The 121,896-nt window shown below is 50.8% G+C and overlaps 5 protein-coding genes and 2 long non-coding RNA genes across 12 annotated transcripts; 2 read left to right on the top strand and 5 right to left on the bottom strand.

Annotated features, from left to right (window-relative positions):
* Positions 1–542: 542 nt before the first annotated feature.
* On the bottom strand, positions 543–22,250 carry CACNG6 (calcium voltage-gated channel auxiliary subunit gamma 6). Of its 2 annotated transcripts, XM_070633357.1 has the most exons (5): positions 22,115–22,250; positions 20,876–21,292; positions 16,527–16,601; positions 14,890–15,027; positions 543–1,255 (listed from the first exon to the last, which is right to left on the bottom strand). In XM_070633357.1, exons 2-5 carry the CDS (start codon positions 21,207–21,209, stop codon positions 1,017–1,019), a joined length of 786 nt encoding a protein of 261 aa, XP_070489458.1. In that variant the 5' UTR covers positions 21,210–21,292; positions 22,115–22,250; the 3' UTR covers positions 543–1,016. The 2 variants fall into 2 exon arrangements, with proteins under 2 accessions (XP_070489458.1, XP_070489459.1); XM_070633358.1 differs by lacking the exons at positions 14,890–15,027; positions 16,527–16,601.
* A 6,748-nt stretch (positions 22,251–28,998) lies between these two features.
* On the bottom strand, positions 28,999–41,898 carry CACNG8 (calcium voltage-gated channel auxiliary subunit gamma 8). The gene is given in 5 exon segments (XM_070633356.1): positions 28,999–29,404; positions 29,407–29,886; positions 31,451–31,591; positions 32,823–32,906; positions 41,468–41,898. Coding segments are annotated over 5 exon segments (1,167 nt in total). The 5' UTR covers positions 41,646–41,898; the 3' UTR covers positions 28,999–29,120.
* Positions 41,899–54,639: 12,741 nt separating this feature from the next.
* CACNG7 (calcium voltage-gated channel auxiliary subunit gamma 7) lies at positions 54,640–75,559 on the bottom strand. Its single transcript, XM_070633355.1, has 6 exons — positions 75,402–75,559; positions 72,424–72,648; positions 71,696–71,782; positions 71,170–71,310; positions 56,667–56,812; positions 54,640–56,316 (listed from the first exon to the last, which is right to left on the bottom strand). Exons 2-6 carry the CDS (start codon positions 72,617–72,619, stop codon positions 56,059–56,061), a joined length of 828 nt encoding a protein of 275 aa, XP_070489456.1. The 5' UTR covers positions 72,620–72,648; positions 75,402–75,559; the 3' UTR covers positions 54,640–56,058.
* Positions 75,560–77,338: 1,779 nt separating this feature from the next.
* On the bottom strand, positions 77,339–96,085 carry PRKCG (protein kinase C gamma). The gene is made up of 18 exons (XM_070558450.1): positions 94,339–96,085; positions 93,940–93,971; positions 92,781–92,863; positions 88,592–88,703; positions 88,345–88,476; positions 87,672–87,828; positions 86,856–86,990; positions 86,465–86,552; positions 86,148–86,177; positions 84,097–84,249; positions 83,580–83,768; positions 82,600–82,691; positions 82,450–82,512; positions 82,179–82,317; positions 81,051–81,131; positions 79,833–79,940; positions 78,504–78,644; positions 77,339–78,284 (listed from the first exon to the last, which is right to left on the bottom strand). Exons 1-18 carry the CDS (start codon positions 94,506–94,508, stop codon positions 78,096–78,098), a joined length of 2,094 nt encoding a protein of 697 aa, XP_070414551.1. The 5' UTR covers positions 94,509–96,085; the 3' UTR covers positions 77,339–78,095.
* Positions 96,086–96,266: 181 nt separating this feature from the next.
* LOC139073563 (uncharacterized) lies at positions 96,267–97,607 on the top strand. The gene is made up of 3 exons (XR_011522448.1): positions 96,267–96,355; positions 96,864–96,910; positions 97,474–97,607. It is a non-coding gene; the product is annotated as an uncharacterized lncRNA (long non-coding RNA).
* A 14-nt stretch (positions 97,608–97,621) lies between these two features.
* On the bottom strand, positions 97,622–106,931 carry MYADM (myeloid associated differentiation marker). 4 transcript variants are annotated; one of them, XM_070558452.1, is made up of 4 exons: positions 106,836–106,931; positions 106,217–106,458; positions 102,050–102,125; positions 97,622–99,966 (listed from the first exon to the last, which is right to left on the bottom strand). In XM_070558452.1, exon 4 carries the CDS (start codon positions 99,962–99,964, stop codon positions 98,996–98,998), a length of 969 nt encoding a protein of 322 aa, XP_070414553.1. In that variant the 5' UTR covers positions 99,965–99,966; positions 102,050–102,125; positions 106,217–106,458; positions 106,836–106,931; the 3' UTR covers positions 97,622–98,995. The 4 variants fall into 4 exon arrangements, with proteins under 4 accessions (XP_070414553.1, XP_070414554.1, XP_070414552.1 ...); XM_070558453.1 differs by having other exon boundaries at positions 106,796–106,924; XM_070558451.1 differs by lacking the exons at positions 106,217–106,458; positions 106,836–106,931 and adding an exon at positions 104,905–105,164.
* A 2,298-nt stretch (positions 106,932–109,229) lies between these two features.
* LOC139073562 (uncharacterized) lies at positions 109,230–111,960 on the top strand. 2 transcript variants are annotated; one of them, XR_011522446.1, is made up of 3 exons: positions 109,230–109,364; positions 109,463–109,571; positions 111,737–111,960. It is a non-coding gene; the product is annotated as an uncharacterized lncRNA (long non-coding RNA). The 2 variants fall into 2 exon arrangements; XR_011522447.1 differs by having other exon boundaries at positions 109,463–109,595.
* The last annotated feature ends 9,936 nt before the right edge of the window (positions 111,961–121,896 follow it).

The following is a 121,896-nucleotide window of genomic DNA, read 5'->3' as shown; positions in this document are numbered from 1 at the left end:
ATACCAAGACTGGGTGACTTAAACAATGGAAATACATTGTCTCAAGGTTCTGGAGGCTGGAAGTCCAAGATCAAGGTGTCACTGGGTTGGTTCCTTCAGGGGCTGTGAGGGAGACTCTGTTCCAGGCCTCTCTCCTGGGCTTGAAGATGGGGTCTTCTCCCCGTGTCTCTTCACCTTGTCTTCCTCTGTACCTGTCCACCTTTCTGTCCCAATGGCTCTTTCTCATAAGGACTACAGTCATGTAGGATTAGGGTCCACTCTAATGACCTCACTTTCACTCGATCACCTCTGTGAAGACCCTTCTCGGAATAAGGTCACATTCTGAGGTCCTGGGAGTTGGGACTCCAGCATGTACTTTTGGGAAGGACAAGATTCAACCCACAATGGTGCTCATGTTCCAATCTGTTGAGGTTTCCATCGCTGCCTGTGGGTTCACTGACATGCTGAGAAGCATGCAGTGGGTTTCTGGAGAGGACAGGGGGTCACTTTTCTCTATCCCAGAACCTCCAGCCACATCACAAATGGACTCCAAACCAAAGTCGTTACGTTTCCAAACCTTTAATCCCAAATCAGACCCCAGCAAGGTCAGACTCAGATATTCTTCCCTCCCCTCCCCGTCCCCTACTTCCCAGAGTCTCAGATTAGTCGGAAGAAGTCTCTCCCACGAGGGAACTCATCCAGATGTAGGAAATGAACAGGTCCAACTCCCTCCCAAGACCCCCGCCCCCTCACTCCCTAGTTACCCCATCAGGTCCCTGCCAGCCTTCCCTGGGGACCCTCGTTTGCAAAAAGCCTCTGCCCACCCCAGCCCTGAGCGTCCCAAATTCAGCCACTGAGAAAAACATATTTACAGAGGGAAAAGATGAGGGCATGGGAGGGAGGTTTGTGCAAACAGTCTGGGTCCTGGAGCAGGAAGAACACAGTTTCTCCAGGACACGGGGCAAATGATTTCGAGTGGGGATGATGGAGAAAGGAAAAGAATTTGGAAGGAGCTTAGAGAAGGCACAATGGTGGCTCTAGGTGGCCCTGTGTCCCCACTTGGGACAGAGTGAGGCCCAGGGCCTGGGAGGCAGGGTGAGCAGGAGAAAGCAGCCGCCCCCTAGCAGCAGGACCAGGCTGGCCCCCACACCACAGCCCAGAGACCAGGAGTACTCGTAGGTCAGGGCTGGGGGCGGGGGAGGCTCGGGGCTGACTCTCTGCACCAGGGCATGTACGGAATGCCGGAACACCTCCAGGCTGACCAGCAGCAGCAGGCCTGTGGGGAGAGAAGGACAGAGTGTGATGCTCAGGCCCCTGGGGACCCCAATCTGGGTCTGAGCATCTCCCCCATAGACCCCATCACATGCTTGCTCAAAGAAGAAACCTGGGAGACCCCCTAGCACTCATTCCTTCAACAGCAGCTACCTACTAAACACCTACTATGTAGCAGGCACAGTTTTGGAAGCTGGAAATAAGGCAGGAACAAGACACAGATTGATAGAGACGAAAAGTAGAATGGCGGTTGCCAGGGGCTGAGAGTTGGTGTTTAACAAGGACGGAGTTTCAGTTGGGGAAGATGAAAAAGTTCTGGAGACGGATGGTGGTGATGGTTGCATAACAGTGTGAAGATACTTAATGCCGCTGAACTGGACACTCAAAAAGGGTTAGACGGTAAATTTTACATTATGTGTATTTTATCGCTTTAAAAAAGAAAGAAGCAAACCCAGGAATCAAGAATCACGAAAGTCGGGGACTGGCCCAGTGGCGCAGCAGTTAAGCGTGCATGTTCCACTTTGGCGACCTGGAGTTCACCAGTTTGGATGCTGGGTGCGGACATGGCACTGCTTGGCAAGCCATGCTGTGGCAGGCATCCCACGTATAAAGTAGAGGAAGATGGGCACGGATGTTAGCTCAGGGCTAATCTTCCTCAGCAAAAGGAGGAGGATTGGCAGCAGATATTAGGTCAGGGCTAATCTTCCTCAAAAAAAAAAAAAAAGGAATCCCAAAAGTCAAATGAAGACTCCATCAAGGCTTTTGTAAAGAGTGATGGTGGAACCTAAAACAGTCAAACTCACAGAAGGAGAGAGCCAAATGGTGGTTGCCAGGGGCTGGGTGGGGGGAGGGAAACGGACGATGTTGGTCAAGGGTACAAAGTTTCACTTATGCAGATGAATGAGTTCTGGCGATCTAATATACAACATGGTGACTATAGTTAACAATACTGTGTTGCATACTTGAATGTTGCTAAGAGATTAGATCTTAAATGTTCTGACCACACACCAAAGAAGACAGCCATGCAAGGTGACGAATATGTTAGCTAGTTTGATTCTGCTGATCATTTCACGATGTATACATGTATCAAAACATCAAGTTTGTACACCATAAATATATACAATTTCTACTTGTTGATCATACCCAATAAAGCTAGAAAAAAGAGGGATGGTGGATCACAAAATGAAAAGAAAGGCAATCCAGTTGTAATACAATTTGATTTTTAAGAAAACAAGAGAAAAGAGATTGGGATCCAAGATGGCGCCGTGAGTAGTCCTCTTTGTCTCTCCCCCTTCGAGTCTACAATTATTTGGACACTCATCGCTTAACAAAGGATATCCAGACAGCATCTCAGGACGTCTGAGATACCCACATGACTATATATTGGAAGGCGGACGGACTTCCCTCCAGGAGGATGTGGAGATAGGTGAAAACTCTCCGACCCCGACCGAACAGCCTAGTACCTGCAAGCGGCTTTCTTCCAACGGACGCCCCCAGAAGATCAACACACACCTAGGGCAGGAGCAAGCACACACCAGAGGAGTGATGGTGGAAACAGATGACCAGAACCCTACCTAAACCCCCCTGCAATTACTCCTAAACGCAGAGGGAAACTCGAGTTACACACCTGAGCCCGCGGGGAGAGTCTTGCCCCACCATTGGTGGGGAGATCCCGCCTGGTGTCCACAGCGCCCAGGGGGTCCCAGAGAGAATCACAGAGGGTGTGGTGGCCCCCCAGCTGCCACTGCCTGCACGGTGGGGCAAGGGATTGCCGGAGATCTCAGAGAGGACTGGGTCTGGGTGAAGCCCCAGAGGCCGGCTCCATGCCCCAGAGGGGAAACTCCAGAGTTCCGCCCGGGCAGCAGACAAAACTCTCTGTCTGCCATTAGCGGAGGGGCTACGCCCAGCATCCACAACACCGGGAGCGTCCCGGAGAGGAGAATATCAGGCAGGGCAGCAGCTGACCAGCTACCACTGAAATCAGGATCTCCAGCTATGCCCCAGACAGGGCAAAGGGCTCCCCAAGTTCCTGGGGAACAGGACTGGGGCTGGGTGGAGTTCCAGCGACCCAGCTCCATAGCCTAGGGGGAAACCCTACAGGCTCACAGCAGCCTCAGGGAAAGCCTCTGCACAGCACTAGTAGAGAGCACCCATCCGGCAGCCACAAGGCTGGAAGACCCCGGGACAAAAGTAGTATAGTTTGGTGAGCTAACCACAGACTGTAGAAGATGCCAATAGCTCTGCTGCGACCCATAGTGGACAAGTGAGATTTTGTGGGTGCCGACAGTGATGGAGCGGCAAATATAGGTGATCCTACCCCTGGCCACTGGAAAAGCCCATAACACCGTTGCAGACCCCAAGGAGGGAGCACGTCTAGGTGGGCTGCAACAGCAGGCACCAGCAGCCTGAAGCCCCCCTGTGACAGCCCCCACGGCAGAAGAGGGAACCCAAAGGACCACTGTGACTACGAGGAGGGGCCTAGGCCCAGTTAGCAACTGCGGAGAGGGTTCCTGGTTGGTGCAGTATAAACAGCTGCTCCCCCACCACAGCAGCAGAAACAAGTGGAAGGAGCAAGTAAACTCTATCTCTATGCAGAGGCACAAATCAACAACATCAAGCAATATGAAAAAATACATTAAATCTCCAGAACAAAAGGAAAATAACAAATACACAGAAAACAATCCCAAAGAAAATGAGATATATAACCTAAATGATGATGACTTCAAAACAGCCATCATTAAAATACTCAATGAGTTAAGAGAGAATTCAGATAGACAACTCAACGAGTTCAGGAGCTGTGTCACAAAAGAGTTTGATACGATAAAGAGGAACCAAACAGAAATACTGGAAATGAAGAACACAATAGAGGAGATTAAGAAAAATCTAGATGCAGTGAACAGTAGGGCTGATAATATGGAGGAAAGAATTAGCAATTTGGAAGATGGGAATATAGAAATGCTTCAGGCAGAGGAGGAGAGAGAAGTAAGACTAAAAAGAAATGCAGAAACTCTCTGAGAATTATCAGACACAATTAGGAGATGCAACGTAAGGACTATAGCTATACCAGAGGGAGAAGAGAAGGAGAAAGGGGCAGAAAGCCTGTTCAAAGAAATAATGGCTGAGAACTTCCCAAATCTGGTGAGAGAGATGGATCTTCAGGTGACAGAAGCCAATAGATCTCCAAACTTTATCAATGCAAGACCAACCCCACAGCATATAGTAGTGAAGCTAGCAAAAGTCAACGACAAGGAGAAAATACTAAGGACAGCCAGGCAAAAGAAACTAACCTACAAAGGAACCCCCATCAGGCTATCAGCAGATTTCTCAGCAGAAACTTTACAGGCTAGAAGAGAGTGGAATGATATATTCAAAAATCTGAAGGACAAAAATCTACAGCCGAGAATTCTCTACCCAGCGAAAATATCCTTCAAATACGATGGAGAAATAAAAACTTTCCCAGGTAAACAAAAATTAAGGGAGTTCATTGCCACAAAACCTCCTCTTCAGGAAATCCTCAGGAAAACCCTCATTCCTGAAAAATCCAAAAAAGGAAAGGGGCTACAAAACCAAGAGCAGAGGAGAAAAGTAGAAGGACAACAACAGAGAGTAGCAGCTCTTCATCAGAACAGATGAAACCATGGGACGAGAAACAAAGGAAATTGAAGAAAACCGGAAAACAAGACACAAAATGGTAGTGGTAGGCCCCCACATCTCAATAATCACTCTAAATGTAAATGGATTGAACTCCCCAATCAAAAGACACAGAGTGGCAGGATGGATCAAAGAACAAGATCCAACAATATGCTGCCTCCAGGAAACACACCTCAGCCCCAAAGACAAACACAGACTCAGAGTGAAGGGATGGAGAACAATACTCCAAGCTAATAATGAACAAAAGAAAGCAGGTGTCGCTATACTAATATCAGACAAGGTAGACTTCAAAGCAAAACAGATAAAGAAAGACAAAGAGGGACAGTATATAATGATAAAAGGGACTCTCCACCAAGAAGACATAACACTTATAAATATATACGCACCCAACACAGGAGCACCAATATTTGTAAAGCAACTCTTAATAGAACTAAAAGAAGACATCAACAAAAATACAATAATACTAGGGGACCTCAACACACCATTAACACCAATGGACAGAACATCCAGATGGAAAAATCAACAAGGAAATAATAGAATTAAATGAAAAATTAGACCAGATGGACTTAAGAGATATATATAGAACACTTCATCCAAAAACAGCAGATTACACATTCTTCTCAAGTGCACATGGAACATTCTCAAGGATTGACCATATTTTGGGAACCAAAGCAAACATCAATAAATACAAGAGAGTTGAAATAATATCAAGCATCTTTTCTGATCATAATGCTATTAAACTAGAAATCAACTACAAGAAAAAAGCAGAGAAAGGGGCAAAAATGTGGAGACTAAACAACACGCTTCTCAACAAACAATGGATCATTGAAGAAATTAAAGAAGAAATCAAATTTTATCTGGAGACTAATGAAAATGAGAACACGACATACCAAATCATTTGGGATGCAGCAAAAGCAGTCCTAAGAGGGAAATTCATCACAATACAGGCTCACCTCACTAAACAAGAAAAAGCTCACATAAGCAACCTCAAACGACACCTAACAGAACTAGGAAAAGAAGAACAAACAAAGCCCAGAGTCAGTAGAAGGAGGGAAATAATAAAAATAAGAGCAGAAATAAATGATATTGAAACAAAAAAGACAATAGAAAGGATCAATGAAACAAAGAGTTGGTTCTTTGAAAAAATTAACAAAATCGACAAACCTTTAGCCAGACTCACCAAGAAAAGAAGAGAGAAATCGCAAATAAATAAAATTAGGAATGAGAGAGGAGAAATGACAACAGATACCAATGAAATACAGGGGAACATAAGAGAATACTATGAAAAACTATATGCCAACAAATTGAACAACCTGGAAGAAATGGACAAATTCCTAGACTCCTACAATCTCCCCAAACTGAATCAGGAAGAAATGGAGAATCTGAATAGGCCAATCACAAGTAAGGAAATAGAAACGGTAATCAAAAACCTCCCCAAAAATAAGAGTCCAGGACCAGACGGCTTCTCTGGAGAATTCTACCAAACATTCAAAGAAGACTTAACCTAGTCTTCTCAAACGGTTCCAGAAAATTGAGAAAGATGGAGAACTCCCTAACACATTCTATGACGCCAACATCACTCTGATCCCCAAACCTGACAAGGACAACACAAAGAAGGAGAACTACAGGCCGATATCACTGATGAACATAGATGCAAAAATCCTCAACAAAATTTTGGCAAACTGAATACAGCAATACATCAAAAAGATTATATACCATGATCAAGTGGGATTTATACCAGGGACACAGGGATGGTTCAACATCCGCAAGTCAATCAACGTGATACACTACATTAACAAAATGAAAAACAAAAACCACATGATCATCTCAATAGATGCAGAGAAAGCATTCGACAAGATCCAACACTCATTTATGATAAAAACCCTCAATAAAATGGGTATAGAAGGAAAGTACCTCAACATAATAAAGGCCATATATGACAGACCCACAGCCAACATCATACTCAACGGACAAAAACTGAAAGCCATCCCTCTGAGGACAGGAACAAGACAAGGGTGCCCACTTTCACCACTCCTATTCAACATAGTACTGGAGGTGGCCAGAGCAATTCGGCAGGAAAAAGAAATAAAAGGAATCCAAATAGGTAACAAAGAAGTAAAACTCTCACTGTTTGCAGACGACATGATCTTATATATAGAAACCCCAAAGAATCCATAGAAAAACTATTAGAAATAATCAACAACTACAGCAAAGTAGCAGGGCATAAAATCAACATACATAAATCAGTAGCATTTCTATACACTAACAATGAACTAACAGAAAAAGAACTCAAGAACTCAATCCCATTCACAATTGCAATGAAAAGAATAAAATACCTTGGGATAAACTTAACCAAGGAAATGAAGGATCTATACAATGAAAACTACAAGACTTTCTTGAAAGAAATTGACGACGACATAAAGAGATGGAAAGACATTCCATGCACATGGATTGGAAGAATAAACATAGTTAAAATGTCCATACTACCTAAAGCGATCTACAGATTCAATGCGATCCCAATCAGAATCCCAAGAACATTCTTCACAGAAATTGAACAAAGAATCCTAAAACTCATATGGGGCAACAAAAGACCACGAATTGCTAAAGCAATCCTGAGCAAGAAAAACAAAGCCGGCGGAATCACAATCCCCAATTTCAAAACATACTACAAAGCTACAGTGATCAAAACAGCATGGTACTCGTACAAAAACAGGTCCACAGATCAATGGAACAGAATTGAAAGCCCAGAGATAAAACCACACATCTATGGACAGCTAATCTTCGACAAAGGAGCAGAGGGCCTACAATGGAGAAAAGAAAGCCTCTTCAACAAATGGTGCTGGGAAAACTGGACAGCCACATGCAAAAGATTGAAAATTGACCATTCTTTTTCACCACACACCAAAATAAACTCAAAATGGATCAAAGACCTAAAGATTAGGCCTGAAACACTAAGTCTTCTGGAAGAGAATATAGGCAGTACACTCTTTGACATCAGTTTCAAAAGAATCTTTTCGGACACTATAACTCCTCAGTTGAGGGAAACAATAGAAAGAATAAACAAATGGGACTTCATCAGACTAAAGAGCTTCTTTAAGGCAAGGCAAAACAGGATTGAAACAAAAAAACAGCTCACTAATTGGGAAAAAATATTTACAAGCCACTTATCCGACAAAGGGTTAATCTCCGTAATATACAAACAACTCACACGGCTTAACAACAAAAAAACAAACAACCCGATCAAAAAATGGGCAGAGGACATGAACAGACATTTCTCAAAAGAAGATATGAATATGGCCAATAGACACATGAAAAGATGTTCATCATCGCTAATCATCAGGGAAATGCAAATCAAAACTACACTAAGATATCACCTTACCCCCATTAGATTGGCAAAAACATCCAAAACCAAGAGTGACAAATGTTGGAGAGGTTGTGGAGAAAAAGGAACCCTCATACACTGTTGGTGGGAATGCAAACTGGTACAGCCACTATGGAAAACGGTATGGAGATTTCTCAGAAAGTTAAAAATAGAAATACCCTATGACCCAGCCATCCCATTACTGGGTATCTATCCTAAGAACCTGAAATCAGAAATCCCAAGAGTCCCTTGCACCCCTATGTTCATCGCAGCATTATTTACAATAGCCAAGACGTGGAACCAGCCTACATGCCCAGAAACTGATGATTGGATAAAGAAGATGTGGTATATATACACAATGGAATACTACTCAGCCATAAAAAAAGACAAAATTGGCCCATTCACAGCAACGTGGATGGACCTTGAGGGTATTATGTTAAGCGAAATAAGCCAGTCAGAGAAAGACGAACTCTATATGACTCCACTCATAGGTGGAAGTTAGTATATTGATAAGGAGATCTGATCGGTGGTTACCAGGGAAAAGGGGGGGTGGGGGGAGGGCACAAAGGGGGAAGTGGTGTACCCACAACATGACTAACAAAAATGTACAACTGAAATCTCACAAGGTTGTAATCTATCATAACATTAATAAAAAAAAAAAAAAGAAAACAAGAGAAAAGAAAGAAGAAACAAGACAGACGAAGACGCCAACCTGGTGGAGCTTCTATTCCACTTGGAGAGGACAGAGGGTCAACAAACAAAACCCAGGCTTGCAAAACTCAGATGCCTGTAGGGGACGATGATGAGAAAATATAAATAACGCAGGCATGTGTGGCAGGGACAATGACAAAGAGCAGCCAGAACTCAGTTTCAGCCAACTGCAGCCCTTCAGAAATGGAGACCTAATTTACCAGATTTTCTGATTTTTCAAGAATAGCTAGAACTTTTTTAAATGACTATTATTTTTATGGGAATTCTCCTAACCTTTAGGTATTGACTCAGAGAAATCTTTATACACTGTCAGCCAAACAAAACACACCTATGGGCCATCGTTGGCCTGAGGGCTGCCAGGTTGCAACTTCCAGAGTGAACACATGAGAAGATGAGGTAATTTCAGAGAGTGATGCACACTAGGATGGGAAAGGGAGTGACATCCAGGGGCGGAGCAGGGACTTTAGATGGTATCATTAGAAAAAGCTATTTGAGCTGAGACCCAAAGGACAAGAAGACGCCAGCCATGCACAAAACTGAGCAATGGCTGTTCCAAGCAGAAGGAATGGCTGGTGCAAGGGCCCAGTGGTAGAATGGAGTACAGTGAGCTTGAGGAAAAGTAAGATGGTCAGTGTGACCACAACAAAGAGGGTTGGAGAGGGGGAGAGCGGTGGGCAGTGGACATACAGAGGTGGGCAGGGTCAGATCATATAGGACAATCTGATGGTCATACACAAGGCATGGGTCCAAGCTGCCTCCCCTGTCAGAACCTGGAGTCTGGCCTCAATCTCAACGAATCCATGCCCCTCCTTCCTCCTTGCACTCCAGTTCCCCCATGGATTTTAATCAGGGGCCTGGAGAACGCAGCCTGGAGTCTGTGTACTGTGGCTCAATGGCCCCCATAAGCCCATCTCGGCCCCACCAGCCCAGCATTAGGGCACTAGAGGTGGAAAAGGAGGAAGAGATATTGTCCAGTCCCTTCATTCCTCTGCTAATTCATGCCTCCTTCCATTCCTACAACAGATCTTAATTAAGCTCTCATTATAAACTATATAAAGGGGTCTAACAAAGCCCCTGTCCTCTTGGGGCTTTATCCCAGAAGGGGAGATGGACAATAATCAGGTAAATGTATTGTGGCCTGAACTCTGTGCCCCCAAAAGTTCATATGTTGGGGTTCTGACCCTCAGTGCCTTGGAATTTGACTATATTTGGAGATAGGGTCTTTAAAGAGATAATTAAATATAAATGATGTCATAGGATGGGCCCTAATCCAATATGTCTGGTGCCCTCACGAGAAGAGGAGGTTAGGACGTAGACACAGACAGAGGGACGACTATGTGAGGACACAGGGGGACGACGGCCATCCATAAGCCAAGGAGAGAGGCCTCAGAAGAAACTAACTCTGCCAACGTGTTGGTCTGAGACTTCCAGCCTCCAGAACCGTGAGACAACAAATTTTTGTTGTTTATCAGCCTCCCGGTCTGTGGGACTTTGTTACGGCAGCCTTGGCGAACGAAAGCATACATAAATACATAATTGCAGGTAGTAATCCATTCTACGAAGAAAAATAAGGCAAAGTAGAGACACAGCGGGTAATGGGTCTACATCAGACAAGGTGATCAACCCTGGTCTCTCTGAGGAGGTGATACCAGATCGGAGACTTAAATGGTATGAAGAAATAAGACAGGAGAAGACCTTGTGGAAGAATGTTCCATGCTGAGGGGAGAGCAGTGCCAAATGCCGTGAGGCAGGAATGAGCCTGGAGTGTCCGAGGAAGTGCAGAGAGGCCGATGTGGCCAGAAGAAAGAGAGCAAGTAGTAAGAGACGAAGTCTCATGTAGCTGGGAGCCAGGCCACGTAAGACCTTGGAGCCGTGTTATCCTAGTGGTAGCAATTAATTGGTGGCTTTTGATCCATATAGGAACCACATAGGAATGATTTATGGTTTAAAAATATCATTAACCTCAAAACAAGGGGCAGGTAGGATTTGGCCGTGGGCTGTAGTTGGCGATCCCTGGCCTTGACATACTAGCTTCCTGCCAAGAATCTAACCAAATGCTCTCACGTCCCATCTCTTCCATGAGATCTTATGAGGTAGATGATATTATTATCCTCACTTTACAATGGGAAAATTGAAGCCTAGAGAGGTGGAGCTGGGTTTGAGCCCAGCCAGCTCCACTCCATACACTATTCTTGTAGGCATGTCGCTATACCTCCTCCTCGATCGAGCCTGACTTCCTTTGTATGACCTAGAAGCATCCATGTGTGACCAGAAGAGACCAGTGATCTGGCCCCTGTCTACTTCTTCAGCCTCCTATCAAGCTGCATTTCCTATCCTGTAGTAGTATGGAGAAAGACTTCTTTTGGGTCTTTTTTTTTTTTTTTGGTGAGGAAGATTGTCCCTGATCTAACGTCTGTTGCCAATCTTCCTCTTTTTGCTTGAGGAAGATTGTCCCTGAGCTAACATCTGTGCCAATCTTCCTCTACTTTGCATATGGGACACCACCACAGCACGGCTTGAGGAGCAGTGTGTAGGTTCGCGCCCCAGATCCAAACCTGCAAATCCTGGGCTGCCAAAATGAAGTGAGTGAACCCAACCACTATGCCACCAGGCAAGCACCTCTTTCAGGTCTTTAAATGCACCGAATTCTTTCAAGCCTGGAGACCTCTATGCTCCTTGGAATAATTTTCTTCTTGCCCCTCCCTGAGCCTGCCTTACAGATCCTCATTCTTTGCATCACTCCTTAATTTACACTTCTTCTGAGAGCCTCCCCTGACTGCCACCACTTAAGTCCACATGGGGTCTCCCTGTTAATACATTTTCCTCTTACTCTTTTCTTTTCATTTATAGCATTTATCACAGTTGGTAATTACTAATTTATGTTAATTTACATACATATTGTTTATTTGTCTAATTTCTATCTCCCCACTCCAGACCATAAGTCCATGAGGGCAGGAAACTTGTCTTTCTCATATCTCTAAAAAATAGAACAACATCTGACATATGTATTTTATGGAAAGAAGCAGTATATGCTGAACACAACCTTTTATCTGGGGAGACCTCAAAAACCTAACCTGGCCAGTCCCTGACGCCCAGTATAATCCTAGTAATTAGGGCATTGCATCTACCCCTCACTTTCATCTCGTTTTGCAGTTTGCAGAACATTTTCAGGCACAAGACTTTCCTCAAACACTTTTACATCCACACCTTCATGGCAACCCCAGGAATCACACAGGCATGAGTTCAATATTAACACCAGCACCAAATTCCTACCAAGCCGTAAATTCCATGAGAACGGGAATCCTCTTAACTTTACTCATCATTCTATCCCCAGTGGTCCCTAGCATAGCATCTAACACTTACTAGATATTAGAGACAGACTTATTGAATGAATGGGTGGACAGACAGATAGAAAAATAGATGGATAGAGGGAGAGAGGGAGGAAGGGAAGACGGATGGAAAAAAAGGAAGGTAAAAGGGAAGAGAAGGAGGAGGGAAGGAGGAAGGGAGGGAATTGATGGATCAATGGAAGCATGGATGGATGGATGGATGGATGGGTGAATGGATGGATGGATGGATGGATTAGTGGATGGTTATATGTATGTATGGATGGATGGATAGATGCATGAATAGGATACATGGATGATAGGATGTATATATGTATGTATGGATGACAGAATGGCAGGATGGATGGATGGATGGATGGATAGATGGGATGGATACTTGATAAATGGATGCTTGAATGAGTGAGTTCATGGATATGAAAAGATTTAAGCCCAGAGATAGAGAAAAAGATTTGCCCATGATTACACAGCTCTTAAGAAGTTGGGACTCCAACCCAGATCTTTTGATTCCCTGGTCCATCTTTTACACCAGTACCCTCCTTACGCTCCATGCTCCAGCTGCACTGGCTTTATTTCTGATTCTCAAAGTCACCAAGCTCTTTCTGGCTTGGCTACTTATACTTTGACTTTAAGTGTCACCTCCTCTAGGAAGCCCTCTTTAATTCTCTGCTTTAAATCAAGTGCTCTCATCATACGCTCTCATAGAACTCTGCTTTTCCTTCATAGCACTTACTGCAGCTTGTAATTGTGGGAAGATTTGTGCTATTTCTGTATCCTTAACTAGATAATAATGTCCATAAGGGAAGGCACTTTTCTGTCTTGTACACTCTTACAATATTACATATACATGCATGTATACCATGCATATATGTATTGGGTGTAATGTGTCTGTGTGTGTATCAGTGAATTAAATGAACTAATGAATAAATGAATGAAAGGTAAGAGGATGACTGAATTTTCCCCTTTATTTAGGAAGATCTCTAAGGCAACAAAACCATAGTAAGAATGTGATCGTTATCCTTTCCCATTCACGTGTGCTCTTGAACACTCATATGTCTCCCAGCCTTATCTTGCGCCTGGCCTCTACTTCATTTGTTAATTAATGCTACCATGTACATTTGTGCAAGCCTTGCCCTGATTTACGCCCTGATCTTTGTTCTGTTCCTCAGAGTTTCCAACTCTTTTACAGCCTTCATACATGCTGTTCCATCACCACTATTACCACTACCATTATCATCAGTACCACCATTACTATCATCACCAGCATCATCACCATCATCACTACCATCACGACCACCACCACCATCACCAGCATTACCACCACCACCAGCACCAGCATCACCACCACTGCCACTACAACTAACATCACAATGTTGCCACCACCACTGTCACCACCATACTTTGACTGGATAATTCCTATTTATCCTTCAATTATCAACTTAAGTGTCACTTTCTTGGAGAGTCTCTCTGGCATGCCCCCACACCACATTGTGTACCCTTAATGTACTTTATCATAACTCTCATCACAATTATTGTTGAATTATTATATTGTAATTACTAGTTATTGTCTATCTCTGCCATAATCTAGGCTCTGTATATACATGTGCAGTGCAGACACAGTGTCTGTCTTATTAATCTCATATCTCCAGCCCTTAGTGCAGTGCCTGGAACATAGTAGGTGCTTAGTAAATACACAAAGGATAAATAACTGAAGTTTATATAATCAGTGACCTCTCTGTCCACCTTAGAAAACAACTTATCCAGTGAGAACTACATTTCACAAGCTGTATCATATTTTTGGACCTTCAACTCCAATGATGCAGCAGTTCTGGCAGACCCCAGCTCTAAATCTAAAAGAAAGTTGGAGATCTTTCAGTCCACAGCCAGCAACAGGGCTTGGAACTCTCTCATATTTGAGCCTACTACAGCCCTTGTGCTTCCTAGCATGCAATAGTGCTTGGGGACCCCAGGTTCAAATTTAAATTCCCAATCAACAACAGGGTTTATAACTCTCTCATCTTTGAGACTAGCCCTTGGGCTTCCTCCAATCCCAGCATGCAACAGTGCTTGAAGAGCCCACCTCCCAGCATGCAACAATCCTTGGAGACCCTGGGTCCAAATCTAAAACAGTGTTTGGAGACCCTCCAATCCCCAAGCAACAACAGAGCTTGGATTTCTCCCATCTCTGAGCCTACCTTGGGCTTCTCCCAACTCCCAGTGTGCCACTGTGCTTGGAGATCTGACCTCCCAGCATGCAACAGTACTTGGAGATCCTACTTCCCAGCATGCAACTGTGCTTGGAGACCCCACCTCCCAGCATGCAACAATCCTTGGAGATCCTCAGTCTAAATCTAAAACAGTGTTTGGAGACCCTCCAATCCCCAAGCAACAATAGAGCTTGGAATTCTCCCATCTTTTGAGCCCACTATAACCCACTATAATCCCTGGGCTTCCTCTAACTCCCAGCATGCTAACAGTGCTTGAAGATCCGACCTCCCAGCATGCAACAGTGCCTGGAGATCCGACTTCCCAGCATGCAATGTCCTCAGTCTCCAGGCTCTCAACCCTCACCTGAGAGGCCAAAGCAGATGGCTCCAACTCGGAGCAGGAACTCTGCACCTTTACTGAGCACCATGATGATACAGAGGCAGCCCAGGGCCATGACTGCCAGGCCTACCACTGCTATCACCGCAGCCGCCAGACTCACCTCTGCGAGGGGGGGGAAGGGGAAGAAGTAGAGAGCATGGGATGTGGAAGCAGAAAGAACTCCCCTATAGGGACCCAGAACCAGGAAGATGGAAGATGCAGAACTAGAGAAGAACTTTCAAGTAGAAGGTCATCCAGTCCAATATTTTACTTATACTGTTGAAGGAACTAAGACTCAGAGAAGGTCAGTTATTCGCCTAAGGTCACAGAGCAATAAGGGGACTGAGCCAGGATTAGGAGGAGATGGGAACTACCAATTATTACTTATGAGCTGCTCACCATTTGTTTGCAGGCGAGGAAACTGAGGCAGTGGCTGTGTGGGCAACAACAGGGAAGGTGGTATGTTACAGTGGGATGATCCAAGTCAGAATTCCCCCCAGCCACTTCCTAGCGGGAACATTTTAGTAAAGCCAGTGAACCTCTCTGAGCCTTAATTCCCTCCTCTAGAAAATCAGGATCAAAATTCCTATTGGACTGGGCCTTTGTGAGGATTAGAAATCATATATGTAAAGTGCCGGGTGCAGTGCTTGGCACACAGCAGTTGCTCCAAACGTGTGCACTAAGATTATTTTACTCTCCCAAAGGGGCAGAGTGTCTTGCCCAAGCTCACTTAGCACAAAGACAAGAGAGAAAACAGTGGGCAGGGTAAGAACCACTGTTTGTTGAGAACCTACTACGTGCCAGGCTCCACACTATGTTTTAGCTGCATCATCTCACTTAATCCTTACAAAGACCAGGTAAGATTGATCACAATTCTTTTCCTGGCGGGGATATGGAGATACCAGGGTGATGGAGAGGCTGCGGTTAGAGCAGAAAGGGTAGAGTCTCAAGGGTTGTGTCGTCCAGTGTGGTCTCCATGAGTCATATGTGGCCTTTTAATTTTAAATGGATTTAAATTAAACAAAATTAAGAACTTAGTTTCTCAATTACACCAGCCATACTCCAAGTGCTCAGCAGCCACATGAGGCCAGTGGCTACCATATCAGTCAGCGCAGACATAAAACATTTCTTTCCCTTTCCACAGAAGATTCTGTAGGAGAGCGCTGCTTTAGAGTCAGAATTATTTAGGTTTGAGTTCTGTCTCTGCCTCTGCCACTTCCTGGGAAAAACAAATTTAACCATTTATGGACTTTCGTTGTCTCAGTTGGAAGATTAAGATAAAGCCCCTTCCTGGCAGGGTCACGCAAGGACCAGAGCTCTTATAAATGAAAAATCCAGCGCTAGGCTTAGCATGTAGTAGATACACCTTTGTGAGATGTTAAAGCACTATCCACAGAGAGGGGCTGTGGCTTGCCCAAAGTCACACAGCAGATGGCAAAGGCAAAGCTCGGGTAGGGGTGCTGAGCACCGGGCTCTGGAGAACCATAACCCTAATGCCAACACCTCTCAAAGATGAGGCCTCCCCAGGACAAAGCAGAGAGGATGACAACGCTATCAGGAACTCCTCTGGCATGGTCAGTGTATCCCCACCACCACCTCATTGGGGGGTGAAAAGTTCTCACCTTTCTTTGTGGTTCTCTGGAAAACGTGTGCATTCTCCCCCGTGGTGAAGAATTTAAAATAGGTGCAGTTTGCTTCTGTGGGAGCAGGAGAGAGAGAAAGGGAGGTAATGACTGGGAGCTCTCTAGTGTAAGCTCAGGGTGGGACATCAAACATACCTCACATAGCCTAAAAATATGACATTAGCACCCCTGATATATAGAGGAGAGAAATATGCTCAGAGAAGTAAAAGCCACCAGCCACCACACAGCTATCCAGGGGCTGGGATTCTAATGCAGAGCTCTGAGGCCCAGATCTGCTGCTGGGAGTGGGCTGTTGACCTCTCTGGGCCTCTGATTCTCCCTCTATAAAATGAGAGAATAGTCTCTTTCTCGGCTCGGTCATATGGGTTTGTTGAGGGTCAAGTGGAATTAGAAATGGACAATTACTCTATTCAACAAAGGACACCAAGATACAAGCAACAGAAGGCCAACAGACGCAGAAGAGATTCTTATCTCAGAAAGGATTCCTGCCTGGAATACACAAAGAACTCCTGCGGATCAGCAAGAAAAGAGAGGTAATCCAATTGAAAAATGGGCAAAGGCTATGAATAGTCAATTCCTAGAAGAGGAAGCCTGGATGACTCACAAGTACAAGAAGAGATGCTCCACCTCACCAGGGATCACAGAAATGCAACTTAAGTCAGCGGGGTGGTGCCACTTTACATCAATTAGATTGGTAAATATTAAAAGGACGATATCAAGCACTGGAAGGATAAGAGGAAACAGCTGGGAGCATAAACTGGTACCAATCTTTTTGGAAAGCCCTCTGACATACTTCATGAAATGAAGTATGTTTACTCCCTATAACCCAACAATTTCACTTCTGGGTATACATCTAGAAAAAAAATTACATACAGGAATGTATATGTGGATGTTCATTGCAGCATCGTTTATAACAACAGGGAGTTGGAACCAACCTAGGTGTCCATCTCTAGGGGAACAGACAAGTAGATGTGATGGATGCTCCCTGTGCAAATCTCTGCAGTACATGATAGCCACAAATTAGAATAACAGAAAGCAGCACAGCAAGATTTGAGAAACACAGTATTGAGCAAAAAAAAATGTTTTAAAAATCAAAAAAAATCAAAAACAAGGAAAAATCTATAGCATGATGTCATTTATGTAAATTAACAACACACATATATATAAAGTAACACTACATATTTTCCGAGTTAAAATACATATTCATGGAGGCATATCAAGCACATTAAAGAGATGAGTTAGGAAGGAATAAAAAAAAGAATAATAATGTAAAATAAAGCACAAGAAGGATCTTGCAAAGGCTGGGGTCAGAGACAAGAAGAGATAAGACAGATAAACTGAAGGGTATGATTCGTCCAACTTTGTGTACGTGAGGTCCAAGAAATCCTGAACTAAAAAATATTTAAAAAGCACTTCTAAACTGCATTTTAAAGCCAGAATTTCCCACAGAATTCACCTAGTCCAACTTTCTCATTCTACAGATGGGGAAACTGAGGCACAGAAAGGGAGGAGAGACAAAGAAAATAAGAGGGGTGAAAGAAATAGAGGAGGGGCCAGACAGTCTGGGGAAGTGAAAAAGAGTTTTCCAAATTGAAGCAGGATGTGGAGGGACTAGAGATAAACTGCTGAGTCAGGTGAGGTGGTGTGGGACACTCCACCTGGTATTGTCTGGGAAGGAGAGGGCATGAAATGTCCCGTTAGGAGCAGCAGAAGGTGGGAGTCCTTATCCCGGGGCAGCCATCTTGCAGCGGCAAGAAGTAAATGAAGCGTCATGCAGCAGAGCGAAGGGTGAGGATGCTATCTGTAGCAGTCAGTGTGGGAAATGTCGTCTTCATCCACGAGGGAAACGTGAAGTCCCATCTAGAGAGTAAGAAGATGTGGTACATCTTTCTGGGAGAGTGTGGGGTGTCTGGCATCCCATTTTGCCTACTAATGATTTAGGACATCTTGTCCCTGACCACAGAGGATATGGTATATCCCATTTGGAAAAGAGTAGGACATGGGTCATCCCCTTGCAGTCCCTTGGGATGTCCTTTGATGGGCAGTGGGATATTTCTGAGATAATAAAAATTGGGAAATGTCTTCTGAAGGGTCGGGATTGTGGGATGATGGTGATGGTCCTGTAAAGAAGCTGAAGTCCTTTCTGACCAATAGGGGGACCTCCAGGAATGTGACAGACCCCATATTACCCAGTGAGGTGGGGCGCGACATCCCCGCAGTGCAGCGAGGACCTTTGGAACACCTTCATGGACTAGTGAGATGCAATATAGCATAGTTGCTAAGAACAGACATAACCAGGGTTCAAAGCCCACATGACTAGCCTGGATGCATAGACTGAGCCACTTACATCTCTTGCTCCTCATTTTCCTCTTTTGTAGAATGAGGAAGATAATAACTATTTGTAGGATTGCTATGAAGATTAATGAGTTAATGTATGTGAAATGCTTAAAACAGACCCAGGCACTACATAAGTACCTGATATTTTTATTACCGGAGTATCCCACTTTGCAAAAGTTTGGGAACTCTTGCTTGAGGTCCTGAGGGATGAGAACGAGCTCATTTGCAGAAGTGAAATGTAATCTGGATGCTGAGTGGATAGGTGCCTCAGAGAACAAAGAGTACTTGGCATCCCACTTTGCTGTTGAGGGCTTGGGACATCCTACTTTGGACCCTATGGATATAAGAATCACATCCGGAGAAACGAAGCAGGGAAATCCCATCTGGAGCCCAGGGGGATACTGAGATTGTAGGATATCCTTTGGAGAGTAAAGAGTGTTGGAGATTTCATATGGGTGATCAAGCTTAAGACAACCTGAAGGGCCCTGAGGGGTGTCAGATAGTTCCCTTGGGTCAGTAGAGGTGGAGTGAGATCCCTTTCCCGTTCCCAAGGGGTATAGGATATCCCACTGGTATGTCCCAAAGGGCATGGTGTGCCCTGTCAGGGAGAGTGAGAGGTATAGGATAGCTCTCTGGCATAGCTAGGGGTGAAACAGCCACTCTCTGGGAAGGTGAGGCATGTGGGGTGTCTAAGAGAAAATGAGAAGGGCTGGAGCATCCAGTGTGGGCATTCATCGGTGAGAGGGACAGGAAATGAAGAAGAACATTTCCCGGAAAGCACGAGGTCTGCCCTGGGACGTGGGGAAGTGCTTGAAGGGAGCTTCATTTGGCAGAATCAGTAGGTGGGAACAGGCTGGCTGTGCTTGTGCATAGGGGCACAGGTTGTCTGTGGGCATGCGCACGGAGGCACAGGCTGTCTGTGGACATGCACACAAAGGGCACAGGCTGTCTGTGGACATGCACACGGAGACACACACTGTCTGTGGACATGCACATGGAGGCACGGACTGCATCTGCACAGGGGCACAGGCTGTATTTGGGCATGCGCACAGGGGGCAAAGGCTGTCTGTGCGTGTGCACGGGGAGCACAGGCTGTCTGTGCTCGACGTGCACACAGAGGAACAGGCTGTCTCTGGCCATGCGCATGGAGGCACATGCTGTCTGTGGACATGCCCACAGAGGCACAGGCTGTGCATGTGCACAGGGGCACAGGTTGTCTTTGGGCATGCACACAGGGGGCACAGGCTGTCTGTGGGCATGCACACGGGGGCACAGGCTGTCTGTGGGCATGCACACGGGGGCACAGGCTGTCTGTGGGCATGCACACGGGGGCACAGGCTGTCTGTGGGCATGCACACGGGGGCACAGGCTGTCTGTGGGCATGCACACGGGGGCACAGGCTGTCTGTGGGCATGCACACATGGGCACAGGCTGTCTGTGGGCATGCACAGGGGGCACAGGCTGACTCGGGCAGGGACAGGTGTTTGAGGGGGACTCAGGCGGTCTAAGGGCACCAGCTGTGTCTGGAGTCACAGGCTGGGTCTCAGGGCACAGACTGTGGGAGGATGCACAAATTTTCTCTAGGAACATGGGCTCTCTCTGGGGGTACAGCCTGGTCTGGGGACACAGAAATGTCTGAGGTCACAGGCTGTGTTGGGGTTCCAGGAACTTTGGAGGTCATAGGATGGTCTGGGGGCACAGGCTGGTCTAGGGGTACAGGTTGGTCTTGGGGCACAGGCTGGGCTAGAAGTATGGGCTAGGCTAGGGGTACAGGCTTTCTCTCTTTCTCCACACAGTTTCTGCCTGGGACAAAAGTCACTCAGGAGCACAGGTTGATGTGGGCATGGGCTCTTTTGAGGATGCAAGCTCTGTCCTTGGGGCTCAGGCTCTTTCTGGGGCACAGGCTGTTTCTAGGGCTCAGTTTTCTCAGACGTGGGCCTCTCTCACTGTCTGTGGGGTACAAGCCCTGCACTGGGGCAGTGGCCTCTCACCTCCGGGCAGCTCTGCGGGGCCACAGGTCTCTCTGCCCGCGGGCACGTCGGCCTGCCACAGTCGCTTGGTGCACATCTTCCACAGCCCCAGGTGGGCAGCGTCGCAGACGGCACTGCCGTTGACCTTGTAGGTGTTGAGTTCCACCCAGAACTCGGTGCCCACGGCCAGCACGGCCAGCGTGGCACCCACGGTGGTCAGCAGCAGCACCAGCTTGATCTTCCCCTCCTGCTCTGGGGTCAGCCAGGACTTGTGCTGTGCTTGAGCCCGTCGCCGGCCCGCGGCCGCTCGCCGCCGGTCCTCCTCTTGCATGAAGAAGTTGGACCACATCATCATCTTTACAGCCAGTGACGGGGCTCAGGTGCAAAGGAGGCAGAGCCGAGGAGGGCTCCTGGGGTGGGAAGGGAAGCGCCTGGGGTCTGGAAGGGGGTGAGGGGCTCAGTTTCCACTGGAATATTGAGAGGGAAGATCTGAATCGTCCCTAGAACCTCAAATGGGGGTGTCAAGGTTGCCTCTGGGGCTTGGAAGAGAAAAAACTAGATCTTCTGGCTGGGGAACCCTCTGAGGTTCAGAGGAGGGCCTGGGGTACCCACAGAAACTCAGCAAAGAAGATGGGACCCACAGGAAAGCTGTGGTCCCCTCGAGGCTCAGAGCTAGAACCTGGGTGCCCAGGCCAGGGGTCTGGAGGCTCCAGAGGAAGGAGAACTGAGTGGCAGCTGGACCTCTGAGGCCCGGGCTGCTCTGGGATGCCCACTGGAAGGAATCGCCAAAGGGAAACCAGGTTTCCTGAAGGAAGGGATCTGAGCTCCCCACTAGGACTCAGAGTTTGGGGTACCCAGGACGGGGAGCTGAGGTCCTCTGTGTGTTTGAGAGGAGACGCCTTCTGGCTTCTTTTGGGCTCAGAGTCTGTGGAGGCTGAGAGACAAGTGGCGTTCAGAGAAGGGGGCTGAGGGAAGCCCCCAGGGCTCAGGAGGGGGACCTGGGGTCCCCAGTGGGGCTCAGATGAAGGGGCTGTGGTCCGCACTGCGGCTCAGGAAATGGGGACAAAGTCCCCCCAGGAATCAAAGGACAACTGGGACCCAGAAGAGACTCTGTGTCCCCTGGAGATCACTGGGCTCCCCCTCCCCCGGGCTCCCAGGGCCTGCCAGGCCGGGAAGGCTCCAGGCTCAGCGCCAGCCCCGGCGCCTCCCTCAGGCCTCCCACCCCGGTCTCCTGGGCAGGGACCCCTCTCGCTCTCCTGCCTCGGCGCCGCGCCGACCCCAGCTCCGCGATGCCTCCAATCCGTCGGCTTCTGCACGCCGCGGCCACCGCGCTCGGTCTCCAGGCCGGCCGCTCCGCTCCCTCCGGCCTCGCCCCCATTGCCCTCCCCTCACCCTCCAGGGCTATTTCGGGCTCGACCCGTAAATAACACCCGCACCTGTCGCCTGGCGCCTGTTGCCATAGGGATCCCGGGTATTTTAAGGGGACAAGGCTGGGGAAGACGGAGGCCCCCCAGGGAGGAGGGGCTGGGGGCCAGGTCCTGACCCGGGTGGAGCCTGAGGGGACTTTTATTTCCTTAAGGGGCAAGGGCGTGAACTGAGGGTCGGATCACCGAGGTGGCGGGGGAGGGGGCAGGGCAGGGAACCTGGACTTTTGGTCCGGAGCTGGCCAGGCTGGGAACCTGCACTGATGGGTCTCAGGGAGAAGGAGCTGGGGGCCTGGACTCCCGGGTCCTGAGGAAGGAGGGGGCTGGGGGTCCGGCCTCCGGAGGGGTCTGAGGGAGGAGAGACTGGGGTCCCGGCCTCCCAGGTCTGAGGGAGGAGGGGGCTGGGGATCCGGGCTCCGGGATCTGAGGCAGGAGGGTCTGCGGGAGGAGGGGCTTGGAGTCCGACCCTTGGGTCTGAGGGAGGAGGGGCTGGGGGCCTGGACTCCCGGGTCTGCGTGAGGAGGAGCCCAGGGACTCACTTCCTGGGCCTCAGAGTGGAGGGGACTGGAGACAGGGAATCCGGAGGAGCGATCCGGGGACACAGACTCCTGGGTCTGAGGGAAGAGAAGACTGGGGCCCAGATCCCTGGGCCTTGAAGGATGAAAGGACAGATTCATGCTGTGGTCCTCAGCTCCTTGGGGAGGGCTGGGTGTGAGGGGCGTGGGAACCAGAGCCGCAGTCCTCTTCATCGAGTTTATTAGACGGGGCACCCCTGGGGGACCATCCATGCAGTTTCAGCTCCCCCAGGGGCAGGGACGGGGACAGCCGTGTGGAATGGCAGCGGGGCCAGATCTTCACCCCTCCTCCCCTCCCTTAGCCCTTCTGCGGATGGCCCAGGTGGGACCCACCTTTCACCAACTCCTTCTCCGTGGTGGTGGCTCCAGCGGGGCCTGGTGCACCCTGGCTCTCTGCCCACCCTGCTCCGGATGCCCACCGTCCCCTGTGCCGCTTCCATTAGAGCATGCATTGCCCTGGGATGTGACTGTGTGTGTCTGCTTCCTGCTCTCCCACCAGGGCCCAGGTACACGAGGGTCTCAGCTCAGTGTCCCCAGTATACCCCAGTACCACCCAGCCCAGAGCCGTGTACACAGGAGACCTGAGGAAATGTGCATTAGGTGACATGAAAGAATGAATGAATGAATGAGCAACCGGATGAATGGATGAAGTGAGATGGTGACACACAGACATCCCCTCCCAAGCTAGGGATGGTGCCCGCTGCCTTTCCTCAATGCCCCCATCAGAGCACACATCCCTTCGAATTCTAATTGGCCGCCCTTCCTGTCTCCTGACCAAGGTGGCTCTCAGATGTCAGGCCCTGGCGCCTGGAAGGCCTCAGGCAATAGTTCTTAAATGAATGAGTGAAATCTGTTCTTGCCCTTCTCTTCACTGGGTCTTTCCAGGCCTCGGGCAGGATCCAGAGGGGAATCCGAGAGTATGCGAGGCGCTGGCAGCAGCATGAGATGGGAGCTGGGCAAAGCAGCCTTGGGTCCGGTCCAGCAGTGCCTTGGTTCCTAGCGATCAGACACACACACGCTCCTACAGCACCTCTGCCCTGCCCCCCTGGAATCCACCCTCCCCTCCTGGCCCTGGGCCTCCCATCTTTCTCAATCTCGCCTGCTGTAACAGCTCCCTCACATCAGAGTGTATTTTTCTGGCTTCCATCTCCCTGTCTGACAGTCTCCCTTTCTCTCCTTTCACAGAAAGGGTAAGAACTCTCTTTGGTATGAAAGTTCTTGTCACTTTCATATCAAAAGGATGGCCTGGTCTCCTTTTCCTTCCACCCTCCCACATTCTTTCTTCCTCCCATGCAGCAGGGCTCCTGTCCCCACCATTGCACTGCAGTGACCTCCGATCAGGGTCAAACCCAATAGTCTTTGGTTCTTTCTCAGTTCTCAGCAGGTTTGGCACCACTGGCCCTTTGCTCCTGGTCTCCGCCCACCTCATGGTCACCCTTTGCCCCCTTCACTACCTCCTCTCCTCTCTCTGATGCAGATGCCCCCTGAGGCTCTGGCCGGGGTCCCTTCTCTGTCCACACTCACCTCATCCAGTCCAGTGGCTTTAAATGTCTCCTATATGCTGTATTTCCAGCCATGACCTCTTCCCCAAGCTCCAGTCTCACGTATCCCTCTGGTTACCTGATACCCCGACTGGGGTTTCTCACAAGCATCCCCACCTTGACATGTCCAGAGGAGGATGCTTGAACCTTCCCACTCAAATCCTGATTCCTTCCCTGGTGGCCTTCTTCCAGGCAACACACATCAGCACCCGCTCAAGTCATGCACGCCCAAATAAAGAATTCCTCTTTCTCTCACTTTGGTTTCGCATTCCGTCTCCTGCTACATCCAGTTCACCACCACTCTGGGCTCTGCCTCCAAAATCTCATGCCTTGTTTTTCCATTTCTCTCCATCCTCACAGCTTCCACGTTGGTCCAGGCCACCCTCAGCCTCAACTAGACAAGGACAACAGCCCCTACCTCCTTACTTCCACTTTTCACTCCTAAATCTATTCTCGGCACGGCAATGGGATTCTCTTGTTTTGTTTTCAAATAAAAATATGATCATGTCATGCCTGTGCTCACACCCTCCAAGGGCTTCCCTTGGAATCTAGAATAAAATTCAAATTTCTTCCCAGGGCTACAAGGCCCTACATGAGCTGTCCCCAGCCTTCGCTTCTGACTTCACCCTGATGTGCTCACCCTTGTTAACCTGCCCGCCGTGGAGCCTCCTTGCAAACCTGTGACTCCTCAGGGCTTTTGTGCTGCTTTTGGTGGCCCGTCCCTTTCCTTCTCATAACCCGCATCTCTGCTCAAAGGTTACCTCTGCAGCCAGGTCTTCTGGAGTCATCTAGAGTCTGTCCTGCCCACTCCCCCCCCCACCCCACCCCACCACTGTCACCACATCCTTAGTTTTTAAAGCACTTCTCCATAACTGGAATTCTCTTAATATTTCTTGTTTGTCTCTCCTGTGAGTTCCAGGAGAGCAAGACCTTGACGGTCTGTTAACCACCACATGCCTCGGGCCTTGATATAACCTAGAAGGGATTGGCACTCACTAAATATTTCTCGAACACTGGAGACGAACAAATGAAGTGGATCATTCCTGTACACGATACTTGCTTCTAAGTTGCCACATTTCCTCTGGGCATATCCCTGGATCTTTTTCTGAGGTTCCATCCCTCCATCTCTGTGTATGTGGATATTTTTTGTATCTCTGAGACTTCTCTCTTCTCATTTGTGCATCTTTGTGTCAGTCTCTCTCCCGTCTCTTTTTCTTTCCTCTCTGGATCACCTTCCCACATCTTAGACTTTTCCTCTCTCTCTCTGTGACTCACCTAGCTTTGGCCTCTTCTCTCCTCATCCTTCCTCCCTCCATCTCCCCTCCTCCCCATTTCTCTCTCCATCTCCCCTTCTCTCTCCCTATCTCCCCTCCTCCCTGTCTCTCTCTCCCCCATCTCCCCTCCTCCCCATCTCTCTCTCCCCCATCTCCCCTCCTCCCCATCTCTCTCTCCCCCATCTCCCCTCCTCCCTGTCTCTCTCTCCCTCCATCTCCCCTTCTCTCTCCCTATCTCCCCTCCTCCCCATCTCTCTCTCCCCCATCTCCCCTCCTCCCTGTCTCTCTCTCCCCCATCTCCCCTCCTCCCCATCTCTCTCTCCCCCATCTCCCCTCCTCCCTGTCTCTCTCTCCCTCCATCTCCCCTTCTCTCTCCCTATCTCCTCTCTCCTCCATCTCTCTCACCCTCATCTCCCCTCCTCCCCATCTCTCTCTCCATCTCCCCTCCTCCCCATCTCTCTCTCCCTCATCTCCCCCCCCATCTCTTTCTTCATCTTCCTTCCTCCCCATCTCTCTCCCCCATCTCCCCTCCTCCCCATCTCTCACTCTCCATCTCCCCTTCTCTCTCCCTATCTCCCCTCTCCCCCATTTTTCTCTCCCCCATCTCCCCTCCTCCCCATCTCCTCTCTCCTCCATCTCTCTCTCCCCCATCTCCCCTCCTCCCTGTCTCTCTCTCCCTCATCTCCCCTCCTCCCCATCTCTTTCTTCATCTTCCTTCCTCCCCATCTCTCTCTCCCCCATCTCCCCTCCTCCCCATCTCTCCCTTCTGCCCATCCTCCACCTCTTTCTTCCTTCCAATTTGGCATTTGGACCCCAGAATCCACCAACTCCTAACCAGTTCTGTCCTCCTCCACTACAGAACCCCCTCCCCCACCAAATTTGTCTCTTTTCACTCCACCTCTCTCTGTCCCTCTTCTCTCCATTTTGTCATCCCTACACTAAGTTCTCCTCTGTCTTGCTCATTTGTATGCCTTTCCAGGCATTTTCCAGCATTTCTCTCTGACGCTGCCCCCTTGCAATTCCTCTCTGGTGCCCTGCCCTCCAGTCTCTCTCCCTTCCTAGTCCACATGGGCCCCAGAAGGAAATTCCCAACACCCAGTTCTGATCCCGTCCCACCTCCCATTCCACCCCTTTCTGCTGCTCCATCTTATGAAGAGAGAAGCTGGTGAAGCCCCTGGCAGTGTGGCACCATCAACTAACCACTTCTCTCCTGTCTGTGTCCCAGTCCATCTTCCCACCAGATTGGGAGCCCCTGGAGAAGGTGGGGGGGGGGGAGGGGCAGGATCTGAAGCATCTCCCACTCCCAGCATCAAGAGTGCAGGGCCTGACACACAGGAGACCTTGGGAAATATTTGCTGAGCAAATGAAGGGAAGCCCACTAAGCATGGTCCTCAGTGTTCTTCAAATCCATCCCCGCCTGCCCACCCCCCCACCCCCCCCCACAGCCCCGGCCCAGCTCAACTGCCATCCTCTCATTATCCCAGAGCATCTGCCTCGTGTTCAGCCCTGTCCCACACCCCAGGGGCTCCTTCTAACACTCACATCTGATCCTGCTCTTCTGCTGCTCAGAATTCTCCTGTATCTCCTCGCTACCCTTAGAATAAAGTCCAGACTCCTCAGCCTGGGACTGCAGCACCTTTCCACTCGCTTCTAGCTGCTTCTCTTCCTTACCTCCTGTCCCCTGCCCTTCAGCTCCCGGAACCGTGAGCACTGTCCCCAGTAAAGCCCGCTGTTTCACGCCCCCCAGGGCCTTTGCCCAGCTTGTCCCCCTGCCCCGTGAAAGCCTTCCTCACCCCCTTCATCACCTGGCAGGCTCCTACTCATCCTTCTAAAGCCCAGGCGGGGCATGCCATTCTCCAGGAAGTCTCCCCCGAAATTACTGCCCACTCCTGGCAGCTGGTCACTCTGTCCTCTGCCTGAGGTGCCCATCGTGGGCCCTGTTACAGTACCCATCACCCTGCCTCGATATTGCGTTTCTCGATGGCTCCTCCTTGAGAGCAGAGTAGGGTCTGTTTCCCTGTGTCACCTCGGGGGATGCTGATTCTAACACACTGCCTGGTGTGTTGGCAGAGGCGCAAAAATGTCAACGAGTGCTTGGCTGAATTAACGAGTGAAGCACGAATCTCTGAGTCCCAGTGTTTCTCCAGAGCACCAGACGCCATGCCTGCACTTCAGTACTTGTGTAATTGTGTGCTTCCTCCCACCAGGGTGAGTTTCAAGGGCCAGTGCCCGTGTTTGATGCTGAATTTCAGCGTGTGTCTGCCTCTTGCTCTCCCTTCTGAGTGCCTGCCTCCCTTTGTACACCATTCACGGTAGGGAGGCTCCTGCTTAAAGTCATTCCGTGGCTTCCTGCTGCCCTTAGAATAAAATCTAAACTCTGGACTAAACTACAAGTCCCTGGGCAGTCTGGCCCTGTCTACATCGCCAGTCTCATCTCGCTCCATCTACACCTGGCTCTCTACACTTTAGCTCTCTCTGGAAACTCTTCCTGCCCCAGGGCCTTTGCATATGCTGTTCTCTAGCTGAGACACATCCCCCAGCTTCCCCTGGATGGCTTTCTGTCATCCTTTCAGTGTCAGCTAAAATAACCCTTTCTTTCAAACTAGGTTAAGCCTCCCTGACGAAGCATTTCGTAGCCCTCCGGATTTTTCTTATGTCCTAATTGTAACTTACTGTTTGTGTACACAATTCTTTGATTAATGTCTGTCTCATGCATAAGATGTACACTCTGTGAGGACGTTGGGGACCCTGTCCGTCTTGCTCTCTTGTGTAGCTCAGCATTCAGCACATTGCTGAGCACTTAGGTACACAAATAAAATTGCTGGTAATGAATGAATGAGTTCCTCTCTGTGCCTGTTGATTTTCCCTGTCCAGCACCCCCGCCAACCCAGTACACAGCAGGTGCTTAATAAACCCTTGTGGAATAATGAATGAAAAATGAATGAATGAATGCCCACGTCCACCCCTTGTCCCCTTGCCTTTCTGCTTCCCTTCTCTTTACCTTGGTCTCTTTAGATAAAGCGTCTATATAGTTTGTAGGTATAACTATATATTCGTGTGTTTTGGGCCCCTCTCCAGGAGTTGGGCTGGGCTGGGAGTCCCTCCCTCCCCATCGCCCCGCCCCCACATGCACACAGCAAAACATTAAAAAGAAAACATCTCGAAACTGCAAAAAACACCACAGCCCTCCCCCCTCCCCCCCAATCCCACAAAAAAATAAAACACGACGCTCCCTCACAACGGCCCCCTCCTTTCCCTTCCCCCTCCCTCGGGGTCCCTGATTCGGAGGGTCGGGGGCGCCCCCCACGCCGGGGCGGGGAGGGAAAGGCCAAGCAGTCTCCAGCGCGCTCGCGGGGAGGGAGGGGGGCGCCCCCGACCCCCGGCAGCCTCGTTGCACGCGCGCCCGCGCACGCGCCCCGGACACGCCCCCCTCGGCGCCCCCCGTCGCGCCCCTACACGGGCGTGGTTTTCCTGTTGAGCGTGTTGGTATTGGAGGCGGCGGCCTCCTTGGCCAGGGTCCCGGGGGCGGGCGCGGCGGGCGCGGGCGGCGCGGGGGCGGGCGCGGCGGGCGGCCCGGTGACCGTGACCGTGACGCCGCCGCCCGCCTCCTTGGGGAAGGCGTTGTGCAGCGTGAGGAAGCCGGGCCCCCCCCCGCGGTCCCGCTCGGCGCCCGCCCCGCCGCCGCCGCCGCCGCCGCCGCCGCCCCCCGCGCCCCCCGCCGCGCCGCCGTACGCGCGCCGCCGCCGCCGCCGGCCCCCGCCAGCCCCGCGGCCACGCTGCCCTTGGACGGGTCGCGGCTGAGCGTGTACATGGAGATGTCCGTGGAGGCGAAGCCCGGGCCCCCGGCGCCGCCGGGAGACGCGTCCCGCGACGGCGACGGCTCGCTGGAGCGGGAGCTAGAGCGGGAGCGGCGGCGGTAGCGGAAGCGGTAACTGGGCAGACGGAGGATGGCCGAGGGGCCGCTCCCGCCACTGCCGCCCGCGCCCCCGCCGGCCTTGAGCAGGTCCGAGCGAGACTGGCAGTGCGCCTCGCGGCTGCGCTCGATGTAGATGTTGACGGCCAGCACGCCGATCACCTCGGCCAGGATGAACGACAGCCCGCCGAAGTAGAAGGACCAGCCGTACGAGTAATGGTTCTTCTTCTCCTCGTCCCGCTTCGGGCCCGGCTCGCCCGCGTTGGCCGAGATGTACACGATCACGCCGATGATGTTGCTCAGGCCTGGGCGGGGACGGTCAGACGGGAGCCTCGAGGCCACCCCGGCCCTGTCCCCGGCCCCGCCCGGAGGTCCCGCGCAGCTCGCCCGGGGTGGGGGGTGTGGGGGCACCTAGGCTCCATCTCCTTGATGGCCTGGGCCCCGCCTCGAGGGGTCCAGACCCCGCCCCGGATGGTCCAAGCTCCCTCCCAAATTGTCTACACTCCTCCTTGCCTGGCCCAGACCCCACCTCGCGCTGGTCTAAGCTCCACCCCCTGGTGGCCTGGGCCTCGCCCCGAGGGGCCCAGACCCCGCCTGGATGGTCCCAGCCTTTCCCAGATGGCCGAAACTCCTGCCCAGCTGGCCCAGGGCCCTGCCCTGTGCTGGTCTAAACTCCACCCCGAGATGGCCTAGGCCCCGCCCCAAAGGGTCCAGACACCACCTCGGATGATCCAAGCCAGGTCCCAGGTGGTCTAAACTCCTCTCCAGCCGCCAAGCCCCGCCCCATCTGGTCTAGGCCCCACCCCCAAATGACCAAAGCCCCACTGTCAGCTAGTGCAGGCCCCACCTCCACTGGTCTAGTCTAAACCCCGCCCCAGCTGGCCCAGGCCCTGCCCCGGCTGGTCTAAACTCCGCCCCTAACATTATCAGCCTGGGTCTCCCCGAGGTCCCAGCCTCTATTCGTTTAAACTGTTAATGAGGATATCCCGCTCTGACTCTCTAGGCCCTGACTCCTGCTGACCTAAACTCTTCCTTTCATGATGCCATCGCAGCCTGGTTATACATTCTAGGCCCTTCCTCTGTTGGTGTAAAGTTCGTCTTTATTAGAGCAGGTGCCCCTCTACTCCAAACACCGCCCGCGGCAGGTCTAGGTCAAGCTCCGCCCACTGTCCCGGGTCCAGGCAGCCCGCCCCCTGCAGATCTCGACCCATCGCCAAAGCACACCCTGCTCTTTATGCTAAATCCTCCCTCTCCTCCCCTGGCTTCCACCCCTTCAGTAAAGCTCTGCTCCCTGGAATTTCCCAGCACTACTCATTGCGGGTAGAAAGGGGGTCTTGCCCCTTAATGACATGCCTCGCTCGGAGTTGCTCCGGATGGTTTCCCAGGACCGGCCCCTTCTTGGATCCACCGGGGTCCAGGAGGCCCCGCCCCCTAGAGTAGGTTTCTCCCCATCTGCAGCCGATTCACTCTCTCATTCTCAGGCCTGGTCCTCCTACGCCAGCCTCACCTCTCTATCTTCAAGACCCCAGTTCTGCCTCGAAGTCCCACCCCTTCACCCAAGCTCCTCCCCTTCCGTCTCCAGAACCGCGGGTTTTGGAACCTCAACTCCCTGCTTCCCAGATTACGAGCTAGACACCTGTCTGCGCTGGGTTCACTCCCCCGAAGACGGCGCGAAGGCGACACCTACCTTGCCCAGCGGGTGGCGATGGAGCTTGGGAAGAGCCTAAGAAGGCTCCGGGCCCCGGGGGGCGCCCGGGGCAGGGTCGCTTTGCAGACGCGCGCGCGGACACACACATACACACACACACACACGTGCGCGCGCGCAGGTGGGCCGCCCCGGCCGGCCACCCCCTCCCCTCTGCCTCTCACCTGCTGCCACGAACAGGATCCCTGCGCCCAGAATGATGTTTCTCTTGGACTTGTAGACCCGGGAGGCCGCCACGCACACGCCCCCGAGCAGCAGCAGGATGGCGCTGAGGATGGGGAAGATGCTGGAGGCTCGGACGACTCCTGCGAGGGAGAAAGGAGACGGGGGGAGTGGGAGAGAGAGGGGGTGGGAGCCGGGGCAGTCAGCCGCGGCCGCCTGCACGCCCCGCGCCTCGTGTCCCCTGCCTGCTTCCGTCTCTGCGTCTCTCTCTTCCGTCCCTCGCTGGTTCTCCAGCTCTCCCTCTCTGCCTGTATTCTGGTTATTTTACTTTTTGCCTCATTCTCGCTCTTCTTTAAATTTTCTCTATTTCTCGGTCTGATTTCCTCTGCCTCTTTTTCTTCGTCCCTTTCTTTCTTCCTCAGTCTATTTTTCTCTCGTGGCATTTTTTTTTCTTTTTATTTCTCTAAATCACTCTCCTCTTTTTCTCTGAACTTCTCCCTTTCTCTGTGGACCCTCTCTCTTACTCTTTTTCCTTCTCGCACGCTCCTTTCCTTCCTCTCTTCTGCGCATTTCTTTCCTTTCTCCAGATGCCTCTTTCTATCAAATTTCTGAATATCGCTCCCCACCAGACCCCCTTTCTGCCTGGCTTCATCTACCTCTCTGGATTCCTCCTCCTTCTCTCTCTCCCCCTCCCTCTTCCTTCATCTTTCCCTCCCTCCTTCCTTTTCCCTCTCTCTCCCTCTCTGACTCTCTCTGCCCCCACCCCGCTTCTGCCTGGCTTCGTCTATTGCTCTAGGCTTCTCTTCCTCTCTCCCTCTTCCTCTATCTCTCTTTCCCTTTCTCTGTCTCTCTCTCTCTTTTTGCAGTCATTTCCACCACCCCACCCCCACCCTGCCCCCAAACCTCAGGCAACCAGATTTTGCGATTTCTGAGCCAGGCTGAGGCCGCAGCCAATCATAATTCAGGATTTGCCGCGTTCTCGGGGTAGCCACCAATCGCACCACGGGCTTCCCCAGCCAGCTCCCGAGAGTGGCCAGTCCGCGCCGCGGATTGCCTCACAGCCCTGGGCTCAGTGACCAATCCCAGCCCAGGGAGCAACAGCCAGTCACGGCGCGGAGTTGCCGCGAGTGCCCAGTACAGCACAGAGGCCAATCAGCTCCCGGGATCCCCCCTCAGCCCGCCCCAAGGTGAGAGGTGGGGGCGGGAGAGAGACCACTGAGCCAATCGGGGACCAGAGGATCTCAGTGTCCGGACGTGGATTGGCTGGCAAGCCCATCTCTGCTTGTCGCTCTAAGTGCCGGGCCCCCTCTCTGCACCCCCGACCCGCCCCGGACCGGCAGTCCCGCCGCCATTCAGACCCAGACCCACACGTACGGAGCAGATACTCCGCGCTGTCATGGTCGTAGTCCGTGTCCTCCGGGAAATGGTTGATCTTCACGCAGACGCCTCTTTTCAACCCTGGAGGGGGATGGGAGTGGTGGTGGCAGTATTTAAGAGTTGGGGGGAATCTCCGGTGAGAGAAGACCCTCCCCCTCCCCAAATCCCTTCTCTCTCTGGGCTGATTGGGGGAAAGGAAGTCCTCGCTCCTGAGCCTGTCTCGGCATCTGGGACAAACTTTCAACCCCTCTGGCCTCAGTTTCCCCACCTGTTAAAAGGAAAAGAAAGAAAAAAACCCATCCAACACTATTAAAAGGCCACAAGGACCTTTGCCCTGGAAACTCTTCGAGTATACTCAGCTTCTCTGGCCTTCTGTTTCCACCCTGCAAGGAAGAAGGCATTGGTTTCAGCAGTGTCAGAGCGCCCTTCTAACTCTGAACTTGCGGACAAGTCTGAAAATGGGTAGGAAACGAAGAAAGGGGCTACACAGGGCGAGGACTACATTTCCCATGAGGCCCTATGAGGTCTTGAGTCCAATGGTGAGGAGAGACCAGCCCCAGTGGATCATGGGAGTTGTAGTCTCTTCAATATAGGGAGCGAGCTTCTGGGTGTCTTTCCGCACTGAACGTGGAATCCTCTGAAAGGAGATGGAGTGGTTGGAGCAAGCAGAGGCATGTGAGGAGATGAAGTATGCCTCTAGGGGTCATGCAGTCTCACCCCCTGCCTTCCTCCCAGAATTCTCCTCACCTAGCTGGAGACTGATTATAAGTAAGTACAAATATAAATACATTTAGTTTCCTCAATTCTCCAGGCTCCTTCCAACCTCCAGGCACTTGCCCATGCTGTGGAACATTCCGCTCACATTCTTCACTGACGAAAAACTTACCCTGCAAGTGGGCACCTCACGGGGCATCTGCTTGAGGAAGCTTTCCGGGTGCGTGTGTGTGTGTGTGTGCACATGCACGCCTCCCACCAAAGTTGGGTCAGTTCTCCGCCCCCGCCCGGGGTCCAGCAGCTCCCTGTGCTACCCCCCTTTCTGGCATGCATTGGGTTGATTTATGATCTTCTTTCTCAGCAAGCTCAGAGTTCCTGCAGGGGGAAGGCATGCAGTCTGATTCCGCTGTGTGTCCCTAGCATTGCCTGGCACAAAGGATGCTTCAAGAAATGGGTGTTGAATGAAAGAATAAATGAATGCATGAATGAAATTATGAATGATTATAAGGATAGCAGAAGGGGAGATTCAAGGCAGAAGATGATTGGAGAAGGAATGGGATAAGGGAAAGGATTGAGAAGAAAGAATGTAAGGAGTGAATAATTCCACTAAGAGCTAACATTTGTTAAGGGCTTCCTAGGAGGATTAACTCCTCTGGAGCTCCCAATTGTCCTGTGAAAAAGATAATGTTATTGGTGTCCTGCAGTGGCCAAACATTGGGAATTGGAGTCACACTGCTTGATAATGAAGTCCGGCTCCATCACGTCCTTATTCTGTGACCTTGCTGGCATTACTCATGCCAATTTGCTTCAATCCCTTCTCCTATAGGAAGTGGATAATTGGATGGACCTCACAGGTTTGTTGTGAGGATTGAATCCAAGTAAAGAGATTTAGCACTTTGCCTGGAAGAAAATTAAGTGCTCAGTTGGCATTAGTCAATATACCCATTGTCCGAATGAGGAAACAGAGGCACAGAAAGGGTTCATCAATTCACAGCTGATGGGTAGTGGAAGCAGAATTCAAACACACAGCAATTTGCTCCACTGTAATGTAAGCATCTCGGTGGTTCACCACTGTATTCCTAGCATCTAGAACAATGCTTAGCACACAGTAAGAGCTTAATAAATATTTTTATGAAAGAATGATTGACTGGGCCAACAAGCACATGAAAAGATGCTCAACATCCTTAATCATTAGAAAAATGCAAGTCAAAACCACGAGATACTCTCATAGATATGAGATACCATCCCACTAGGAAGGCTACTACAAAAAATGATTAAAAAACAAACCAGAAGACAACAAGTGTTTGCGATATGGAGAAATTGGAACCTTTGTGCGCTGTTGGTGGGAATGTAAAATGGTGCAGTCGCTATGGAAAATAATATGGAGGCTCCTCAAAAAATTAAAAACGGAATTATCATAGGATCCAGCAATTCCACTTCTGGGTACATACTCAAAACAATTAAAAGCAGGGTCTCTAAGAAATATTTTTACATACATTTTTATAGCAGCATTATTCACAACAGCCAAAAGCAACACACGTGTCTATCAACAAATGAATGGATAAATGAAATGTGGTATATACATACAGTGGAATATTATTCAGCCTTAAAAAGTAAGCGAATTCTGACACATGCCACAATGTAGATGAACCCTGAGGACGTTAAGTGAAGTAAGCCAGTCATAAAAATACAAATACTGTATGATTCTACTTATGTGAGGTATCTAGAATAATCCAATTCATAGAGACAGAAAGCAGACTGATGGTTGCTAGGGGCTGGGAGGAGGGCGGGTGGGGAGTTGTTCAATGGGGACAGAGTCTAAGTTTTGCAAGATGAGAAGAGTTCTGGAGATTGGGTGCACAACAATGTGAATGTACTTAACACCACTGAGCTGCACACCTAACAGTGGTTAAGATGATAAATTTTATGTTACGGCTGTTTTACCACAATTTTAAAAAAAGAATGATTGAATGAATGAATGAATGAATGAATGAATGAATGAATCTACCCCTCTCAAGTGCAAATTCTTACCCATCAGCACATCCATTATGGTGTGGCAGGTAAGCCTGTGGGTTCAAGTTCTCCTCTCTTGAAGGGGATCATAGTATTTCTCTCAAAACATGAATGATAATTAAATGAGATTGAGCATGTAAAGCTCACACCACGCAGACACTCGACAGATCAGTGGTGACAGCAGTCATGATAACTAGTACTTACTGAGGGCTAACCACGCACCAGGCACCGCTCCAAGCATTTGACAGACATCAACGCACTCAATACTTAAGACAAACCCTAGGGATACCAAGCAATAATAGTGTCCCTGCTTTACAGATGAGGAAACTGAGGCAGAGAGTTGAAGGAGTTGCTCAATCTCATGTGGATGGTAAGTCAAGGGGAGGAGAGTCCAGTGTGGCTGGGCTTCAGAGGTGAGCATAGATGGGGCAGTGGAATATGGTGCCCCAGAACATGAGTCCAGAGTGCTCTGGACTCACATGTCAGGGCTGCCACTTCCCATCTCTGTGGCTTTTGGGGCTTGAATGCCCCTGAGCCTCAGCTTCCTCATTTGGAAAATGAGGGCGATGATATGACCTTATAGGATTTGATAAGGGTTCAATGAGACCCACAGTCAAGGGCAGAATCCACAGGGGTTATGCAGCATGCCTGTGTGGGTTATGCCACCCTACTGGGCCAGGAGCTTTATGTGTGAAGGGATGGCAGTGACGTGTCCCTGAGTCTCCCGCAGGCCTGCCTAGCACAGACCTGGGTAGGCGAGGGTGAAGGGGGAGGATGCTGTGGCGAGGACACATGGAGAAGTGGGTTCCAGATGGCTCTGCCCCTCACATATTGAGTGGACATGTGGCTGACTCACTTCCCCTTTCTGGCCATCAGCCTCCTGCTTTGACAAACTCAAGAGTGGTAATAATACCTTCTGCAAGGATTCAGTGAGATAATAAGACATGCAAAGTGCTGAGTGCGGGGTCTTTACACAGTCAGGTCGCATAAATGCGGCTGTGGGTCCAGGTTCTTGAGTCCTGAGAGAGGACCTAGGATGGCAGCTGAGATTCAGGGGTGGGGGTGGGGGTATGGGTTCTAGACCCATAGGGATGCCATCAGCCCCAGCTGGCTCTTGGGCACTTGAATCATGGCAATTGAGATGAGCTGTGAGCATAAGATACATCCCCAGTTTCAGACTTGGTATGAAAAGCATGCATAAGATATCACTAATAATTTTTATATTAATTACTTGTTAAAATGATAATAGTTTGGCTATGTTTGGTTAAATAAAAGATATTAACTTTTATATTAATTCATTATATTGTGTAAATTATGTTTATTGCATTCTATTCACCCAACTTTCTCCTTTTTTTTTTTTGAGGAAGATTAGCCCTGAGCTAATTACTGCCAATCCTCCCCTTTTTGCTGAGGAAGCCTGGCCCTGAGCTAACATCCATACCCATCTTCCTCTGCTTTATACGTGGGATGCCTACCACAGCATGGCATGCCAAGCGGTGCCATGTCTGCACCCGGGATTGGAACTGGCAAACCCCGGGCCGCTGAAGCAGACCATGCACACTTAACTGCTGCGCCACCGGCTGGCCCCTACTTTTTACTTCTTTTAATGTAGCTACTAGAAAAATTTAAATCATATTGCAGCTCGTTTGGTGTTTCTATTGGGCTGTGCTGGGAGAGAGGCTGGGGCTTCTGGGTTATCAAGGAAGAGAGACTCAGGGCTCGGTCACCTGAATTCCTAATAATAAGGACAATAATAAGGATAAGAACAACAACAAAGTATGAACTACATAGTCGATCCCTTACTCTGTGCCTGCCAGCCTTTAAAATGCTTTACACCTGCCAGCTCATCAAGTCCCTCTCAATGAGCTAGGGGCTGTGGTTGTGGCTGTTATAACCCTGTGGCTCGGGGCTATGATGATCTCCATTTCACCAATGAAGGAAACGAGGCACAGAGAGGTTAAAGCGTATATGGCCCAAGCTCACCCCGCTGTGTGTGGCAGGCAGGAGGTAAACCCAACGCTCGTGCTCCAAAGTTTGTGTCCAAATGACTACATTCTACTGCATCTCCCAGAGACTCGAGGGGAGATGGGATGGAGCCCAAGAATTCCCCAGGGACACAGCGCCTTCAGGAGGCAATAGCTCAGGGGACCAGTTTCTCCACTCCTGGATCCCCGATGGGCTGAAGGCTAGTGGACGTGTTGCTTTGTTCTCCTAGGAAACAAAACAGACCTGGATTCGAATCCGGATGCTGCCTATTAGCTGTGTGACTTTGGGAAAGGCATTCCACTTCCCTGAGCCTTTGCCTCCATTTCTAGAAGCTGGGGATAACAGTACATCCTTCACAGGGTTATTGTGAGCATTCGGTGACAAACAAATGACAATTATAGCAACAATAAAGCCAGCCTTCATTTACCCCCGCCTTAAAACACTTACTTCCTTTGGCTTCCAGAGCACCCACTTACTTCATTTTCCCCCAACCTCTGTGGCCACTCCTTTCTCTGCTCCCTTTGATGGCTCCTTCTCGTCTCTGATTGTCCTTTCATAGTGGACGAGCTCAGGCTGCAGTCCTTCAACTGATTTTTTGACTCATCTCTGTCTCATCTCACTCTCTCGGTGACCTCATCCATCCACATGCAATGACCCCCCCAATTTTTATCTCAGCCCAGACTCTCCCCTGAACTCTGGCCTCATCTAATCTATCAGATCGCTAACAGCCGGGACCAGAAGTCAGCAAACTCCGGCCCCCGGGCGAAACCCAGCCTGCCAAATCCAGCCAAGAATGGGTTTCACATCCTTTAAATGATTGAAAAACTATCAAAGACCATTTTGCGGTAGGTGAAAATGATATAAGGTTCCAATGTCAGTGTCCATGAATGAAGTTTGATTGGAACACAGCCGCGCTCATTCACTCCCGGCGTGTCCCAGGCTGTTTTCAGGAGTACACTCCACAAAGCCTAAAATATCGAACGTATGCCGCTTTATAGGGCCTTTCCTGTGCTGATCCCTGTCCCAGATGACGTCTCTAACAGGCATCCTAAGCTTAACATGTCCAAAACTGAGCTCTTGATAGCCCCTCTTATAATAAACTAGATAAGAGAAAATAAAATAAATGAAATAAAATACCTCCTGTTCAATCTGATGAATGCCCTCGGAGCCCCATTCTCAGGTGCTCAGGTCACAGTCTTAGAGCAGTGACAAGGGGTGGCAATGGGTTGTCACGACTGGGAAGTTGCTACTGGCATTTAGAAGACAGAGGCCAAGGATGCTGGTAGACGTCCTACAATGCACAGGACGGCTCCCCAGAACACAGAATTATCCATCCCAAATGTCCACAGCACTGAGGCTGAGAAACACTGCGTCGGAGACATGCGGCCTCTTCTCTCTCTCATACCCCACAACTGCTCCGTCAGCAATTCCTGCCCGCTGCAGCTTCCGACATATTCTGAATTCACCTCCCGGACTCCACAGCTCCCACCCGGGACAAGCCACTTCCTGTTTCCCTCCGGTCTTCTTGGTTTCTCAACACGGCAGCAGGAGTGATCCCGGTAACATTTAAGGCAGCTCATGTCATTCCTCTGCTCAAAAGCCTCTGATGTGAAAAGCAAAATATGTTGCAGGGACCAGAAGAACGAGCGAGATCAGGGCGCTGTCATCTCTTTGACCGCAGCTCAGACCGTGTCCCCTGCACTTATTCTGCCCCAAGCCTCACTGGCTCCCCCTGGTCATCAACCGCGCAGGCTCCCACCTCAGGGTGTCTGCGTTCCCTGTTTCTACAGCCTGAAGCACTTCCTCCAGTCGGCCGCGTGGCTCCATCTCTCACTTCCTTCAGCCCTCCACTCGATGTCACCTCCTCAGTGAAGCTTTTCCCAGTCCCCTTATCTACAATTTCACACACATACCCTGACGCTTTCCATGCCCTTTGCTCTTTTTCCTCCTTAGCACTTAGCTCTAATTCCCTAAATGTTTTACTTACTTATGTCTCTTATTATTTGTCTCTCCCTTTAGAATATAAGACATATAAAAACAGGGATTTTTTTTGTCTATCTTTTTTTTTTTTTTCCCATTGCTGTAGCCCTGGAATCAAGAACAATTCCTGGCATATAGTATAAACTCAATAAATGTTGGTTGTTAAATGAATGACTGGATGAGTGGCATTCTTGCTATATGCTGTACTCTGTCATAGGGGATTCACAAGGCAAGCCCCCACCCTTGGCTCTGTGCCTGGTGCTTGGTCAGACCAACGAATGCACATGAACTCGAATGCCCACAGGAAGAAGAAAGTAACATAATGAGAGAAGTGGATGGATGTGAGGTGATAGGGAGTGGAGGTGACTGTGGGGAAATGGAAATCTCCATGCCCGATCTGAAGAAGCAGTTGCTACTCAGATCTGGCCACTTGTGGCCATTGCAGGATGCAGGCCCCACGTTGTCACATCTTCCGCTAGTTCAAAAGAAGCCGGAAATCAAATTTTCAGTGTGAAGTCTTCCTATTTTTAAATTTGGCAACTGATTCAGATTTTGGTTTTGGTTTTAACCACTCTGCAAACCATACAAAGCACATCTGCAAGTCCCATCCATCAGACCTGAGTTCTCTTGGCTCTGCCCCAGTCACAGCTGGGTGACCTTGGGCAAGTGGCTTAACCTCTCTGGGCCTCAGTTTCCTCATCCCTGACAGGAGGCTGGCACCCACCTCATAGGATCAGAAGGAGATGATAACATTCCTTGCTCATTGAGAGTGCTCAGAGGAGGAAAGAACAGGAAAAGAGAGAGATAAAAAGAAGTGAAAGGATTTCCATCTTTCTGGTGCGGGAGGGAGAGCCTCAGGATTGGCTAGTCCCACTCCCTGTTGCAGATGAGGGCTGTGAGGCTCAGGAAGGTGCAAGGTCAGGGTCACACACGGGGACAGGTGCACTGTGGGACTGGCACCCCGTCTCCTGCTTCCCCCCAGCGCCTCCATGTTATGCGTCAATAAAATAACCAGGCTGAGAGTGGGAGAGAGGAGGTGCTGGAGAGGAGAGGGCAGGAGTCTGGGAGACGAGGAGGGGGAGGCAGAGGGATCTGGCGTGGAGGGAAACTGCGAGAAGGAGAGCAGGACTGAGGGAAAGAAGGAAGGCGGATGCTAGAAGTGGCAGTGGACTCAGAAGAGAGAAGACTTAGAGAGAAGAAGTGAGGTGTGGAAGGAGGAAGAAGTGGAAGGAAGGCATGAGCGGAGGGAGGGCAAAGGAGAGTCACATGAAGGACAAAGGGGGACGAGGACCAGGATGGGAGGTGGGAAGAGATCCTGATGGGAGGCCCGGAGGGGAGAGGTAAGCAAGACAAGACAGTCTACAGGAGGAACAGAGGCAAGGCAGGAAAGAGGAGAGGGCCCCGAGTGATGGCCGGAGGAGGCATGATGTTAGAGGGGGGAAACAGCCAAAGCGAGGCGAAGGGATGGAGGTGACGAGGAGGGGGCTCTGAATGGGGCCAGAGAGGCAGGAACACTCAGAGGCTGAGGCAGGATGTGGGGAGAGAGGAGATGCAGTGGGCAGGAAGGAGGCGAGATGGGGCAGCTCTGGAGGAGGAGAGTCAAAATAAATGGTGAGAGGGGGAAGGAAGGAGGAAGTGAGGCAGGGGGAGCCCCATGTGTAGGGAGAGGTAAGAGGGAGGGATGGGGGGGGAAGGAGACGCAAATGAAGGAAAGATAAAGGGGTACAGAGGGGAGGAGGCACCCGGGCACCCATGTGCGGAGAGATGGAGTGGGGGCATGAATAGGGTGCACCGACAGAGGAGGGCCAGGATGCAGAGAGGGGTTGATAGTAGGAGAGAGGAGTGGCAGGGGGTGAGCATGGTGGGAAAGAGCAGGAGGAGAGGGAGACCACCAACGGGGATGAGGGGAGGGGAGGCTCAGATCTGGAGGCGGGTCCTCCGCATCCTACCTTCCAGGCAGCAGATCCTCCAGAGGCCCGAGTGGGTGAGGCCGCCGGGGTCCTTCTTCTCGGAGGAGCCGCTGCCCCCGCGGTGGGGCGGCCCGTCGTCGCCGGCCGTGAGGTTGGTGGTGTTACAGATGAAGGCGCGCGTGTAGAGCCAGTAGTCGGTGCTGATGGCGATGGTCATGAGGCCGAAGGCGGCGAAGGCGCCCACCGTCGTCAGCAGCACCTGCACCCCCTTCTCGCACCAAAGGCCCCTCTCTTCGTTCCAGCGTTTCAGCGACTCCAGTTTGACCACGGGCAGCCGGGGGGCCGTGGGCCACCACCGGGGCAGCGGGGGCGGGGCCGTGCCGGCGGTGGGGTGGGCACAGCGCAGGCAGAAGTCGGGGGCCCGGGGCCGGCGGGGCTGGGGAGGGGGCGGCGAGGAGGAGGCTCGGCGGGGAGCCGGTCAGAGAGCGGCCATGGTCGCCAGCTGGTGGAGGGCAGGGAGTGAGGTAGAGAATTAGACAAGAAGGCACCAGTACCTCCCCCGATCTCCCCACTGCCCCCCCACCCCCACTTCAGAAAGAACCCCCGCTGTTTCCTCGGTTGAAGGAACTCCTTCCACTCTGGTCCTCAGTGCCTCCCTGTCTCTGAAAAAAATCTCCCTCTGCCCAGAGAAGTCTTTCCACTAACGCCGCTCCAGAAACACCCCCACCAGCCCTGGTAGGACGTTCCTCCAGCCCCTTCCAGCTCCTCCCCCTGTCCTCTGTCCTCAGCACAGGGAAAGCCATTTCTCATGTAGCCCCACGGCTTCCTCCTCCCCAGGAACCTCTTCCTCATTTCCTACAAGACCCCCATCATCATTCTGCTCTCACAGTCCACCCCCTCTCCATCTCCCCCTGCAAGTCCCCTCTCTTCACCTACGATGTCCTCTACTCAAGAAAAATAAATCTCTCAATCTCACCTCAGCTAAAAAGAAAAAAATCTTCCAATGAATCCTCAGTTTTCACAACTCAGAGAAACCACACGGTTCCCACCCCTGCCACCCCCACCCCACGGTCTCCTCTGTGTGCGAACCCGCTTCCTCCCTCAGACCCCCGTCTCTGGACCAAGGTTCTCAACCTCCAAGGCACCTTGAAATCACCAGAGGACCTTTCAAGATACTAATACCTGAGTCCCACCTGAGAAGTTCCGAATTCAATCGTCTGGGGTGTGGCCCTGAGCATCTAGGTTTTTAAAAGCTCCCTGGGGGGTTCTCACGGCAACCAACCCGTTGGACCCCTTGGATCCCCTGGTTTGGGAGAATGTTTCCCATCTCCATCACATCCCCTCTGACCGTCCCCACCAGATCCCTTGGACAACCCCCCGCATCCCCTACTATGTCTTTGACTCAAGGAAAATCCCCCATTCTTCCCTGTGCTTCAAGAAGTCTTTGGAATCTGGCCCCCACTCTTTACAACTTAGACAAACTCATCATAACCATCACTTTCTCCTCCATTAAGAAAAATTTCTTCCATGAGCTCCACGGCATTTTCTACTCACAGGAATCCCTTCCTCCAGACCCCAAATTCCTCTCCATTCAGAAACCTCCCAAGCTCTAACCTGTACACCCACTGCTGTCAAAGGAAACCCCCCAAGCCTGCCCGGCATCCCCCCCACCCCATTCCTCTGCCCTTCCGCCATCCCCCTCTGCCTCCAGATCCCCCCACTGGAGCCCTTCTCATTGTCATCATAAGGATGAACCCCCAAACCCTAGATCTCCACAACTCACTTGCATCTCCACTCTTTCTTCAACTGACAAGAACCCCCCTCCACCCCCCACCCTGACTTCTCTTAGATCCTGAAGAACTCCCTTCACTTTCACCCCCTTCCTCCACCCTCTCCAGCTCCCAGGATCTCCTCCACTCAGGAAAACCCACTTCCTGGCTCCCACCAACTTCCCTTCTTGGGTACACCCCCAGAACTCCCCCTACTATTTCACCTGTGCAGGAACATACACAGTACCCCCATTTTCTTCCAAGTTTAAAAAAGGCCCCCCTTCACAAACGGTGCCCCTCAGAAAAATTCGGCTTTCGAGATTACAACTCTCTTTCAATTAGGAATAATTTCCCACTCTGCACCGGCATCCCCCCCAACCCCCCCCCCCCCCAGTGTCCATTCATCTCCCTCTTCCACAGAGTTCCACCACGAGCCCCCAGCCCTGCCTTCCCACCCTCCCAAAACCTTCCCTGCTGGCACTGGCCCCTGGCTGTTTCCAACACTCACTTTTTCCTAGACTTCTTCCCCCAAACCCCTTATTATAATTAAGAGCCTGGAAGCCTCAGAGGAGGGGAAAATAACACCCCAGGTCCCAGGACCGGGGTGACCTTGGCCTCCTCCGCCCCCATCAGCTGGCCCCCACTGGGTCTGCTCCGAAGAGGGGCTTTTGAAGAAGGTTGTCTATGGGGGGTGTCTCCATGGCAACTGGGCCTAGTGCCCCACACGTGTTCCCTCCCCCACCTCGACTCCTGCCTGCCCACACACGCAGCCCCTCCCCCAGCCCCATTCATCAGCGCCGGACACTGACAGCCCCCAGCCTCTCTCCCCGCCCCTTCTGGCCCCTTCCTCTCTTTCCTCTCCAGACAGACAGCTGAGTTTGTCTCCTCTCTATCTCTCGGCCTCCTCTCCCCATATCTGTGCCCCCTCACCACCAACACCACCACCTCCACTGTCCTAGCAAATTTCTGCTTCCACCGGGGCTGAGCCTGTGACCCCAGGATGCACCCCTCCTCCTGCTGGGCCCCTTACAACCCCGGGAATAAGGAGGGGATGGAGAGAGGGGATAAAGGAGGGAAATTCTCCATCAAAAAAAGATTTGAAGATCTTTTCATTTTGTCAGTTTGGGGGGCAATGGTTATAGGGACTCTCCCCTCAATCCATCTGTCAGCGGCAGCAAAGGAGGAGGGAGCAGGGGACCCCCAATTCTAAAGCTTCTGGATATGAGAGGGGTCACCCTCCCTTCTCCCCCTGAAGGGGTCCAGCTCCTTCCTCCAGAATTAGGGGCTCACAGAACCTTCATTCCACATCCACCCACCTCCGATTAATAAGAAGATCTGTCTCACCTCTGTTACGGATAGGTCAACTCTCCGATGCACTGGGGAGGGAACGGTGAGCCCCCCCCAGAAAAACCCTTGTGGCTCCCAGTTCTCACTGCTCCCCCTCCCCCAGCAGCGAGGGACCCAGGCGTCCGACCTGGTTGGGAGGTGGAGATGAGGAGGCGTATGGGGAATGGGGGTGTTGGGGTGGGAGGGGAGGCCGAGGGGAGCTCTGAGCTCTGGCCCCAAGGGAGTGGGGGTCGGGATGGGAAAAAAAAAAAAAGGTGAGGAGACAATTTGGTTCTCGTGTCGCTGGGTAAAGTGCGGAGCTGGAGGACGAGAGAGGGAGGGAGGAGGGAGCGGGGGGAGGGGGAGCTGCTGAGGATGGGGGAGCCACGGAGAGGAGATGGATGGGGGGGAGGGAAATGATGGGGGGGGCAGGGTCTGGGTGGCAGAAGGAAGCTGGAGAGAAAGAGCGAGAGAGACCCGGAGAGGGAGGAAGAGAGATGGAGAGAGACAAGGAGAAGCGGAAAGAGAGACCCAGAGACGGGAAACAGAAATGGGGGAGGAGAAATTTGGGGGAGGCAGCGGCTGGTAGCAGAAGGAAGTTAGAGAGAGACAGACACACACAGAGAGAAATATCCAGAGAGACAGAGACCCAAAGAGAGAATCCAAGAGAGGGGGAGCGGTGGGGGAGGGGGGAGGACTGGAGTAAAGGAGAGGAGGGGGTGGGGGTCAGGATCTGGGTGACAGAAGGAAAGAAGAGATGGAAGAGAGTCATCCAGAGAGGGGGAGGAGAGACAGATGGGGAGAGACAGACAGGGAGAGACAGAGAGGATGGCGGAGAGCAAAAGAAATAAAGAGAGGAGAGAAATTGGGGATGGGGCAAGGTCTGAAAAGAGAGAAAGATGCTTTAGAGAGAGAAGAAGATACAGAGAGAAAGAGACAGAGAGAGAGACCAAGAGAGTAAATAATGAGAGAAATTTAGGGGAGTGGGATCAGAGTGGTAGAAGGTGCCTGGAGACAGAAAGGCAGGTGCAGAAGGGAAGAGAGAGACCCAAAGAGAGAGACAGATGGAGAGAGACTGAGGCTAGGAGAGAAAGAGACCCAGGGAAGGAGAGACAGAGAAAGAGACTGAGGAGGCATGGAAAGGAAGCTGGGGAAAAATAGGAGAGGGGCCAGGCTCAGATGAATGAGGGAGGTCAGAGATGGAGACCCCTGCCTCCTCCCCCGACCACATCCCCAGCCCCTGATCCCTACCCCCATCCCCATTTTAAAGCCACCACCCCCACCCCCACTAGCCTCCATCTCTCCACAGCATCGCTTGCCACCGCCACCGCCTCTTCCTGTCGTCATAGCAACAGGATCCAGGCGCTCAGCCAAGGCTGGCAGCAGCGGCCGGAAATGAGGGGAGGGCCTTTTAGAAAGGACTCCGGGAGCTCTCCCCTTTCCCAAAATCCAAGGGAAAACTCAACATCCCGGGTCTCCCCAACCTCCCCCCCGACACACACAAACAAGTGATGAGAGCAAAGATCCTCTGTAAATGAAATTATATTATATTTAATTAACACAGTAGCAAGCCTTTTTGAGTTCCAGCAACAAATATATTTTTTTTCTTTTTACCCCCTACCCACCCCTAGCTCAAACCTGATGGGGAAGAAGGGGTAGATTCTTTCAAGATGGAGATGGGAGTGAGGAGAAAAGTAGGATGTGAATAACTTGGGTGGAAATAAGTCTTAAGAATCTATCTGGGGTTGGGTAGGACGGCTGTGCAACAGTTTTGAAAAGAATGGATATGTGAGTTCTAGAACTAGCCAGTCAGGAGGGGGAGGGACAACTCGAGGTAGAAAATCTGAGAGGAGAATCAGAAAGTTTGATCCTGGGTTCAAATCTCAGAGATGCCCATAGCCACGGTGTGACCTTGGGCAAAACATTCCTTCTCTTCTAGTTGTAGAACTTATAACTGGCAGACTCAGTTACAATGGGGACAAAACCTGCCTCCCACTAAATGAGAACATTGGTGAGAAAAGGTCTTCGCACACTGCTCTAGACAAGCAGTTATTTCAGGACTGTGCAAATGTTCTCGAAAGCGAAAAGCCAACCATGACCGTGGACTTGGGGTGGGCAGTTTGCGTGCTTCATTGTCTTGTGGGATTCTTACAGAATCTTTGCAATGTGGGCACTGGTGTTCCCCTATTATAGATGGCTAAACAGAAGCTTGCAGACGTATAATGATTTGCCCAAATCACTCAAGGGATGAAAGGCAGAGCTGGAGATGAAGCAGCCTCTTTGTGGTGGGTTGCCAAGGCTGGTTAGCAGTGGGTAACCTTCAGAGCCACTTAACATTCCTGGGCCAGCTGCTCCCTTTTGGGGGCTGGCAAAAAAATCCCCAGAAAACCTGTGTTCCCCACACACCCAATTACCTCCCCCTGGAGGAGCCCTATCTTTTTCTGTACCCAGCATCTCAAATTTCCACCGGAATTTGGACAGATCAGTTTACTTAATTCTTACTGTGCCCCCTGGGGAAAGGAGTTCGTAGCAGCATTCTGACGCTCCTGGGGTAGAAGCAAAGAAACACCAGCCTCTCGGGAAGGGGCCTGGAATTCACTCATTTGAGAAATATTTGTTCGACCTCTGCTCTTTTGCCAGGGAGCGCACGACACAGCCTCAGACGGTAACAGCAACCGATGTAAATAAAGTGCTGAATATTGCAGACACTAAGTGATCTGCAGGCATCGACTCGGTCTTCCAGGTTCTGTTATTAGCCCCCGTTTTAAAGATGTGAAGACGGAGGCTGAGAGAGGTAAGCACATCCCGCAGGTAAGAGGTGGTAGCGGTGGAAATCAGGTCCAGGCTGCAGATTCCAGAGCCTGCACTGCTTTTCACTGTTTCTCTGTTCTTTAGGGGGGAGGGCGAGGGGTGTTTACATCCTAAATGAGGAAACTAAAAATAAACAACAACAAAAACAGGTAGTTTTCACGAGTGAAAACAAATAGGAAGATAAAATAAGCCAGAGTTTCTAAACCTCGGAACGATTGCCATCTGGGCTGGCTAATTCTCTGTGGTGGGGACAGTCCTGTGCTTTTGTAGGAAGTCCAGGAGCATCGCTGGACTCTACCCGCTAGATGCCAGTAGCAAGGGATTATGACAAAAAGAATTCACTTGGTTCTACCTCAAATCCCTATTGGAAAAGACTTTTAACACTTTTAACTGTTTCTTCTCTTACTTGCCTTTACGGGCTTGAATAACAGTTATCTTCCACATGTGTCAGCGTTATACATTAAGGATTTTTTTTCTCTGATAGATAAGGGTCTTAACTCATGTAGACCTCACTTTTCTGCCTTTCCTTCTACATAAATATTTGTAATTCTTCTCCTGGTTAATTTTATGACATAAAATAATAGTTTTACATTATGATTTCTTGTTTCTGAGGGCATCTCTCTTCTTCTTCTTCTTTTTTTTTTTTTTGGCAGCTTTATTGAGGTTGAATGCACATACCATACAATTCAACCACTTAAAGTGTGCAATTCAGTGGCTTTTAACTATAATCAAAGAACAGCGCAACCGGCAACTTTAGATCCATTTTAGAGCATCTTCTTTAGCCCAAGAAGATACCACAAGCTGCTTAGCCAGCCGTCACCCCCCGCCCCCCCCCCCCCCACATATATCCCAGCCCTAGCATCCCAACCACTAATCTGCTTCCTGTTTGTATAGATTTGCCTATTCTGGACATTTCATATAAATGGAATCATACAATATATGTTTGTTTGTGACTGGCTTCTTTCACTTAGCATAATGTTTTCAAGATTCATTCACGTTGTAGCCTGTATCGGTCCTCCATTTCCGTTTATTGCTGAATGATATTCCATTCCATGGATAGGCCACATTTTATGTATCCATTCACCCATTGATGGACATTCGTGTTATTTTCACACTTGAGCTATCATGAGTAATACTGCTGTGAACATTCATGTACAAGTTGTTGCTCAGACCTGCGCTTTCATCTCTGGGGTGTATACCTAGGAGTGGAATTCCTACATCAGATCTTTACCCTTTTGAGAAATGAGATAGCATCTCTGAACCTCATGTTGTAAGTTAGGAATATTAGACCCACTGATCAACCCTTCAGCCCCTGGAAGGACCCTTCAAAAGGGGTGTCTCAGAAGATTCAGGTTATGGGCCCTCTTAGATTTCATTCCTAAATTTGCTCATGAATTCACCTCACATTAACCAAGGCTTTCAGTGGGTCTGAGCTGGAGACCTAGAGACTGTAGGCTCAGAGATAAGTCGGCTAAGCCTCTACCCTTGAGAAAGTCCTCCACCCTCACTCCCCTTGATCCCATGTGGTAGGCAGAATTCTAAAATGACTCCCAAGTTTCCCATCCCCTGGATACTCATCCTCTAGAATCCCACCCCCACCCACCTTGAGTGGGCAAGATTTGTGAAAAGAGTGAGGTGTCACTCCCATGATTAGGTTACACAATATGGCAAGGTGAAGGGATTTTGCACATGGAATCAATTGACTTGAAGTTAATAAAAAGGAAGATTATCTGGGTGGGCCTGACCTAATCAGGTGATCTCTTAGACAGGGTCAAGAAGTCAGAGAGATTCAACTTGAGAGCGTCTCCTGCTGTCCTTGAAGGAACAAACTGCCCTGCTATAGAGGGGGCCACACGGTGAGGACCTGAGAAGGACAAGTAGTAGCAAGAAAACAGGGACCTCAGTCATACAACCACAAGGAAATGAATTCTGCTCAATCCAAGGGAGCTTGGAAGTGGATCCCTAACTGAATCTCTGGATGAGGACCCAGCCAGCAGACATCTTAATTTCAGTCTTGTGAGAACCCCAGCAGAGGACCCAGTTACACTGGACTGGATTCTGACCTACAGTAACTATGAGATAATAAATACGTGCTTTTTTAAGCCCCTGCATTTGTGGCATTTGGTTACACAGCAGTAAATAACTAATACATCCTGTAAATCACATTGCTCTGTGCAGGTCACACAGGGGCCAGTCAGCCAATGTTGCATTAATGCCTCCTCGTGCCTCCCCCTCACTCCTGATGACCAGTCAGTCCCAATGTGCAGACCCTTCTCCCTCCTGGATCCCTTTCATACCATTCCCTGCTCTGTCCTGTTCTTGTCTGAGCTATGCCACCAGCCTAGCTCACTGGTCTCCCTCCAGTCCAATTTTCTCTTGTCCCCCAAGGGCTCTTTCTAACATTCAGAGCTAACCCTGTCCTTCCTCTGTTTAAAATTCTCCTATAGCTCCCTATTGCCCTCAGGGGAAAATCTAAGCTCCTCACCTATGTCCTTTTGCCAAGAACACCAGTCTCATCTTATGCCATGTCCACTGCTGCCTCCTGCCAGCTGGGATCATTTTCCCTACTATGCCCAGCTCCTTCACACTTTTGAGATGTCTGAGTGTGACTCCCTTGCCTAAAATCCCCTTCCGCCTCTCCGCCATATTCCAAACCCTCTCTCTGTTCTTGAAGATTCAAGGTACATGCTCCTTCCTCCAGGAAGCCTTCCCTGACCTCGAAAGTCTGAACCAGAGGTTTCAGCTGTGCTTCCACCTTGTCCTATGGTGCCCCCATTAGAGCACAGTCTCCCTGCATTCTGATTGACATGTCCACCAGTCTCCTCCAGCAGAATGGGAGCTGCTCAAGACAGGCACAGGTCAGGTTCACTTTGGGGTCCCCCAGAGCCCAGCCCTGGTAGACGAGAAGCCCCTGTCCACAGGCACTGAATGGATGGATGGATGGATGGGTGGATGAAGGAATGAATGAAATACTCAGGGAATGAGTGGATGCCTATTCTGGAGTCCCTACCCTTTAGCAGCCAATCACAAACTCCCGTCCTTGTCCAACCTCTCTCCCCGCCTCATATCCTGAATGTGCTTTTTCCCAGGTGCTTGAGTGTTTCTCATCAACAACAGCTGGGGCCTTTGTGTTTCCTCAAGAGGAACAGAGTGGTGTCGGCGTGTTTTCTCGCTGTACCAGGAAGAGAAATCAGCATTTCTAAAACGTCCTCATTCAGGGTGAAGTGGAAAGATTCCAGCACTGGGGAGTCAGGTGGCCTGAGTTCCAATCCTGGCTTTTCTTCATCTCCTGAAGGGACCCAGAATCAAACTCTTGTTCTGTCTGCATCTTCATCCTCTTGTCTGTAAAGGGAAGCGGGGAGGTGCAGTGAAGAATCTCGCTCTGGATGGGATCTTTCGGGACTATGATTCACCAGCGCACATCCAGGGAGTTCTGGCAGGGCTTTTGGGTGTCTGTGAAGCCCCCGAGATTATGTACAAAATTTTGTGAATATGGGTATTCTTTCCTGGGGATCTATAGCTTTTATCTGATGCTCAAACGGGTCCCTAAGCCCATACACTGCTTATAAGAGTCACTGCTTATAATCCAATTTGGCAAAATCTCATTCGTGTTAATAAAAATAAAGGCAAAAAAAAAAAAAAAAAGGGAGAGTATATAAACGCATAGAGAGTGTCTAAAGCAGATTTTCAGCACCCGTCACATCCTGGACCAGATCGTTCCTTGCTGTGGGGGTCGTCCTGTGCACTGCAGGATGCTCAGCAACGTCCCTGGACTCTGCTCCATAGATGCCAATAGCGCCCCCTCCCCAGCTGTGACAACCAAACATGCCCCCCAGACACTGCCAGATGCTCCTTGAGGATAATCACCCCAAGCGGAGAACCGCTGCTCTAGAAGAAGAAACTGATGGCAATCCTTTCCTCTGGGAAGTGAGACTGGCATTGAGAAGAATGAGAAGAAGAAAGTTCCTTTATTCTTTCTGCCCTTCTCTGCTGCTTAAATTTAAAAATCATGACCAGGTATTAAATTTATACTAAAAATGAGTTTATTGTTGAAATAAATTACCTCCATTCGATGGACCCATCCAAAGCCATTGAAGAAAATGAGGCAAATCTCTCCATCTGATAGATTGCCTCCATGACAGACAGCAGCAACGTTTAAAGCTTTTGGTCTCAGGATCCCTCCATGTGCTTAAAAATTGTAAAGGACCCCAAAAGCTTTTGTTTACATGTGTTATATCTATCAATATTTAACATATTCACAATTCAAACACAGAATATTTTAAAATATGTATTAATTTAAGTAAAAAGTAATGAACTCATTGCATGCTTACATAAAAAACTTATTTTAGGGAAAAATAGCTATATTTTCCCAAGTAAAAAAAGTATAGTGGCATTGGTTTATATTCTTGAAAATCCATTCAACGTTTGGCCTAAGAGAAAAAGGTTGGGTTCTCATATCTGCTTGGCATTCACTCTATTGTTTTATCACCTGTGGGAGTCACCAAGACCCTGGACTCTATCCATTGATGACAGACTAGGAGTGAAAAAGGCAAATTCTATCTTAGTGTTATTATCAAAGTGGTTTTGGCCTCATGGACCCATTAAGCAGGTCTCAGGGATGCCTAGGGTCCCTGGGCCACACTTTGAGAACCGCTAATGTGTAGTATTGTTCTGTAAATGAAATGGGTGCATGACACTGTGTAAAAGCAGTGACAGATAAGTAGATGGCATTATGTGACGTCCATATACATGGAGGTAAACAGCTCAGGAGACTCCCAGGATTCAAGTCTTACCCTGACCATTTACTAGCTGTGTGACTAGGAAAAGGTTGATTAACCTCTCTGTGCCTCAGGATCTCATTTATAAAATGGAGATGATAATAAAAATCACCAGTCTTCTTGGGTTACTGAATGTAAAGTGCTTAGGACTTGAATTCAAAGTGACTGGCACATATTACACAATTAATTTATGCAAACTATTGTTATCAAGCAGCCTTGAAAAACAATAAGGAACAGTTATATAACTGGTAGTAAATGGTCTCCACAATACATTGTCGTGTGAATTTGGAAGGTAGAGAACTACGTGCACTCTATGATAAACACTGTGTCAAATTAACATGGATATGCTACATAGTCTCCTGTGTGTGGATTGAAACACTGCATATATGTTTCCATATGCATATAGTATCCTTGAAATTATACCTTAAAAGATGGTAGTACCCCAGGGGGAGGGGGATTTCTGGATGTCAAGAGGTCAGGAGTGGACTGACTTTTCACAGCATTCCTTCAAAAAAAAGGTAAACAGGGGCCGGCCCCATGGCTAAGTGGTTAAGTTTGCGCACTCCACTTCCATGGCCCAGGGTTTGCTGGTTCAGATCCTGGCTGAGGACCTACGCACCACTCATCAAGCCACGCTGTGGCGGCATCCCACATAGAGGAGCTAGAATGACCTACCACTAGCATATACAACTATGTACTGGACTCTGCAGAGAGAAAGAAAAAAAAAAAAAAAAGAGGAAGATTGGCAACAGATGTTAGCTCAGAGCCAGTCTTCCAAGAAAAAAGCAAAAAGCCAAAAAATATTGAATATATAATTTTTAAAAAGATAAATCTTTAACTATGGAATCCCATGCCACTTTCTAAAATGTAAAAAACAAAACAACCACCCAAAAAACTAGCTCAATTTTTTAAAAGAACATAAATTGTAGGTTGTTAAGTTCTGGACAAATCAGCAAATATCCAGCACTCGCACCACAACCAGCCATCCCGCAGGCAAGGCAGACAGCACCAATTGATCAGGATGGCAGACAGCACCAATCAATGAGGACATCCTCTCCCACTGACCAGATGTCCAAAATCCTTCTCCACACTGTGTTCCGGGCAGCCACTAGGAATCGATTAATCTTGACAAAGAAGCTAAAAACATATTTGCCATCCCAAATCTCAAGCATGACCTCCAGAAATTCTTGAAATCATTGAAGATGACTCAGGAGATTTCCCTCAGGGAGTCTGATCCTGCTGAATCTTATTTCTTTCCTCCTAAACTACCCCCATGACTCTCCCTGCTCCAGAGGGATTTGGAGGCCTTTTAGCACATCTTCCTCCTTTTTTACAGAAAAAGAAACGGAGGCCCCAGAGATTAAAAGACCTGCTCAAGGTCACAGAATGAGTTTGCATCAGATTCAGAGTAGTAAAATACAGCAGCGGCAGGAGCAGACTCTGAGCTCAGAGAGCCTGGGCGTGAATCCTCCTTTGCATGGTACCAGCTAGGTGACATTACGCTCCTGAGCCTCAGTTTCGTCATCTACAAAATGGGGCTATTTGGACTGCTCAGTTGGCAGGATGGTGGGGAGAATCGGATGAGCTAATGAACGAGCAGTGCTCAGCACTGAGCCGGACACCTAAGACAGGATGATAAATGGGGTCGTGGCCTTTACCAGCTGTGGCTGTGGTTGCAGAAGTTGTTCTGACGGCCCCTGAAGAGGCTACAGGTAGACGAGGCAGAGGAACGGAGAGCCAGCCCTGTGTTCCCTCTTCAATCCATTTCAAGAATAAGCATAACAAACATTTAGGCTGTTTTCAGTCCCTCGGGCCGTGGGTGAGATTATAGATTTGAGAGGCCGCTGTGGGGCCTCCATCCCTCACCTGCGACAGAAGCGTGTGTGTGTGTGTGTGTGTGTGTGTGTGTGTAATAATTCCTACATCAGTGCTGCTGGGAACGTCTCACGAGATCCTGCAAGGGAGGAAAGTGTGGCTCATAGTAGGTGTGCGATAAACGGTAGCAGTTATTTCTCCACGGGGTGACGGAGCCAGGCACTAGGAGCATCCACCGCTCCCCGGTGTGAGGAGAAGGAAGCCCAAGTTTTGGAACCAGGCGAACCTAGTTTCAGCTCACGGCTCTGCCAGTTTCTACCTGTGTGACCCTGGGCGAGTCATTTCACCTCCATGGCCCTATCTGCAAAGCCAGTCCAGTAAACTCAACGCGCAGGCTTGGGGAGAAAATTAAATGAAGCGACGAATGAAGAAGGACGGCGAGTAATAGTAGCCCACTCTAAGTGGTCAGAGTCACACCGGGAGTTGGTTTTTATTGATCCTGACCCATGTCGTTTGCTGTCCTACATGCTTTACACGGAACGAATTATAAAGCGCTGGAGTTAAGAATTATGAGGATGAAGCCATTTAACGAACACCAATCTCATCTCTATTCCGCAGCACCCTAGGCCCCCCGACCCTAGCGGTGGAGATGTGGATCCAGCTCTCTGGACCCTATGCCCCCCACCCCCCCAACCCCGGGCAGGCGGAGACGTGTTTGAAATAAAGTTTATTGAAGTTTCTGTCGGTATTTACATATGATACACGGTAAATAAGAGCCAGGCCCCCCCACCCCACCCCTTTCCCACCCCCAGAGCCCCCCTCCCCCCAGCCTCGTTAAAAATCGCTGCGTAAAGACAGGTTAACTGCTGCGCTCCCCCCTCCCCCCTAAGATGCAAACTAAAAGGCCCCGTCCCTCCCCTGCCCCCCTCCCCCCACCCCGGGGGCCTTCCTGGTTCCGCGTACGACACTGTGCTACCTTGCCCCTCCTCCTCTAACAAGGGAGGTGGGCGAGTTCCTGGTGCCCCCAGCCGATCTGTCCAAGGGGGCGGACGGACCCTCGAAAGAGGCCAGAGTTGGGGGTCTGAGATGGGAAGGGGGACTTCAATGAGGAGTGCCAGAAAATGGAAGACTTCGAGGTTTGGGGGGGTGTCGACCCCCGCTACTGCCTCTCCCTCCCCCGACGGGGCCTCGGGGAGAAGAGGCGGGCACAGGTGTGGAATTGGCTGGAGGAATCCTCTCCACCCCCAGGGTCTCCGTCCCTGTGTGGTGTGCGGGCTGGATGCACCTAGGGGCTTGAGATGAGCGGGTGGGAAGGAGGAAAGGAGACAGAGTTGGAGGAAGAAGAAAAAAGAAGCCCAGGACAGCTGAGAAAGCAAGAAGATCCGTTAGACAGCGCCCCCTAAAAGGCAGGGATCCTTCAGGAGGCCGAAAAGAGCCCAGCCAGGGAGAAAGAATGGGGTCTCTGAAGGGGGGGCAGAGAAGTGTGCGTGTATGTGTGTATGTGTAAGGGCGGGGAGGCCAGGTTAACCACACCCGCGGCCTCCAGCCCCCCATCCCACCCTGGAGCTGTGGGCGGAGCAAGGAGGTCCCCCAGCTGCACCTGAGGACCCCGAAGGTCCGGAGGTCAGATTAGGCCAGGAAAGAGAGGAGTCAGGGCAGAGAGGAGAAGAGGATGGTTGGCATTCCTGACGGCTGCCGGAACCTACTCTTCAGCCCAGCGCTCCTGCGGAGAGACGGAAGGCCGGGGTGCTCAGGGGAGGGGGCCGGCTGCACAGACCACCGCTCCGACGCAGGCGCGCAGCGCAGCGGAACTCGGAGAGGTAATAGGTTGGGAGGGGAGGGGCCAGAGGAAAGGGGTGGGCCTTAAGGGAAAGGGGGCGGGGCATCGAGGGGGAGGAGTCATCTGGAAGTGGAAGGGACCAATGAAGTGGACAGGTCAGGAAAGGGAGGAGGAGCCATTGGAACGAGGGAGGGGTTAGGACGGTGGGCGGGGCCATCGGGAAGAGGGTGGGGCCTAAAGCTTGCGCAGCGTCCTCCAGGTGGGAGCGAGGAGTCCCGAGGAAGGAAAGGGAGCTGCGTGGCGGAGACACCCGTCAAGAGGAGGAGGAGGGGAGCTCCTAGGCGCGGGGCCTCAGCAAGGCGAGGTGGAGATGTGCAGGTGGTCCGGGTACTTGATGGCGGGAGGGTAGTTCTGCGTCATCTGGATGGATACATCGCTGGAGATGTCGGAGGGGCTGCGACCGCGGCGCCAGGCCTCGGGCTGCAGGAACTGGCCCGAGTAGTCGGAGCAGTCGCTGAGACGCGGGCGGTAGAAGGCCGGGTGCGGACGATACATCTCCTCCTCCGCGTACCGCTTGGTGAACAAGTACACGGACATCACGCCAGCCCCCTGTGGCGAGGCATGGTCAGAGTCCCAGAAGCTGGCCCCGGGCTCCTCTTACCCCGAAACTCAAGACCCCCAGCCCCTCTTCTCATAGGACCCAAGATTCCAGGCCTCCAGCTTCCTCCTCCCTCGGAATCCAGGAATTAGACGCCCAGCCCCTCCTCCCTCAGACCCAGGGGTCCAGGCCCCCAGCCCCTCCTCCCTGGGACCCAAACGTTAGGCCCCAGCCGCCACCTCCCTCTTAATCCAGAGTCTACACCCCCAGCCTCCTCTTCCTCCTGGACCCAAGAATCAGGCCCCCCAGAACCCTCCTTCCCCCATTCAAAACCCTAGAGTCTGGGCCCCACAGACATCACCTCTTTGAGTAAGAAGGAGGAAGCAGCGAAGGCAAAAGACCACCCGTAGCGATAGTGAAAATACTGCTCAGAGCTGCTGGGCCTGTTCATGACCTCGTCATTGATGCTGGAAATGTAAAGAACCAAGCCCACCACCAAGGAGAGGCCTGGAGGAGCAGAGGGGTGCCCCGCTGCATTAGCAGTGGACCCCTCTCCCCAGCCCCACTGCCTCCCCATCTCACTGCCATCCTCTCCCCTCTCCTCCAGGCTCTGTCTTGGACCAACTTCCACCTTGTGAAGCCCGCTGTGTGCTGGGCCTTGGCTGGGTGCAAGGAACCCCCAGCTGAGTCAGGAAGCTTCCTGCTCCAGATCTGCCATCCAGGAGCTAACAGTGCAATTGAGGAAGGCAAATCTGGACACTGGTCGACAGTCACATACATGGTGACATGTACTGTAAAGGAAGCCGTAGCACCGAGCTCTGTGGATCCAGGAGAGGCACCAAACCCACCTGGGGCAGGGGCGCGGGTGGGGGCAGTCCAGGAAGGCTTCCTGGAAGAATGACTTTATGACTTTGTCCATGGTCTAAAGGATGAGGCCTCCAGACACAGGGACCAGCTTGGGCAAAGGCTTGGAGGGGAAACATTGAGCTAATCCGTCCATGTAGCTAAAACATGGACCGCAGCCACAAGAAATGAGGCCAGAGAATCCGGTAGGGACATGGCCATGATGAGCCTCACACGCCAAGTGGAGGAGCTTGGCATCGATGCCCAGGGCAATAGGGAGCCATGGAAGGTGTAGAGCAGAGGAAGGACAGGGCTGAGTAGGAGTGTTGGAAGGTCCTTTTAGGGCTGGTTTGTTCTGGGAAGAGATTAGAGGGGAGAAACTGGAGTTGTGATATTCCAGGTGGAGAGGATGAACCTGAGCTGAGGCTGTATGGATAATAATAGCAACAACAGCATCAACAATAATAATAGCAACTGCTTATATAGGTCTTGCTCTGTGCCAGGCACCATTCTTGGTCTTATGTATGTATTAACTCATTCAAGTCTCACAACAACCCTTTCAAGTAGGTACCAACTTTATCTCCATTTATGATTGAAGAAATCAAGGCACATGGAGAAGGTGAAGAAGAGAGGTCTGGTTTGAAATTTTTTTTTTTCTAGATGAGGAACCTTGGCCCTGAGCTAACATCTGTTGCCAATACTCCTCATTTTGCTTGAGAAAGATTCTCGCTGAGTTAACATCTGTGCCAATGCTCCTCCATTTTCTATGTGGGGCACCACCACAGCAGGGCTAGATAAGCCGTGTGTGGGTCTGTGTCCAGGATCTGAACCCATGAACCCCCGGCCGCCGAAACAGAGTGCACAAACTTAGCCACTACGCCACTGAGCTGGCCCTGGTTTGAGAAATTTTAAGAGGCAAATACCACCTCTTCAAGATGAATTTTCTCTTAATCAGTAGCCATGCCAAGGGTGGCTTAAGGAGGCTGTAAAGTCCCCCTGCTCTAAATTAATCCAAGTAACCCTTATCAGCATCTTCCCCTGGCATCCTACAAATAATCATCTGTGTGCCCATCACACTCTGAATAGATCTACATTCCTTCCATCGCTACAAGAGCGGTCAGCAAATTACGGCCTGAGGGCGGAATCCAGCCCACCTCCTGTTTTTGTATGGCCTCATAGCTGAGAACAGTTTTTCCGTAATTAAATGGTTGAAAAAAAAAATGGAAAGAAGAATGATGCTTTTAAAAGGTATGTGAATTTCGTTTGGCAGTTCCTCAAAGTGTTAAAGATAGAATTACCATATGACCCGGTGATTCCACTCCTAGGTATCTGCCCAAGAGAATTGGGAACATATGTTCACACAAAAACTTATGCAGGAATGTTTGTAGCAGCATTATTTATAGCAGCCAAAAAGTGGAAACAACCCAAATGTCTACCAACTGAAGGGATAAACAAAATGTGGTATAGCCATATAAAGGAATATTATTCAGCCAAAAAAAGGAATGAAGCACTGATTTATGCTTCCACATGGATGGAGCTAGAGAATACACTAAATGAAAGAAGCCAGAGGCAAAAGACCACATATTGTAGGTTCCATTTATGTGAAACGTCCAAAATAGGCAAATCCACAGGGATAAAATGTATGTTAGTGGTTGCCAGGGAATAGAGTGAAGGGGGATTGTGACTGGCTATTAAAGGGTGTGAAGTTTCCTTTTGGGGTAATGAAAATGTTGTGAAATTGGGTAACAGAGATGGTTGCACAACCTTGTGACTATACTAAAAAACACTGAATTATATGAACTTCAGCTTATGTGAATTATAATGTCTCAATTTGAAAAGTACATGCATTTCAAATTTCAGGGTCCATAAATCAGATTTTAAGGGAATGCAGCCACATCTGTTTGTTTACATCATGCCTGTGGCTGCAACGGCAACGTTGAGTAGTTGCACAGAGACTGGATGGCCAGGAAAGCTGAAAATATTTGTTATCTGACCTTTTACAGAAAAAACTTCCTGACCCCTGGACTACAATGCCTACATGGCCTGGTGCCTGTCAGCCTCATCCCTCATTTCTTCCTCTGCTTAGACCATGTGAACTCCCCGACTCTTCCTTGAACACATCAAGCTCCTTTGTGCCTCAGGACCTTTGCTCTCGCTGTTTCCTCGGCCTGGAATGCTCTCCCCCCAGATTTCTCCATGTCTCTCTCTGTCACTTTATTTAGATCTTTCCTCCCTTGTGACCTCTTTAGAAAGGACTTCTATCATCTCCTTGCTTTTTTTTTATATACTCCCTCAAAATGCAAATCAAAACTACAACAAGATACCACCTTATACCTGTTAAAATGGCTATAATCACTAAGACTAAAAATAACAAATGTTGGAGAGGGTGTGGAGAGAAGGGAACCCTCATACACTGCTGGTGGAATGCAAACTGGTGCAGCCACTATGGAAAACAGTATGGAGATTCCTCAAAAAACTAAAAATAGAAATACCAGGGCCAGCCTGGTGGTGCAGTGGTTAAGTGTGCACATTCCGATTAGGTGGCCCGGGGTTTGCCGATTCGGATCCCAGGTGCAGACATGGCATCGCTTGGCAAAAGCCATGCTGTGGTAGGTGTCCCATGTATAAAATAGAGGAAGATGGGCATGGATGTTAGCTCAGGGCCAGTCTTCCTCAGCAAAAAGAGGAGGATTGGCAGTAGTTAGCTCAGGGCTAGTCTTCCTCAAAAAAAAAAAAAAAAAGAGAAAGAAAGAAAGAAAGAAATACCATATGACCCAGCTATCCCACTACTGGGTATTTATCTAAACAACTTGAAATCAAGAATCCAAAGTAACATATGCACCTCTATGTTCATTGCAGCACTATTCACAATAGCTGAGACGTGGAAACAATCCAAGTGCCCATCGACTGATGATTGGATAAAGAAGATGTGGTGTATATATACAATGGAATACTACTCAGCCAGAAAAAAGACAAAATCATCCCATTTGCAATAACATGGGTGGACCTGGAGGGAATTATGGTAAACGAAATAAGGCAGACTGAGAAAGACAAACGTCATATGACTTCACTCACATGTGGAATATAAACAAACACATGGACAAAGAAAACAGGTCAGGGTTAGTTAGTTCAGGGTTACCAGGGGAAGGAGGGTGGGGAGTGGGCGCAGAGGGTGAAGGGGAGCACTTGTGTGGTGACATCAAGAAATAATGTACAACTGAAATTTCACGATGATGTAAACTATTATGAACTCAATAAAAACAGAGAGAGAAAAAAATGCTCCCTCACTCAAAATAACAGAAATGCAGATGAAAACTATGAGGAGATACCATCCCTCGTGCATCAGATCATCCAAAAAAGTTTAAAAGCTTCATAACATACTTTTCTGGCGAGGCCGGGGGACACAGCAGCTCTCACACATTGCTGGTTGGAATGCAAAATGGCACAACCCCTATGGAGGGGAATTGGCTATATCTAACAAAACCACACACGTCTTTACCCTTTGACCCAGCAATCCCACTTCTAGAAATTCACCCTGAAGATATCTGTTCAAGGATGTGAAAGCACATATGCGCAGGTTAATGCACTGGAGCATTACTTGTGATTGCACAATACTGGAAATGCCCTCGATGCCCTTACACAGAGGATTAATGGAATAAACTAGAAAACATCCCATGACAAAGTATTGTGCCACTGTGAAATGGCAATGAGGGAGATCTCTATGAATTGATGTGGAGTTCAGTGATGGTTCCAAACGATATGACTAAATAAAAAAGTAATGCACACAGGATGCTACATTTTAAGCAAAAAGAAAGGATACATAAAAATACAAACGTGCATCTGATTATTTTTCCAAAAAGAGACATAGGAAGGAAAATAAACAAAAGAAGTTGATCACCTACAGGAGGGAGGTGAGAATAGGAAGGAGAGAGGGGAAAGAAGTGGCATTCCCCTTAGTACGTATTTTTGCTTGATTCTGACCTTTGGAACTACGCTAGTATTTTATATGTGCAAAAAATAAGATCAAGAAGGACGGGGAAAAAAACTAAAATTGATACGAACAAAAATAAATGAAGCTAACTTTATATCAAATGAACAATATAACCACAGGAGTAATTCAAGTAACTTTTGAAGATGGTACTTTGATTATATATCTCAGTCTAAAGACAAAAAAGATTTCTGCAGAGAAATCTTGAACCTTACCGAGCAGGTTTTTTGTTGGGAGTGGGCTAAGACTAACAGTTCTGCAATTATTCTGTGTGCATTGTAGGGTTGAGCAAATCTGTAAGTATACTGATGTTTTGGGGAACTGGAGTTCTCATTCTGAAAGAAGGAAGATACAGATCAGAATGGGGTAAAACAAGGAAGAATCCTGTGGCGTCTAGGTGTACAAACTCCTGTTTTACAAATACGTATCATTTCCCAACTTTGTGTCGTGAAATATTCAAGAAGCAGTGACATCTCAGCAACAATGAGCACACCTAGTGCCCAGAGTTTCATCTCTAATATCATCCCCGACTAAATAAGGAACTAGGGCTCCCAGGAGAAATAGCTGATTTGAAGCCTGCAGCAGGAGCATAAAAGTGTCCTTGTGGAAGATATACAGATGGCCAACAGACACATGAAACGATGCCCGACATCACTAATTATTAGGAAAATGCAAATCAAAACTACAATGAGAGATCACGTTACACCAGTCAGAATGGCTATAATTACCAAGGCAAAACACAACAAATGTTGGAGAGGATGTAGAGAAAAGAGAATCCTCATGCACTGCTGGTGGGAATGCAAACTGGTGCAGCCACTGTGGAAAACAGTATGGAGATTTCTCAAAAAATTAAAAAGAGAAATACCATACTATCCAGCTATCCCACTACTGGGTTTTTATCCAAAGAACTTGAAATCAGTGATCCAAACAGACTTACGCACCCCTATGTTCATTGCAGCATTATTCACAATACCCAAGACTTGGAAGCAATACAAGTGCCCAGGAATGGATGATTGGATAAAGAAGATGTGGTGTATATATACAGTGGAATACTACTCAGCCATAAAAAAGACAAAATAGTCCCACTAGCGATAACATGGATGGAGCTTGAGAACATGATGTTGAGCTAAATAAGCCAGACAGAGAAAGACAAATACTGCATGATTTCACTCGTGTGTGGAAGATAATACATGGATAAAGAGAACAGTGGTTACCAGAGGGGGAGGGGGTTGGGGTTGTGAACGAAAGGGATAAACAGGCACATATGTATGGTGATGGATAAAAATTAGACTACTAGGGGTGAGCATGATGAAGTGTATTCAGGAATTGACAAACAATAATGTACACCCGAAATTACACAATGTTATAAACCATTATAACCCAAATAAAATTACTTGGGGAAAAAAAGTGTCCTTGTGCCACAAAGTGAGGAAGTGCTCAGAAAAAGACACAGAAACTAGTTTGAGGGGCGTTCCTGATAGTCCAGTTTGGGACAATTTGAACATCAAAACGAGTAATAATATAATGGCATGTAACACATTGAATTTAAAAACATGTGAATCCATACTGATATATTTTTAAATAAATAAATAAATAAACCAAAAGAGAAATCTCTTCTTTTCAGGTGTATACACGTAGATGGAAAGACAGAGTTAGAAAACACCATTTGCAATCCTAGTGGTAATATCGGGACTGAGGCAAGCATCATCAGTGGGTGTTAAATCGCTGGATGATAGAATCTCCCCATGGCATATCTATTAACTACAAAGAGATTTTTTAAAAAACCAACAACTTCCCTTATTGTAAAGGAACCTGGCAGATACAACTTCACCCAAGTGATCAAAGCAAATATCGCCAGTAACGGGGCCCACTGACACCAATACCTCCTGATGCGAGCAAGCGACGGCTTCATTTATGTAGGGCTCCTGCTGAAAATGTGTAACCTGAACCTACTCGAGAGAAAACTCTGGGGCATTCTTCAGAACAACTGGCTGCACTCTTCAAAAAACTTCTACATGAAAGATTTTTTTTAGAAAGGCAGAGGAACTATATAAAAGATGAAAGGAGACAAAAGAGATGCAACAAGAAGATAGAAGGCATGATCCTAGACTGGATCTCAAAATCAGTGGGAAAATGACTGTAAAAGATAGTATTGGGGGGCCTGCCCAGTGGCGCAGCAGTTAAGTGCACACGTTCCGTTTTTCGCTCGCCCAGGGTTCGCTGGTTTGGATCCAGGGTTCGGAAATGGCACCGCTTGGCAAAAAAAGCCATGCTGTGGTAGGTGTCCCACCTATAAAGTAGAGGAAGATGGGCATGGATGTGAACTCAGGGCCAGTCTCCCTCAGCAAAAAGAGAAGGATTGGCAGCAGATGTTAGCTCAGGGCTAATCTTCCTCAAAATAAATAAATAAATAAATAAATAAAAAGTATTGGGACAATTGGTGAAATTTGAATACGGACTGTGTATTAGCTATAGTGCTGTACAAATGTTAAACTCTCTGTATTTGATTATTATACTGTGGTTAGAAAAGAGAATTCTGCTTTATCTCCCCAAATCCCCCCGTACATAGTTGTATGTCTTAGCTGCAGGTCCTACCAGTTGTGGCATGTGGGACGCTGCCTCAACCTCACCTAACGAGTGGTGCCATGTCCGTGCCCAGGATCCGAACCGGTGAAACCCTGGGCCACCACAGCGGAGCGCACGAACTTAATCACTCGGCCACGGGGCTGGCCCCAGAAAGAGAATTCATTTGTTCTTAGGAGACACTTGCTGAAATATTTAGTGGTAAACTGTTCGCAACTTAGGTTCAAGAGGTTCCACCAATATACATATATATAAAACAGATCTAACATATACATACACAGCTACATAGAGGAAGAGGGAGAAAGAGAAAGGAAGATGTGGCAAAATGTTAAAAATTCGTCCAAGTGAAGGATAGGAGAGTTCATTGGATTATTTTTGCAACTTTTCTGTAGGTTTAAAGTTTTTCCAAAGTGAAAAATTTTAAATAAAATAGGTATCCCCAACTGAGATTTCCCCCACAAGTTACCAATGCATCACTCTGCAAGTTACTTACTCATTGTAAAGAGAAAAATGTACTTTTTCCGTGGAAAGCTCTGCTGACCACGACCTTGCCCGAGGGTTCAAACTTCCACTCGTGCTGGAATAACCTGACATTATTTGCTGCCTGAAGTGATGGCATACGAAGAAGACAGCACCACCTCTGAACATTCTTGCCAAGCATGTTTAACTTGAATCTAGCGAAACCTCTAGTCTAGATATAATGTCCAGGTTACAGAAAATACAAAGAGGAACAAATTAAATGATGCCATGAGAAAACAATCAAACGAATCCAGGATGTGAGATATCCTACGAGACACCCCATCCTGCAGTCTTCAAAAGGACAATGGCATGGCTCAAGCTGACAACACCTGAGCCAGTGACCAATCTCAACACCTCAAACAGAGACAACTAGACACGATTATGTTCCTGAAGTAATGCACTATGATATAAACAGCACGAACTATCTACGAAATGTTTTTGCCAAAAAAAAAAAAAAAAACTGGATCCCATCAATAACAGTTTTACAGGAAAACATAGGGATGAATGAATATATTAAACCACAACACACAAACGCATTTGGAAAAATCCAGAATGTGGGAGTTCTACAAGACAATGACCAGATTTCTTCAACAAATAAGTGGCAAGAAAAAAACAGAAGAGGAACTGTTACAGATTTAAAGATGCTTTGGAGATCTATCAACTAAATGCGCAAGTGGAATTTGGATCCTGATTCACACCAAATTAACTGTAAAAAGGCATTTATGAGACAAGCGAGGAAGTTTAACACTGACTAAATAGTAAATGATATTAAGCAGCCATTCTTAATTATTTGGGTGTGATAATGGCACTGTGGCTATGCTAAATAACAAAGTACTTATTTCTCAGAAGTATACTGAAATATTTGTGGAGAAAACAATTTAAAATCTAAGACTGGCTTTCAAATAGTGTAGTGCAGTGTAGAAGAGAGATATGGCAGTACGGCTGAAAAAAGATTCGCCGTATGTTGATAATTGTTGAAACTGAGTGAAGAGTACATGGGATTTTGTTATTCTATCCTTTCTATATTTTTAAATGAACTATATTTTAAAAGTCAGTGTTGTAGAAAAAAATAGTGTAACTAGTCTAGACTAAAAAAGACATTAACTAAATGCTATGCATGAACCTAGATTGAATCCTGGTTCTGGGGGAAAAGCTATAAAAGGCATTCTTGAAACAACTGGGACAGTTTGAAAATGGAATAAATTATACTATGGAATTATTGTAAAATTTCTAGGTGTGAAAATGATGTTGTAGTTATGTAGAAGAATGTGCTTACTCCTAAGAGAGGCACACTAAAGGGTTTAGAGATGAGCTATCATGATGCCTGCAACATACTTCCATATCGTAAAGCCAAAAAAGTGTGTGTATGTGTGTGTGTTGTGTGTGTGTGCATGGAGAGAGAGAGAAAGAGAGAGAAAGAAAGAGAGAATATGGCAAAACATTAGCAAAATGCAGGATCTGGTTGGATCTAGATAGAGGAAAGTATACATGTGATCATTGTGCTATTCTAAAGATTTCAAAATTTTCTTTAAAAAATTGGAGTGATTGAGATGAGATAAAATAACGACCCCCCTTCATCACTCTCCTTCCCCTTAACCTGCCCTATTTTTCTTTGTTGCACTAATCACCACCTAACATTATATTTTCCATCTATTTGCAATTTTTTTTGTCATGCATCTCCCTCACCTTCTCTAGGATGCTTGGAACTAGACTACCTTGTTCCCAATTGCATTCTTAGCATCCATCACAAGATCCAGCACATAATAAATGCTAGTTGAATGGATGAGTATACTCACTACACCACTGGAACTTCTAGAAAAGCTCATCACTTTCTCTCCCCTTATTAAATCCACTCTAAATCCCACCATTTCTCCATCTCCTCTAAGAATTAACCTTTTCTTACTCTGAACTTCCATAGCGCTTTCAACTTCTGGTATTTCACAATTTTGACATTCAAGAACAGGAAGCCCACGAAGTGTTACATGGTGGAAAAGTTTTTGAGATAGGTCTTGAAAGATGAGCAGATTTATAGGGAAGGAATACCAAAGGAAGCCCAGAAACCTCACTCATTTGGGTACCCTAGTCAAATGCAGGGGCATCATCTTGATTTCTCTCTCTCTCTCATCTATCAAGGATGGTCAGCCATCACATCATGTCCACTTTACTTCCTGAATCTCTCACAAATCTAAACCCATTTTTGCACCTCCAAGTCCTCTGACTCAGCTAAGGCTTATTCCCTATGCCTGTACCATTGCCCTCAAATCCTTATCTCCCTGTTTTAGATACTGGTTCTTTCTAAAACTCAGACTGGACTCTATCCTTCTCTTGTCAAAATTCTTCCTCTCTATTATCCACAGAAGAAGGTATTCATTCTGCAGCCTGACATCCCAGGTGCTTTAAGAGCTGACTTCTGCTCACCATTCCTGCCTCACTGTAAGTGCCATGTTTCACATTACAGTTCTACATAACAAACATTCTCCTTAAGAGGAGTCAGGAGTTGGGGGGAGGGGGTGTGAAGGAAACAAATATTTCCAAATAGAAAGACGTTTTGTTGTTGTTGTTGCTTTTGTTTTTGTCTTCAGTAATTTAAAATTATCTAAATACAACGTGAGAAGGTAAGTTATTCTTGTCATTCTTTCTCCTTCCCGGCCATTTTACAGTGGCTCTGCTTCTCCAAAAATAACCTTCTTTTTCTCCTTCCCTTCCCCCTTTCTTTCTCTGTAATCCAATTGTCTCCCTCCCCCCTCCACTACATCTGCTCCAGAATTCTTAGAGCACAGTCGGCAAGGATCGCCTACATTCCAAGTTGAACAGAAATAACCCGGATTTAGAACAATAGGTTTTCAGGACCATGGAGAGCTGCACATGCATCTACCTCTGTCTTAGAAGCTTCCCAGGGTCTTAACACTAGCTGTGAATTCCATCTCCATCGCCCTTTCCACATCATCAACTTAGATGTCACCTCCTCCAAGAATCCTGGTCACTCCCACTCCCCAACACCCTACTGTGTCAAGTTAATGCGTCTTCCCTTTGCCCAGAGTGCCCTGAGCTGTCCTTATCATTCATCCATTTTCCAACTATATCAATATGCACTTTGTACCAGCAACTCATTTAGATTTTGCAGATACAAACGAGAAAATATTTGTAAAGGTCTCTGCCTTTTTGAATTTACATTCTTGTAGGAGAGGTCACAAAACAAGTAAGATGCCTGACAATAGCAACAAATGCTATGAAACAAATGTAAAATAGGGAATGTGATAGTATTGTTGGGGCAAGGCAACATTATGTACTGTTGTCAGAGAAAGAAACTCTGGAAAGGGAAAGGTTTAGCCCTTTGAGAATCAGGGGAGACAGACTTCCATGCAGGCAGGAATAATGAGTGTAAAAGTCCCCAGGTGGGGTTGAGATCCACATTTTCAAGGAGTAGAAGGAAGCCAGTGTGGCTGAAGTTATAAGCAATGGAGAGAGTGTTAGTGGGTTATGAAATGAGGTCAGAGACTTGAGCAATAGCCAAATTGTGGAAGACCTGTAGGCCAGGATGAGGAGTTTGGATGCATTCTTAATGCACTGGGAATCCACTGAAGCATTTAAGCAGATGTGTGACAAGCTTTGACTGACGTATAGTTGGGGGCTGTTTTGTGATTGACAGCATGTAGCCTCTCATTTAGGATTCAGCCATGTCTCTAGTGCCCAGCACAGGGCCTGGAATGTAGGCTGTCTCTGTAAATGTTTGAGGAGTGAATGAATGAACAGATGCATACAGCATGTTTAAGGATCAGGGGTTAATATGGGCCATGATTGAGAAGCGTGCCTCTTATGACCTGGAAAAAGAAAATCAATGTCACTCCAGCCTCCTCCCCTCTTCTCTCACCAACCATATCCAGTCAGTCATCTGGTCCTATTGATTCTTCTGTCAATATCCTTCTCTCTCAAAGTCATCCAGTCACCTTTATCCTCCCTGCCCCAGCCCCAGATCAAGCCTTGTCTGCTATTGCCTGGACCACTGCATTTGGTGGTTGGTTTGCCCATTTCCAGTCTCTTTCCCTCTAGTCTATTCCAAACACAGGCCCCTGAGAAATGTTTAACACCCATGGGGGACGTGTCCCTCATTTGTCCCAACCATCCCACCACTGTCTGCAGAACTGAATGCTAACTCCACGATTTACCAGATCTCAGGAAACTCCTGTCTCTCTTTCTAAGTCTTGGTTTCCTCATTGGGAACATGAGGTGATTGGACTAGACCACTCCATTCCAAGATCTAAGATATCAGTACTATTTCCATCCTTTCAAATCTCCTTCGTTTTTATGATTTTTAATTGTGATGGGGCAGTAGAGTGCCACGGTGAAAGCCTGGATTGGAATCCCGCTTCCACTCTGGAGCAGCTTAACCTCTGAATGCTTCTGCCTCCTCAACTGGAAAGTGAGAATAATAATGGCATCTGCCTTACAAAGTGAAGAAAAAGAAATAATTTGCGTGAAGCACTTCCCTAAACCACAGCCCTCAATATAGTGTTTACTATTATGGTGGTGGTTGTTACTAGTACTATTTATTTATGTATGTATTTATAATACTACCACGTGTTGAGCACTTATTGTTATAGACACGGCACTGGGTCGGACCCTCTACATCCACTGTCTAGACCATGGGTCAGCGAACCATGATTTGACCTGCTGCCTGGTTTTTGTATGGTTTGCCAGTTAAGCCTGGTTTTTACATTTTTTAACAGTGGGAAAAAACAAAAGAATAGTATTTCATAAGCCATAAAAATTACATTGAATTCAAATTTCAGGGTCTGTAAATAAAGGGTTATCAGAACACAGCCACGCCTACCTGCTCACCTCTGGCTGCTCTGATGCTTCAACGGACAGAGCTGCACAGTGGCAGAGTTAGGTCATTGGTCAAAGGCCCTATAGCACAGAAAGCCTGAAATATTTACTATCTGACCTTAAGCAGAAGAAATTTCCCAACCCTGACCAAGGTTTGTCCTCTCAACAACTCCACAAAGGAAGGCTGCAGCTCACACAGTGGGTAATTGGTAGGATTTGAACACAGATCTTTCTAGGTTCACAACATGTTCCTTCAGCCACTGCACCCCACAACCTTGAAACTGCATGACTGGATACCTTGGGGTGGGGTACATCCTTGAGGAAGGGGTCCAATCCCCCCAAATTACTCTATTGTTACATCAGAGGCCTGACATCCAGCCCTGATAGCACCATCGATCCTCAGCTTGACCTTGGGAAGTCAGGTCCTGGCACAGTGGTGTGAACACGGATTTTGTGATTAGAATGCCTTTGATTCTAATCCCAGCTCTGCCATTGACTAGCTATGTTGCCTCTTCTGTTTCCACTTCTGGGAACTGCAAAAAATGGGATTTTCCTTCAAATGTTTGGGTGGGTTAAAGAAAAAGTCTTCCTGCTTCCTACCCTTGCCCCCCTTTCTCTCTCTCTAGGCCACTATTTTTCCATCTGAAAAATGATGAGAACTTTCTGCTCTGACACTCTGGGATGGTGATATTCTACGCGTCTTATTTTAGCTCGGTGTCTGGCTCCACATGCCATGATTTAACTCTGCACAGAGGTTGCACCCTGGTTTCCCTGGAAAAGGTCTTGTCAGGTTAGGTTGGAGGCACGGGGGAGGTTTAGCCTACGGAACGCTGGGGGAGGAGCCACGAGGAGACTGGGGGAGGGGGTATTTGAAGATCCACCTTCAACTATTTTCAGAGTCGGCTGGAAAGAGGGAGCCGAGTGCAGGTCCCAGGGGATGGAACGGAAATGAGACATACAGCGGGATTTGTTCATAAAATATCAACCGAGTTCAAAAGACCTGAGCGGAGTTTAATTAAATTATGTTGAATTCATTTGAATTGAATTGAAGAACTGAGTCACAATGGATCGGGGTTGGTTGGACCTGATGGATGGAATTAAACGTTTTAGAGCCGAGTTGATCCGGGCTGACCTCAGCTGACTTGGACTGAAGGGGACTGGAGTGAGGTGAAATTTGGAGCAGGGTAACATTTCAGAAAGAATTCTACTCTGGAACTCACGCTGGTATCTTGGGCAACTCCCGGTACAATTCCAGGCCTCAGTACCCCCATTTTATCAAGTGAATGCTAATAATAATTCGCAGGCAGAGATGTTATGAGAAGGGTGTCAGATCACGCATGCAAAACAGCCTCGTATCTCAAAAGAAAAAAAGAACTGTAAGCCAAGACTGAACTCTGCCTGATGGCATGCGTGGTCAAGTATTTGGGTAAAGTTTACTGATGCCCGCAACTTACTCTGAAACACATTTTTAAAAAAAGATAGATGGATAGATGGTTAGGAATATAGATAGATGGACAGACAGAGGATAAAGCAAGTCTAGTAACATGTTGCAGGTTGACTCTAAGTGGCAGGTACATGGATGTTCACTCCAAAATTCCTTTGACTTTTCCTTGAAATTTTTTCAAATAAAATGTCGCACGGAAAATAGAGAGCCTCGGAATCTGTTGATTGCTACAATAGCAGGAGTGGTTAAAAATGCAGTCTCTGGAGGTGACGTGCATGAGTTTGAGTCCTAGCTCTGCCTCTCATTGGTTGTATGGCCTCGAGCAAATGACTTCTTCTCGCTGAGTGTTTGGTACGCGTCTGTAAAATGGGACTATTAATAGCATTTGCCTCACAGGGTTGTTGTGAGTATCAGACCAGAGCCTGGAAGCTAATTAGCACCCAATAAGCATTCGCTATGACTTGGTCCTCCAACCAGCGCTGTGGAACGGGCGCCGCTAGCTACTTCCATTTCACAGAGAAACAAAATGGGGCTCAGAGAGGTTCTGCAACTCCTCCAGGATTACACAGCAAGGAAAGGGCTTTCTTAGCGGAAGAGGGACCACAGGTTCCTGGAACCTAAAATAGTCCCCCGGCCCGTAAGTCCCTTCCTTGGGCTCACCCGATAGGATGAAGAAGATGCCAGAAACGAAGGCCAGAATTGTCCTCTGCGGGCGGATGTGGCCAATGTTGCTGATGACGAAGGCCGTGAACACCAGGAAGAGACTAACCATGGGGAAGGGGGTGGCTGTGCGCACTGTCTCTGGGGGAGGAGTAACGGGAGAGACAAAGGGTGAGGGGGGAGTCTCCAGGAGGACACCTGCCCATTCCCCTGACTTCACTTCCACCACCCCAGCCCCTTTATGTGGCTTCTCCCCTTTCCACAGACTCCTCCCTTTTTGAAACTTCCACTCACTACCAGGCGACACCTCCTCTGGCTTAACTCCACCCACTTTCCTGCTGACTCCACCCAACCCCTGGGCCCCGCCCCTTCAGCTTGGCCCCCTCCTCCACACCCAACCACCCCACCTTCTTTCATGCCTCCCTCCTGCCCTTCCACCCCATCCCTTCCCCGGTCCTGCCCTTTCTCCCAGGACCTGCTCTGTGATCCCGCCCTGTCGTTGACTAGGCCCTCCGTTTCTCCTCACTCAGAATGTTCTCTGTGTTTTCCGTCACCAGGTTGATCTCCGGCTCAAGGAAATATTCCGAGGCCACGCACCGACCCTTCTCTCGGCCTGGAGGGAAGATAAGAAGGCAGGACTAGAAGAGAGGCTCCTCAATTCTGGAGAGGCAGTCAGGGACAGGACACACAGCGGGGAGACCCCGGGATGGGGATATGAGGCTTAGTCCAAGGGTTACCACCTGTACTGCTCTTAGGGGATGGCAGAAGGGGCGGGCAAGAGGTCTCGGAGCTCCTCTTGTGAGCTGCCCTAGAGACCCATGGATAGAGGAGCACAGGGCTGGAACCCTGGGCCCCAAATGAGGAGGGGCTGTTGGCCAGGATAAAGTCGGGGGTGTGGGTGTGGGGGCAGGACTCTTCGAAGGAAGAGTCTCCTTCTAGGTCGCTGGGAGGCGTGGATTTTTTCATGTTGCCCATTCAACACTGGAGCTGTCCGGAGGACAAGTTCTGAACCTAGACTACCACTTCTAAGGGGGAGACTTTGGGGTTCTCTGGGGATTAGGGACCTGGAGATTGTGTGATCATTGGGGCTCTTGGGTCCAGAGAATAAGGGCCTACAAATGGGCTCTCCGAATAGAAATTTGACTCTCCAGGAGAGAAACAGGATCCGTTTCTGGATTTCTGGAACCCAAGGCGTAGGACGATGGATAAGGACTGTCATGCCCCAGCTGAGAGGAGGGAAGGTGAGGTCCGTACCTGCGAAGAAGCAGACGCGCCAGAGGCCAGCATGCAGCGCCATCTTGACCTCCGTGGTCTGGTTCTGCGGCAGCACCGTTCCCTCCTCCATGTACAGCCAATAGTCAGTGCTGACCGCGATGCCCACGAGCAGCAGGCCGCACGCGCCGAACACGCTGCTCAGCAGGGTCAGGGCGCGGCTGCTGCAGTGACTCATCCTCAGCGGCGGGGGGCGCCCTGCGGGGCCTGAGGGGCCGAAAGCTGCCGTGGAGAGCCCCGGTGGGACCGACTCGAGTCCCCAACCCCATGCAGCCTCCTGCGACCCTGCAGCTGGGCCAGAGACGTCAATTTCCAAACGGAGGTTTCTCAAATCTGACCTCTGTGTCCTGACCTAGGACCTCATCCCTGGATTTGAACGAGTGACACCAGCTGTTGACCTTCAACTTCAGGACTGGGCTTCCCAAACCTGAGACTTGTGCTCTGGCTCTAGATCCTGGTCAGAGATGCCAGTGCCAGACTCTCAACCCCAGGATAGGATTTCCAACCACAACCTTTGGCCCAGATCCAGAGGTTGAAACTTGACTCCAACAATGTGTGTGGATATGGGTCCCAAATGACCCTGACTCTGATTAGAAACTCAATTTCCAGATTCTCAACCCCAGGACCAGGCCCTCCGACCCTAACCTCACGTCCTGACCCAAGACCCTAACCCAAGACACCAGACTCCCACCAGAATCACTAACCTTGAGCCTGAGCTCATGATTCACAAACAATTATGCCGATCAGGCACTTCAACACTAGGACTAGGCAGCACCCCCACCCCTGACCTTGACTCTGTGCCCTGATCCAAGCCCTCAACCCTGAATACCAGACTCTAGCCAGGGCCCATGACCTCAACGCTGAGCCAGGGCCTAGATCTCTAGACTCTGAGCCCATCCAGTTGGTCACTGGATGCTGAGCAACATGACCTATCTAGAAACCCTAACCTTGGCTACCCAATCCTGACTCCATGTCCTGACCTGGCGCCCTGACCCCTTTCCTTTGGACTCTGTTTCTCTGAATAGCAACCACAAATCCCCAAAGTGGATCACTAGCCAAGGGCTGTAACCCCATACCCTGGTCTCAGCCCCTTGACTTCAGGCCTACCTAAGACCTTGAGCAGAGGCTCCCACCCATGTTTAAACACTCGGGCTCTTATCTTGACCCTTACCAACCAATCCTGACACCAAGACCTTGACCCACGACCTTCCAACTCTGCTCCCATGCCTTGAGCTCAATTTGGTACCCCAATCTGAGATGGTGGCCCACGACCTAGATTCAAGCTTCCAGAACCCTAATTCCCCTTGTCCGAGATCCAGGCATGTCCCTGAACCTAAGATGCTGGAACTCCATCCTAGGCTGCTGGGTCCCAGAACATTGGGACCCAGAGACCCAGAGCCAAGATTTTAGTTAGAGACACCAGAATGTCAAAACCACAATCTCAGAAGCCCCCAACTCAGCACCCTAACCGGAGCACATCGGTCAAAACAAGGGATCAGTGCTCTGAACTCTCAAATCCCAATCAAGAAGTCCAGGATCCCAACCCCTCCCCGCCCCAGGCCCCCATCACAAGATTCCCAAATTCCCTACCAGAGATTCTGGACTCCAACTCCCATGCTAGGACTTCCAATTACAGGCCCTCTTCAACATCCAGTTCAGAACCCTGATCCTTCTAATGCTGGACCCTCAAAACAAGAGATCCCTAGTTCATAGCTGTGGCCTCCCAAATTCCAATCAGGAATCTGGAGATTCCAAATAGGGAGCTCCTAATCTCTTATCCATCACCCTCACCCCCCACCAAGAACTTTTCCCTAAACCACACAATCCCATAATTTGGGGAACTCACCCAGGGATCCCCATCTTATCTCAACCAGAGACCTCTACATCCCTGAATACCAGTGATCCCCATCATTTTTTTAACTATGAAGGTTAAGACTCCTAAACACTCCCCTCATCAGTGCAGCCAAGACTTGAGACCCGACATTCCTTAACCAGAATTCTTGTGGCTTTGTAACTCTGCCCCACCCCACAAGGACCCTGGAGTCTGAAACAAACTTCACCCTCTCCCATCCCAGCATCCAATGCCCCCACCCCACCCTGCCTGGTCCCCAGCCTCCTAGAGAACTTGGGGATGGAGTCTGGCAGAGCTCCCACCGGCCTTTCCTCCCCTCCCCCTGCCCGTCCCATGGCTCCAGGGTTTGACCGCCAGCTGCCTGCTCCCCTTCCTGTCTGCTCAGCTCAGAAACAAGCATGATGAACCCTGTCACCCTGACCACCTTGGTCCCAGGTAGCGGGCCTCAGATCCCTCATTGGCTCCTCAGACTCCCAGCTGGGACCTTGCCCATTGTCACCTTTCTCACTTTCCCTTTGGTACCCCCTCCTTCCTTGCTCTGATTCCTCCTCACTCTAAATGGATCGCCTCATTCTCCTCCAGCCTCCAGCCCTTCCTCCTTTGGGACCCTCCCTCCAGGCCTGGAGCCTCCTTCTTATCCTCCTTTATTTCAGCCTCTCCTGGATTCAGGCATTCGGATCTCCGGGGTCCCATCCTCCAAGCCCCAAGTCCAAACTCCATCTCGCTTCAATCTCTTGGGATACGTACTCCCCTTTCTGGGGACCCCTTCTCAGACTCACATTCACCTTTAATCGGGTCTGGGCCCTGCCCCCTCATCCAGGACCGCCTCCCTCAAGGATCCGGCCTGCACCCTCTTCAGTGCCCACAATCTCTAAGACTGGGACATTGAGAATACAGCTGCCCCACTCCGGGACCCTCGGACCCCCTTCTCCCGGATTCCCTAGGCCCAAATGTCTCTCCATCCCCCACCGCTTCTCGAACTGGGCCGCTCTGACCGCTGGAATCCCACCCCCTCCAGAGTCACTCTGGGCCCTTGTAGCCCCAACCCCGGCTCCCAGCCACCTAGGGGGAGCCCCCACTCCTTCCAGGACCCTCCCCTCGAGCTCACCTCGCTCAGGGCTGGGCGGACGCTCCGGGCCGCGGGCCCCGCAGCCGCATGACCGGCCCCGCGGCTTCCCCCGGCCGCCGCCGCCGCCACCGGGGTCGCCGGTGCCCGCGCCCCCCGCCCCCGCCCCGGAGCCCGGCGTCCCGGCCCCCTCCCGGCCTCCCACCCCCCACCCCCCGCGCCCGCGGCCTCACTCGGCGGACGACGCCGGGAGCTGGGACCGGCGGCCGCTCATTGGCTACTGAGGAGGAGGGGAGGGGCGGGGAGGGAGGGGGGAAAGGATGCAGGGAGGGAGGGATATGGGCCTTGAGAATGGGGGAGGCAGAGCGAGAGAGAATAGAAACAGAGGCAGAGAGCCCGAGAGGGGCAGGGGCACACAGAGAGGCGGGGAGACAGAGCAGAGAATCTAGAAGCACGCCGAGACCTGGAGGCCGAGAAATTCTGAGACTCACAGGTCTGCAGACTGGAGGAGACACAGAGAGAGCCTAAAAGAGACAGAGAGAGAAAAGGAGAGACAGAGATTGGGTCTAGGACCCCCCTCCTTCCCCCAGGCTCAGAGATTCTGGGGCCCTGGAAGTGGAGAGGTCAGAGAGACAGAGGCAGAAAGAGACAGGGAGACGCTCAGAGGCCTCGGGCTGAGAGATGCTGAGATCCAGAGACCTTGAGCTGGCGAAAGAGACAGAGGGGGGAATGAGAGAGGGAGAGACCCTGAGGAGGAGAGACAGCAGGGGCAATCCTGGGGGGGTCCCCTGATGAGGACTGGGGCTCTTGCCAGGCCTGGGGCAGAGCCTGGGGTCTGGGCAGCTGGAGGAGGCGGGAGGGGGCGTCCCGGGCCGGGGTCCCTAGAGCAGCAGGCGGGCGCAGAGCGGAGCCGGGTCCTGCAGCCGCCGCGGAGCCGGGAGCCGGGCCAGCCCCCCCCCCACCCCCCCCGCCGTGATGTCAGCGGGGCCACTCTTAAAGGGCCAGGCCGCCCGCCGAGGGTCGGAGAGGGGGCTGGGGGCCGCAGGCACCAGATGGGGGGATCGCGGCGTTGTTGGGGAAGATGGGGGAAGCTCCAGCATCCAACTGGACCCAGTCCCGGAAACCCAACAGCCTCTAGGGAAGAAGAGACGCCGGGCCCCCCGGAGGGAGCCTGCGAAGATCTGGGGCTCAGTCCCCTCCAAAAACACAGACATGGGCACACCATTCTACTGGCCTGCCCATGTCCAGGGACTACATTTCCCATCAGCCCTGGCGGCTGAGGGCTGCACTTGGGGGGAAGGGTCCGTCGCTGTGTCAGCTGGGAATTGTGGTCTATTTGGGCTGTCCTCCCCACTCCCCCCACTCACAAGTGGGTCAAAGGAAAGAGGCCCCAGGGCGCGTCGGCCTGCTTTTTGCCTCCATCGCTGATTCCTAAGCTCACAGGTTCTGGTTGTTTTGGCTTCTCTGTCGTGGGGTGTCTCCCTCTGATCAAGTCTCCACGTCTCTCAACAGGAGGCTTGCCTTTCATCTTGCCTCTCAGGACTTCCCAGGCTCTGGGTCTCAGTGTGTCTATTTATTTATGTGTCTGTGAGCTTGTGTGTTGCTCTGGGTGAATATGTATGTGCTTGTGTCTCTCTGCCCGGGGTATCTACCCGACACGCTCAGTGGTCTCTGTGTACATCTCTACCTTCTGAGCGCGTGTCACTTCAGTCCTCTTTGTGGCTCTCTGCCTGTCTCTCTCTGTGGGTCTGTCTGTCTGTCTTCCTCTCGGGGTATCTGCTCTCTTGGGGTCTCTGTTCTTTCGCTCTCATGCTGCGGGTATCTTCTCTCCCTTTAGGAGCCTCTGTGCTCTCCCTCTCTCTCTGCTGCCCCCTCCCAGCCCCTGTCTCTCTCTTTCTCTGTTTGTTTCTATGTACGGTCATTGTCCCACCTCCGCACCCCCTTCATGCTCCAAGCTTAGAAGAAAACATCCAAACACGTCAGCATCAGCATCCCAAATTTATTCTCCAGCAGCTGTGGTCGGATGGGAGAGGCAAAGAGAAGAGGATGGGGGGGGGGCGGGGGGAGGGAGTCCCGAGAGCGGCAGCGTTCAGTTGGGGGTGGGGTTGGAGCAGGACTGGAGCCATGCACCTGGCAGGCGAGCAGCGATGGGTTCAGGATGGAGTGTAGGACAAAAGCTGACGAGAACAATTGGGGAAGAACCCTCCATACATCCCAGGAATCCCCAGAGCGTGGAAGAGGGGCACTGGAGCACGGGGGCACAGCCTCCCACTTACTCCAGAAAGGAGTGGGGTGCGCGGGGCCTCGGGGATGGGCGGGCCCTCGAAGGTGGGGGGTTGTTCTGGAATCCGAGTCTGGAAAAGCCCACCCCAGGAGACTGTTTCCCAGGAAGAAAAAAGAAGGAGAGGTATAGATTCTACCAAGATGGTGTCTAGAACCCCATGGAGGTGAGGTGGTGGTGGTGGTGGTTCTGGAAGCTGGTGGAGGCGGAGTCCAGAACTCCGAGATGGGTGAGAATCTAGGGCTCAGAGCAGCAGAATCTAGAACACGGTAAGGCTCTAGAGACTGTACGGAGGTTAGACTGCCAGGAACGCTTGAGGGCGAGGGGGGCATCTAGCGCCCACGGGGCAGAGGCCAGAAGGCTGGGGAGCAAGATCTGGGAAGGGGGTAGTGAGTCGGAGCCGAGGCTGGCGCGGCGGAGGGAGCCATGGGGACACCTAGTGGCGGCAGGTGAGATTACATGACTGGCACCGGCGTCGGGCTGATGGGGCTGCGCGCATCCGGGTGCACAAAATCCGGGTTAACGTAGGTGAAGCCTTGGAAATCTGCCTGGTCGATGCTGGCCAGAACTAGGCGGTCTGGAGGGGTCAGCGCTGGCGCGGCCCGTGTGAAGAACTTGTCGAAGTTCTCCCCGCTGCGGCCGCACTGTGGGAAACGCCGGGAGGAAGACATGAAATTCTGCCCGCTCCTTCGGTGTGCGCCTAGCCTGTATCCATCTCCCGTCTGCCTTAGAACCTCTGCACATCCTTCGTGGCCTCGGCACCTCCCCTGAGGGAGGGACCCCTCCCACCTCCACACACAGGGATTGGAGCTTCTGAGTCCCACCCCGTAGGGACCCAGGTTTTGTTCCGAAAGGTGACTGACCGGGCGGGGTCTGAATGGAGGCGCGATCTCCAATCGTTCCAGCCGCTCCCAGTCGATCCAGCGGAAAAAGCCGTGAGCACGGATGGTGGGTTCCCCGTCTGGGCCTGAGCCCAGGCGCTTGGCGGGGTGCTTGGTTAGGAACTGTGAGAAACACAGAGAGAGACGGACGGACAGACAGAGCCCCGGACAGGGAGGCCCAGAGAACGAGAAAGAGAGGGAAAGACAAGAACAGAGGGACACGAGCATAGAGATGCAGAGAGAAGAATGGCAGGGGGAAGAGCGAGGGGGAGGGAGGGGGAAGAAGGAAGGGAGAGAGGAATAGGGAAGATAAATGAGATGGGATGGATGAAATCCAAACCCAGAGACCCAGGGACGGATCGAGAAAGAGAAAATCAGAGTGAGAGGGTAAGAGGGGCAAAGAAACCCAGAAAGAGAGGAAGAGGACAAGGGCAGAATCCCAGAGTGGGATGGAGGGAGGGAGGGAAATTGAAAGAGAGAGACAGACAGAGAGAGATTGAGAGGTTGGAGACCCAGAGAAAAAGGGGAATAGAGATCCAGAGAGAGGAGGAGATTGGGCGGTCAGGGACAGACAGAGCCCAGAAAGAGGAGGAAGACCCAGGAGACCAACACCCAGAGAAAAGGATAGAGACCAAATGTGTAGACAGAGACTCAGAGAAAGGGGAAGACAGACACCCAGAAAGAAAGGAGGAGAGAAATCCCCAGAGCGGAGGACAGATCCAGAGAGCATGTATATGGGAGTGGTGGGGGAAAGTAACAGAGACCCAGAGAGAGAGGGACAAAGATGCCAAAGGTGGGCAGAGACCCCGAATTACACAGAGAGAAGGTCGAGACACAGAAAGCCCCATCATATGTAGATGGAGGCAGAGAGATGAGACAGAAACCCAGAGAGAGACAGTCAGAGAGACATGGAGACAGGCGCTAGAAGCAGAAGTGCGCTAACATCTGTTGAAAAGCTGCTGTTGGCTAGGCTCTTTCTCCCGCACTTACTCCGTAACCCCAGGACTTCCGCAGGACCTGCCCCATTTGGGAGGGGTGGCCCTGGCCTCCCAGCACTTCCTGCAGTGAGCCAGGGAGAGGGGCCAGCAGAGGAGGATGAGATAGAGGCCACCCTTGGACGGGAGGTGGCAGCAGGGCAGTAAATTATTGTTCTAACAAAATCTCTGTATTATATAAATTTTTCCAGCAGATGGAAGTAAGGTGACTTGAGGAGTGGAAGCCTTTTTCTACTGTGCACAGAGACACTGTGTGGGAAGGCCTGGGGGCATGAGTTAGGAGTCTGGAGAATCTGGGCGTCAGCGGGGGTCTTACCCCCTTGCAGATGGCCACGGCTTCCCGGGAAAGCGACTTGGGGTAGGTGACAGTTTGTTCCATGATGGCCTGAAACAGCTCCTCCTCATCCTCCCCATCGAAGGGGGGCTAAGGAAGTGGAAGGGATAAAGAGTCAGAGACTTGACTAACTGCCTCTCCTGACCTTCCCACCATAAACACAACGCCCACCCTCCCCTCCCAACTCCGCAACTTCCAAGGGAAAAATTTGGCCAAGCCACTAAAGGTTTATCTTCCTCCCTCTCAGACTCTCTTGTTTCCTATCTCAGATGCTTCAGCTCTCTGTACCTCTTTACTATTCCGTCTTTCTTTATCTGCTATGTAAATCAGTAGGGTGTTAATTAGGCAATATGTCGTTTAAATAGAAGAGAGAAAAAAACTGCAGGAAAACTGTGAAAGCATTCTGGTTAGAGGAGTGGCCTCTAGTCTTCTGGGATTAGGAAAAGCAATACCAAGGCAAGGATTCTCAATGTGGCGTCTATAGAGGGAGTCTGTTCATACAACTGAGGGGGTCCATGAACTTGGATGGGGAAAAAAATGCACCTGATTGTTCTTAAAAACCTCTAACTTAAATTTAGCATTCTCTTCGGTTATGAATGGAGGCAACAAACCACAATAACGGGACTTGTGGCTTCAACACCAATAGAAATCACAGATATTTTCTTATCACATTAGAGTTGCAGATATCTCAAAAGACCAGTCATCTCTGCTTCAGAATTCCTGGCAGACCTCCCTATTTACTTCCTAATACTGTGAAGTGTTACTATTTAATTTATTAATAGGAAGTCACATATATGTCCACATCCCAATGTTTAATATTTAGACAACTGTATACAGTGAAGTTAAATTTTAGTTGGTTAAGTTAATTCAATTAAAATTTTAAAGGTTTGATAACCATATTTCAATATGATTGATTTCTTTTGTAATCTTAGTATTTTATTTCGTGCATTTGAAAATATTGTTCTGAGAAGGGGTCCGTGGCGCAAAAAAAAAAAGATGAAGAACTTCTGGCCCGTGCGAAGATAATGCTTCAGGACGACGGACAGTGCCACCCAGGGGGGGATCTCCCACCGCTTAGCACATCTCAATAGACTATAGACTTTCCTTCCTAGCCAGCTCCTCCCCATATGCAAGCCACCTAACAGGTGGCGCCCCGCTCCGCATTGCCTTGAGCCAATACAGCTTCTCAGCTTCCCTTACCTGTCCCGCCAACATCTCATACAACAGAACCCCAAAGGACCACCAATCCACAGACTTCCCATAGGGCTGGTAGGCAATGATCTGGCCGGGGAGGATGGAAGGCAAGGAATCATGATTAGTGCTTTAAGAAGCCTAAGGCCCCTCTGGCCTAACCCACTGGGAGCCCTACCCATTTCAAGTGTTCTCAGCACAAACTCTTCCCACTCAGAATACTTTGGTCAGAGCTCCATCCTTTAGAAAATTATGGAAACAAACTTTTACCTGCTTAGAACATTCTTTTGGTCCCTAATATAAAGACTATCTAAGGGCCAAGTCACAAGTTCCACCCATCTATAATATTTAGGTAACTGGACCCTCTCCTAATAATATCGGGTGCATAGGGCAAAATTTCAGAGACCAGAGATTCTTGAATCTGGATGCATTTCAGATTCAGCTAGGGTGCTGTTTAAAAATAGATGTTCCCAGCCCAGAAGAATTCCAGCCTCAATAGGCCAGAGTCAGAGTCAGGAAAATGTGTATATTTTTCAAAATCTCCCCAGGTGATTCTGAGTCCCAGCCAGGTTTTGAAACCATTGACATTGATTACTCGGGCACTACCATTGTACCACCTGGAAAGATCCAGGACGGCATCACCACCACCACCTCCTCCTTCAACTGAGACAAGTCGGGACACATTCTCTCTCTACTTAGATACAGTCAGATCATTAGCTCTATCTACTTAAAGTCAAGCGCATACTCCGCCTACTTGGAAAATTCAGGAGACAGCCTCCACACGCTTAATGTTCTCGAAGGACGGGCCCCACCCACTCAGAGTACCCTGGAAATCGTTCTCCATCTTCTTAGAATAGTCCCACAACAGGCCCTGTTCTCTTCGAATTCCTACGATGTGGTCCGTCTCTTTAGAACGTTCACCCACAAGTCCCGCCCACTTTGCCTATTTAGAGACCCAGCTCCGCCCACTTGCAACGCTCTGCGCAGGGGCCTCTCTGCGCTGCTCGCCTTTAGAACGCCCACGACTCACGTAAAGACCCCAGGGTCAGCCCCGCACCCCCATTGTGAATACTAAACAACCAACTATACCCACTCAGCGAACTTGGAGCGTGCCAAGAGCAGCGGAGTTAGGGTTACCTCGGGGGCTATGTAGTCTGGGGTCCCGCAGAAGGTGCGGGTGGTGGTCCCGGGGAAGACATTCTCCTTACACATGCCAAAGTCAGTGATTTTGATATGTCCTTCGGCATCCAGCATCACGTTGTCCAGTTTCAGGTCCCTGGGGGTGAAGTGGGGTCGGGTGGGTAGGAATTGCAGGAAGGGTTGAGTTCAGCCTGCTGGAGCCATCAGTTCAAATCCCTTGCCCTCTAAGGACCTGATTCTCTGAATTGAAAGGCCTGGGACTGCTCACCGGTAAATGATGCCCTGATTGTGAAGGAAGAAGAGGCCGATGGCAATTTCCGCTGCATAGAACCTGGAAGAGGGCGTGGCGAGTCAGAAGGTGCAAGGATGGACCCCATCCCCTTCCACCTTCCAGCCTCCACTCTCGGCCGAGACTCACGCCGCGTGGGGCTCCTTAAACTTGCCCAACTGCTGGATGTGGTACATCAAGTCGCCCCCGGTGACATACTCCATCACAAAATACAGGCGATCCTGCGGAGGAGTGGGCGGGGCTTAGAGGAGAGGACACGCCCACCAGGGCGTGGAAACCATCCATTTCTACCCACTCCAGACAAACGTGGAAGGCTCCAGATAGACCCAAACACCAACCCAGAGCAACTGGCCATGCCCACCTGGAAGACCCAAAGATTCTCACCTGGCCATCTCAGAATCTCGACTGGCTCCATCCCCCGTTAGTACAAACTATCAAGCGTTCTGGTGCCCCCCTCTCTGAATTGAACACTGAGGCCCACCCACCATGCATTCGAAATCCCGGGAATACCAAAACCTCTTTCCACACTCGCTCACACATATGCTATCCTAGCCACCTATTAGGAAAGAGACAGCTGTTCAGGCCTCACGTGCAATTGATAACAGTAATTTTTTTAAAATCCGGGAAGCTGGTGACGCCCTTTCAGAGCTCTTGGAAGTCGTCACGCCCTCTCAAACCCTTGACGCTTCTGACTCCTTGTTGCGTTCCACAATCTTGGGGAAACGCCCCGTTCTTCACTCAGAATCCGAGTGACGACCTTGTCACTCGGAGCCCAATTGTAGGCACGCCCACTCAGGAGACATTCTCCTCCACGCCCTCCTTTACGCAAAAATCCTTTACTCGAAAAACACCCACTCAAGACCAAGCTGTTTCGAGCCACGCCCACTCAGGATCCCAGCCTTGTGGCCACGCCCCTCCAGAGCACCTGCATTGTGGCCACGCCCACTGAGGCGCCCGTCCCTCTGGCCACGCCCAATCAGAGTGCATATGGTTCTTTTGCTTTGCCATAAACTCGGAATTTCGAAGCAGATGCCTCATCCATCGCGGGGGTCGGGATGGAGGTTGGGGGGGGGGGGCGTGGGCGTGGAGACAGGGCTCCAGAGCCTTACCGGGGTCTGGAAGGTGGAGTGGAGCTGGGTGAGAAAGTGGGGCCGGCCTCCCGGGCCTCGGCCCCCGAGGGCCAGCACGCGTTTTTCCACCAGGGTGCAGTCCACGTCGTCATCCTGGACGATCACGTCTTTCTTCAGGATCTTGATGGCGTAGAGCTCATCAGAGCCCCTGCGCTCAGCCAGCATCACCTAGGACAGGGGCCCGAAAGGCCTGGTCCGTCTGGGGAACCCAGGATGCAGGTCCCTGCCCCTCCCTTTCGGGGACACAGAGAAACAGAATCGCAGGTCCTTCCTCTCTTTCTCAAGGGACCAGACGCCCTGACTTTGCCAACCAGCCCCTCGGGGAAAGTATCCGCATCTTTATGCCTCTCCTCCCCTGGGAGCCCAGGGGCCCCATCAAACCCTCTTTGGGGACTCAGTGGCCCTGTGCCCCTCCCTCCGCACCTCTTCCCTAAGGACCAGAAACCTGATCTCCCCCTAGACATCCTCCCCTTCCCCCAGAGGCCCGCAATCCAACCTTCCCAAAACTGCCTTTTCCTAGAACCATGAGGAAGCTGAAGTCAGAGATGTGCAGACGTCCAGGGCTTGCCCCGAAGAAACAGCGCTTGGAGTCCGTGGGACTAGGGGATGGGGAGGGGATGGGAGAGGAGGACGGCCCCATCCGCACCCGCTGTGAGAAAGAGGAAAGATCCGAGACAGTCAGACCCCAGCCGGGGGTTAGGAGATGCCCCTCAGAGAAACAGCGTCCAAGAATCAAAGGGATGGGGCGAGACGAGAGGTGGGGAGATGGGGAGGAAAAAAATATTGTCCCTGCCCCTCTCCTTGGCTCCAGAACTTTCTGTGACTTCCCAAAGCTTGGAGGGTTTATTTATTATATAACTTAGATAGCTTACTATATGCCACTAATCTTCTGAAAAACCCTGTTATCACCCCCTGTGCTAGAGAAGAGGAAATTGGCACAGAGACATTAAGTAACTTGCCCAAAGTCACACAGCAGGTAAAAAGCAGAGCCAGAAATAAAAAATTGTTTAAAGCCAGGGACTGTGTCTCCCTCCTTTCTGTTTCTCCACCATCACCCAGCACATGACTTGGAACACAACAGATCTCAGCAAAAGGGTGTTTAATGCATGAAGGTCTCAAGTGCTGAATGCACTTACTAATGCTCAACCTTCAGAGCATTCCAGAATATGAACACCTTTACTACCATTGTCCTCCTGGGCCAAGCCACAAGCTACTCCCACCTGAGTCTTCACAATGGCCTTCTTCCTTTTCCACTGTCTACCATCTATTCTCTACAGAGGAGTCGTCTTGTTCAAATATAATCATCGCAGGCCACCTCTGACACCCTCCCACCTCACACCCTTAAAAGCCATAATCCTTCCAATAACTGACAAGGCACCCTCTTCCCTCTCAGACTTCATCTCCTACTTCTCCCCACACCATGCCCCTCAGTTCCAGCCTCACTGTCCTCCTGCTGTGCCGCAGATACTCCCAGCCTGCTCCCACCTCAGGGCCTTTGCACGTGCTCTTCCCTCTGCCTGGAAGTCTCTCCTCCACTATCCTCATGGCTCACTCTCTCACCTCCTTTATGTCTTTGCCCCGTGGTTGCTTTGTCAGTGAAGCCTTCCCTGCTTACTGCAGTTAAAACAGCAAACACTTCCCCAACAGCACTCCCTGTCCTCTTTAATATTTATTTTTCTCCATATCGCTCATCGCCCTCTAACATATTATCATTGACTTCACTTTGTTTAACGTTTCCCCCTGAAGGTAAGCCCCATGAGGGTGGGAATTTTTTTTTTCTGTCTTGTTCGCTGCAACATCGCCAGTAATTAGAACCACGCCTTGCACACAGAGGGGCTCCACAGAACAGTTTTGGAAAGAATAAGTGAGGGAGAGAGCATGCCGTGTTTTGGCCTGAAAATCCAGCCTCCGTCTCCTCTGCCTGAGGAATCCTGGCCTTCCTCCATGGCTCCCATCTGTGGGAAGCTTTCTCTGACTCCCCCAGGCTCTGCCAGGTGCTTCGGGACTCCTTCCTGCCTGAGGCAACCTCCATTATCAAACACATTCCTTCTGGAGGTGAAAGTCTTTATCTATAACTCTCTCCTACGGTGAGAGAGAAGCTCCCTGGGGAATGGCCTGTTTCCACTCCCAGAACAGGGCATGGTTTCTGTGACACCTCAGGAAACAAGTGTTCCGTAAGTGAGAAAATGAACGGAGGAGAGAAAGGCCACAGTGATACGTAGACAGAAAAACTCAGAGAGCAATTCAGGTGCCACCTCCTCAGGGAAGTCCTCCCTGACTACCTCCCCCACAGGCTGGTTAGTGCCTCCTCTACGCTTCTTCAGTGTCCCGGGCTACCTCTAATTCAGCACATCATCCTGGAATTCAAGTATCCGTGACTGTGTCCCTACCTTGGGGAGTTGCCTGAGGGTCAGATTCACAAGACCGGCTGCCAAGTGTGTACTCAGCCCATGTGTGCGGGGATGAAGACAAACATCAGGGGAGGGAGATGTGGAGAGAGAGAGATCACAGGAATGTGTCTCCATTCCAGGCCTCATCGCTACTCACCTCATACAGTTCCAGGGGGTAGTTACAGGCCTGGCAGAGAAGAAAGCCAGAGTCAGAGCCCCTGGAGGGGTAGGAGATTGCCCTGGAGCACAGGGTGGGCACCCACAATACCCCCCAAGCCATGGGGATGGTTAGGAACTCTAATTCCCATCAGACCTTGGGGCAGGAGTCCCCTAGAAATGCAGAGGAAGGGGCCCCAGGGTTTTCTGGGAATTGTAGTCCTAGGACCAGGGGGGCAGCCAGAGTGTAGGGAAAGACCAGCTCTGAACTGTAAGAGGCTGGGCTGGGCTCCCCTGGGGAAGCTGGGGTCTGGGTACCTCAAACTTCTGGAGGAGGCTGCAGTTGTCAGCATCAGCCACCGGCACATTGTAATATTCGCCCTCCTCCTGGTTCAGTAACTTGTACCTGACATACAGACGGAGACCAGAGCAGGGCAAGAGTTGGGGAGATGTGTGGGGCGGGGGGGTACCCGTCGGACAAGCAAAGACATCAGAAGCAGGGAAAGAGACACAGAGAGACAGACACAGAGACGGAGAGAGAAGAAGTGAGATAAGGAGGGGGAGGAGGGGGAGGAGAGACAGAGGGTCCGGGGAGAAAGAAGCGCAGGGAGGCAGAGAGAATGACAGTGGCCTAGAGGAGAGAGACCACACGCAGACGGGGATGGAGACGCCCGGCCCCGCCCCCGCCCCGCCCCGTCCCCGCCCCCACCAGCCGTCCACCGGCGCCTTGAGCAGCTCCGAGACGCCGAAGGACATGGCACCCATGAAGTCGTTGCGGGAAGTCCGGTCCCAGTCCCACACCTCGACGCTGAGCCTGCGCTCCACATCCCCCGGCTTCAGGTTGCTGCGGGAAGGGTGGGGCGCAGTGAGGGGCTCGGCTCCTGGCTCCCCCCACCTCCCCATCCTTGGTGCTGGAGGAGGAGGCAAACCCCGGGACTTGGGGTCTGCTTCCTGCTCTGTAAGGTGGCTTCCCACCTCTGAGCCTCCCCGATATCCGGCCCTAAGGAAACCGAGACAGCTCGCTCTCTGTCTCTCTCTCTTCCTCCCACTTTCTTGGCCCCTTCCCATCCCTGTCTTCTCTCCAGATCTCTCTCCCACTCTGAAACTATGTCCCTCTCCTTCCTCCGGGTCTCTGTCCTTCTGTCTTCCTGTCAGTTGGCTTCTCTTTCTCTCACTGCCACCCATCCGCCACACCACCACCCTTCTGCTCGCAACCGCCTCCCCCCACCCCCATTTCCTTTGTGTCTCTTCTTCTGAGACTCTCTCTTCCATCTCTCTTACTCTGAAGTGGTGGGCTTTGATGGAGATTAAATACAGACCAGTCTGTCTGTCTCTCAGCTTCTGTATCTCTGTTCCTCTCCCTCAGTCACTCCATTCCCTTCTCCCACTACCCTTTTCTGCCCTTTTTTGAGTTCTCTCTATCCTAACCCCTCCCACCAGCTGCTCTCTGAGGTCTTGTGGGCCGCCAGGACCCTCAGATCATTCTCTGTCAGCCATCACAGCCTCCCCTGCACCCGAGGCTCACAACACAAAGGTCTCGTTCCACACGGGGTTTAGCGTGGCTTTCACCGTCCGGGTCTTCTGTTTTGTCAAGTTCCGAGGGTCTGGGATGAGCTTCAGTTTCACATAGGGATCAGACAGACCATTGGGGTCCATGGGGATGAGGTTACGGGCCTCACCAACTGAAGGGAGGGAGGCGAAGGAGGGCGGATGGGGTTAGAGACCCAGGAAGACGCCCCCCATCCTTCCCCAGGCAGCAATCAAGAATTCCAAGCTCTCAGCCTCCTTTCTTACGAGCCAGGTCATGAGACCCTCTCCAGGACCCGGAAGACAGGGCATACAGCCCTTTCCTCAGCGACCCAGACCCACAGCCCCTTCCTCCGTTAGGACCCAGGAGTCAGGATCCTGGCCATATCACCCGTAGTTACCCCGAAGCAGGTCTTCCCTCGTCCCTCCCTCTCAAGGACCTAGGTGCCTAGAATGGCCATTAAGAGGCGCTGCTAGTGGCAAGGGGGCCACGCTGGGGCTTCCAGATAGAAGGGGCGTGGCCAGGTGGTGCTCAGTCTTTGCAGGTGGGGTCAGGGATGTGGGCGTGACCTCCAAGAGGGGCGTGGCCTTCCCGTCTTGAGGGGCGGGGCAGGGTCGCGCTGGGGAATTCAATCAGCCCAGCGCTCTGGGGTGAAAGGGCGGGGCCTCACCCGTGACGTGAATCTCATCGGCAGTCGGAGCCCGGATTTCCAGCTGCAGGCGCCCGCGGCGCTCCGTGTGGTCCACGCCGCACAGAGAGGGCACGCTGCGCACACAGCGCCGGTGCACGTTCATCTCGCAGCCTGGGCGGATAAAACTGAGGGTAGTGCTTCAGGCCCCGGCCCCGACCCCAGATTCCATCTCCCAGCATTGCCCGAAACCCAGACACTGCGCTTTTGAAGGGACCCGCAGACTCACAGGAGCATTTCATGCCCTGGTGCACCAGCCCGTAAAGCAGGGAGCCACAGTGGTCGCAGAAGGTGGGGCTGCTGTAGCTGTGCAGACGGAACTTGTGCTTGTTCCGGGGATCCTGGGGGCAGAGAAGCGTGGGTCAGAGGGAGTCGGGAGGGAAGTCCTAGAACCCTGGGAGAGCAACCCTTGAACTCTTCCTCCTTCCACCTTGCTCTCCCAGTCTTCCTGCTGTTCCACCTCACTCACGCTACAGTATTGATTGAGCACCTGCTGCGTGCCAGGCACTGTGCTTGGTGCTGGGACCAGCCGTGAACAGAACAAATAAAAACTCCCATCCACATGAATTTTAGTTTCTAGTTTGAAATAGAGTGATCAGGGAGGCATCACTAACAAGGTGGCATTTGGGAAGAACCTGAAGGAGGTGGGGGCTTCTAAGGTCCCATAGTCCCTACTCCTACCCACTTCCCATAAGCTGTTCTCCCAGAACTTGTTGTGGGCCACTATGAACCCCAGATCGTTTACTGTCAGCCTCGGTCCATATCTGCCTCTTGATGATCTGCCTTCTCTGAGCCCCTTGTAGGATGGAGAATCTAATGTCTCAGTTAGAGGGCCCGAGGAGTCCTAAAGGAAAGTTTTAAGTGTAAACCGAATAGCAGGGCCTGGCATGTTAAATGTGCTTGGTGCTGTTACTCCTACTGCTGTGGTTACTATTAGTGATTTTATTGCAGTCCCCACATAGCCCCGGGTTTAAATAAGAGTTAGGCCATTTCCCAGCTGTGTGACTTGGGGCAAGTTAGCGCCTAGTTTTGAGCCTCGGCATCCTCCTCTGCCCAGTGGAAATAAACAATCTATATCTTGAAGCAATGTGAAATGTCCAGAGTGCAACTAAGCATGAATTTAGGACACCAGCAAAGCATTCCTCTCTCCACACCCCCGCCTCCTGCAATGTCTGATTGTCAAATAATTTGACATTTGCCTTTTTCGAAGAATGCCTTGCAAGAGTCATGCTGGGGTGAACATTCAGGACATCCTTGGACTTTTGCTTATTTTGCAGTTTAGTGGGGATTCCGTTTCGAGTTATACTTGGGTGGGGGCAGGTGTGGCCATTGCCATGATCTCTTTCAGTGCTCTGGGCCCCTAAATATCGTCAGCTGACCCTAACGCACAGGGTGCCTGCCGTCTAAATGAGATACTGTGTGTGAAGGCCGGCAGCGGGGGGCCTGACACACAAGCGCTCCACGATGAGAGGCTGACATTATTATTCTCAAGGTGAAAGTCACTATCAAAAAGGAGACAGTACTGGGGCTCCCATTAGATAGACCAGGGTCCACGTTTTGACTCTGCCCACTACCAAGCTGTGTGGCCTCCCAGACACCATCCCTTTCAGAGACTCCAGCTTCCTCCCTATCAAATGGGGCCATGAGCCCTCCCTGAAAGTATCTTGCAAAGACGAAATGAAATCAGGCTTGTCGAACCCTTACCCTTCTTCTTCTTCTTTTTTTTTTGAGGAAGATTAGCCCTGAGCTAACATCCGCCAGCAATCCTCCTCTTTTTGCTGAGGAAGATTGGCCCTGAGCTAACATTTGTGCCCACCTTCCTCTACTTTATATGTGGGACTCCTGCCACAGCATGGCTTACCAAGCGGTGTGTAGGTCCACACCTGGGATCTGAACTGGCAAACCCCAGGCCACCAAAGCAGAAGGTGCGAACTTAACTGCTACACCACGGGGCAGTCCCCAAGCCCTTACCCTTCTTAAGCTCTTGATCCGTGTTCCTTACAACAAGATCAAAAGCATTAGGAAAAGGGACGGCCCAGTGGCGCAGCAGTTAAGTTCGCATGTTCCGCTTTGGTGGCCTGGGGTTTGCTGGTTCAGATCCCAGATGTGGACATGGCACCGCTTGGCAAGCCATGCTGTGGCAGGAGTCCCACATATAAAATAGAGGAAGATGGGCACAGATGTTAGCTCAGGGCCAATCTTCCTCAGCAAAAAGAGGAGGATTGGCGGCAGATGTTAGCTCAGGGCTAATCTTCCTCAAAAAAAAAAAAAGCATTAGGAAGAAAAAAAAGAGCCAGAGTGATGGGGAGGAAAGCCCCCCTCCGCATCATTCACCTCTGTCTCCTCATCAGAATATGAATACTTTTACAATGATAATCATTAATATTTTGTCTCTTGCTATGTACCAGGTACCGTCCCAAGTATTTGACTCATTTAGTCCTGAAGTCAGTCCTATAAGATGGGCATGGTTATCAACCCCATTTTGCAGATGAGGAGCTCAAGAAGCACAGAGAGGTAAGTTAACCTCCTGAAGGTCAGAGAACCCAGGCGTGGTGCAGCTGGGGTTCAAGCACAAGTGTCCTGGGTCGGGAGCCTCGGCTCAGATGGGGACAGGAACGATACCCAACCTTATACACTGTTGTGCGATTCAATCTTGTACTGGATACAAGATATCTGACGACTGTGCGCAATGCGCGCTGGCTAAGTGGGAAGGAGAGTTGGTGGTGGAGGCGGGCAGCTGAGACGGCCAATCGGTAACATATATAGGCACTGGTAGACAGTGGTGCTCAATATATGTTCTATGAAGACACCTCCTCTATGTAAACTTCAATTTTCTTCACCTGTCAAGCTGTCAAAATGCCTCAAGGACTCTGTGGATCTCTCTCTCCTCTCTCTGTCTCTCTGACGCGATTTCTCTCTCTGCCTCTTTCTCCATCTGCTTCTAATCAAGCCATCTCCAACCCTGTGCGCAACCCCTGACTCAAAGCCGCTTAGCCTGCCTGACTTCACTGAACTGTCAAAACAAGCCTGGGGATGTCTAGATAGATGCTGCTCCGGCCCATACAGTAGCCACTCACCACATGTGCTATTGACATTGAAATCAGTTCAAATTAAATGGAATTTAGATTTTCATCCTCAGTCACAGGAGCCCTCTCTCAGAGACTATGTTCCATCATTGCAGAAAGTTCTATTGGTCAATGCTAGACGGTCAGCCCCATTTTACAGAGGGGGAAACTGAGGCTCAGAGAGAAGAGTCCTAGGGCCAGAGAGAAAGTGAAGGAGGGATCAGGGCTGCACACCCAGGGTTGACTGTTCTTATAATCCCCTGATGTGGGGGGGATTGAGTGTATCTGTATGTGTGCACATGGGGGAATCTGTATATGCATGTGTGTGTGCACATGGAATCTATGTGCACACGTGTGTGCACATGGGTCTGTATATATGCATGTGTGTGCATGCATGGGGGTCTGTATATGCACATGGGTGTGTGTGTGCACATGGAATCTGTGTGTGCACATGTGTGGGCATGGGGGTCTGTGTATGCACATGTGTGTACACGGGGGTCTATATATATGCATGTGTGTGCATGCATGGGGGATCTGTATATGCACATGGGTGTGTGTGTGCACATGGAATCTGTATGTGCCCGCGTGTGTGCATGGGGACCTGTATATATACACACGTGTGCATGCATGGGGGTCTGTATATGCACATGTGTGTGCATGAATGGGGTCTGTATATGCACATGGGTGTGTGTGTGAACGGAGATCTCTATATGCACATGTGTGTGTGCATGTGCATTGCAGGATCTCTCTGGGCCCCCCCTTCTCAGCACCTCCTAAGCCTTTTTCCAGATCCACCATTTTCTATTCTAGTCTCTCTCTCCGGGAATCTGCACCTCTGTCTCTCTGAGTTTCTCTATCACTCTCTCAGTGTCTCTGGGTCCCTTTTTCCTTCCTCTTGTGTCACTGTCTCTGTTCCATTCCTCTCTCTCTGCTTTGATCTCTCTGCCTGTGTCTCTATCTTTCTTTGCATCTCTGAGATTTTTTTCCCATCTTATCTCGAGATCTCATTGCCTACATCAATATTTCTCTCTCTCTCACTCTGTCCCTCAGCTCTCTGTTTTTTAAATCTCTTGACTTCTGGATCACAGAGCACCCCCTCCAGTGCCGGTCTTTGGTCCCCTCATCCCTGCTTCCTCTCTGTCCCCCACCTGCGGCCCCAGCCTGCCTCAGTCCCCTCTCACTCCCCCTTTCCAGGCCAAGGGCAGGGAATCTGGGCCAGCCTAGCTCCCCCTATCTCTCCAGCCCCCCTCCCCTCCCAGCCTTAAAAATAGCAGGAGAAATTGGGACGGACGCCGAGGGGGTGAGGGCGGGGGCGCGGCCCGAGGAGGAAGAACCAGGTGTCCGAGCACTCACGTCCGTCTGGGGGCCCTTCCCAGCGCCTGGACACTCGAAGGTCACAAATTCGTGGCATCGTCGATGAACCACAAAGCTGCAGACTGAAGGTGAGAATCATAGAGAAGCAGAGACAGAGAGAGACCCCAACAGACAGAAAATCAGAAAGAAAGAGAGAAACCCCAACAGACAGAAAAGCAGAAATAGAGGGACCCTGACACAGACAGAGTTCAATAGACAGAAAATCAAAGGAGAGACCTCAACACAGAGAGAGAGAGAGAGAGACCAGGGGACAGGAATTCAAGAGACAGACCCAAAGAAAGACAGAAACAGAGACGCAGAGAAACAGAGAGAAACACAGAGCACAGAGAGCTCAATGCATACACACAGCCAAAGGGAGACAGAGAGAAAGAAGCAGAGACAGAGAAAGACAAAGAGACAGAGAGACAGAGAGAGCGAGACAGAGAAAGAGAGAGACAGAGAGAGACAGAGACAGAGAGACAGAGAGAAAACAGGATCCCATTGACAAATGCAGATCCACAGACAGAGATAAGAAAGCGAGAAGGAGAGAGGCAGGCAGACTTGCAGAGACAAAACACAGAGAGATGTCCTCTGACAGAAGCGAGAGAGAGCAGCAACTTGGGCAGAAGTGAGCCTGGGGGCGCCCTGCCGGCCCGCCTTCCTCCCTGACTCACTCTGTTCTCAGCAGTAGCAGCTGTTGCTTTAGGAGTCGCCCCCCTCTCCCGCCCCCCATAACTGCCACCCTGCCTGGCCCCCACCTGCCCATTGGTGACCCCGCCCTGGCCTGCCCCTGCCTAGGACAGTCGGTGTTGTCATGGCGACAGGAGCCTGGGGTGGGGGGGGGCTCTGACTTTGCATCTCCAGCCCCCCCCTTCAGCTCCCCTTTTCCAAATCTCCCTGTTCCCATGGCAACAGATTCTCCAAATATCTGTCCCCACCTGGAGCCGGCCGAGGGAGGGGCCCCCAGCACCACCTCCGCGGTGGCCCCGCCGTCAGAGCTCCCTCCCCACCACAGGCTGTGTCTCTGCCACACCCCCCGCCCAGGGCTCCCCCGCGCCTCTCTGGGGACCAGAGAACACGTGTGTCAAGCCTCCCCAGCTGTGGGGCCCCAGCCTCCCCCCTCCTCAGGGTCCCAGGAGTCCAGGTCCTCAGCTCTTACCTTGACATTGCAGGCCCTGTTTTCCAATGCCCCTGCAAGAGTCAAGGATCTGAGGTCAGTGGGAAAAAGGGTACCTGGACCCCTCACCTCTGCCAGCCGTAGGAGGCAAGTGTCCTTCAACACTCGTCCCACAGGACCTGGCAGTCTGAGACCCAGCTGCCTCTTCCTTCTAGAACCCAGAAAGGGGCCCCCCAGCCCCTCCTCCCTCAGACCCAGGAGCCCTGGACCCCAGCCCCTCCTCCCTCTGACTCAGGAGTCCAGGTCCCCAGCCCCCTCCTACCCTAGAACCAGGAGCCAGGGCTGCAGCCCCCTCTTCCCTCATCACTCAGGGGTCTGGCATGACAGGGGTCTCTACCCATCGTCCCGTCGTCCCTCAGGCCCCCAGCCCCGTTCCCTCACCAGATGAAGTCGGTGCAGTGGCTGCAGAAGGTTGGCTGCTTGAAGAAGCGAGCGGTGAACTTGTGGCTCTTGACTTCGTGGACCACCTTCTGCCTCAGAGCCCCCTTTCTGCAAAACAGGGGTCGGGGTCCCCCCTCCGAATCGCCTCCGCCAGGGCCGAGGCCTGACATGGCCCCAGGAACGTCGCAGGGACCAGGATCCTGCCTTTCTCAGGGAACAGGTGGAAGGACGAAGGAGCCGGAGACTCGGGAGAGCGAATGAGCCCCCGGGAGATTCCGGGGTGGGAAGGAGAGGGGCGAGGCACCTCCAGGAGCGGAGCGCGCGGGCCAGGGAGCGGCAGCCCGGGGCGCGCCCGCTCCGCCAGGGGGAGCGGGCAAGTGGGGCGGAGAGCCGGAGGCACGGGCGGTGGCGTTGGGAGCTCCAGCTCCGGCACCTGCTGAAATGTGGGAGCCCCGGCTGGGGGGAGGCGTTGCCATGACGACCGAAGGGCGGGGTTTCGGCTTAAAGGCGTCCCCCTCCCTGAACACGGGACAAATGCCCTCCCCCCCAGCACACGTGCGCACACCCACTCCGGGGGCTGGCTGGAGGGAGGGGGCATCCTCTGAGCCGTGCCCTCCCCCCACCGCAATCTGTCGCCCGGGCCCGTCTTCCTTCCCCACTAGGGTGCCCCAGTGGGTCCTGTTAGCCCATTGCGACCCCTCTCGGATGTCTGTGTCTCTGACTGTGTCACTCTGTTTCATTCCACAAACTTTGTATTCACTGCTGGGGATCCAGTGGCGACCCCCAGGGGGGCTTGGTGTCTCCCTTTCTCTGATGCCCTCCGAGTCTTGACTTCTCTCTCTGGACCTCTGTGAAAGTGTATGTCTCTGTCTCCCTCTGGGAGCATCTCTTTGTCCCGGTCTCTGTTTCATTCCCTGTGTTCCTGGCTTGCTCTCTGTGTCTCTGTTTCTGTCTCTGGGTAGATCTGCATTCCTTTCCTTGTCTCTGGAAATTTCTGTTTCTATTTCTCTGTTTTCTTCGCTGTGTGTCTCCATCTGTCACTCATCCGGCGACCCTCTGGGGTCTTGGTGTCTCTCTTTCTCATTGGATATCTGTCTCACCGTGAATCAGTCTCCCTGTTTCTCCCTGTATGTCTTATAAATTCTTGTGCTTCCGCCCCCCTAAATCTCTCCCTCTCTATTTGTCTCTCTGGCTCTGTGACTCTCTCTATTTCTCTCGCTCAATCAGGCTGTGACTCTGTGGGTCTCTATCTGTCCCTCTCTCTGTGTCTTTCTCTTTGAAACTCAGTCTCTGTTTGTCTCTCTCCCCGTCTCTCCTCTTCTATGTCTCTCTCTCTGCGGGTCTCTCTAAATCCTTCCTGTCTCTCCCTCTCTCTCTCCCTGTGTCCCTGTCTCTGATCCGCTCTCTGGCTCTGTCAATCTCTCCCTCCGTCGCGGGGGTTTCTCTCAATGTTCGAGTTGCTCCGTCTCCCCCACCCCCATCTTTGTCCCCTTCTCTCCCACTCTCTCTGGCTCTATGAATCTCTCTCTATATCTGGGGGTCTCTCCCTCCCTCCACGTCTCTCTGCGACTCAGTCTCTGTCCTTCTCCCCACGTGTCTCTCTGGCTCTGGAAATCTCTGCGCATCTCTCCGGGTTTGCGAGGGTCTCTCGGAACGCCGGCCTGTCCTTCTCCCTCGCTTTCCCCCCTGCGTCGCTCCAGCAGCGTCTCCGCCTCTCTGGCCGCACTCTGTCCCTCCCTGAGCTGGCGAGCGCTTCCCAGTCCCGCCCTGGGGAGACCCACTCTGTTGCCTAGGGCAACCACGGCCCGCCCGGGGCTGTGAGGTGCAACGCATCCTGGGAGTTGTAGTCTGAGCCCGCGGGCCGCCTGTTTTCGCGACGCGGCCGAGAACTTCCACTCCCGGCGTGCCGCGCGAGGCGGGGCGGGGCGCTGCGGCGGCGGCTGGGACTCCGGGCGCCTGCTACACTTTCTCTGGGAATTTTGGGGGTCGGGTCCGGCTTCCCGAAGCCGAAGGGGAGGTGAGAGATCTGGTTCCTCTCCTAACCCCCCAAACGTGGGGTCCTCCAGCCTTCCAGCCACCTCCAGGCGGCCGCCGTGCCCCAGGGCAGAGGATAGGGGGCGGGGTGGCCTAGGAATCCCGCCGCTCTCTATTCCTGCTCTGCTTGGGTTCTTTCTCGAGTCACCATCGTATCACCTCCGGGTTCTAGAGCTGTTCTCTTGGATGCCTTCCAGGAGGGATGCAAGCATCGGCTGGGGGAGGGAAAGGGGGCCGAGACGCCCTTTGAGGAAGCAGGGATTGGTGTGGGTCAGAATTCTGGGGTGGACACTGCAGAGATCAAAAAGGCTTTTCCCCACCGACAAGGAGTGCGTCTGTTCTGGTTAGCCCTTGCCCCTCTTCCGGAGGGACAGTTCCCTCCCTTACAATCTCTTCCCGATTGCTTTTGCGGGTGTAGGTGCAGGAAATGGGTTGCACGATGCTGGGATTTCCCCGGGGTTATGTCTTTATGTATTTGTGATTCTCCTCAGGCTGGAGCAGGATGACCGTCGGTGGGACAGCGAGATTCGTTATGGGAGTAATTCGTTTGCTCTTTACCGAGGCCTTCTATGCAGCAGGCGTGTCAGGGAGCTGAGAGTGGGATCGTAGGCAGGGTCAGATCCTGAAGGCCTTGAATGCCAGACTGGTATTACCTATAGCCAGGGTGGAGTGGGGTGTGGAAAGATTTGAACAGGGGAGGGCGTGTCAGCCCTGGATGTTGGGAGCATCCCCCTGGGGCCAGGGCGGGCTGGAGATAAGGATGCTCAAGGAGGTGACTGGGGCAATACCTGAGGTGAAACAAAATGAAACCTGAGCTGTGTCAGGAACCTGGAGAAGGGGGACAGATATAAACAGTATTCAGGAGAAAGAATAGACAGTGTTTGATGAGCGACTGGCTGACAGAGAGGAGACTGACAGACCAAGTGCCCGGGCTCTTAGCCCTAAGAGGTTATTACTGAGATGGGGAACCTTGAGGAGTTGATTTTGGAGTAAAGATGCTGTGCTCAGATTGGGACATTGTGTTTCTGAGGTGCTCGTGGGACTCCAAGGAGGGAGAAATCTTGTTCATTTCTGTCCTAACTACTTCTCCTGTTTTGACAGAGTAATTTGGAAGATGCAGACTCAATTAGTATTTTCTGATGAGGCCAGAGTTGTCTTGGCCCCAGTTCTGCTTCTCCTACCAGACCCAGGAATCTGGACATTGCTGTCTCTCCTGGAGCCCTCCCCAATAATAAAGCAAGCGCAAGTCTTTCTTTTATCTTTATATTAAGGTAAAAAAAAAAAATGAACATTATGGATGTGGGACTGGGGGAGGGGACAAGGCTCTATGATTGGCAGCAGGGGCTGATGGAAACCAGAAGCTCCAGGGAATTAAAAAAAAATAAAATATATATTTATACATTTATATATCACGTTATGTTTGTGAGTCCCAGAAAAGCAGGAAGCAGCAGCAGGAAGCAACTAGCACACAGAAACACACGTGTGTGTGCACCACACACTCGAGCAATACAATTCTCTGGCTATGGCAGCAGCAATCCCCACCCACCCAACCCTCCAACCCACCCCCCCCCCCCAAAAAAATTGAAAACGTCCCCTTTAAGAATAGAGCTACCCAATAATTTTTGCCCTTGCGACCAGGAAAAAGAAAAGAAAAATACCCAGGCTAACACTGCCTGTAAGGCTGGCAGTGGCCATTTTCTTCTCCTCCCTGCCAAGGCAGGGCATGCTATTTTTAACACTGAGGCTGGAGGGCGACATGACTGCCTCTCCCTCTAATACTTCAGACGATTGTCTCAAGACAATGCAGTTCTTCGCCAGCTCCTTTTTGATACCCAGAGGGTAGCTGGAATGGAAGGTATCCACCCTTTACTTTTAAGATGGGCTCTGGGCAGTGGGTTTTTAGTAAGCGTGGCAAAAATTCTGGAGCCAATCTCAGGGGAGGCTGAGCATCAGGCGAGGCCTAGGGACCCAGGGTCTGTGCTTTAAGCCTCTACCCACTAGAGGAAATGATTGACCTCCAGAGATTTTTTTTTTTAACTTAAAGGGGAGGTGCAGTGTGCACCCCCCTCCATCGGGAGAATGGGGCCCAAACCCTAGCTTCCCACCCCCACCCCTCAAACACAGACACACACACACACCGACTAAGGCACAGCCAGGGCGGGCAGGCATGCTTTGGCAATGAGGCCCCTCGGGAGGCCCAGGGTATGAACAGCTGTGAAGAGGGGTGTGTGGGATGTGGAGCTCAGCACCTTTGGAGGTGGGGCAAGAGAAGAAAGAAGTCTCAGGGCTCCCGAGGAAAACGGGCAGAAGGCAAATGGGAAGAGGTGGTGAGGAAGCACGCAGATGAGAAAACCAACAGGACGCCCGGAAAAGAGCCGAAAAGCAGGACAGGTAGAAAGGAAGACAGCAAAAAAAGAGGCCAACAGGAGGCAAAACAGGATGTGGGCAACCAAACAAAGCAGGAAGGAAAAGAGATGGCAACCTGGAAGGGAGAGAGGGAGGGAAGGAAACAGAAAAGAGAGCGAGATGAACTGAGGAGGAAATGAGCAGGGTGAGAAAGCATGGAGCCAGGAACCGGGCATCATGGGAGAGAACAGGGTATCAGGAGCCCCAGGTCAGAGCCTCAGACCCTGACAAAAACCAGGCGGGCCGAGTACACCAGGTCGGCCACATAGGCCAGCAGGTTGATGGCCGTCAAGATGGCCACGGCCAGGCGGCGGTCCCAATCGCACACATAGTGGGCGTGGCTGGTGCTGCAGTTGTGCTCCCTCGACCGCCGGGGCTGGCCACCATACTTCTCGTCGAACTGGTAGAGTGGCCAGAGGACAAGAGCAGTGGCGTAGAGGAGGACGGAGAGCAGGGCCAGCCCCGACAGGAAGCTGGGGAAGGGGATGGGCAGCATGTTGGTGCAGTCGCCCAGGTTCAGCAGGATGGCCACGGCCGCCAGGATGAAGCAGATGGCATACACGGCCACGCACCACTCCAGGGCCGGCTTGTGCTGGTACAGCTGGGTGCTGCTGATGAAGGCGAAGATGATGCAGGCCACGAAGGTCTCCAGCACCTTGAGCAGCCCTGGCACCGTGGCCATGTAGCCGGTGATCTCGCCGGGCCGGGCCCGGGTCCAGGCCACTTCGGTGGCGTAAGCCACGCAGGCAATGCAGGAGAAGGCGGTGGCGGCGATTGCGTGGTCCCGGGAGCGGCCGTGAGGTAAGAACTGGACGTAGGTGGTGGGGTAGATGATGGAAGACGAGAGGCAGAAGAGGGCAGCATAGCAGGCAAAGGTGATGGGGAAGTTGCGCCAGGAGAGGGGGAAGCGGGCCTGGAGCCCGGCTAATTCCACGATGAGGATGATGAGGGTCACGGCAAAGCAGAAGCACCAGGTGAACATGGACCAGTTACCCATGGGTCCCGTCCAGGCACCCACACTGGCCACCAGCGAGAAGGCCACACAGGTGGAGATCAGCTGCAGCAGGCGCAGGAGGCCCAGGGGCTGGGTCAGTGCCCGAGGGGACCCCACAATGGTTGAGGAGCCCAGGGCTGAGGATGACGTGGTGGTGGTCGTGATGGTCGTGCGGGTTACTGTAACCGGCATGGCTGGGGAGGGGAAAGAAAGTGCCCTAAGAAGGTTCCAAACCCGGGGATCCAGGCCCCCAGCCCTTGCCTCCCCCTGGGGATGAAGGAACGTGGACTCTAGCTGGGGGGGACCCAGGATGTGGGCCTTTCTGTTTTCAAATTGACAGTCCTAGGCCTACACGGATGAGTTGGTCACCCAGGTCCCAGCCCCCTCCTCCCTCTGGACTCAGGTTTCCCACCTCCCATGTCCGAAGCTAGGAATCTAGGCCCCAATCTCTCTCCTTTCCAAGACACTCCTTTCTTCCCTCCGCAACCCACCTACTATAAAACCACATACTTTTCTTCCTACTCTAGACACTCAAAGCTGCCCTCCATCCCCCAGGGTCTCAGCAACCCAGCCACTCAAGACTCTGCTCTAAAGCGTCCCTCTCCCCAGCCTGCCCCCACTGCCCCTGTCGAACAAGAGGCCCTGTCTTCATGAGCTCTTAAAAGCCCATCTCTCAGGGGGCCAGCCCCGTGGTCGAGTGGTTAAATTCGGGCGTTCTGCTTCAGCGGCCCGCATTCTGCTTCAGCGGCCCAGGGTTCCCCAGTTCAGATCCTGGGCGCCAACCTACACACCATTCATCGGGCCATGCTGTGGCGGCATCCATCACAGAAGAACTAGAATGACTTACAACTAGGATATACAACTATGTACTGGGACTTTGGGGAGGAAAAAAAAAACAGAGAAAGATTGGTAACAGACGTTAGCTCAGGACCAATCTTCCTCACCAAAAAAAAAGAAAGAAGAGAGAGAGAAAGCTTTCAACATTAAAACAACCAACCAAACAAAAAAATCCCATCTCTCTACTTCCTCTGTTGCAGTACCCAGGGCTCTGCCTCCAAGCCCCTGGGCCCTCCTCCCTCACCTAATAGGCCTAGGCATTTCTAACCTACAAACATTCAAGACCCCAACCTCCACATGCGTATGTTCTCAGGGACCACATCTGATCTGAGCTTCCAACTTCCCAATCTGTCTCCTCTCACGGAGCAGGTGTCCGCTCCCAGCTCCTGGAAGACCAGGAGCTTCCCCTCCCTTCTGGAAGTGGGCCTTACCTCTGGGCGGCACCCCCCTCCCATGCCCACCCTCCCACCTCAGAGACAGGAGCCTTCGTCCTCAGTCTACCTCCACCTGGGATTTACGTCTTTAGTACTCCAACCCACGGGAAGCTGAGCTTCCTCCTGACTATCCCGCTCCTCCACATGGGGTCCAGCGCCCCTCAGGAACCCAGCCAGCTAGTTCTCCAACTTCCAGGAAAGTCAGCTCCCCAGCTGGACTGTGCAGTGCCCAGGCCCTTTGCACTGAAATCTCTGGGCCTCTCCTGCTCCGTTAAACAGCTTCAGACCTCAGGACTCCGGCCAGGCCCTCAGCCCTGAGCACGCCAGACACCTATACTCTGAAAAATCAGCTTCTTTCTTCCGTCCCTCCGAGACCTTTTTGTCCTAAAGACATTTAGGAATCCAGGGCCCAGCCTCGATTCCTGACCAGGTGTCCAGATCGTGCCTCAGGCCCTAAAATGTCTCATCTCTCAGCTGCTGCCCTTCAACAGCTCAAAAGGCCTCACTCAGCCACAAGGAAACAAAACTTCCTCCTTCTAGTGTGGGACACAGAGGAGGGCAGTCTAACAGGCTTTGAGCTCCTCTGGGGCCCACCATACCTGAACAATAGCTCCCTGAGCACACAGGAGTCCAGTTCCCAGACACATTTCTTCCTCAGATGCACAGGTGTCTGGGCTTCTCCTTGGAACCTAAGCTTCCAGGTCCTTCTCTCAGGATCCAGGAGTCCAGGCCTCTAGTCCCCTCCTCCCTCTGACCCAGGAGTCCAGGCCCCCAGCCCCTCCTCTCTCAGACCTGGGAGTTCAGGCCCCCAGCCCCTCCTCTCTCAGACCTGGGAGTTCAGGCCCCCAGCCCCTCCTCCCTCAGACCCAGGGGTCCAGGCCCCCAGCCTCTCCTCCCTCAGACCTGGGATTCCGGGCCCCCAGCCCGTCCTCCCCCAGACCCAGGGGTCCGGACCCACAAGCCCTCCTCCCTCAGACCTGGGAGTCCTGGCCTCCAGCCCACTCACCAGCGGTCTTAGCTGAAGACCCCGATGGAGAAAGGTCCGGCTCTGGAGGCGGATGAGGTCAGACACCTGGAAAAGGCTAGTCAGAGCACGGGGAGGAAGAGAGAACGTCAGCGTCCAGCTCAGACTTGCCTCTGTCCTCCCGGGGCCCAGGAGACGAGCCGGCCCGCCAGGGGCTCGCCCAGAACACCCGCTGAGGCTCTGCAGCCCGGGCGCGACTCCCAGCCCGGACCTAGGGTGGGGTCTGGCCACGAGCCCCGGAGGGGTCCGGGAGGTGACCCCAGGGAAGCCCCGCCCCCTCCCCCTCCTTCCCCAAACAGCGGGGGCGGGAAGGGAGCGACCCGGACGGAAGGCCACGCCCCGCGGGCCGGCGTGGGCGTGGGGGAGCCTAACCCTGCCCGGGTCGCGAGGACCGCGGGCTGCGGGCCGCCGGGCGGGCGGACCCTGGGCGGTGGCTGCGGGGGCGGGCGGCCCCGGCCGGCGCCGTGTCTCCGGGCCTTATAAGGGCTTCAAGTCGGCGCAGCCATCTGGAATGTGACGGGGACCGGGAGGCGGTGCCGGGACCCCCGCCCCGCGCCGGCCTCCAGGATGGCCCGCCCCGCTGGTGGATTTCAGGGGGTGGGGCGGGGGTTGGGAACTGGGACTCCAGGTCCTGGGAGGGGAGGCCTGGAAGTCAGAGTTTCTGAGACCTTCAAAATGTGAGTTCTGGGTGGCTATAAGGATGGGCTGGGAGACTGGAACCCCTCAAGAGGGTCTCTAAGAGCAGAGTGGCTGGGAACCGCCTCGCGGGCGCCCCTTGCCTGGAGCCCGGAAACTGCGCAGCGTATTGGAATCCGGTCCAGACGTGAGGAGCCACACCTCCCACCGCCTCCAGCAAGGCAGGTCTCTCCACCAGGACTGCGCCACCTGGGAGGTGTTACGGCGGAGTCCGCCACCTCCTGCTTCCCCCCACGCCCCTCCAGAACCCGTTAGGAGGAAGTGGAGGCTGGCGGAGGAGGAGGGCGGGGCAGAGCTCCTGAGGTCTCCCGCGGAAGGTGCGTTCGCGCTGAGACCCCGACGGGAGGGGTCCATCGCCACCCTCAGGGACCCCAGCCGTCGCCTGAGGTCAGAGCTCAGGAATGCACTACCAAGGACCAGAAGAGGGAGAAGAAACACCCCTTTGGCTTCTTCGCGAGGCTCAGGACTCCTGGCCACGCCCCAGTCCTCTCCCCACCTCTCTCCGAACGCCATACCCTATTTCTAAACGGACTCAGAATCGCGCCTCTGAAACTCAGCCTCTGCTGTCAACACCCAGGGACGCTGGACTCAGCTTTGCCCTCTCTCGGTCTTAGGACATCCGCTTCCCAGCTCCCTCCTCACTTTGGGACGACAGCTGCTGGATCTCAGTCCCCGGCCTTTCAGAGTCCAAAGTTCGGATTTTGTCCCCTGCATGGGGACGAGGTCAGTAATTCTGAACCTCAGCCACTCTCTTTCCCAAACCCAGGACTCCCTACTCCAAGCTCCTCCCCTCCTGAGGACCTTGATTCCAACCCCATTCAACCCCGACACATAGGAGACCCCATCCCTCTGTGCCCTCAGACCCAGGAGTCCAGGCCCTCAGCCTCTCCTCCTTCAGACCCAGAAGTCCAGGCCCCCAGCCCCTCCTTCCTCAGACCCAGGAGTCCAGGCCCCCCGCCCCTCCTCCATCAGACCAGAAGTCCAGGCCCCCAACCCCTCCTCCCTCAGACCCTGGAATCCAGGCCCCCAGCCCCTCCTCCCTCAGACCCAGGAGTCCAGGCCCCCAGCCCCTCCTCCCTCAGACCCAGGAATCCAGGCCCCCAGCCCCTCCTCCATCAGACCCAGGAGTCCAGGTCCCAGACCCTCCTCCATCAGACCCAGGAGTCCAGGTCCCAGACCCTCCTCCATCAGGCCAGGAGTCCAGGCCTCTAGCCCCCTCCACCCTCCTCAGACCCAGGAATCCAGGCCTCCAGCCCCTCCTCCCTCAGACCCAAGGAGTCCAGGCCCCAGCCCCTCCTCCCTCAGACCCAGGAGTCCAGGCCCCCAGCCCCTCCTCCCTCAGACCCAGGAGTCCAGGCCCCCAGCCCCTCCTCCCTCAGACCCAGGAGTCCAGGCCCCAGCCCCTCCTCCCTCAGACCCAGGAGTCCAGGCCCCCAGCCCCTCCTCCCTCAGACCCAGGAGTCCAGGCCCCCAGCCCCTCCTCCATCAGACCCAGGAGTCCAGGCCCCTGGCCCCTCCTCCATCAGACCCAGGAGTCCAGGCCCCCGGCCCCTCCTCCCTCAGACCCAGGAGTCCAGGTCCCAGCCCCTCCTCCATCAGGCCAGGAGTCCAGGCCTCCAGCCCCTCCTCCCTCAGACCCAGGAATCCAGGCCTCCAGCCCCTCCTCCATCAGACTCAGGAGTCCAGGTCCCAGACCCTCCTCCCTCAGACCCAGGAGTCCAGGCCCCAGCCCCTCCTCCATCAGACCCAGGAGTCCAGGTCCCAGACCCTCCTCCATCAGGCCAGGAGCCCAGGCCTCTAGCCCCCTCCACCCTCCTCAGACCCAGGAATCCAGGACCGCAGTCTCCTGGTCCATCAGACCAGAAGTCCAAGCACCTAGTCCCTTCCTCTCTCAGACCCAAGAATCCGAGTCCCCAGTCTCCTCCCTGAGACCCCGCAGTCTGGGCCCCCAACCCCTCTTCTTTCAGGTGTATGACTTGTATGAGTCCAGGTCCCCAGCCCTTTCCTCTCCAGAACCTGAGTCCTGGCCTAGATCCGGTCTTTCTAGGGACTCAGATAGTCTGAATCCTAGTTCATTCATCCTTCTGCACCCAAGAATCTTGGACCGCTGCTCCCACCCCCTGGGGTCCCCGCAGCCTCACCTCACGGGCTTGTGGTGGCTGCGGCTGAAGCAGAGGCGACAGCTGCGGACTGGAAGGGTCTGAGGCCTGGGTGGGGTTGGCGGGCTGGCGAGTGAGTGCGGGCGGGGCCGGGGGCGGGGCTGGAGACTGGGCGAGAGCACCAGACTCAGCCCGGGGAAGGGACACCCCCGGAGCCAGGGCTATCCCAGCCCCGCCCCGAGGGCGGGGACAAGGAAAGACCACGCCCCCGAGCAATAAATATACAGCGGCCCTCGCGCCCCGCCAGTGGAGGGGGTGGAGGGCTGAGGTCACTGTTGCCTTGGTGACAAAACAGGAAGACACAACAGCTGGCGGAGTGGGGGCTCCTGGGGGCTGCCCTCCCCGACACAGCCCTAACGAAGTCTCTAGGGGAGGCCCGGGAAGGCCGCTGCCGTGGCAACCCGCCTGTTTAGAATTTGTTTAGCACGGAGCCCCCCAGCCCAGGTCCCCACCCCAGTCTCACCTCACTCAATTCTCCCTCTCCCTTCCTTCCCCCTCCGTCCCCTTCTGCTCCAGCCCCCTCTTCCAGGATGGATGAAACCTTGGACATCTGGGTCGCAGCGGGTTGGGGGAATCGGGCCTTTCAATTTATGGGGTCTGTGGGCTAGGGTCTCTGTCTCCTGGGTCCCTGAAAGAGGAAGGAGTTGAAGGTGGCGATCCCTAGGCTTTAAGAGCCTTCTGAGCTGAGGTCCCGGACTCCTGAGTTCCCTAATCCTTATTTACACTGGGACTCGCGGTGTAAGGGACTGGGTGACCGGACCCCTGGGCCCCAGATGTCAGGGTGGATGGAGGCAGGGGAAGAGGGCGAGGGTAGCAGTATTCCTGGGATCTAGGGCAGTAGGAGCTGGGGGCATGGACTCCCGGGTTCCACATGACGCCTAGGCTGGGGGCCCAGATCTTGGCTCAAAAAGCAATCAGAGCTCAGACTCCTGGGTTTTCAGAGCAGATGTGGTTGGAAGCCGAGCCTCCTAGGTCTGGAAGGGAGAGATATTTTTGGCCTGTATTCCTGGCTCCTGGATAAAGGGAGGGGCTCAGAAGCCGAATGAGGACGGGGCTGGGGGCTGGGGGCGCCAGATTCCTGCAAGAGGGGAGGGGCCCAAGGGGCCGGTTTGCCCGGGCCCCAGAGCAGGGAGGGGCTGCGGGGTCCTTTTTTAAGGGCGGCTCTGGGGCCCTGAAACGGATTGATAAAGCCAAGAAGCAAGCGGAAGCTGAAGGTGGGGATGCCGGGCCCGGGGTCGGAGCCGGGCGGGGACCGGGACGCCTGGGTCCCTCCCTGCTGGCCGTGCTCACTCACCGCGCTCTGCAGTCGTCCCTGGCGCGGCCTTGCTCGCCGCGGCCGCTGGGCGGGGCCTGCTGGCGGCTGCGGATGCTTCCCGAAGCTGAGCTAACGGCGCGCTGCCTCCGCTGCTGCCGCTGGGTGCTTTCCAGGCCGACAACTGAGGAGGCTTTGAGGCCGAGCCCCGGGTGGAAGCCGCGCGAGTCGCGCAGGGAGGGGTCCGAAGGGGTCCGGGAGCTCTGTATACCCGGCTGCGTGCCCTGCAGAGGAAGGAGGGGCTGGAGAGGGGCCCTGGACGCTCTGTGCTCTGCAGAAGTGGGGGGTAGGGGTGGGGGTGGGAGGGATGTGGAGCGTGTATGCCCACTTTTGTGTCCCTGCAAAGTGGGTAGGCGCAGATCCTCTCTGCCATTCTGTGCCCTGCATAGAAGGGGTCTCAAGGAGCCCTGCATCAGGACCCATAGCGAGTCAGGACATGGTATTAATTGGAGGTCCCCAGGTTCTATTCACACACTTCCTTGGACCCCAGTGTAGCCGCATCTCTTCCCGCCTTCCTTCCCAAATCATTCTCTCTCTTCGCCGGACCGTCTAGTCGCACGCCTGAGATACCCCAAATAGTCCAGGGGCGGCCTTCACTCACACAGCTTTCTATGTTGTGCTCCCTGGTGGAAGCGTTCCCCCCGTTAGGCGCTAAAACCACAAACCAGCAGAGTTCAGGGTAGCAGGAACAGGAAGCAAACATTTAAAGAGTGAGTCATCGGGTGTGACCTGGAGAAGTGACACCGTGTGGTTCCCCGGGTCTGTATAATCTGTGATCTCGTATGTGCCTACTGGTTCAGAGTGTTTACTCATCCTGTAGGGCCCTGCTCCGACCCCAAAGATGTCCTCTCCAACATGGCACTGTAACCCAGTCTCAAACAGGCCCTGCCTCTGTTCTGGGAGGCTGGCTACGTTGGGGTGATGGGGTACATGGACCCGCCCACTGACTTCCTAATACTGTTTCTTAATCAGAAGCAATATTGTGTGGGTTAACGGGTCGGTGAATAGGACCATTCAGTGCATGCACAGATGCGGCTGTTGGCAGGAGGACGAAAGGGAAGGGAAGCGAGTAACAACCCAGAGTTAATTATTCCAAGGAGGAAACAGTCGTTGCCCAATCCGTGATGGAAGGGGCCCAATGTAATCCTCAGGTGACCAGGTATTTGGCTGGTCTCCCTGAGAAACCGTGCCACACTGGGGGCTCAGCGCCGCTTGCTGCTACCAACAGGTGGGCACTGGTCAGTGACATGGCTGGCTAAGCCTTGATGAGGCATTTAAATGCATGGATAGCCCACCATGGCCACTTTGTTCGTGAGCCTGTTGAGCAAGCATGGGGGAGACTGGGGAAAGACGCTGAAGGAGAGCCACAGAAAGGTCGTCTGCCCTGCGGGGTGGCTTAAAGCATTCTCTGTAACAGAGGTTTTTGAAGGAGAGTTCACCTGGATACGGATTATGAAATGTTTTCCACTCCTGACGCTTCTGACACCAAGTATGTGAGTTTCTTTCTTTTTTTTTTCCCCCCACACCAACAAGCAGTTGTCCATCTCTGGATACTGAGTGTCCAGTGATTCAATGCGATTCTGAATCTGGGTACAGTAATGACCTGCAATTATTGTCAGACCCCACAGGTGAAGGGCTCAGTCCTGCTAGACCGCCCCCACTTCAGACACTAATCACGAGTCCCTGGGCTCCTGGACTTCTGACCCACTGACTCGAAATCGGGGGTTCCCACGACCCCCTCCTCTTGTTCTGTAATTTGCTAGAATGGCTCACAGAATTCAAGAAGGCCCTTTACTCAGTATTACTGGTTTATTACAAAAGATACAACTCAGAAACAACCAAATAGAGGAAAGGATGCATGGACGTGGGGAAGATGCTGTGCCCTCTCCAGGTGCACCACCCTTCCAGCACCTTGATGCTTCTACTGGTGTGGAAGCTCTTTGAACCCCATTATTTAGGGTTTTTATGAAGATTCTATTACGCAGGCATGATTGATTAAACCATTACCCATCGGTGTTGAAGCTCAGTCTTCTCCTCTCAGGAGGTCAGGGGTGGGGTTGAAAGTTCCAATCTTTTAGTCATCTGATTGGCTCCTGTGACAACCAGCCCCCATTCAGAAGTTACATAGGAGCCTGCCAAGAGTCATCTCATTAGCATAAACTCAGGTGTGGTTGAAAGAGGGTTATTATTTTCTTTTATTTTTTTAAAGGTATGCTTTTTGGTGAGGAATATTGGCCCTGAGTTCGCATCTGTTGCCAATCTTCCTCTTTTTTTTTCCTCCCCAAAGCCCCAGTGCGTACTCATATATCCTAGCTGTAAGTCCTTCTAGTTCTCCGTGGGACGCTGCCTCAGCATGGCTTGACGACCGGTGCTAGGTCCAGGCCCAGGATCCAAACCGGCGAACCCTGGGCCGCCAAAGTGGAGCACACGAACTTAACCACTCGGCCACGGGGCCAGCCCACCGAAAGGGGTGTATTATAAATACACTCCTCTCACCCCCATCACCCAGGAAATTACAAGGGTTTCAGGAGCTCAGTGCCAGGAACTGGGGACAAAGACCAAATTAAATATCTTATTCCATCACAGTAACACACAGATCTTTCCATACTGTGGGTCCATTGGAAAGTTTCATTCGTCCATCCATCAGTATTGATGAGCCTCCTACTGAGAAGAAAATAGGCTACTTCCTGCTCTAATGGAGATTTTATCTTATTTGTTGATGGCAAAATGTTCGAGATACAGTAACTGCTTCATTTGGAGGGGACATTCCCACTGTCCTCAGATTATTAAATTCTCAGTAACTTCCCTGACGTGACAGGCTCCCCAGTTTTCAGGAGTTTTTTTCTCACATGTTCTCGCATATGTGTGTCTTTTTATTTTTTAATAAATTTTTCATCACAATTTTTTTTTTTAAGATTGGCCCTGAGCTAACATCTGTTGCCAATCTTTTTTTTTTCTTTTTCTTCTTCTTCTTTCCAAAGCTCCCCAGTACATAGTTGCATATTCTGGTTGTAGGTCCTGGTTCTGGTCCTTCTGGTGCTATGTGGGACGCCGCCTCAGCATGGCTTGATGAGCGGTGCCATATCTGAGCCCAGGATCCAAACCGGCGAATCCAGGCCGCCGAAGCAGAGTGCGTGAACTTAACCACTTGGCCACGGGGCCGGCCCCCATGTGTGTGTCTTAATAAGTCAAGACGGTGTGTCTATCTGCTCCTTCCTGCTTTTTTAGGTCATCAATGCAGTTGACCAGAATGGAATCTATGGGCTATTGAAAGATGGAGTTTCCTGAAGAACAAGCTGTGGAACGGGGTTGAAGAATTCACGTAACCCGGGAGAAGGTGTGACCGTCCTGCGCTCCACCTGTATGAATTTCCTGGGGCTGCTGGAACCAATCATTACAATCTTGGTGCCTCAAAACAACAGAGATTTATTCTCTCACAGTCCTGCAGGCCAGAAGTCTGAAACAGAGGTGTCAGTAGGGCCCCACTCACTTTAAAGGCTCTAGGGGGAAACGAGTTCCTTGCCTCTGCCAGCTTCTGGTGACGGTGGGTGTTCCTGGTCTAGTGGCCTCGACATCCAATCTCTGCCTCCTGTTTTCCTGTCACCTTCGCCTCTGTGTGTGTCTCTGTCTTCTCTTCTGTCTGAAATCTCCATCTCTGTCCAGTTAGGACATTTATCATTGGTTTTAGGGCCCACCTGGGTCACCCAGGATGATTTCCTCTTCACAAGATCCTTAACTTCGTCATATCCGAACAGCCCCTGTTTGCAAATAAGGTCACATTTACAGGTTCCAGGGGTCAGGGTGTGGCCACATCTTGAGGGCTGCTATTCAGCCCACTACACCATCCCCGGTGAAGCCACACTGCTTCTAGATCTTCTGTTTACTGTGCTAGAGGTAAATGGATTGGCCATTCTAGATGCCAAGGGCTGGGTTGGTTTCATCCGGCAAGGAGATCACAATTGCACGGCTGCAATTAGAGTTCCCCTGCTGGCGTCCTGTCTACACAGCAATGAGCCTTGTGGAAGTGGGGAAGAAGGAGGGGGAACAGGATCCCGCGTGTCCAGATCTCACTTTTTCCCAGGGAGGTTGGGTTTCTTGGGATGATGGAGACCTGTGCCTCCAGCACCATGCAGGAGGAAGACTCCTTCTAGACACTGACATTGTCAGTTATCACCACCCTGCTCCATTCTTCTCCGCTCAGGACCTCAGAACCCTTGCTCTGTGTCCTGTGGAACTGTTCCAGAATCAGCAAATTCCCCTATGAAAGCCACTTCGTCGTTAAGTGTTCTTTCTTCCCTGGTCTTCATGGAAATGGATATCCCCCCAGCCTGTTCTCTGGCTATAACACCTTTTTGTTATCTGCGGACTTCCTGGTTATTTACCTTCATTTTCATGTGGTTTCCTGAAATTCTCTAAAGAGCTTCTCAACTGATGTGCCGTGAACAGGTCACAGGTTGGCTGGGAGATGTTGATTCTCTTGGCCCTCAGAGCGACCTGGGTGCCTCTGACTGTGGCAGACTCATCTGTTTACCTCATTGAGCTGTCAGAATATTCTGTTCCTGTTTACCCCATGGTGTGAAAATGTGTGAGAGGCATTGACTTAGAAGACCCTCACACTGACATTACCCTCCACTCCACAGCAGTCATCGATCCACTCAGTTGTCCATGCCTCTCAGGCATCAATCACTTCTCCTTCCATCTCACTTTCTCAGCAACTTTCACTATGACCTTTTCTTAACCTGATAGGAACCCCCCAGTCCATCAGCCCTCTCTTTCCTTCCCTTTCCTCCTTCTTCAGCTACGATTCCCCATCCATCATTTCAATAACACTCTCAGGTTAGGGATTGAACACTCCTTTGCCCTTCTGTCTTTGCATCACCCCAGTCTTGGAGACAAAAAAGCCCATCTAACACGGTTTCTTTTTTTCTGTGTTTGTCCCTAAGCAATTGGACATTCCTGGAGAAAGTCACATTACAGGACAGAGCAGTTCCACCATAAATACATGATCACCAAATTCAAATATACCCTCAACATTGCCCACAATCCCATTGCAATCAACCGGTCAACTCATTCTCATCTCCACAGTGACAAGCACACTATTTTTATCCCCTTCAGTCTGCGACACCCTTTACACCTCCTGCCCCCCATTCTCAGCCTGTGACCTGCCTTCTTTATTTACAGAAATAACAGAAGCTGTCAACTGGGAAGTCCCTCAATTTCCCTATGCTATGACCATAAACCTGACTGTACTTCTAGGACCATTCTCTTCTAACAATAGTGAAGTTGTTCGTCTCATCTCATGCCAATCCTTTTTCTTATTTTTTTGATCCTTAAATACCTCCTTCTCATAATCTCACTATTGCTATTACTCATCTTCTTCTCTTGGGATCCTCAACATCTTCCACTTAAAGAACCTTTCATCAGCTTTTTAAGAAATAATAGATATTTTTAATTGTGGTAAAATACACGTAACATAAAATTTACCTTTTTAACCATTTTTAGGTGTACAGTCCAGTGGCATTAGGTACATTCACACTGGGACCATGTGAAGACGCAGGGAAAAGACAACCATTTACAAGCCAAGGAGGGAGATCTCAGAAGAAACCAACCCTGCCGACACTTTGAAGTTGGATTTCTAGCTTCCAGAATTGTGAGAGAATCAATTTCTTTTTGAGCCACCCCATCTGTGGTACTTTATTAATACAGTTTCTTACCGCTTTGGGCAATCTTTTCTCAGTTCTTAACTTTCTGGTCTCTCAAGTAACTGATGCTGTTAGCGTCTCCTTCCAACCTGAAACCCTGTCCTCTAGGATTGTATCACACGTCATTCTCTTGGTTTTCCTTCTGCTCCGTTAGGTTCCCTCTCGCCTTTGCAAGCTCATGCTCCTTTAAATACTAGCGTTCCTCAAGGCTCTTTCCTGGGCCCCTGCTCTTCTTGTGACACACTCTTTTTTTTTTTTTTAAAAGATTTTATTTTTCCTTTTTCTCCCCAAAGCCCCCCATACATAGTTGTATATTTTAGTTGTGGGTCCTTCTAGTTGTGGCATGTGGGATGCCGCCTCGGCATGGCTTGATGAGCGGTGCCATGTCCACACCCAGGATCTGAACCGGTGAAACCCTGGGTTGCTGAAGCGGAGCGCTCGAATTTAACACTCGGCCATGGGGCCAGCCCCTCTTTTTTTTTTTTTTTTTTTTTTTAAACAACCTTGTAAATGCTGTGTAAATCTTTTAATTTCTTTTTCTAGAAGATTGGTCCTGAGCTAACATCTGTTGCCAATCTTCCCTCTTTTTTTTCTCCCCAAAGCCCCAGTACATAGTTTATATCCTAGTTGTGAGTCCTTCTAGTTCATCTATGTGGGACACCACCACAGCGTGGCCTGATGAGCGGTGTGTAGGTCCATGCCCACGATCTGAACCAGCAAACCCCGGCCCACTGAAGCAGAGTTCATGAACTCAACCACGATGCCACTGGGCCGGCAGCCCCTCATGACACACTCTTATGAAGGAATTCCCTACATACCGGCTTCAGGTAGCAGCAATGTGTAAATGACCCAGCATTAGTGAAGATGATAGTTCAGCTGCTACAGTAAAGGTGAAATATCAACAGCCTCAACCAGTGCTGATCAATAGAAAAATAATGTGAGCCACACGTGCAATTTTAAATTTTCTGGTAGCCACATTGAAAAGAAGTCAAAGGAAAGGGTTGAGTTAATTTTAACAACTTATCTTATTTAATCCAGTGTAGTCGTCCATTGCCTAACAATGTTTCTGTCAACAACAGACTACAGATGCAACGGTGGTCCCATTAGATTAGTGCCGTATTGCCTAGGTGTGTAGCAGGCCCTACCATCTAGGTTTGTGTAAGTATCTCTCTGATGTTTGCACAGTGATGAAATTGCCTCGTGACAGGTTTCTCAGAAGGTATCCCAGTTGTTAAGAAACGCATGACTATATATCAAAAATATTATCAACCTGTGACACTAGCCACATTTCAAATACTCAGTAGCCACATGTGGCTAATGTCTACCATATTGGACAATATAAGCGCATACAAGGTAATGGTATGTTTCTGTCTCTTGTAGCAGTCCAAGAGCTAGCAATCCAAGGTTGACGTGATACCTCCACGGTCTCAAGGAGTCATTCTCCCTTGTTGCCCTGTCATCTTCAACAAGGGCTTCCTTTTGGGATCTAACATATGATCCAGGTCATACCACTGTGTTGGCATTGTGGCCAGCAGGAAAAGAATGGTAAGGGGTTGGTGTGTTTCTTTTTAAGTGTGTGATCCTGAAATTGCACGGGTCACTTCTATACATATGCCTTTGCCCAGGACTTAGTTACATGGCCACATATAGCTGTAAGGGAGACCAGGAAATAGAATCTTCAGTGGGGGAAACATATACCCAGATAAATCTTTTATTATAGAGGAAAAAAAATTGGGGAAATTACTGGTAACCTCTGCTACAACTCACAGGAATATAGTGCAACCCAGATTTGTCCTCTGAGCTCCAGACATGTGTATCCAGGTGCTCAATTAGCCTCTACTTGGATGTCGCAAAAGCCCAAACTCAATACATCCAAAATTAGCACATGATCTTTGCTCCAAATCCTGGTCCCTTCCAGTGCACCATATCTCACCGGTAAATTTCACCACCCTTCATCCTGTTGTACAAGCCAAAATTCCAAGAGTCATCGTTGATATTGTCATCTCCCATATCTTCCCACGTCCAGCTCAACGCCAGGTCCTGTCACTTTTACCTCCTATATTCTCTCTCAAATTCATCAACTTCTGTACATCTCTGGATTAGTCACCAACTGCTGGGTAATAACTTCCCCCAAACTTAGTGTTTTAAAGGAATGAGATGCTGACACATGCTACAGCATGGATGAACCTTCAGAACATTATGCAGAGTGAAAGAAGCCAGACACAAAAGGACAAATACTGTATGAGTCCACTCATATGAAGCACCCAGTGGTCAAATTCACAGGGACAGAAAGTAGAACGGTAATGACCAGGGGCTGGGGGAGGGGAAATAGGAGTTAGTGTTTACTGGATACAGAGTTTCAGTTTGGGATAATGAGAGAGTTCTGGCCATGTGTAGTGGTGTCGGTTGCGCAAGAATGAGAATGACCTTAGTGACAGTAAATTATACACTCAAAAATGGTTAAAATGGTAAATTTTATGTTACGTGTATTTTACCACAATGGTTAAAAAGAAAAAAAAAAAAAAGAATAGCCTGGCCAATCTTGAAGAGGAATAACAAAGCTCAAAAACTTATGCTACTGGGTATAAAGACTGATTTATGAAGCCAAGTAATTAAGTGAGTGTGATATTGGCACAAAGCTAGACGAATAGAATAATGGAGCAGACTGGAGAGTTCAGAATGGAACAGGAGAAGAAAATGGAAGATAGTTAATACCCTGAGCACCCGCCCTTTTTAAAGAATGATTGAGTGTCATAAATAGAATTATCCAAATATCCCTGGAGTGGACTGTTGGCAGATCCACACTTGCTGGACTGGGTTGGGCTGAAGGAATCCTCACAGGCACCCAGTTCCATATGTCCTCCATGCCTCACAGTGACTGAGAGCATCAATGACCATGACCATCCTCCAAAGGGCATCTCTAGAATTTTCAGTTTCTAAGCAACCCCTCCCCTCTGAGGAGCTTCTCCTGTGCTTAGACCGTCTGTCACCAAAGCCTGTGAATGGATTTCCGCTTCCCTTAGAGCCGGGCTGTCCAATAGAAAAATAGTGGGAGCCGTAAATAGAACTTAAACATTTCTAGTAGCCACATTTTTTTTTTAATTTCATCTTTTTTTTTTTAAAGATTTTATGTTTTTCCTTTTTCTCCCCAAAGCCCCCCGGTACATAGTTGTATATTCTTCGGTGTGGGTCCTTCTAGTTGTGGCATGTGGGACGCTGCCTCAGCGTGGTTTGATGAGCAGTGCCATGTCCGCGCCCAGGATTCGAACCAACGAAACACTGGACCGCCTGCAGCAGAGCGCTTGAACTTAACCACTCAGCCACGGGGCCAGCCCCCACATTTTTAAAAAGTGAAAAGATAGGTGAAGTTAACTTTAAAAGTCTATTATATTTAACCCAAATTATTAATATGTTTTGCATGATATGAAAAAAATTTCTCAATGAGCCCCAGTCGTTGGTCATGAAGAGGACGGTGGCCTGAACTCTCTTTAAAATCTGGCGTGTATTTTGCACTTCCTAATATCTCATTTCAGATGTTAAGTTTTCAAAGGGAACTGCTTACTCTGTAGGTGAAATTCATAAAATACACAGTTAAAAAACTAAATTCACAAGCCCGAGCTATCCAAACATACTAAAAGTTATCCAATAGCTGAGCAAGTATCAGCCTTTAGATTTAAATTAGTTAAATGTAAATAAAATTTAAAATTCAGTTCCTCAGTCTCACTAGCTCCATTTCGGGCTCTCAGCACGGCGACCACATTGCACAGCACAGCCTTGAAGTCCTGAGTTCTCCAGGCTCGGAATGGAACGGTGTCTTGGAGGGGGTCAATCTGTACTAGCATACGGACCGCAGCAGTATTTCACAAAAATAATACATTGTGACCAAGCGCGATTTATTCCAGGAATGCCAGCATGACTCATATTTGGAGACCATTAGTAAAATTTGTCATATTAACAGAGCCAAGTAGGAAAAAAATATGACCATTCCCAATATGCTAAAAGAGTATTTGACAAAATTTAATATCTGTTAATTTTTTTTTTTTTTTAAAGCAAAACACTGAGGGTCTGGCCCTGTGGCCGAGTGGTTCAGTTCACGCGCTCTGCTTCGGTGGCCCAGGGTTTCGTCAGCTCGGATCCTGGGCGAGGACATGGCACCGCTCATCAGGCCATGCTGAGCCAGCATCCCACATAGCAGATCCTGAAGGACCCACAACTGGAATATACAGCTATGTACTGGGGGACTTTGGGGAGAAGAAGAAGAAGAAAAAAAAGAAGATTGGCAACAGATGTTAGCTCAGGTACCAATCTTTAAAAAAAAAAGAAAAAGAAAAGAAAAACACTGAATAAATAGGAAGTTATAGTTCCTGAAGCTGTTAGCCATCTGTGACTCTCCAGGCCTCCTTCTCTGGGAAGGGATTTCTCTGGTCCCTGGTGACAGGGCTGGTGTCTAAGGCCCCTACTTCTCAGCGCGCTCTTTGCTCTTTGCAGGAATTCAGCATATATAAACACCGTAGACAATGTCTGATATTTTGGGGTCTTCCTAATATCTAAACCCCCAACTTATTTTGGGAGGGGGTAATTCCCCACTGTGGGCACAAGGAGGGAGCTGGCTTCTGACTTATTGGGAAGACTAAAGGAGCTAGACCTGCCTTCTTCCTACTCCCTGGAAGGCGGGCATAGGCCATTGAAGGCTTCCCCCTGGGACTTCGAATTAGGCAGGAAAGAGGTAAGGACAGAGGAAAATTAAGAGGGCAGCAGCAAGGGGAAAAAGACATCATTGGTCAAGCGTTGAGTGGGGCGTGTCCAGTGGATCTGGCGGCTGAGGCGGCTTCCCACCCCAGCTGTGGTCGGAACATTCTCTCCGCGGCCTCTTCTTGGCTTCCCGCCACATTCCCGAGCCTGGGTCCCCAGATTTCCCATGTGTTCTGTGATGGACTCAGTGTCCTTCCGGTAAGTTCCTCCTCTGCTTCTGAGATCCAAAAGTGATGTCTGTCATTTGCAAACCAGAGCACGATAGGTAGGCGCTGTCACGGCCCTGGTGCTGGAGACTCAGGAATTCCCCTTCACGAGGCCTGAGAGAAGGTTTCATGCCCAGGAGACAATTTTCCTTTTCTTTGAGAGGCAGATTGGATGAACAGATGGCGACTCTCGTCGTCCTCAAGCAAAATAGACTGAAGGCTTCAGTTTGGAAGTCGTAGGCTGTATTTTTGAGGGAACGAGGAAGGAAATCTATTTGATTTGTAAAACTCCTCTGCCAAATGCACTTATCCGATTGGAAGTAAATCAAGACTCCATCTATAGGGGGCTAGATAAATAAACCGCAGTACCTCCAGATAATGCAACAATGTGCATATCTAAAAAAAAAAAAAAAAGAACGAGAAAGCTCTCTTTACCTAAATGGAAAATTTTCCAGGGTATTGTCTCAAGTGAAAAAGGCAAGATGCAGAATAGTGTATGAGGATGAAACATTTTGTGTGAGAAAATATAAAAATAAGAATAGGTAGGGGCTGGCCCAGTGGCATAGTGGTTAAGTTTGTGGGCTCTGCTTCAGCAGCCAGGGCTTTGCCAGTTTGGATCCCTGGTATGGACCTAGACATGGCTTATGAAGCCATGCTGTGGCAGTGTCCCACATACAAAATAGAAGAAGATTGGCACAGATGTTAGCTCAGTGACAATCCTCCTCAAGCAAAAAGAGGAAGATTGGCAACAGATGTTAGCTCGGGGCCAAACTTCCTCACCAAAAAAAAAAAAAAGGGTAAGAATAGGTATTCCTATTTTATTATGTTTGTTTGCCTAAACACTGGAAGAATACACTAGAGACTCATAAAAGTGGTGACCTCTAAGGTAGGGCAAAATGTGAGATGTAGAGTACAGGTGTGGAAATGAAATTTCATGTATATATTTAAATTTTTAATTTTAAACATTAATGCATTATTTATTTAAAATTATATCTATGTTTAGATTATGTGACTCAATGCATGTAAAATACTTAGAACGATGGCTTCATGCCAGTACATGCTAATTATACACTATATAATATATACTAAAATTATATAAAATATGCAATGGAAAGTTCTGGACAGATACAGAAGAACTTGGTTCAGATCAGAAGGGAAGAAGAACTGGGCAATTGGAGCACTGGTATGGATGAGAGACTTACTTTCACTATCCACCCTTCTTTTTGTATTTTCTGAATCTTCTACCATGGCAAATATATTACCAAGTCAAAACACATAAGTATGCATGTATTTTAACGAGCTATTTATAATTTGCCAGGCAAGGAGCCTTATGATGACAAATGAATGCAGATGCCTTTTCCTACCGAGCTCTGAGGGAGCCGATCACTGGGCAAATGTCGCAATTCCCTTTCACAGACTGAAATAGATAAGATCACAGACACAGAGTCTGAAGGCTTGAAGGCCAAGATGAATTCATCCCAGTGTCTGTGATCTACACGCATGGGATTTATCCCACACCTATTGTGGGGTATCAAGGTTCTGCGAGCCAGAGTGTGGCCAGGGGACTGGGGTCACCTCCAGGATGGCCACCTAGCTAGGATAACCTCTGCATGCCCTCTGGGATCTAGCCTGGGGCCCAGGACACAGGAGACTTCGGTAAAAATACCTCAATTCGGGGAATCGAGGGCTGACCCCAGGCTTTCACCGCGTGTGGTCTCTTTCTTTCCTTTGTCTTTTTTTTAAAGATTGGCACCCAAGCTAACATCCATTGCCAATCTTTCTTTTTCTCCCCAAAGCCCCCCAGTACATAGGTGTATATTCTAGTTGTGGTCCCTTTGGTGGTGCTATGTGGGCTCCCACCTCGGCATGGCCTGATGAGCGGTGCCATGTCCTCACCCAAGATCTGAACCCGCGAAACCCTGGGGCGCCAAAGTGGAGCACACGAACTTAACCACTTAGCCACAGGGCCAGTCTCTCTAAAGCTGTAGTTAACAGGCTAGACCAGTGAAAACACAAAGAAACAGATCAAGATGGTCTGCGGAGCTGGGCCCAGTGGGGGCCCATCCACGTTATGTTGCCCTCTAGACGACCGGGAGGGTAAAAATGCGTTCATCGTAGGCGTGGAAGGGGGACATTTCTCTCCCTTCTTTCTCACACATTCAGAGTGAGTGCTGCGTGGCGTGTTAAGCACAGGGGACACAGCAAGTGAACAAGACAGACAGGATCACTCTTACTCTGCACGTATATTCAAGAAGGAGGCAACGAATAAGCAGGCACATACACAGTTGTTGATGAGCAGCGAAATAAAAGGGTACGGAGGATATTGAGGCTCTGTTGACACCAAGTGGTCAGAGAAGGGCCTTTTGAGGGGGTGACATTTGAGCTGAGACCTGAAGGATCAGGAGGAACCAGAGAGTCTAAAGAAGGCTGAACATTCCAGACCCTGGAAGGAGCAAATGCCCCGAGAGAGAGGGATGGAACGGCTGTGTTTGTGGAAGAGCAAGAAGGATAACGTGGCTGAACCCAGAGAGACAGAGGAACTGTGGTGGGAGAGGAGGCCGATAACGTGGGATCATCACAAAGACAGATACATAGACGGATGTAGCAGGATACAGATTTCAGAAACAGATACACACATAGAAAGCCACTTGATTTATGAACAAAGGCACAGCATGATGCTGAGGAGAGAGGATGGATTGTGTGTATGTGTGTGTGTGTGTGTGTGTATGTGTGTGTTGTGTTGAGCCAATGATGCCTACCCCACACCACACCCCCAAATAAATTTCTAGATGGTTCTTAAGTCTAACTGTGAATGATAAAACCATACATATTCAAGAATAAGACATTGGGGGCCGGCCCCGTGGTCGAGTGGTTAAGTTTGCACACTCCACTTTGGCAGCCCAGGGTTTCACCGGTTCAGATCCTGGGCACGGACATAGCACTGCTCATCAGGCCATGCTGAGATGGTGTCCCACATGCCACAACTAGAAGGACCCACAACTACAATATACAACATGTACTGGAGGGCTTTGGAGAGAAGAAGGAAAAAGAAAAAAAAGAAAAAGAATAAGACATTGGAAAACATCGTCAGGATCCTGGGATTGGTGACGATTTCTTAAACAGGATGCAGAAGCATTGTGTACGTGGAAAGTGGTAAACTGGGCTATCTTGAAACGGAGAACTTCTGTTGCTATGGACTGAACGTTTGTGCCCCACCCACCCCCACAAATTCATACGTTGAAACTTAGTCCAAAGTGTGATGGTATTTGAAGGTGGGGCCTTTGGGACGTGCTTAGATCATCAAAGTGGAGCTGTCATGAATGGGATTAGTGCCCTTATAAGAAAAGACCCCCGAGAGCTCTCTGGTCCCTTCTGCCAGGAGAGGACACAGTGAGAAGATGTCACCCATGGACCAGAAAGCGCCCTCTCACCAGACACAGAATCCGCCAGTGCCGTGATCGATCTTAGACTTCCAACCTCCAGAACTGTGAGAAATAAATGTCTGTTGCTTACAAGCCATCCAGTCTGTGGTATTTTGTTATAGTCGCCCAAACAGATTCAGACATCTGTTCGTCAAAAGTTACTTATGATAAGGGACAGGAAATTGTTTGGCACAAAAGGAATTGTTGAGGAGGAAATGAGAAGCAACGAAAGGAGACCAGGACCCCCTTTGTCGCTGGAGTGTGCTCGCTAATTAGGATTCACCCGCAGGTTCCGTGAAAGTGAGGTGGACACTGAAGTTGAGTCTCTCCCGAGATGAGAAAAAGCTGAGAACTAACAGAGTATGTGACAGTGACAAGGGGCATCTGGAGGGATTCAGAGGAATGCCGAGATGGAGAAAACTGTTGACAGGAACGTGGGGGTGGTGACTGTGAGTTATAAATGACTTCTCATGTCCAATTCCCCTGCACAGATTTTTCTAGGCCTTCTCATTCCTGAGGGAACATATGTTTTGCCTACATAGGTCTGGTCCCCGGGGTATACGTATCCCACACGGCCCTTCCACGCTGGAGAGGATTTCAGATGTCGAAATGTACCAGTCACCTTTGGAGTCAGCAAACGGCACACTCAAATGGCTAATGGGAGGAGAACTGAGGTATTTACAAAGGTGGGTAGCACACAGGAAAATCTTCAGGATCTCTTGTCAAGCAAAATACGCAAGACGCAGAACAGATTAGGATCACGCCATCATTTGTGCGAGGAAAGGTTAAAAAATGGGAATATATTTTCCTGTTTCCTGGATTTTGCATAAACACTGGAAGCACACGTAAGAAATCCTTCAAAGTGTTGGCTTGTGAAGGAGGGAGATGAAGTATTTAGGCAGCAGCTGGGATGGGACTTTTTAAATTTTTTTTATTATTTTTATTTTTTTAAGTATTTTTGAGGAAGATTAGCCCTGAGCTAACATCTGATGCCAATCCTCCTCTTTTTGCTGAGGAAGACTGGCCCTGAGCTAATATCCGTGCCCATCTTCCTCCACTTTATATGTGGGACGCCTGCCACAGCATGGCTTGCCAAGCAGTGCCGTGTCCGCACCCGGGATCCGAGCCAGCGAACCCTGGGCTGCAGAAGCGGAGCACGTGCACTTAACCGCTGCACCACCGGGCTGGCCCCCGGGACGGGACTTTTAATGTACATTGGCAGGGCGGGGAAAATCCCCTTTCTTCCCTTCTTGTGTTCTTGTGGCCGGGCTAATAATAAAATTGACACAAGACCAGATAAACGGAAGAAAAACCCAGTTCGATACATACGTATTGGAGATCATAGAACAATGATGCTCAGAGACCAAACAAAGCAGGTGGTACAGATATATATATACATCTTTTACACAAAGAAACAGTCAATCCGTGAGGAATGACAGGACGAAGAAACTTAGACTTGAGGTAGGAAATTAGTGAGGAATTGACAGAGGTTAGGCTCGAGGTAATAAATTAGCCAGGTTTGTCTATACAGCTTTCTGGTGCCTGGATTCCCTGGTTCTGGTGATCAAGATGCAGAGAGA

Source organism: Equus przewalskii, chromosome 9 (assembly GCF_037783145.1).
Source record: "Equus przewalskii isolate Varuska chromosome 9, EquPr2, whole genome shotgun sequence".
NCBI lineage: Eukaryota > Metazoa > Chordata > Mammalia > Perissodactyla > Equidae > Equus > Equus przewalskii.
This window is presented reverse-complemented; position numbering and strand designations above follow the sequence as displayed.

Bases quoted from the DNA above. Each gene is read 5' to 3' on its own strand.
- CACNG6 (XM_070633357.1), bottom strand. From the start codon at position 21,209: ATGATGATGTGGTCCAACTTCTTCATGCAAGAGGAGGACCGGCGGCGA. The intron at 16,602-20,875 runs GTGAGAGGCCAC...CTGCTCCCACAG, and splicing joins CCCCGCAGAGCTGCCCGGAG to AAGCAAACTGCACCTATTTT. The intron at 15,028-16,526 runs GTGAGAACTTTT...CCCCCCTCGCAG, and splicing joins CCAGAGAACCACAAAGAAAG to AGGTGAGTCTGGCGGCTGCG.
- CACNG7 (XM_070633355.1), bottom strand. From the start codon at position 72,619: ATGAGTCACTGCAGCAGCCGCGCCCTGACCCTGCTGAGCAGCGTGTTC. The intron at 71,311-71,695 runs GTGAGGAGAAAC...CTCCTCCCCCAG, and splicing joins AAACACAGAGAACATTCTGA to AGACAGTGCGCACAGCCACC. The intron at 56,813-71,169 runs GTGAGCCCAAGG...CTGCTCCTCCAG, and splicing joins CATCTTCTTCATCCTATCGG to GCCTCTCCTTGGTGGTGGGC.
- PRKCG (XM_070558450.1), bottom strand. From the start codon at position 94,508: ATGTCAGGCCTCGGCCCTGGCGGAGGCGATTCGGAGGGGGGACCCCGA. The intron at 82,692-83,579 runs GTAAGGCTCTGG...ACTCCTCCGCAG, and splicing joins ACTCCACCTTCCAGACCCCG to GATCGCCTGTATTTTGTGAT. The intron at 79,941-81,050 runs GTAAGGGAAGCT...CCACTTCCTTAG, and splicing joins ATGAGATGTTGGCGGGACAG to CCCCCCTTCGATGGGGAGGA.
- MYADM (XM_070558452.1), bottom strand. From the start codon at position 99,964: ATGCCGGTTACAGTAACCCGCACGACCATCACGACCACCACCACGTCA.